At 41.7% G+C, this 144,179-nt stretch overlaps 6 protein-coding genes across 9 annotated transcripts; 3 read left to right on the forward strand and 3 right to left on the reverse strand.

Annotated features, from left to right (window-relative positions):
- Positions 1-8,742: 8,742 nt before the first annotated feature.
- SOWAHA (sosondowah ankyrin repeat domain family member A) lies at positions 8,743-10,389 on the forward strand (the record flags this gene model as incomplete). Its single annotated transcript, XM_084252612.1, has 1 exon — positions 8,743-10,389. One exon carries the CDS (start codon positions 8,743-8,745, stop codon positions 10,387-10,389), a length of 1,647 nt encoding a protein of 548 aa, XP_084108738.1.
- Positions 10,390-18,972: 8,583 nt separating this feature from the next.
- Positions 18,973-22,303, reverse strand: SHROOM1 (shroom family member 1; the record flags this gene model as incomplete). Its single annotated transcript, XM_084252615.1, has 7 exons — positions 18,973-19,314; positions 19,437-19,709; positions 19,805-19,943; positions 20,026-20,598; positions 20,755-20,964; positions 21,187-21,242; positions 21,332-22,303. 7 exons carry the CDS (start codon positions 22,301-22,303, stop codon positions 18,973-18,975), a joined length of 2,565 nt encoding a protein of 854 aa, XP_084108741.1.
- A 22,580-nt stretch (positions 22,304-44,883) lies between these two features.
- On the reverse strand, positions 44,884-47,317 carry GDF9 (growth differentiation factor 9; the record flags this gene model as incomplete). Of its 3 annotated transcripts, none has more annotated exons than XM_084252233.1 (2): positions 44,884-45,842; positions 46,948-47,317. In XM_084252233.1, 2 exons carry the CDS (start codon positions 47,315-47,317, stop codon positions 44,884-44,886), a joined length of 1,329 nt encoding a protein of 442 aa, XP_084108359.1. The 3 variants fall into 3 exon arrangements, with proteins under 3 accessions (XP_084108359.1, XP_084108358.1, XP_084108357.1); XM_084252232.1 differs by having other exon boundaries at positions 44,884-45,859; positions 46,944-47,317; XM_084252231.1 differs by having other exon boundaries at positions 44,884-45,862; positions 46,944-47,317.
- Positions 47,318-49,398: 2,081 nt separating this feature from the next.
- On the forward strand, positions 49,399-50,583 carry UQCRQ (ubiquinol-cytochrome c reductase complex III subunit VII). Its single transcript, XM_084252289.1, has 3 exons — positions 49,399-49,430; positions 49,591-49,758; positions 50,395-50,583. The coding sequence occupies exons 2-3, from the start codon at positions 49,605-49,607 to the stop codon at positions 50,487-50,489; spliced, it is 249 nt and encodes an 82-aa protein (XP_084108415.1). The 5' UTR covers positions 49,399-49,430; positions 49,591-49,604; the 3' UTR covers positions 50,490-50,583.
- Positions 50,584-55,803: 5,220 nt separating this feature from the next.
- On the forward strand, positions 55,804-56,517 carry LEAP2 (liver enriched antimicrobial peptide 2; the record flags this gene model as incomplete). Its single annotated transcript, XM_084252415.1, has 3 exons — positions 55,804-55,860; positions 56,058-56,197; positions 56,481-56,517. The coding sequence occupies 3 exons, from the start codon at positions 55,804-55,806 to the stop codon at positions 56,515-56,517; spliced, it is 234 nt and encodes a 77-aa protein (XP_084108541.1).
- A 6,460-nt stretch (positions 56,518-62,977) lies between these two features.
- On the reverse strand, positions 62,978-110,358 carry AFF4 (ALF transcription elongation factor 4; the record flags this gene model as incomplete). Of its 2 annotated transcripts, XM_084252234.1 has the most annotated exons (20): positions 62,978-63,105; positions 65,680-65,900; positions 67,349-67,392; positions 68,505-68,598; positions 69,764-69,835; positions 70,257-70,393; positions 70,502-70,565; positions 71,179-71,273; positions 75,837-76,077; positions 76,711-76,799; positions 80,704-81,621; positions 82,296-82,458; positions 83,139-83,176; positions 83,629-83,683; positions 86,443-86,491; positions 88,592-88,628; positions 102,475-102,561; positions 106,271-106,315; positions 107,832-108,626; positions 110,236-110,358. In XM_084252234.1, 20 exons carry the CDS (start codon positions 110,356-110,358, stop codon positions 62,978-62,980), a joined length of 3,495 nt encoding a protein of 1,164 aa, XP_084108360.1. The 2 variants fall into 2 exon arrangements, with proteins under 2 accessions (XP_084108360.1, XP_084108361.1); XM_084252235.1 differs by lacking the exon at positions 102,475-102,561.
- Between the last annotated feature and the right edge of the window lie 33,821 nt (positions 110,359-144,179).

Below are 144,179 nucleotides of genomic sequence, written 5' to 3' on the forward strand. Positions count from 1 at the left end.
ACCAGGGTACAGACCAGATGCGCAGGAGGGTGAGAGGATTCACCAGAGACAGAGTGGGGAACAGAACAGGCAGACTGATGAAATACACTGCTGAGGGGAGCAGCTGGTGAGAGAGGAGAGGTCTGCCATGCCATGTGGGACCCTCACTGGCCAGCCGGCCAGGATTGAACCAGCACTGCAGAGGCGCAGACAGCTTCACAGCGCTGTGCTCAACCACCTGCGCCACAAGGGGAGGCCCAAACCATAAAATATTTAAAGAAAAACAGAGGGGGTATACTACTGGACATCAACCCAAAGATGTATTTGGGGATGCAATTCCAGGGGCAAGGGAAATAAAAGCAAAAATAAATAAGTGGAACTACATCAAACTAAAAATCTTTGGCACCTCAAAAGAAACCATCGAGGACCTCCCCTGGTGGCGCAGCGGTTGAGCGCTGGGCTGCAAAGCTGCCCGCAGCCTCTGCAGCGCCAGTTCGATCCCCGGCCACCAGCGAGGGTCCCACATGGTGCGCAGACCTCTCCTGCAGCTCGCTGCTCCCCTCAGCAGTGTATTTCAGTTGTCTGCCTATTCTGCTCCCCGCTCTGGCTCTGGTGAATTCTCTCACTCTCCCGCGCTTCTGACTGTAACCAGTGTTTGTATAAATAAATAAATCTTTAAAAAAAAAAAAAACCATCGGAAAAAAAATGCATGAAGTTTTAAATATAAGCAGCAGCCTTCATAACAACGCACAACACTATAGACTATCAACAAAAAGAAAACATTTGTAATGACATGATCATTACAAATCATACACTTTAAAAGAATTGTTGTCATCATTGGGGCAAACTCTCACTGTATGATATACAGTGAGGGGAGGCAGAAGTTTAAACCACGTGCATTGGGGGACTATGGTTCCTTCTTGGTGGGCACACTAGGGCAACAATGCCTGCAGAGGTGGGGCCTGCACTTCTATAGTGGGAACAATGATGTAAACCAATATTAACTCAACAAGGAAATATCAAAACTAAATAAACACATACCTCATGTGCATTCTGGGAGCAGGGCTAGAGACAGAAATTGCCTCTGGGGAATGGAACTAGGTAAAGGGGGAACTGTCACATTACACGGTTCTATTTTTCTTTTTAACAATAAAGAAGAGCGGTGCTGGCAGCTCTCCTGCTGCCTGTGACTATGCAGGTGTTTCTTTTCACAAACCTTTCCCTTTGCAAAGCCACAGGGGCAGCTCTTCCTGCCCGCCTGTGTCTATGCAAGTATCCTCCTCTTTTCCTCTTTTTAATATAATAAACTCATCCTTTTAGGGGGCCTCCCTGGTGGCACAAAGTGTTAAGCACCACACTATGAAGCAATCTGCAGCCTCTACAGCATGAGTTCGATCCCCGGCAGGCCAGGGAGCAACCAAAAGGTGCAGAAGACCTCTTCTGTCTCGCCTGCTGTTCCCCTCTGCGCTGCTCCCCTCAGCAGTGTACTTCAGTCAGTCTGCCTGTTCTGCTCCCTGCTCTGTCTCTGGTGAATCCTCTCACCCCCCGCATCTCTGACCTGTACCCCAGCTCTTGTATGTATAAATAAATAAATATTTTCAAAAAATAAACATCCTTTTAAAATGTAAAAACAAAACAAGAATAACAGTGTTTATATCATGGAGGATAGGAAGTGTCACTCGTTATCCTCTGTGCTGTTCCCTTAAGCTGGAATCATAAAGCTATTTTATCTTATTTGTCAACTCTCTCAGTTTGGTGATGACGATCTGGAATGCTGGGTCATGGTCAAGTGCAGAGAGATGCCAGGGGTGCAGGGTGGTGGTGGGGTTCCAGGAAAGGGAAAGTCTGTCCTGGATGGAGGGGGAGACAGGGATCTGGGGTTCAGGAAATGAACGAACAAGAAACACCTCTTCCCACCAAGGACTGTAGATACTACTGGCTTCTTAATGTCCATCACATAAAATAAATGAGGTGCCTTCCTTGAGTCTGGCTACCTTTACACCACGTGGGAATTTTTGCTCACAAAATTTGATCTCACCAATATGTGGTCACACCATGTTTTAGTTGAGACAGGCATAGGCCATATCTCTTCACAGCCTTAGGCATCAGAATCCTAAGGACCAATTCATGATGGAATCTTCCATTCCACAAGATTTGGACATAACCCCCATTTCCTTCTAAACCCCTGTGTTAGTTTCCTATTGCTGCCACAACAAGTTACCACAAAATGGAGAACTTAAAACAATAGGAATTTGTTCTCTCACAGTTCTGGAGACTTGAAATAGGAAATCAAAGTGCCAGCCAACTGCCCTCCCTCCGAAGGCTGTGGGTGGGGACCCCTCCTTGCCTCTCCCAGCTTTGGGGTGCCAGACATTTCTTGTATTCCTTGGCTGCATCACACCAATCTCCACCTCCATCTTTACATGGCCTCTCTTCTGTCTCTTCTAATGATCTTGTCATTAGATTTAGGACCCACCAGGTAATTCTCCAGGATGCTCTCATCTTGATGTCCTTAATTACATCTGCAAAGATCCTTTCCCAATAAGGACATATTCACCACATTGGGGATGTGGACATATCTTGGGAAACCACAATTCAACCCACTACAACTGCTAAACGGGAAATGAAAAACAGGACATATGATTTGCTAACTTAGAGACATAAACAATGTCTCTAAATGGAGACACAATGTTATTGAAAAATTTAGACTGAATAGTGAAAAACTACCATGAAGAAGCAGCAGCAAAAAAAAAACCCCAATCCTAATCAACAACATTAACATTATTGTTTTTGTCTTTGCTGTCACAGTTGCACAGAAGGGCCTGCGCAGACTGTAGTCTTATTGTCTCTCTCCTGGAAAGTTTCTAAGGCCCAGTATGTGGAGCTCAGAGGACATTAGGACATTGTGACATTTTGCCAACATTTTCTAGTTAAAAAAAAAAGAAGGGGTTATTTTGCCCAGGAAATTCTATCCTCATTGCTAAAGAGAAAGATTGAAGAAGGAAGAAAAGAGGAAGGAACAGCATGCTGTGCGTGAAGAACCAAGCAGCCTCTAGCCTATTTGCATTAAGTCACCCTGATAGTTTGTTTTAGAGTCTGCATGGGAAACCAGATCCTTTACTCGTGCCAAGCACCCCTAGAACCTCTGTATTTTTGTTCCTTGCTTTATTTCTGACCATTCATCCTATCTGGAATTGAAGTTTTCAGGAGTAGTGTAGATGTTTATATTTGCTCGGTATGATATATTTACTTTTTTTCAATCAACATATGAAAAATAACTAGAAGTTAAGATTCAGAAAAATCCAGAAAAAGCAGCTCTTTCCATGGCCTCAAACCTAGCTCCAGAAATTAGGGGACCCTTGAGCCATGTTAACCTGTTGTAACATATCCAAACTCTTTACTGCCTCTTACACTAAGGTGAGGGTCAGGTACATGAGCAGTAACCACTGACCTCATTCTGAAAAGGAACCCCAAGGTGATGAATGTCACTACTATATGACAAACTCTTACTGTTTTATAATTATCAACAGTTAGTGAACACAGTTATAGCCATTTAATTGTTGTGCAAAGTCCCTGTGGCCCCATACTAAATAAGAACAATCAAAGCAATGATGGTCACTATTATGTGACACATTGCTGCCATCTCATCATTGTTAATATTTATGGAACATTTAGTTAAAGCCTCAATGATGAGAACACAGCCTCTTGTTCTGGGAGCTTGAGTATTCTTGGGGTTTGATAGCTAAAAAGCACCTATATCATCCTTGTTTTCATTTAGCCCTGCTAGCATTTCACTAATGCTTAATCAGATAACTAAACCAGAATTGTTGATGGTTTCTTCCCCAGACCACACAGCCTCAGATGTAAACTTCATCTTCTGATTTCTTGTTCATTGTTCAGTGTCATAAATAACTACCCTGAGGACTGTCAATAAAACTGTTCAATATTTACTTAGCTAATAGTCTTAAAGCAGCAAGCAAGCAGACTTGAGGACCTGGAACTGGACTTCTGGCTCCCTGCTAACTGCCCTCCCACCTCCTGCCATACTCCCCTGATACGCAGATCTCAACTTGACAAGGGAGGTCTCAATCAACACATAACTTTCCATTTTTTATTATGACTTATTTCAGATTATCTTATTTTGAGTTCTCTGTTCATCAGCTCTTTGAGCCATTGAACAAGAAGCTGCATAAGTTGATGTCTAAGGATATTTTTCTTCCTTTACTTACATTGCTAAACAGAGGGCAAGTAAACATGGTATACCAGGACAAGGGTTGGAAGAAGCGCTATGTTGTAACTATCTGTCCATCTGGAAAACCAGGCACAGTTGGTGGATTTCACATTATCATTTGGGGCTGTCATCTCCAAGCCCACATGAATGGGTAACCATATAGAATGGAAATCTGACCTCCGACCCAAGCTGGAGACTCCACTTTACAATTAAGGAAATGGTTAAAATAGCACTTTGCAGGCCTCTCAAATTAGACCCTCCTAAACTAGACACTGACCCATATGAAGGGAAAATGGAGCCTCTGAATGTCCCCTTCAGCGAAAAGCCTTGTAAGTCATAACTCATCTATGAGAATAAAACAGGCCAAGAAGGGATGATTAAAAGCAGCAAAGGAGGGCCTCCCTGGTGGCACAAGGGATTAAGCACAGCACTGTGAAGCTATCTACATCCACTGCAGCACAAGTTCCATCCCCGGCCAGGGAGCTACCCACATGGCGAGGCAGACCTCTCCTGTCTCGCCCGCTGCTCCCCTCAGCAGTGTATTTCAGTCAGTCTGCCTGTTTTGTTCCCCACTCTGTCTCTGGTGATCCTCTCACTCCCACACCTCTGGCCTGTACCCCAGTTCTTGTATGTATAAATAAATAAATCTGAAAGGGAAAAAAGTAACAAAGGACAATAACTGCTTGTGACTCACCTGGCCAGAACATTGCTTTCCAGGTCTCTGGGAAGCCAGCCTACAAGTTCTCTACCTGGCATCAGAACAGCAGTACAAGGAATCAGATAAGTGGCCTGAAAAATGAATCACAGATACAGAAACTCAGCTTACAACAGAGGCACATGATCTGAACATTGTCACCAAGATTTAGAAATAAAGGTTCTGTTTGACCTCAGCAAGGACTGGGTTTAACAAGTTGTAAACATGATAAAGATGAGGTCCCTCTGGCTTCCCCTGGGCTGGTAAACAAGGACAAAACATGATTTGTTCCATAAGTTGTGACTACAGAAAGCTTGACATCTGGGCAAAGTTCCTTTACCTCGCTCTCTGGCAGCTCATCCCCCTCCGGCTCCTGGAGTTCCTGCTTATTGGGACCAGGACATGCCTGTTCCTCACAAGACACAACACCTGTAGTTGAGACAACAGGAGCAGAGGGGGCAGCCTGGTGAAGGCCAATCTATGCCAATACTAATGAAGGCCAATCTATGCCTCCACGACAAGAAGAGAACAATCACAAACATAAAGCACTTACTGTGCTTCTCCTCCAGGTTCAGGCGTGGAATTCAGAGGGTGATATGGATCAGAAGAAGCAATGCAGTATAATAGTACAACTTATAACTTAACATAACATAACATAGAATGTAGAGAGCTTTTTATTTTATATTTATTTGATAATGAGGCTTTAAAAATAACAAAAGGCCTAATATCCTGTCTTCCTCCAAATTTAAGATACTGAGATAGGAACACATAAGCTTCCGGTGGCTTTCTCCATGTTTAGGACATTATACAGTTTTACCCTTACTATAAATATACATTTTACAGTTGATTTTCCTAATGTTTATGGGCAAACCTCTTTAGAAAATTCTTTAGAAGAATGGATTTTGGGCCCTCCCAGGCAGCAGGGAAGCAAATTTAAAAGCAGCTGGGGAACTGGATATCATTGGCATCCTCACCCTATTGTTTATCAAACTATAAACTAACAACTTAAAATATTAAAGCAGAGGGAGTTCAGATGCACAGTATAAGTACTAATATAAATATAAACCATAAGCTAAGCTGTTATTTGAGGAATTTTCTTTACTTTATTTGACATTTGGAACATTGCAAGTAACTGGTGACCTAACTTTGCATACTAAATGAGCACAAGCTTTAGAATCAGATAGCTGGGGTTTAAGTTTGGGCTCAGCCAATTATTAACTGTGACCTTGGGCCAGTTTCTCTGCATAGCTCAGAGTCTGAAGCCTGTTAAGCACTGTAAATAAACTGAGCTTGTACCAGCAATTCCTTTTCAATCAGCATTTAAACTCTTGTCTACTCTTAGTGGTCACAGTCAAAATGAGTGCCAACCACATAAATCAATGATGATTTTTAACAGAGGAATTTTCTCCCTCCTCCTCTTAGAGAGAAGGGCTAGTAACAAAAGTCCAAGTTGATTGAAGCTCCATTACCTATAAGATTATGGAAATGAATTTTCAAGGAACACAATAATTTGTCCTGAAAAGACATATAGATAGACAGTAGCTGTTGAAAAGAAAATTGCAACAAAGGGAATGTGACTTTAAAAATGAAAACAGGCAATATATGGTAAGTTCTGCTTCTGAAACATCTTTGGCAGACATCCCTGTCTTTCCCCTCTCATTGCCTAGCTCAGTGACCATGACCATCTCTGACAGGGACCCTGTAATCACCTCCCCCAGACCCCCTCTTCCACCCATTTACCCTAATGGCATTGGTTACAGTGGGCAGACAAGAAGCATGGATTAGGGGCCTCCCAGGTGGCACAAAGGGTTAAGTCGCAGCACTATGAAGCTCTCTGCAGCTGTGCAGCATGAGTTCGATCCTCAGCCAGGGAGCTACCCATATGGTGCAGCAGACCTCTTCTGTCTTGCCCACTGCGCCCCTCAGCAGTGTATTTCAGTCAGTCCACCTGTTCTGCTCCCCACTCTATCTCTGGTGAATCCTCTCAACCCCCATACCTCTGGCCTGAACCCCAGTTATTCTATTCAGAAATGAATAAGCCTTAAAAAAAAAAAAAAGCATGGATTACGAAACAACAGGTGGCCTAATTTCATTTGTGCATATATCTACCAATGTTTCTTAAAAAAACCCAAATCTCCTCATAAAAGAAACCAAAAAAGATGGATTGTTAACATGTGATCTGCTCTTTTTCTTTTTCTTTTTTTAAGATTTATTTATTTATGCATACAAGAACTGGGGTATAGGCAGGAGGTGTGGGGGGGAGAGTGAGAGGATTCACCAGAGACAGAGTGGGGAGCAGAACAGGTGTATTGACTGAAATATACTGCTGAGGGGAGCAGGGGGGAGACAGGAGAGGTCTGCTGTGCCATGTTGATCAGCTCCCTGGCTGGGGATTGAATTTATGTTACAGTGGCAGACTGACTGAAATACACTGCTGAGGGGAGCAGCGAGCGAGACAGGAGAGGTCTGCCTCGCCAAGTGGGTTTATCCCTGGCCTGCAGGGGGTGAGGGGGGGTGGGGGGGGGAATCGAACTTGTTTTGTAGAGGCTGTTGATTGTTTCATAGTGGGTGCTTAACCCCTTGCGCGCCACCAGGGAGGCCCGACTTTATTATTTTAAAGCACGAACATGCATGCACATAAACGTAGGGGATAGAGAAAATATTTTCAAAATTTTAGTGGTTTTAGGTGCTTTTTTACCCTCTTAATTTTTCCTATGGTTTTACCCCCAAAATTCCATGTGAAAATATACTACTTCATCATGAGAAATTCGCGTTTTAAAACGCGTCACCTAAGCCTCTAGTGAATGCATTGCTAGTCGCATTATCTTTGCTGCAAACTGTCTGAAACCGTTATCCCCTATAAAACGCAATGGACAGGGCCTCCCCGGTGGCGCAGCGGTTGAGCGCTGGGTTGCGAAACTGCGCGCGGCCTCTGCGGCGCCGGTTCGATCCCCGGCTGCTCCCCGGCCACCAGAGGAGGGTCCCACATGGCGCGCAGACCTCTCCTGCCGCCCGCTGCTCCCCTCAGCAGTGTACTTCGGTCCTTCTGCCTGCTCTGCTCCCCGCTCTGGCTCTGGTGAATTCTCTCACCCTCCCGCGCTTCTGACTGTACCCAGTGCATGTATAAACAAAACAAACAAACAAACAAACCAGCAAACAAATAAATAAAGCATGCCTCTATAAAAAAATAAAAAATAAAAAAAAAAAAGCATTTAAAAAAAAAAAACGCAATGGACAACTGGAGAGGTACTAATAGCCTTGGAATAAGTGCTAGCTTTAAAATAATCGCCCGGTATTTTGTGGTTGCTAAATATTTCTCAAAGGAATACAAACCTTGCCTCGGGTCGCTAGTAACCGCTGCCTCCCCGGGGAACACACCCACCTAGCAACGCGAGCCGAGCTGCAGCCTGGCCCTGCGCCTTTAATTCCCGGCTGGGGGGTGCGGTGCAGAATTTCCGCTCCCGCACTCCCAGGGCGGCGCTGGAGGCAGCTGTCACCTGTAAGGCGAGCGCCGCGCGCAGAGGCCGACGCCCGGCGCCCATTGGGCAGCACAGAAAGGCTGAAACCTACCCCGGAGCTGGGGGCGCGGCGGGGCGGCGGAGGATGCGCGCCCCGGGCCCCTGCGTCTTGCTCGCCGAGACAGCCGGGACTGGCGGCGCCGGCGAGACCGAGGTCCAGCTTCGGGGACACACCCGTTGGGCCTCGGTGAGCGCGATCAGGTGAGCTCCGCCCGGGCGGCGGCGACTCCCAGAACCCCAAGTCCGCGCGCCCTAGAGGGCGCCGCGCCGCGCACCTGCCCGGCAGCCGGAAACAGCGGGCGGCGCGGGCCGGGAGGACCATGGCGCTGGCCGCGGCTGCAGCCGCCGCGGCCGCGGGGGTGAGCCAGGCGGCGGTGCTCGGCTTCCTGCAGGAGCACGGCGGGAAGGTGCGCAACTCCGAGCTGCTGAGCCGCTTCAAGCCGCTGGTGGACGCCGGGGACCCGAGCGGCCGCGCCGCCCGCAGGGACCGCTTCAAGCAGTTCGTCAACACCGTGGCGGTGGTGAAGGAGTTCGACGGCGTCAAGTTCGTGGTGCTGAAGAAGCTGCGGCCCCGGGACGCACCAGAGCCCCCGCCCGCCTGCTTCCCCAGCGCCCCCGAGGCACCAGCCCCGCCGTCGACCATAGCTTCGGTCTCCTCGGGGGACAGCGCGGCCCAGGAGCGGCGGTCCACGGAGCCACCTGAGAACCGGACCCCGCCATCAGAGCCCCTGGACACCCCTGCCTCCGAGCCCCTTCAGCCAACCGGGGAGCTGTTGTTGGGCCTCGCCCAGCTCCCACGGGGGGCCTCAGAACCCGTGATTCCAACCTTTGCGTTAGCCCAGCCCTCGGAGGGATGCTCAGCGGATCTGGCTCCACCGTCTAGGTCCCCGTCCGAGGGGACCCTGTCCGACGCAGACCCGCCAGAGTCGGAGCCTGGACCTGGGGCCACGGAACAGCCGTCGCCACCACCCGCTCCGCGCGCGCAGCCGAAGAAGCCCTGCATGCTGCCGGTGCGTTACATCCCGGACACCCCGGCTTCCCGCTTTCGGGGGGAAGAGCTGGCCCCGCGTCGGCAGCTGTCGGAAGAGCGCAGCCCGCGGAGCTCCCCGCTGCTGCTCCGGCGACTCTCGGTGGAGGAAGCTGGCCCCGGCCACGGTGCGGCGGGCTTGGGCCGCTCCCCGTACCTGAGGCGCCCGTCGCGCGCTGGCCCGCGTCTGCTGAGCCCCGACACCGAGGAGGCGCCCGCCACGACGCCGCCGGCCGCCGTCCCCCTGGAGCCGACCGAGCACGAGTGGCTAGTGCGGGCGTCCGGCGGCCGCTGGACCCACCAGCTGCACGGGCTCCTGCTGCGCGATTGCGGTCTGGCGGCCAAGCGCGACTTCATGTCTGGCTACACGGCCCTGCACTGGGCGGCCAAGAGCGGGGACCAGGAGATGGCGCTGCGGCTGGTGGAGGTGGCACGGGGTGGGGGCGTGCGGGTCGATGTAAACGCGCGCTCCCACGGCGGCTACACGCCGCTGCACCTGGCCGCGCTGCACGGCCGCGAGGACGCCGCGGTGCTGCTGGTGAGGGGTCTGGGGGCGCAGGTGCAGGTGCGTGACCACAGCGGGCGACGCGCCTACCAGTACTTGCCGCCCGGCTCCTCGTATGCGCTGCGCCGCTTACTCGGAGACCCCAGCCTGCCCGGCTGCACGGAGTCCGATTCGTCGGGCGCTGGAAGTGGCAGCCTCGCGGTCCGGCGCCCGGTGCAGGTGGCCGCCACCATCCTCAGTTCCACCACGAGCGCATTTCTAGGCGTCCTGACCGACGATCAGAAACTTCAGGACCTGGCTCGAGGCTTGAGGAAGTCGGGCTCCCTCAGCAAGCTCTTGGGTGCTTCACCCATGGCACCTCGTAAAAAGACTAAGATGCGCAGTGGCCTGCCAGCTTTTGCTGGTCTAATGCCTACGCTGCCTCCCACAACTTGATGGGCCCGAGGACACCGCCTGGTTGATGAAATCGGTCCTGCTCCCCACAGTCTGTAAGCCTGCCCAGGACAACCTCTTAATACCCGTGGCTCCATCATTTTTTCAACTTTGTCCACCACCTGGACAGAAGCTCCAGCTTCTGGATGAAGCTTGACCTATCTCCAGACATGGAAGTCAGATCTCCAGAAGCCAGGCTTGAATTTTGGAGGAGACTTGAAATTTAGGATCAAAAGTTAAGGGGGCAGCAGCTGGTCTGGCCCGTGAATGAGTTAACAGGATGTCTTGATACCCGTACACTCCCAAGCCAGAGCTAGAGCAAGGGGCTCTTTAAGTGTACTGTGATGTTGGGTTATCTGTCAGCTTTCAGAGAGTACTGGTTTTGTAATTTGAGGCTTTTATCCTGTTTTTAAATTCTAATGAGGTAAAAGAATTTTCATAATAACCTTTTGAAATTATATTTTTCCATTTTTAGGCAAAGTGCTCAGACATTTTCAATTTTTTGCTAAATATTTTGGAATTCTATTTCAAAACAAAGATGATCAAGATCTAGAGGAAATTAGTCCCAAACAACAAAATCCTTAAATGTTTATCTACCTCATTTTAGGAAATCAAGATTCTGGACTCTTGAACACAGAACACCATGGTGACCATTGTGAATGTAATGAATTTCAGTTGTACTGTTGACATTGAATATTAGGAACAGATGCATTTTGGGAGTCTAGGTGATTTAACAATGAGAGAAAGAGATGTTTTGGCAGGTACTTTTAATTTGTCCTATGGTGAAACATAAACATGTCTTTGCCACTGGCGATGGCTATTTTGATTTATTGTGAATATTTAATTTTTTAAAGTGTAGTTTAATTGTGAATTGCACCTTTGTGCCATATTTCTGAATCTGTGGTTTTCAAATCTGGCTGAGCCTTTTAGTGCTGCAGAGGAATATTCAAAGGGGGGGCGGGGGAAGTCATAGCATTGCACCAGGAAAATAACTGGTTACATAGTGAGGGATATAATTTTATATGAAAGATCTGTATAAATAAAAAGTATGATACCCATTTTGAAAAACCATCTGAGAGCAAACTTCTTATTCTAAAAATAGTAAATGGAGAATCTTTGCTCAGTGACCCTGGAGGGATGGCTTAACCTTTCTGGACCTTTGTTTCTGCTGTAATGGAGAAGATTCATTGACATTTCCAAGATTTCCCAGGCTCAACAAGTGTAATTTTAATGACTCCTTTTCTCTTTCAAAGATGTGAGATCTATTTGCTCAACCAAACTTTTTTCATATCATATTGTGATGATGCTCTGCTTTTTGCAAATTGTGCTTGCATGTCATTGGTTATTTCAAATTGTTTTTGTGGCACAGGGTGGTGGGGCTCCCCTCCCAGTGAGGCCTCTGAAATTACTTAGGGTAGTCCCTTCATGGAATGTTATGATTTAATCATTAAAATAAAGTTTCCCCATTTTCTTCTTGCTTGTGATGATGTACTTCCATTAAAAGTCTACAGTTTTTGCTCCCATATTCTTTTCCTTTTAATCTATTTAATTTCTCCCCCCTTCTCCTCATCCTCTGCCTCTTTCAAGCATTATGTTAGTTTGGATTGCTCTGCAAAATACATCAAGCACACACAGATATGGTAGCCAAAAACTGTAGATAAATGTGGGCCCAGATCTGACCTTTTTACCTTCCTTGCCTGGAACATTAGCTAAGCTGAATAAATTATATTAAGATGCAAATTAAATCTTCTGCCTTTGCAGAAAAATTGTGGGAGGCAATAATTATAGCAATGTGAGTAGCTGCAGGTCTAGAAGACAGAATAAAATATTAGAAATTCTCCATGGTAAAAAGAGGCTTCTCTTAGGGTAACAAAGATTACAAATGCAAGCATCACCTGCTTTGAGAAATCAAAATCTCAACCAGAAAAGTAGTAAAAACAATAACTGATGTTTATTGCACAGAAAAAGGAGGGCTAACTGAATTGCCAGAAGAATCTTTGTATTTCAGAAGGGTGTGCTGCAAATTTTCCAAGTGAATGAAAACATTGGCAAGAATTTAGTGTCAATAAGCCTAAAATACAGGTGTTAGAAGCCACTCCTTTTTCCTGGCAGGCCAAGACCTTCTGCAACTATAAGGGACATTAGCAGGAAATTAGAGTTTGATATACAGATAGAAAGTTTTCAAGAATCAGAAATGGCCCAGCAGGGGTATACTGGTAAAGGATATTTCCCAGCAACTGATGATAGTTGTTTAGTAAGTTAAGGCAATTTAGCTGGTTAGAATTGTTCCAGAAAAGAATCCCTTTTAATGGGAGAGGAATTAATTGTTGATGTGGATGAGTCATAACTATAGCAAGCTTTTAAATAAAATTTTACACATCCTTTAAAGGAGGTTGGAGGCTGTTCTTGAGCATGTCTCACCTAATGGAGATGAGGCTATGGGTAATGCATTATGTAACCCATATTTATTAACTGTAGGACACAGTTAATAATAACTACTTTGTAGGTATTAACCACAACCTTAGAAAGCGTGTACTTTTACAACTTTTAAAGTGAGAAACTGAAGCCTAAAGAACTGTAAGTAACTTGTTGGGACCTCACAGGTAGTACATGTCAGAGCCAGGGGTGCATATTGGCGCTCTTTTCCATCTTGCTGTCCAGTTGCAGAAAAGCAAGGTCTCATCTCAGCCCTTTACTCATTGAGTGACCTTAGGCAATACCCTCAATTCTCCAAACTTCACCTTCCTCCTCTGGGGATCCTAAGACTGCCAGTACCAATCCTACAGGCTGTGGGGAGGGAGCAACACCTCCAGTGAGTAGGTGGAGCTCTCTACAAACTGTAACACCAACCTGAAATCTTCTTTTTCTTTTTTTTTTTTAATTTTTCATTTGTTCATGCTTTATTATCTTTTTTCTTTTTTTTAAAGATTTATTTATGCATACAAGAGCTGGGGTACAGGCCAGAGGTGTGGGGGGTGAGAGGAGTCACCAGAGACAGAGTGGGGAACAGAGCAGGCAGACTGACTGAGATACACGGCTGAGGGGAGCAGTGGGAGAGACAGGAGAGGTCTGCCACGCCATGTGGGCTGCTCCCTGGCTGGCTGGGTATCGAACTTATGCTGCAGAGGCTGCGGATTGCTTCACAGTGCAGTGCTTTACCCCTTGCACCACCCGGGAGGCCCCTTATGCTTTATTTCCTTTCTTTTTATATTTATTTATTTATTTGTTTATTTTTTTTTTACAGCTTCCACTTTTTTTTTAAATTTAAATTTCATGTTTATATTCCCCATACAATTACAACCCCCTTATTTTGACCCCAATCCCTTCTTTCCCCGCACCCCCACCACTCCATAGAGTGTCTCTGGTTCATAGTTGTTTGTTGATTTTGATATTTTCTTTCTTATAATTATTCTTTTTCCTGGTCCCTTATTTAAGTTTTCTAGATTCCTGCTATGAGTGAGACCATCCGGTATTTTTCATTTTCTTTCTGGCTTATTTCGCTGAGCATGATCCCTTCCAGCTCCATCCATGTTGCTGCAAATTGCATGTGTTTATCTTTTTTGAATGCTGAGTAATATTCCATGGTGTATATGTACCACATCTTCTTGATCCAGTCATCTATTTTTGGGCATTTGGCCAACCTGAAATCTTAGCAGGAGTACCCATAGTGTTCTCAGACTGTACTGAAAAACCAATAGCTCTGATTTGTGGGTTAGCTTTATACAATCATTTTTTACCATGTTAGTATTTGTACTCATCAATACCAATAAACGATAAGGAAATACCCACAAAAAGGAAATTATCCCACATGCAGCTGTGATGTCACTTTACTTAAAGTAATAATATCGGGCCTCCCCAGTGGCGCAACGGTTGAGTGCTGGGTTGCGAAGCTGCCCACAGCCTCTGCAGTGCCAGTTCAATCCCCAGCTGCCAGACAAGGGTCCCACATGGAGCGCAGACCTTTCCTGCCACCCGCTGCTCCCCTCAGCAGTGTATTTCGTCAGTCTGCCTGTCCTGCTCTGGCTCTGGTGAGTTCTCTCACCCTCCCGTGCTTCTGACTGTACCCAGTGCTTGTATAAATAAATAAAATAAATCTTTTTAATAAATAAATAAAATAATTATATCTGGGGCCTCCCTGATGGCACAAGGGGTTAAGTCACAGCACTATGAAGGTGTCTGCAGCCACCGCAGCACAAATACTTCGATCCCTGGCCAGGGAGATAACCCACATGGCATAGCAGACCTCTCCTGTCTCGCCCGCTGCTCCCCTCAGCAGTGTATTTCAGTCAGTGTGCCTGTTCTGTTCCCCACTCTGTCTCTGGTGAATCCTCTCACCCTCCCCATGCCTCTGGCCCATACCCCAGTTCTTGTATTCATAAATAAATAAATCTTTAAAAAATAAATATAGCTATAAATATATAGAGATAAGTAAATATATAGATAGATATAGATTTATTTATTAAAGATTTATTATCTTAAAGATCTAGATAGATAGATATCTCCTAATGAAGCATGGTGACCTGAGCTAAGCAACCTGGAGATCTTGAGTAACAACCTTTTGCTTAGTTCCCGCTGTACCAGATGCCATTGCCAATGTTAATCATGAAGCAAGATAGACCTGAAAAATCCTGTGACCGCTGACCCTTTACTCACTTCTTGGTATGTAGCCACGTCATATCTGAGCATGTACAGCTGCCGATGCAAACCCACCCAGAACCTTGTAGAAACTAAAAGTGTGTATATAAGCCCCCGACTTCCTACAAACAGGGCTCAGCCTTTGGATGCATATCCGCTGGGCCAGTACCAGTACAATAAACGTGCTTCTTGTTAGCCCTGATGTCCAAGTTACCTTTGTGCCATATAAAGTAACTCTCCTTCCTCTAGCATCCCTACCCCCCCACCCCCCCCACCCCCACACACACTCACCTACCAGACCTAAACAGCTGTTATTCAACCAATTGGGCTGAAAGAACGCCCACCACCCTGTTATAAAGCTTGGTCCACTAGAGCTGCCTTTTTTTCCGTGATGAAATTATTTTTACCTTTTAAAATAGTTACATAGAGACTATTGCTCTCCAGATAGCACTGTGTATTGAACTTCAATTCTGACCGCACCCTTTCAAAACTGCCACACCTGTGGACTTGAACCCTGTGTGACAGCTGGGAAGGGTAAGGAGGGGGAAAGGAAGGGAGGAAGAGAGAATATGCATCTCCAGACTTGTCCTTCAGAGGAAAGAACACCCTCCAGGGGGAAGCTGGTGCTGATTTAAATATGAAGACAACAGGAAAACATCCACAGCGACTAAACTGCAGCCAAGGGGAATAATGGGGTCGTCGGGAAGACGGCCTTATAGAAATAGCAGCCACACCCCAGCCTTCGCCTTTCACCTCATCTCTCTACTGTCGTCACCCACATTTGACCTAAATTTCCTCTTAGGTTTCTGATTTACATGTGAATGATTTCCTCCCCACGGCTCCGAGTTTACCCAGCCGCCGCCGGGTACGCGGTGTGCCGAGTGGGCTGCAGGCGACAGATTGCGCGCGGGCTTGCGACGTTGCTTCCCGATGCGGTTTCCAATTTACAGTCGGAAGGTAAAAAGTACACTAATTAAATCCATATTAGGAGCAGCAGCAGGGGCGGGATGCAGAGCCGGGGAGGCGGCCGCGGGGCTGCCTGTTGCCCAGCAACAACCCCAGCCCGAAGCCTGCGCTCCGCAGAGCCCAGGGGTTGGGGGGGTGGGGGGGCTGGGGGGTTTGGGGGATGGAGGAGCAAAAAGCGACGCAGACAGCTTGAGATAAGGGCAGAAACCCCAACAGAGACCCACGTAGCCCTCTTTTCCACGGAGGAGCTGTAAGGTTCTTTGTGATACTGGTACTGAAACTAGAGAACACCACCCCCGGCTTCCCTCCTGCTCATCAACCAGCAACTTTCCAACGAAGGCCTAGTGGCAAAGGAGAACGAGTCTGCCTTTCCATGGCTGGTTGACCAGAGTGTCTTTCCTAGAGAAGCAAGAGGCTGCAGGCCCAGCATGGACTTAGCTCGGCAGGACGAGGCGAAGTCTGCAGGGCTGGGCCGCAGGGACCGCGGCGGGCGGCAGCGTGGGTAGCGGCTTCATCACAAGAAGAACAGCGCCCTCTGCTGGCAGTGCCACGCAGGCTGGCACTCTCTGGGCTTCTGGTCCCCCAATAAAGAACTGTGGTGCCAATAAAGAACTATGGCGAGTTCATTCTTGCTCTCCGAAGGAATATGGCGTGGAAGGAAAATAAACTGAGACTAGAAGAACACGGAGGCTAGATGGAAGGACAAACAGAGGAGGTGTGGCCCTACCTTAAGGGTCCCCTTTATCTGGAAGGGACAAGAACAGAAGATTCCTATTTCTCCATGTAAAAACCCAGAACGGAATCAAAGTTCAATTTAATGGGACATTGCCAGTCACTATTTCTCATGCTCCATCTGGCTGGAACATCTTTGTCTGAGATTCACAATTTCCACTGGCCTAATGGTCAATGTGTTTCTAGGAATATCACAATAGGGGAATGTGATGGAGACATACAGGGCAGGAGGCATAAATAAGTAAATTCTATCCAGAATGTGTCTCCAATCCAGCTTCTCCTCCACTGAGGACCTTAAAGAGGGGGCCCCACCCACAGTGTTCAAAGAAGCGAAGCATAATGTTAGAACCGCAATGCCTCAGCAGGAACTCCATATGTTTTTAATAAAAAGGCACAATGTGAGCATTGTTCTGTGCTCAATAGCACAACTGTTATAACTAATGCTTCTGGTATGAATATGACCATTTAAAATTCCCAACCAGTTGCATTTAGTGACAATATGCATCAGAAAACAAGCCCAGCAGCAGGGATTTCTCACTTTGAGGTCAGTTGGTTTTAAACACACACACACACACATGCTTTTTTTGTGTGCCCAACTTCCAGAAATACACTAGAGTGTTTGATGTACAATGTTCTTGTCCCTGACATTTGCAGCTACAAATAATAAAGTAGATTTTCACATGTATATTTGAGAACATTGACTCAGTGTACAGAGGACTGATGCACAAATAAAGGGGAGAGTGTAACCTGTTTCAGAATAACATACCAGCCCACCCCCAGATCATCTCACTAACACATAAGCAGGGCTGCCTCTCCAGGTCTTCAGTCTCCACATGGAAGTCTCTGCATCCCTCAGGACTCACCTTCAGCTTCTACCTTCAATTCCCACTCTTCCCCCCCCCCCACCTCAAGTCTGGCTGAGTCAGTGGAGTTTCCAAAGGAGAACTGAGGAAACTCAGTTTTCATAACAATTGGAAGACAAGAGGGCCTCCCTGGTGGCACAAGGGGTTAAGCACAGCACTGTGAAGCTATCTGCAGCTTCTGCAGCAGGAGTTTGATCCCTGGCTGCCCAGGGAGATACCCACATGTCACAGCAGACCTCTCCTGTCTCCCTCGCTGTTCCTCTTAGCAGTGTATTTCAGTCAGTCTGCTTGTTCTGTTCCCCACTCTGTCTCTGGTGAGTCCTCTCACCCCCACACCTCTGGCCTGTACCCCAGGTCTTGTGTGCATAAATAAATCTTAAAAAAAATAACAATCGGAAGACAAGAAAGTTCTGAATCTTGGAGTGAATGCCCCCAAATATCCAAATGAACTGGACATTTATCAGGGTTTTGTTTTTTTTTTAAAGATTTATTTTATTTTTATGCATACAAGAGCTGGGGTACAGACCAGAGTTGTGGGGGTCCGGGGTGTGGTGGTGAGAGGATTCACCAGAGACAGAGTGGGGAACAGAACAGGCAGACTGACTGAAGTACACTGCTGAGGGGAGCAGCGGGTGAGCCAGGAGAGGTCTGCTGCGCCATGTGGGTATCTCCCTGGCTGAGGATCAAACTCGTGCTGCAGTGGCTGTGGTCAGCTTCATGGGTTGCTTCTTAACCCCTTGTTAACAAAAGCATTGGAAACCATTTCCAATTTGGGGTTTTGTAAGGGAAACAGTAACCCCAGATCCATTACTGAAGTTGGAAAATCAGCAAAGGAGAGCTGCTCAGCCAGGCAGGCCTAGGCTCTGTGGTAGTGATGTAGTCACCGGAAGGAATTAGGGAATACTGGTAGCAGTAGAGTTGAAGGTCTAGCATCCACCTGGTCGATCCTTTTTTCAAGTCTTCCAGTATTCCTAGCAATTCCCAGCCCTGACTGAAGTCCTCCCACAAATCCCACTTCTGCTCTAGTAAATAGGTAAACAAGATCCCTCCCCCAAGCTATGCTACAGGTTATGCACAGACCACGCAAATCAATTTTTATTGATAAAAAGCTGTTATGCATCTTAAATTGAAGTGCTCCTTGACTTATCTCCTCTCCTTTCAACCAACCCTGATACATCACACAAAAAGGTTTGTGCTTTTTAAATCCATCAACTCATTATCAAATAATCGACAAGATTGGGGTAAGACCACATGAGCAGACTCGTAAGAAGTATCCTGGAAAAGCCGGGCCCACGTCTTCTCCATCCCCAGAAGAAAGCACAGACTAAACCAGTGTCACCCCAGTTCCGTGAGTGAGAAGCACAGACAGTGCGCCCCACCTCCCCCGCCCCTAGTTGAGGGGAGAGGGGAAGGGCACTTTATGGTGAGGTCGGATCCCTGGGACCCAGGCTGGTGGGCGAGGCGAGGGAGGTGAGGGTCGTTGACCAAGGCCGCTCTTGACAGCGTCCAGTTGGTCCTGAAGGTGCCGGACACGCTCGTCCAGGCAGCGCTGCTGGGCCAGGACGGCGGCCTTTCCGGCCAGCAGGGCGCAGTAGGCGCGCAGCTCCTGGGCGGACAGCGTCCGCGCCAGCACCTCGCGCAGGGCCCGCTCGCGCCGCGCCACGTGCTCCTTTAGCTCCTTGGCGTCCTCCTGCTGCCGCTGCAGGAGCCGGAGTCGCTGCAGCAGGGAGGCCTGGAGCCGGAGGGAGAGGGCGCCGTGAGCGGGGCGAGGGTGCCGCCGGCCCCGGGATGGCTCAGGCCAGAAACCAGAGGCCCCACACCCGGCGGCCCGCGCTCTTTCCCTGCCCCTCTTACCTGCTCGTCAGGGTCGCTGTCTGCGCCGGCTCGGGTCAGCGCGCCGCATACGCGGGCCAGGCGACTCCCCAGCAGCAGCAGGAGCCCAAGCACGCGCTCTAGGTCGGCCATGAAGCGACTGAACCGCTCCAGCTCGCGGGGCGCGCAGGCCTGACCTACCGCGGCCTCCAGAGCTGTCCCGCGCCTGGCCCACGCTCGCGCCACCTCTTGCAGCCGCTCCCGCTCTCCCTGGAGGTCCTGCAGCATCCTCTGGAGGAGATCGGCCAGCTCCACCTACAGGCAGGGCGTGGGTACTTCAGCCTCGGGCCCCTGACCTCCCAACCCAAACTTTGGATTCACCAAAGCTCCATCAGCCCCTCCACACTCACTTTCTTGGTTTGAATGCTGTTATTCGGCTCAGAAAGATCGTGGCCACGTGGCTGGTCAGGCACAGGATGGGTGCTAAGACTTTCAGGTTTTGACTCCTGAGAAGTTGGCAGGAGCTGGGTAGAGCTAAATAGGTAGGACCTGGGGACAAAGCCAGAACTTTCTAGATTTTCCAGACTCGGAATGCTTAGAATCTCCCAAGTCCCTGGTGCCCGTCACTCACCCTGGTTCAGAAGTGCCAGCAGCATTAGTTCCAGCCTCCCCACAGACTGACCTCATGGCAGCCCAGACTTCAGCTATAGGAATCAGCCCATCTAGCAGGGCCACAGGTGGCTCTGGGCTGGGGTAGGAGGTTAGAGTGTCACTCAGAGAGGGGTCCAGTCTGGCCAGCTCCTGAACCAGCTCTTCTAGGCGGGAACTGGGCCAACTTGGCCTGGAACCAAGCTGGTCAATGCCCCAGGCCAGGGCAGTGTGGTCAGGTGGTCCTGTTGTATCACAGCCTGGAGGTCCCAGGGTATCCACTGGGAGAAATTTGGGGGGTTCACTCCCTGAAGCTGCAGGGGGCTCAGTAGTCAGTAGTCCACTGGAGTCAATGGTTGGGAGGTCACCATTTGCAGTCCCAGAGGGGCTATAGCATGTTGGTTTGGAGACATCCACAGAACCAGTTAACTCTTGCCAGCCGTCACCTGCCCCTGAAGTCTCTGGGCATTTATGGAAGGAGTTCTCTAGGGGGGTTGTAGCCTGGTCAGCCCTTTGACCCAAGCCTGCTCCATACTCCTGGGGAGAGGCATGGACACTGGAGGTGGAAAAGAAACAGAATCAGATGGCTGAAGATAAGTGGAGACGTCTAAGAATTACCTGCCACCACCCACTGCTTGGGATCCCAGGAGAGTTTCCTTCTAGCATTTTGCAGATATGTGTGGAATCTGCTTGCAATCAGGAGGGAATTCACCTGGTTGGGAGCCCCAGGGGGACATAGGAGTCTGCAGATGATCTCACTCTGACCAGCGGGGCTTCTTCCAGGAAAACATCATCATCAGGAAGAGAGGGGAGCCGGGCAGACACAACACAAGTCTCTGAGACCCTCTTCTCATAGTCAGTGGAGCTGTTGTGGGGGCCCTTTGCAGGACACACCACTGCAACCTCCTTCTGAGTGGGAAACCTGGAGGCAGAGACACTGATCACAGCGACAGGACAGAAACTCTTGGAGGTGCACCAGAGAAATAGAGGGTTGTTGGGGGAGCCCAGAGTGCAGTTTGCAAAGGACAGAGTCAGAAAGCTGAGACTAAGGATAGGTGAGAGACAGTCTCCTTTTTAGAGCAAGAACAATAAAAGCTGCCCCCCCTCCCCAACTTCAGTCTCCAGAGTGACCCAGGTCTCTTACCTAGATAGTCTGGTCTGAAACAATGGTCTCGAGGATTCTGCTCCTTGGGGAACAGCCTAGAAGGCACAATTGGATAAAATGTGGCTTAAGGTTTCGATTTTGCAGATGTCCTCCACCCTAAGCCTGCAGTCTCTACCTTCCATACCTGGGATATGGGCATGGCCCCTCCTCGATCTCCCCAGAAACCCAAGATTTCCCCTGAAGCGCTCCTACTCCGAGCGGTAGGCCTGTAGGTAACACCGCGCTTCAAGGACCCGGGTTCTGGGTCCTCCGTGCCACGGGGCTGGCTCTCAGGCAGCCGTCTGATCTCTGCCAGGGTCCGGTGCTGCAACTCCTGGGGCTCAAGCCTAGGGAGGCCAGGGCTGGAGCACAACTCAGCGGAGCGTTCCCCTGACAACCCACTGGCCCGCCCCACGCGATCCAACTTCCCTGGCTCGGAGAAGCACCATTTTCGCTGCTGGTTGGCGAGGTGGCCCTGGTCGCTGGTCCCTGGAGCTGGAGCCCCAGGGTGCGCGGGCTCCACTTCGCAGACCGGGTGGCTGAGTGAGGCGGAGCGCGGATGCGCTATGGGGGGCCTCGCGGTCGCCCCCGGCCGCAGGCGGGCGGGCAGGCTCATGCGGAGCTCCTTGCGCTGGAAGGACGTCTCCCGCAGCACTCGCCTCTGCGCGCCCTGCAGCCGCTGGCGGTAGGCAGCCCTCGAGGCCGGCGGGCTGGGCGGCTCAGCGGCCCTCGCCGCGGCCTCCGCCTCGGCTGCCAGCGCGTACAGCAGCGGGGTGGCCTGCCTGCTGAGCGGCCCCGGGGTCCCCTGAACCTGTGGGAGACGCGGTTCAGCGCATGCAGCGGCCGCAGGCCGGGGCTGTGGGGATGTGCGCAGGGCCGCGGTGGGCGCAGTGGGCGCGGCGGGCGCGGGGCCACCCCACACCACGCGCACATAGTCCCAGTCTAGGTAAGGAAGGAGGACGGTCTCAGGAGACAACGTGCGCGGCTCGGGACCGCCTGAGGCCGCGGAGAAGGAGCTGTAGGCCGAGTCGGCGCGCTTGGACAGACGCCGCAGGTCCAGGCTGCGAGTGGATGAGGCTGGGGAGGCGCTGTGGCTCCCAGGACCTAGGGCCTCCATGCCTTGTGGATGAGAACCGAAGCAGACTAACCCGGGGCCTGGAAGAACACAGGTGAGGTGGTGGGTGAGGAGCTCAGCTTATGGGTTAGAATAGCCTGCTGGCTGCTCCAAAAGAGAGCTGGTGCTTACACATACCCTCCCTTGTCACATGGTCCTTAGTGCCCCTTCCCCACACCCCAGGGATAGCAGCCCTGACAGCCGCTGTGAAGGTTGGGGGGCTCAGTTAAGGGGATATTGACTCCTAGCGCGGGCCCTGCCAGGGTTCTCCTGGCCTGAAGGCCCAGCCTCTACCTTGTACCCCCTGAGAATGTACCCATGCTGAGAATGTACCCATGTTCTTGCTCTCCCTCACCCTGTCCCACCCAGGCTGCTTCCTGGAAGCTTTGTTAGCGTCTCTCTGTGATCTTTCTTCCATAAACAATGGTCCAGGAGGCTATGAGATCATAGAGGGCCAGGAAAGGAGGAGGGAAGACCCAGGTTAGGGGGCAGGGGCAGCATCACAACCTTCTTCTCTTCCTCTGTGCCAGTTATGTTCCAGGTGCAATATGTAATTATTTATCTTGCACCTCACAACTGCTATCTGCATTTTATAGATGAGGTTCTGAGGAGAAAATGATTTGCCCAGGGGCACACAACTGGCGAGAGGCAGCACTGCCTGGAATCTGGGATTGCCTCCAAGCCTACTGCAGCCAGAATCAATTTCCTACAAGCAAATCCTGCTGAAAACCAATTTACCCCCTGCCTCCCAGCCGCCTGAAGCCCCGGACAAAGTCCAAACCCCCCCTACTGTGGGCAACAGCAGTCCCCAACTTCCCTCCAACTATTGGTAGATTCCAGAGTAAAATGGTCCCTGCTTCAGAGACTCTGTCTTCTGAGGGTGACAGGCTCACCCTCCTCTTTGTCCTGGTACTTTTGCCCCTCCTCCAGGGCTCCCATGGGGTCCACCTTTTGGGATCCTCACAGTATCCTGAGCATCTCCGATCACAACACTCATCACCCTACATTACAATTGCTGGCTTGCTTTCGATTTCCTTTTCCCAGTCCCATCCCCGAGCTTCCTGAGGACAGGACAGGCACTCATCTCTGTACCCTCAGTGCCTTGCGTGTAGTCCTGAAGAAGTACTTGTTGGATGGCAAGGGAAAGAATGGACTTGCAGGGAGTAGATGGGGTGACCGTTTTGATGGGGAAGAAAGGGGGCCCCTTTGATTTCCCCCATACCCCTCCCCTGCCTACTACTCTTCTGGGTAAGTGGGCAGCATGGATGAGGCAGTTGCCCCCACAGACAGACCAGGTTACTCATACATTATCCGAAACAACTTGGAGCAGCACTGGCTGGAAATCAGTATCTCCCTAGTGCCAGAAGGGGGACTAAGGGGAGGAGTTGGGTGGGAGTACCAGGGTCAGGGGTGAGAGCAGCATGGATCCTCGTGCTCCACAGGGGTTGTGGGGACTTTGGGAGGCCGGGGCTTACCCCTGAGTTGCTTGGTGGGGAATACTGAGGAGAATGGCCAACAGGTGGGGTGGAGACTGAAAAGTAGGCTCATCTAAGCCTCCTAGACACTATTTGGAGCTCAGGGCCACCCTCGTGAGGTCACCTGAGGCTCAGGATGCTGCAGATTCCTGGTCAAGACAGTAGGGAGGTTAATGGTAGAAGGATAGGGTGTTTCTTGAGAGAGAGGCAGTACCTGCAACGTTCCCCAGAAGGGCTCTCAGAAGACCTGGGATCAGAATACCGCTAAGGCCAGCCCTGCAGGTGAGTCCTCACCCTCAGGCTTAGGGCCTTTTCACTCTGGACTTAAGGAAAACTAGAAGCTACTCTAAGTAGCAGCCCCTGGGAGGACAGTGGCCTCCTCTAGGAAACCCACTCAGGCTACCCAGACACCACCCCTCTCTCTTAGTGTCTTCTGAGCTGGGTCTGAGAGCACTGTTTACCTTGGCTTACGTTGGCTTGCTGCATCAACAGGCACAGGTGACTGTTCAAATACACAGATGTTTCCAAAGAAAGGCCTTGGAAAATATCTTATTTGTGACTTACTATGTTGACAAAGGATTGTGTATTCACTAAATGTAAACAGCTTGTGTGGAGAATAAAAATGTGTGTACATATGTTTTCTAGTTGGCCCTAATTTGTCTAGAGGAAGCCTTTGCAGCCACGACCCCAGTAGGTTGAAACCCACACAGGATGCTGACAGTGTCCTTTCCAAAACCGACTGGGTTAGGCTCCAACTCCTTGAGTGTTTGTTTGGGGAGTCTCAGCACAAAAAGAAATGAGTTTTCACACTTGACTGGTTGTAGGGAGCCTACAGCCAGACCCCACTTTGGGGGGTTGCCACATTCCTGGAGCTCTAGTATCAATGCCAGGGTCAGCTGTGGGCTGGGCGACATAGTCAGTGCCTGCATAGGACAGAAGCCCAGAGGCTGCAGCTCACAGAGCTCTGCAGGCATTTTGCTTAGCCTAGCCAGACCAGGGGAACAGCAAGGAATCCCTAGTAGAAACCCACCAGACTGGGATCCTGCAAAGAGGGCAACTTGCTATTTGAGATATATTTGACACCTGAGTAAAACAGCAAAGGAAAAAAAGGAGACACAAATGACTTGAGTGTTCAGGGTTGGGGGCCAAAGAGGTGGCAGCAACAGTCTCAAAAAGGAGGAAGCTGAGATGGGGACTGGCCAAGGGGAGCAGTGCTCTTGCAGTCTGGGCCCTGTGGGCTTTGTAGTGTTCTTGGCAAACCTGGCAAGCAGTGGGGAAGTCAGGATGTGGGTCTGGACCTTACCAGAGAGGTAGGACCAGGCAAGCAATCAGACCTAGGTTTTTGGTTAGAGGTTGTTGGGGACACAGAGGAAGACAGTTTCCCGGATAAAACCACTTGAAAGCAACGGGAGCAGACCCTGGTAAGGTGACCAGAGAAGTAGATAACCTCAAATACTCGGCAGTGTTCAGGAATTATCGGTCCTGGGAATTCCTCAAAGGCCACCTCCCCATCAGACTTCTCTGTGGTCTTCACCCCTCCAGGGGTGAAGTGTCTGGACCTGAATTCCAGCACCCCAGACTAGATCTGACCTGGCAGGTATCCTGGGCAGCTGCCAGGCTCACCCAGTCCTCAGCTGCCCCCCACCCCCTCAGTCTGTCTGCCCCCACAGAGTACCCAGCAACAACTGCTCTCTGCTCGCTCAGTTTAGACGCAGTCAGCGTGCCTTGCTCGGGGAATTCGGGCTGCCGGGCCCCTGGGGAGGAGCGCCCCGCGGTCGTGGAAGGACCTGGTATCCGGGACTTAAACTCCGAGTCGGAGCGCGGGAACAGGAGCGGCGCGGGCCCGCGGCCGCAGGGGGCGGCAGAGGAGCAGCGCGCGGCGCGGGGCCCGGAGGCCCGGAGGGCAGATGGCCGTTGGCGCGCGCGTTTCTCGGCCTTTCCTGTGGGGTTCACCTTTGGGTGAGGAGGGCTTAGTTTGCCTGTAGGGGAACTGAGCGATCTCGGGCGGGCGCGGCAGGGACCCTCCAGGGTCTCCGTGGCCCGAGAGGGGCGGAGGGGCGAGGGCGCCACGGCGTGCCCAGCCCGCGCGGAGCTCCTCCCGCGGCGCCGGCAGCTGGCGGGTCCGCGACAACCCCCCACCTTCCCCCGCACACCCCCTCTCTGAGGAGCACAGCCCCGCAGCCCAGTGCAGAACAGTTTCCGCACAGAGTGAGCCACCTCCAGACCCGGGACGCGCGGCCCAGAGCCCGCAGCCAACACCCGGCCCCAGCCCCCCAGCTCGCCCCAGCCTTCTGCTCCCCGTGGGCTCCTCCCGCGCCGCGCGCCTTCGGGCCCGCCCCGGAGCGATCCCTCCGCCCGCCCTCGGCCTCGGGGGTACCTGAGCTCGGGTCCCAGACCAGCTCCCCGGCGCCCGCGGCCGCGCGGCGACCTCAGACTCCCGGCCCCGGCGCCGACCCCACCTCCCGGCTCCCGCGGCTGCGGGGGAGGCGCCACGTCCGGCCGCCAGGGGCGCGAGCGCGGAGCGGCCCCGGGAGCCGCCCACCCCCTCACGGTGTCCACCCCTCACGGTGTCCACCCAGGACCAGGGGCGGACACTCCCCCCCGCCGGGCGCAGACGGAGTGTAAGCCCAGAAGGGCTGCCGCGGCGCGCCCCCGGCCCCCGGCCGACCGCGCCGCGCCCCCGCGCCCCTGACGCCCCGCCGGCCACCGGCGCCCGGACAGCGCCCTCGGTAGGGAATCCGGGCCCGGCCCTGAGGACAGGCGGGCGCCCATTCCTTTCACCTTGGCGAAGAAAACAGCCCCTCTGGGTACGGTTCGGACGGGAACATCCCAGATTCCCCCTCACTCCAGAACCCCGTCTCCTGAACTCGTCAGCTCCTTGACTCCCACCGGGTCTCTTTTCTCCCATTTTTGCACCCTGTCTTGTCATTTCTCCCCGTACCTGGCATAGTCTCGGTCCTCTTGGCCAGCCACATGGACCAGCGCACAGGCTGCTGCCTGTGTCTTCATTTCAGCTGCCCGCCGTGGGGCCTTCAGGTGCGGGGCGCTAGGCACGTCCCCTGTGATCTGGATGGGGCTCACAGGCTGGAGTCCGGCTCTAGCCTTTGAGGATATGCATGTCTCAAAGAATGCTTTGTATTCATCAGCCACTGTGCTCTCCCTCCAGCTGTGTCGTGGGCGCCCCTACCCCCACTTTCCAAACCTCCATTTATGAATAATGGCCCTATCAGGAAATGCCCCATTCCTAGAAGGGACAAAGAGGCCCTTGCTGAGCCCCTTCAGCTGCCTCTGCTGCTCGTGTGGTCAGGTCGCACTCTCCGACAGAATCACCATGCCAGGGAGGGGCAAACCCTGCCCCCAACTTGGCATCTTTGACTGTTGGTAATAACCTGGACTGAGAACTCAGGCTGGGGAGAGCCTGCCACTTTCTGGGGACAGTGGGAGTCCAGGAAACTGTCTGCTTGGGCTTGTAGGGGGTGGAGGCAGCAGGCACCTGAACCTTATTTCTGACGGGTGCTTTTCTGGCTCTGCTCCCTCGTCAAACACCATCCCAACCCAGACATGAGCTTTAACTGGATCTGGAGCCCATTCTGCTAAGAACCTCTTGGCTTTGAGAGCCTGTCCAGTTAAGATGCTGATCCACACAACTGGTCTTGAATTACAAGAGAGGGAACACAGCCCAGCAACCAAAAAGCCAAATCAAAATTGCTCAAGTTCTTAATTTATACTTTAAACTTATATTAAAAAAAAAACACTTATTGAAAGCCATCAAGTAGACATTTTTCACAGCCATTTTTATTAACCCGCTCCATCTGCCTGCCCCTTAACTACTCTTACACATGCTATAACTCCTAGAAAGCTGAAATCCTGCCCAGACACTTCTCATCTATTCTCCTCTAAGAAAAGCAGCCACTAACATCTGGAGTCCTTGGTGTTGCTGGAACGTGACCCAACATTCGAAGGTAGGTTCCTGATGTCCTCCTATTGCACATAAGCCATTTCAGAGGATAACCTCAGACAGCCGCTCTTTAATTATGACAAAAATGAGATCACTGTGTAATCATATCTGAACACAAACATTGTCTAAGTCATAAAAATGACCAAACAACTTTCAGTCTTGGCTAAAATAGTGACTTCTGTCCTTACCAATTGTAGCTTTAGTTTCCTTCTAGTCACTCTTTCTAGACAAGCTTTATTAATATACTGAATCATAGAATTACTCTTGCTTCCCAACAGCATCCAACACATAGAAAAGTCCTGCTTCATTAACTCTCTCAAAGTCATTAACACAAACTTAAATCCTGTTAAGTCCTTTCTAGCATCCTTTCCCCACATCCTATCGTTCCCCCCACAATGTGTTCCTCCTCACTGCAACAGGCAATAAATCCAATTTATTCCATGACAGGTATGTTTCTGGTGGTCCTTCATTGGAGGGCACTGACATTTTATATCTCTTTATTGCAAAAACCCAAAGAATCTTGGAGGGGAGCAAGAGGAAACTGCTGCAGAGCTGGAGTCTCCTTTAGTGATGGTGGTTGGGGATGGGACAGGTGTGGGGAGGACGAAGACATACACATATTTATCTTTCATGTTTCTACAGCACAAAGAGATGCCTGTGCCCCTCAGTATCTCAATACCAGGAATGGGGGAGTCCATATAAAGATCCCCTAGGTGACCCAGCTTAGCCAGGGTGAGAGTCACAGACCATGTTATCCCAAAGAGCTGGTGGGTGGGGAGGTGGTGGGCCTCCCTCCCATGTGGTTTGACACTTGTAATCACACTTAAGTCACCACACCACAGCAACTGCCCAACTCACAGGGTGAGTGATGGGACAGTGATTTGAATACAAAGACCATGTCTTTGGTGCCAGGACCCGTGCTAAGTACAATCTGTTATTCTTGGGAAGTAGGCATCATTATAACCCCATTTTTTCAAATGAGAACACTGAGTTTCTCCGAGAATAAATAACTTGACAAGTAGCTCATAAGCAGTAGAAGCAAAACTCAATCCCATTATGTTTGGCTCCAGAGATTGTTTTCACAAGGTCAGTGAAAGGAAGTTCAATTTCTGCACTGGCAATAGGCAGTTCTCCTGCCTTCCTGTGACTCTGCAGTCACTTTTATTTTTTATTTATTTTTTTGACAAAACTTCCCTCTGCAGACCAGCAGCAGCTGCTCTCTGCCCACCTGTGACTATGCAGGTGTCTTTTCGTTCTCCTTTTCCTAATATACCTGTCCTTTTGAAATATAAAAAATAAAGAATTAAAAAAACAAAACAAGTGAAAGGAACCACAAGATGTGGATGTCCATGCAGGACTTAGATTACAGCTTGAGCAGGACTAGAAAGTGAATGGGAAAGATGATTAGCAGCGCAACCTCAATCACGACTCCTCTCTTCGTGTTTTCTGACATGTACCTGGCTAAGCTTCATATGTTTTTTCCTGGGTTTTATTATAAAGGTACAGGACTTGTAGGAATACTGCTTTCTATAACTTCCTTTCAAGGTTCTGTGCTTTTTTTTTTTTTTAACTCGAAGATTTACCTTAGACTCATCTGACACCAGTACATAAAGCTGCACTGTTCTTTTTAACAGGTGCATGGTTATCCATTGCATGATCATAAGTAAATTGGGTTATATAATCAATCTCTTATTGGTAGACATTTGGGTTATCCAGATTTTTGTTATTGTTAAAATTGTAATAAATAATCTTGTATTAATGTATCTTTGTTCACATTCCTAAGTCTAATTTTAGGATAAATTCCTAAAAGATGAATTGGATGTGGATCCTCCAGTGTCAGCCACCCCAGGTGACACCATACGAATCAAAGAATTTTCTAGTTTAGTCCTTCCTCAATTTTTGACACTCAAAATCACGAGCAAGATAATTATCAGTACGTAAGTCACTAGGTTTTGGGTTAAGTCTGAAAGGTTAAAAAAGTATTTCAGTTTAAGTTTTATACTTCCTTTTTGTAAAGGAAATTGCATATACTTTGTGCATTTAAAAGCCGTTTGTACTAACTTCTGTGATCTGTCCATTTCCTTTGCCATTTTTCTATTGGATTATTGGTCAATTTATTATTGATTTGTAAGATCTCTTTATACACAAGGTAGTTAGCATTTTTTACTCCATGTGTGGCAAATATGTTCCCAAGTTTGTATCTTTTGACTTTGTGGTAGCAGTGAATCTATAATCCACAGTTGAAGCAAAAGATGTTTCTTTTAAATAGCAACTACATAGCTGTATTAATATTTCAGAAATTGTCATGTATTAGTAGAGTACATTAAAGAAATGTACAGAAATCTTTCAGCAAAATCATGTCTGTTTTTCAAAATCCAACAAAGCATGAATCATCACTTTTATATAAATGACTATTTATGTAAAAATCCCTTCGGGGCAAATTCATTTGCTCTGAATTCACCACATTTTCCCAAAGATAGAGCTTTATGGGAAGGCAGTCACAAGAAGAAAATGCAAAAAGAATGGAACTCATTCTCTCCTGTAGAAGCCCCTGATAGGCAAGGCCTCTAGGTAAGGCTGGTTAGGGACAGCTTGTTTCAGGGATTAGACCAAAGTTCCCTTTCAGATCACCAGTTCCTGGGAGAGAATGCTGGGCTGTCACATTCCTGCTGAGCACACATATGTCACCTTTTCCCTACAGAAACTGGGTAACACTCCCCCCCCTCCCACACACACACCTTCAGCTTCTATTTGCTTTAGTCATAACAACTCAGCTTTTCTCCTCTAGCCAGACTCTGAGTCCCAGGCCTGGGGCCATTCCACCTTCCACTCAGATATGACCCCCACATTTGTGGACAAAAGAGGATGAATGAGATAGATGGATACAGGCCTCTCACCTCTTCTGCCTACTCCAGAGGCTCCAGGACAGTTAGGTGGTGGGCACATGAGCTTTTCTACTTTGCTTTTCTAGTCTTCTGGGATCCACGTAAAAAATGTCCCCTAAGCTTCATTTTGATTCTCAAGAATAGAAACTAAGGCTATGAACTAGACCCCAACTGCAAAAATATTCTTTGCCTAGAGAGGGGAACAGCTGGCTCAAGCCCAGGAATGCGTAGACTGCCCCTTCTAGGATCAGGCCCTAATAAAAGAGATTGTTTCCAAAAGCTCCTCTTCTAAAAGTGCCCTTTTCTTTGAGCTAAACAGCTCAGGTCTCTGCATGCCAAGAAGTCGTCTGATTAACATTTTCAACAAGAGAGTCCAATTCTACAGTTCCAGGTCCAGGACTACACACAGAAGGTACACGTTGAACTTGGTGCAGGACTGGGTCACCGCGTGCCAAATGCCTGTGAGTTGAATTTTGATCATTGGATTTGGAAGCATGTAACACACATCCTAAACATTCACCTGGAAAATCTTGCCAACTCTAACTGATCTGGCCAGTGCACATGGAAGAAACTGTTCTAAAACCTGTGGTTGTGTATGTCTGGCATGAGTTTTTAGGACCTTGCCAGGGGTAAATATGCTAACATACTCACACACAGTCGACTGGCAGCTCTATGTAATTCAAGGGAAGCATTAAGTTTTAAAAAAAGAATGGTAGAAAGTTACTTTTGACTTTCCTAGCAAATTACCTATTAATTGAGTGACCCCAAAGGACTTCTGGAGCAAATACCAACGAACAGCAATTACCTAGAAGGGGCAGAGATGGATTCACAAATGGTCTCAATGGTCAGCTGGTGGTTTCCCATGAAGGGGAAAATGCCCTTTTCCCAAGTCAGCATATCCCAGCACCACAGGAAAAGCAGAGGTGTGAGAACCAGAGTGCGAGTCCCAAGTCTGGCAGACCTAAATGTGACTGCCAGTAGCTGTATGACTCTGGAGCTTTCCCAACCTTCCTGAACCTCCATTTCCTCATCTGTAAAATGGGAATATTACTAAATTTTTGCCAGATAAAGATTAAGTGAGATTTGAGCACATAATTCACCAACAGGCTTATAGAAGGCCAGCAATAAATGGTGTTGGCTATTATTCCTCACCTGAGCTTCTGTGGGGAATACAATCTTAACTAAATCCCAGTCCCAATTTTCTAAGGATTACTAAAGATGCAACTCTTGGTTGTTCCTTTCCTAAATTTTGCTCACTACTCCCCCAAACAGAGCTGAAGTGGACATCTGAACACTTCTTTCTTGGGGGGAATTTGAGTGAGTCAGGCAGAGGTCAAAACTAAGTTTTTGAAATAGAATCCCGGGATGCCAGTTTTAGAAGAAGAAAATCTAGCCACATTTGGGTGTTCTGATGTTCTTTTTTTCCCCTGGAGCAACCACCAGGCCAGAGGGAAGAGAGATCTCCCATAGCTGCCCATGCAGAGCCTGCCCTTTGATGTAGATGGAAACCATCTAAGAAGTCTTGTACTAGCAACTCAAAAGCAGCTCGGGAAACTCAGGAAACAGGATAAACCAGCACAGGAGAAACTCAAAGCAGGCAAGTTCCTTGTTAAAAGTCATGAACATCTGTTTTAAGAATGAAAACAAGATTTCCCTTGACAAACATAAAATCAAAGTCAAGAAATTTTGGAGATTGGATTGCCCTGGATTCTAGCTGTTTGTGTTTTTTTGTTTTTACACCAGCAAAGGTCAGAAGACTAAGATGCTGTCAGGGCAAGGTGAGCCACCCAGGCTCACCTGCAGAGGCTCCCATCCCATAACTGCTCCCTACAGAGGGCTGGGCACTGGCAGGTTTTTTCCGTCTCCCCTTCCCCAGCAGCAATCGTCCTTAAGAAGGACCCATGATGATGCTAAATTAGTCAACCCCTGAACCAAATGTTACCTCCTTCCTGAATTAAACCTTTGAATCCTCGGCAGAGTTCATTATTCCCAGCTCCACCTAAAACTATGTTGCAGGACATGTGGTCATTTACTTGTCTGTGAGCTTTTGAAGGAAAAGACCATGCCTAGCAATACTAAGGTCGGAACTACTACACTCAGTGCTTGTTGAATGAATGCATGTGGGAGACCTGGTCCGAGATGAACAGCTATGTCATTCCTCCATTCTGTGAGTTCATAGTTGCTGCACCCACCCCCCCTGCAGTGACCTTCAGGGCTAATGGCTGTTGCCATGGTCCCTGAGGTCCGGCGTGGGCAAGGAACCATGCGCGCAGGGGGAGAACAGCAAACTCCCTAAGATGCAGAGAAGCCGAATGCCTGCCAAGAGATAACGACCACCAGAAGCTGCCACAAAGATGATTAAAAGAAATGCTGACCACCTGGAAACTTATCTCGCTTTCTCAAGGCCCACAAACTTTATTCTGCTACAACTGTCTCTCTAAAATCTTTCCTTTTTCTGGTCATTGATTGCTAATTAAAAAACATACATAATTTAATAAACAGGCTAATCCAAATGAAACATTACTAAACACCGTGTAATAATAGAATTGTTAGTTTAATAATCTTTCTATTATGTGCTTGACTTTAGTACCTATGATATTAACTGCATTATAAAATAAATTCACCCATGACAATTAATTATGAGTAAAAATGAGTAGGTAATAGTGATAGTGCAACTAGAAAATAATTATATAGAACAGTAGAAAGAATTAATAGCCTGTCCAATTAGGAATGAGGCTAGGTCCAGATGTAACTTCAGACATAAATCACTGCCCTGTCAATTAAGCTAAGCCTATGAGCAAACTGATCTCTTTGATGTTCACTGTTCCTATGCCTTTAGAAAAAACATATATATACTGACCACTAACTCAATTAAAGCGCACTCAAATTTACACTCTCTCTTGAAGTGTGTCTGTTTGTCATTTCTTTAGCCGAATCCCTGACCACCCTGCGCAGTCTCTCACCCCTGAGACGGCCTCATCGTCTACTGCTGTGCTGGTCCGCGGCACATAGTGGTAGCAACATCCCAAGGATAAATTTGCACTCCGGGACACATGCATGTAATTAATATATGCATGTATGTGTATGCACATGCCTTGGGGGAGGTGTGAGGGAGAGTATACACAAATGGCATTCTAGGTACCACATATCTTCCTATGAACTGATTGTATAAAAGCAATCATTTGATCAGCTAGCAATTATTGGGGTCTGTGTATCAAGCACCACCAAAGCTTAGGGTGAGAGGCAGAGGACACATATTCTAGGAGCCAGGAGCCAGAATGAAAATCAGTTGCATCCTTCCTTCTACTCAAAACAGATGCTGGCAAGCCCTCTCTTCCTGGAGCCAGCCAGGGAGGACCTGGTAGCTCGTTATCAGCCCCCACTGGGAAGAAGTTTTAAAGCAACATTGGATCCAGGTTGCTCATTTCTTTCAGGCTTCTACAATTCCTGTTTCACTTTCCCCTTTTGTTGTCTTTAAAAGCAGTTGTGACTTACCACAATAGAAGCGACTGCTTTCTTTTCAGAGTAGATTCCTTCAGTCATTCACTAGAGCTGCTACTATGGATGGAAGCAAGGATTTCCAAGAGAGTTCATTTGAGTTTCCAAATCCTCTGCATTGGTTCTTGGAATTGATGAACAATCTTTATTAGTAGTGGTAGTAGGGCTTAGTTCACAGATAGCCTGTGAACAAGGGGTTAAGATGCAACCTATGAAGCTGTCCACAGCCACTGCAGCACCAGTTTGAGCCCCGGCATGCCAGGGAGCAACCCACATGGTGCAGCAGACCTCTCCTGACTCGCCCGCTGCTCCCCTCAGCAGTGTTTTTCAGTCAATCTGCCTGTTCTGTTCCCCACTCTGTCTCTGGTCAATCATCTCACCGCCCCCACCCCACACCTCTGGCCTGCTCCCCAGTTCTTGTATGCATAAATAAATAAATCTTAAAAAAAAAAAACTTTAGAAATACTTGGGAAAAAAAAAAAAAACAACCTGAAAGCCTTTGGTCTTCCGTGACAATGAATGCTTTACCCAAGTTAGATTTACCTTTTATGCTTAACTGGTTTATAACTCAACAGTAAAAAAGTTAATCCTTTTTTTTAAATGAGCAAAGGACTTGAACATTCATTATAACTCCAAAGATATACATATGGCCAATAACCACATAAAGATATACTTGACATCAAATGAAATCAAAACACAATGAGGTATCACTTCATATCCACTGGAATAGTTATGATAAAAAAAAGAAAAACATGTGTTGTCAAGGATGTAGAGAAATTGGTACCTTCATGCACATCTGGAAGAAATACAAAATGGCATGACTGCTTTGGAAACACTTTGCAGTTTCAACAATAAAAAGGCGGTAGCACATGATCCAGCAGTTCCACTTGTAGGTATATAACACAACAAAGTAGCTTTATTCACAAGATCCAAAAAGTAGAAACAGCCCAACTGGCCATCAACAGATGAAAGGATAAACCAAAAATTGCATATCCACACTGTGGAATATTATTCAGCCATAAAAAGACATTAAGGAGAAAGTAAGCACTGATACATGCTAGGACACAGATGAACCTTGAAAACATTATACTAAGCAGAAGAACCAGACAAAAAGACAACATATTGTCTGATTCTATTTATAGGAAATTGCCAGAACAGCCAAATCCCTAGAGACAGAAAGTAGATTAGTGGTTGCTAGGAGAGGGGAGAGGGAGTATTAATTGGTATGAAGTTTCTTTTTGCAATGATGAAAATTTTCTAGAATTAGTGTGATAGTTGCACAACCTTGTGAATATACTAAAAATCACTAAGTTATATACTTTAAAATGGCAAAAAAGGTGTGTAAATGTCTCTGTATATGTATGTATGGATATATCCATATATATACACATGCAATTATCAGTTGTTGCAGATATTGGCCTATTCTTGCTGAAGACTTCATATACAAAGCAAGAGACTGCCACCAGTGGGTCTGACACTTGAAGTGTCTCTCTTGAAACACAGAAAGCTCACATATTCTTGCACTGATTCATTCACTAGTTCAGGGCATCATCTGTCCACAGACCTAAAAGCATATTGCACATTTGAAGAGGTATAAGCCTATACTCCTAATTCACATATAGAATTATAAACAAATATTATCTCTAAAAAATATGAAAACATAAAAATAAATGCATCTTGCAAACCAGATGATCTCAGGCTTATCTGTGGGCCATAAGTTCCAATATTCATATGCAAGACCACATGACTTTAAAAAAATTACCATTGAGGGTGAATAGAAGTCTACTAGTTATTAAAAAAATGTCTTTAGTGGTAATACAAAACTACTCTGTACAAAAGTATATAGTGCAACTTGCTAATCAAATTTGATCTACCTTAAAGAAATCTTGATGAGCATACTTAAATTATTCTCAGGACCCATCACATTAAGGCATATCCCAATCCTGACACTACACATGTCTCTACAGGATACTTCTTGTCTTCTTATATCTATTTTCATGAAAGGAAAAGAACTTTGGCACAAGGTAGTGTCTTTCTCCCTAAGTTCTAGCAGTTTCTTTGATTGGGATGGGCAAATAATGCCACAGGCCTGAGAACTTGCCCTCAAAGGTACTCACAGAAAATTAAATCATGTTTCACATATATCTCCATCTGTGCCTCTCTCCTCAAATTGTTACAGCTTCTTATCAGCATAAACTGTGATTCATCTTCCACCATCACCGATTCCACCATGCTTGGGCAGTTCAATAGTGGGAAAGAAGTACACTCAAATATCAGAAGAGAGCCACTGTATCGGAGGAGGGAAATGTATTTGTTAGATAATAAATATATAATGGAGACCTCCCTGTTAGTGCAAGGCTTAAAGTCTCAGTGCTATCAGCCTATAGCCAGCCACTGAGGCATGAGTTCGACCCCCAGGCCAGGGGGCTAACCCACATGGCACAGCAGATCTCTCCTGTCTTGCCTGCTGCTCCCCTCAGCAGTGTATTTCAGTAAATTCATCTGTTCTGCTCCCCACTCTGTCTTTGGTGAATCCTCTCACCCCCACATCTCTGGTCTATACCCAGTTCTTGTATGGATAAATAAAAATAAATCTTAAATATATAAATATATATATGTAATGGGTATGCTTAGGGAGGTGGCAATATCAAGGTGGAGTTTAGAAGAGACTAATATAAGAAACTGTTGTACTGTCCAACAGAAATATGCATATAATATACCCAAATAAGTAAAATACATTAAAATATGATCACCATGTAATCAAAATAACAAATTAAGACACTTGCCCTTCTTTCTTTCATACTACATCTTTGAGCACTAGTGTATATTTTACATTCATAGCTCATCTCAGTTGTGACTAGCCACTTTTAAAAATCTTTTTTTAAAAAAAGATTTATTTATTTTATGCATACAAGAACTGGGATACAGGCCAGAGGTGTGGGGTTGAGAGGACTCACCAGAGACAGAGTATGCAGCAGAACAGGCAGATCTACTGAAAAATACTTCTGAGGGGAGCACCGAGCACAACAGGAGAGGTCTGCTGTGCCATATGGGTAGCTCCCTTGCCAGGGATCCAACTCTTGCTGCAGTGGCTGCAGGTAGTCTCATAGGGCATCTTAACCCCTTGCGCCACCAGGGAGGCCCACTTTTAAAAATCTTAACCCCATGTAGCAAATGAAACTATATTGGACAGTATCTCAATTATGGTAATAATGATAATGCACTTTGCCAAAATCTTTTTGCCAGACACTGTTCTAAGTACTTCACATGTATTAACTCATTTAATCCTCACAACAACCCTATGAAATAGGTGCTATTATTTGTCCCATTTCATCGAGGAGGACACTGGGTTCCAGAGAAGTTAACTCACTTGCCCAAAGTTACAGCCAAGGTGGTCCTAGAACTTCTACTTTTACTTATTTTATTATTTCCTGGGGAGGGTCTTCTCTCTGGGTTCTTTCTAGTATGATCTTGATGGGTGGTTAATAAACCAATCACTTCTCTACTGGGTTAACTTTTATTTAATTTGCATGCAGTTTTGTTGGAAAAGGACCTGATTAAGATTGAGCATTCTTGGAATCGAAGGGTTCGTGGTTCCAAGTGTGGCAAACTCAGTAAATCTCAAGATTTCTCAATCTTCACAACCTGCATTAGCCCTTTACAAATATTTCACAAACTAGCGATGGCCGAGGGCATGACCACAATGAAAAGTTGTAATCCTGATCGTTTTCTTCTCCAGCCGTTCAATGGTTTTCAAAGCTCATAACAGAAAAATTTCCTGGCATATGATGCAACAGAAGTGAGGTGTGTTAATCTTTCCTTTTGACTTTAATAAATAGTTAAACCTATTTTTTTCTTCTGTAAAGGAAGAACTCAATCCTAGAGGTTGTACTCAATTTTCCTGTAGTTAGGCAAAATTTCAGATTACATTTTAAAAATTCTTATCTAACAGCAAGATCACTTCAGCCTGCTTATGTAGTACCACCCTAAGTGTATCCCTACACAAAATGTTAGGATAAATGCTCACTGGTGGAATTTTGAGCAATAAAGTCTCCATTTCTGGTAGGTGATGTATTTTTCCTGGAGCTGAGTACATCAGACTCTGTTCCTAACCACACACAACTCCTGGCGTTCAATAAATATTTATTCAGTGAGCTAATTATTTCTGAGAAAGCCAAAACGACACCCAGGCACAGGCTGTGAACTTGTAACACTGCCTGCATTCCAATAAGGAAAGCCACCTGCATCAAAGACACTCTGCAAATGACTGCAAACTGTTCACACAGCGTTCTTATCTTCAACAATAAGATGTCCAAAATGTAGGGGTGACCTTTATCTACATATATCGAATTACTCAATTCTTCAACACAAATTGCATTACATAGAAGGCAAGATGAAGAAATACTCTGTCAGGGCCTCCCCGGTGGCCCAGTGGGTTGAGCGCAGCGCTGTGAAGCTGTCCGCAGCCTCTGAAGTGCGGGTTCAATTCCTGGCCGGCCAGGGAGATACCCACATGGCACGGCACTCCTCTCCTATCTCACCTGCTGCTCCCCTCAGCAGTGCTTTCAGTCCATCTGCCTGTTCTGATCCCCACTCTGTCTATGGTGAATCCTCTCACCCTCCCGCACCTCTGGCCTGTACCCCAGCTCTTGTATAAATAAAAATAAATCTTTAATAAAAAAAAATAAAAAGAAGTGAAAGAAATACTCTGTTAGGCCAACTATAAAAAACCTGTTCTTTTCTTTTTTTTTTAAGATCTATTTATTTATGCATACAAGAGCTGGGGCACAGGCCAGAGATCTGGGGGGTGAGAGGATTCACCAGAGACAGAGTAAGGAACAGAACAGACAGACTGATGGAAACACACTGCTGAGGGGAGCAGCGGGTGAGATAGGAGAGGTCTGCTTCGCCATGTGGGTTTCTCTCTGGCTGGTCAGGGATCGAAGTCATGCTACAGAGGCTGCGGATAGCTTCAAAGTCCGGTGCTTAACCCCTTGCGCCACCAGGGAGGCCCCTAAAAACCTGTTCTTTAAACAGACATTGGAGTAATGATGGTCTTACTAACAACTGAAGGCCCTTTCCAAAAACTGACTAGTAAAGGATAGTGCATGAGGAAGCAATTAACTACACAGAGATCCTTCTTGACTTCTCAATTCTGATAAAGGATTTAGTGCCTGAATCTCCTGGTTGTGTTGATTTTTCCTTTTAATTAGAGAATAGCTAGTGAATAATACAAAATACTTTTCTATTGTATCAACTCATTCTGCCAATCTAGACCTAAAATGCTTTGGGGACTGACATAATCTAAAAAATATTATAAATGTTTTAATTTCCCTTATTTTATGTTACAATGTCTCCAATATTGCAAGTTAAAATTGACCTTAAAATATTTATATAAACAAAGTTCTTCGATCTGAGCACTTTTATCACTTTTAACACTTTATATAACTAAGAATATTTCATCCTTTACCCCATGAAAAACCAACTTGTTCCCGCAGACTGTCTAAAACTGAGCTCTAAACCGGTGGCTGCTGCCCTTGAAGCTGATTAGTAAAACACAAAGTACTCAACATAACACAGAAGTTGATCTAAACTGATAAAGAGCAGGAAACTCAGAGCTAAAGGTAAAACCAGCTCCTGACATGCCTCCTTGTTCCCTCCCAAACTAAGGCACTCTTCACATTAGGTAACTGCCTATCTCATCTGGACTAAATACCAAAGTTGAAAGCACCTATTTGAGGGAGATGTAGTCTCATCCTTGAATTTCCAGATTTAAATCACTGTTGTCCTTTCTCATTTATTCTCTAAACTGGCAGCTTTTAAAGAGTAACCAAAGAAGGTTTCATATGGAAGAGGTAGTTGGGAGACAAGTATATCCTCCTCAATTGTGTGAAAAAGAGTATCTTTGAAGTTTAAATTTAGCAGCTATATCAGCCCTGACCTGAATATTAATAATGTCCAGTGAATGAAACTCGATTTACAAATAAAGCCTAAAGATAAGGAAAAAAAAATCAAGCTTATAACTCTTCAAACCATCATTATTCAGCATCAAAACACTATGGTAAAGTTTTAAAAAATAAGTTTAGAACTCACCATAAGGATGAACTACTTTTTGCTCCTAATTTTGGCATTGACTCTAATACTAAATAAAGTTCCATCAGAATTATCCCTTGGTTTTCTTTTCAAACCTTCAGATTTTAGATCACATTCCACATTTAACCACTGAACAAGTCCATGGAAGAAAAAACTTACAAACAACAAAACAAATTCCCTTGTTTTAAAAAAAATTGTATTAGTTAGGGTTAATTGGGTAACTATAAAGAATTCTTTAAGTTGGTAAATACTTCATGTGGTCCATTTGAAAGTAATCACATTTAAAGAACATTTATCTTTAAATAAGTTCTGCGCACTACTACCATTATTTGCGCCCTGTTCATTCCAGATATTTTTTTACTCCTAAGAATGAAAGATATAAAATCTTTGAAAAACTATTTATCTCAGATTTAATCACATATCAGCCTTATTTAGAGAAGAATGACTCCTTTGAGTTACACAAGATGGCCAAGTTATTTTGAATCTGGGCCACCAAAAATTTTCCTTTGATTTCAGTCTCATTTCTGGAAAATGTTTAAAAGATAAAAATCATGAGCAGATAATACGGCATTTACGTCAGTAAGTGCAGGTTTATAATATTTATGCAAGATAGCACCAGGAAACAATTCCATATATAGCAGCACCAGAAAGAATACTTAGGTATAAATTTTAACATTAAAAAGTACAAAACTTACACTCAAAATTATACAATGTTGCAAGAAAGATAAAAATAAAATGAAAAACACCCCATGTTCATGGGTTGCAAGAATTAATGTTAAGATAGCATTACTCCCCAAACTGATTTTCAGATTCAACACAATCCCTGTGAAAAATCCCAGCTAATTTCTTTGCAAAAATTAACAAGCTGATTCTAAAATTCATATGGAAATATAAAAGATCTAAAATAGCTAGTAATCCTGAAAAAGAAAAAAATAAAAGGAAAAATAAAACACCCGATTTCAAAACTTAATACAAAGCAATAATATTCAAGACAGTGTGGTACTGGCACAAAGACAAACGTAAATCAATGGAATAGAATTGAGAGTCCAGAAATAAACCCATACACATGCTTAAGTGATTTTCGAGGGTGCCAAAACAATTCACTAGGGGAAAACTGTCTTAACAAATGGCAATAGAACAACTAAATTACACATCCACATGCAAAAGAATAAACTCGAACCTCTCACACTACATACAAAAATTAACTCAAAGTGGATTAGAAACCTAAATGTAAAAGTTAAAATTATAGAACTCTTAGAAGAGAACTATACAGGAAAGTCTTCATTTCAGTGGACTTGGTAATGATTTCTTGGATATGACACCAAAAGCCCAGGCAACAGAAGGAAAAGAAATTGGGCTTCATCAAATTAAGGACTTTCGTGCTTCAAAGGACAGGGTAGGTGAAATGACAACTCACAGAATGGGAGAAAATATCTGCAAATCTTATCTGATAAGGGACTATATCCACAATATACAAAGAGATTTTACAACCCAATGATAAAATGATAAATGTCCCAATTTAAATAAAAGAGTTCTATCCCTGGCCAGGGAGTAGAACCACATGGCACAGCAGACCTCTCCTGTCTCGCCTACTGCTCCCCTCAGCAGTGTATTTCAGTCAATCTGCCTATTCTGTTCCCCACTCTGTCTCTGGTGAATCCTCTCACCCTCCACATCTCTGGCCTGCACTCCAGTTCTTGTATCCATAAACAAATAAATCTTTGGGGGAAAAAAAAGGACAGGCAATTTTCAAGGAAGATATACAAATGTTCAATGAGCACATAAAAAATGTTTATAACTAATCATTAGGGAAAAGCAAATCAATCTACAATGAGATACAACTTCGCATCCATTAGGATGGTTATATATTTTTAAAATCCACAGAAAATAACAAGTATTGGTGGCAATGTGGAGAAATTGGAATCTTTGTGCATTGTTGGTAGGACTGTAAAATGGTGCAGCTGTTGTAGGAAACAGTATAGCAGCTCCTCAGTAAATTAAACATAGAATTACTATATGAGACAAACAGTTCAAATTCTAGAAGTGAAAGTAGAGCCTCTTAGAAATATCTGCACACTCCCGGCACCGTTATTTAAAACAGCCAAAAAGTAGCAACAACCCAGTGTCCATGAAAATCGATGGATAAACAAAATGTAGTATATCCATACAAAGGAAATTATTTAGCCATAAAAATGAATGAAATTCAGATACATGCAACAAAATAGATAAATCTTGAAATCATTATGCTACATGAAATAAGTCAGACACAAAAGAAATACTGCCTACTTCCACTCATATAAGATACCTAGGTCATTCAAAATCATAGAAACAAAGAAAAAGAGTGGTTGTCAGGGCTGGAAAGAAGGGAGAATGGATCCAAATTATCAGTTTAGGATAAAAATTTCTGGAAGTGTGTGGTGGTGATGGCTGCACAACAATATAAATGTACTTAATACCACTAAATCAAACACTTAAACATAGTTGGGATAGTAAATCTTGTTAAATCTATTTTACTACAACAACAACAACACAAAAAAAAAAAAAATGAAAAGACAACCCATAGTACAGGAGCAAATACCTGGAAGTCATATCCAATAAGGGACTTGTATCTGGAATGTATAAGGAACTCTTCCACCGCCATAAAAATACAAATAACCCAGTTAGAAAAGGGCAAGGGATCTGAACATTTTTTCAAAGAAGATATACAAATAGCTAATAAGTATGTGAAAAGATGCTAAGCATCATAGTCATCAGAGGTATGCAAGTCAAGATGGAGAAACCCTCAAGCACTGCTGGTGGGAATGTGAACTAGTTCATTTGCTTTGGAACACAATCTAATAGTAAAAAATTCCAAATTAGCATGACCCAAAATTCTACAAGTTTACAGCAAAGAGAAACAAAAATATGTTCATAAAAAATTGTACATAAAAATTTATATATGAAGATTTATATTAGCATTATGCATAACAGTCCAAAGGTGGAAACAACCAAAATGTCCAACAAATGAACACATACACAAAATGTGGTATAGGCATACAGTGGGTTATCAGTTGGCCATAAAAAGAAACTGATACATGCTACCACACATATGAACCCTGAAAACTAAGCAAAAGAAGCCAGTCACAAAAAAATCAAACATTAGGGGCTTCCCTGGTGGTCTAGGAGTGAAGTCTCACAGCTATGACCGTAAAGGCCCCATCTCTGGCCAGGGAGCTAATCCAGAGCAAACCCAGAGGTCTGGCACAGCAGACCTTTCCTGTCTCACCCACTGCTCCCCTCCATAGTGCGTTTCAGCAGATCTGCCTGTTCTGCTCCCCACTCTGTCTCTGGTGAACCCTCTCACCTCCCTTATCCCGAACCTCTGGCCTATACCCCAGTTCTTCTACACATAAATAAATAAATCTTTAACAAAACAAAACAAATACTATGTGATTACATTCATATCAAGGTGCAGAATAGGGAAATCTTTAGAAAGATTTTGCTGCTTAGGGCTAGGAAGGAGGTGAGAGCGGGTAATAAACTAAAAAATACTGACTTGTACACTTTAAATGGGTAAATGATATGTAAACTCTATTAAATAAAGCTGGTTAAACAAAAAGGTCATTTACAACAATGAAAAGTACTTTTTGCATCTAGGAGTCACTTTTTGTAGATTTGAGTTTTAGCAGCTCTGAAACAGGAAATCACTACATCCTTCCTAACTTTGTGCCTAGGGCTCTCTCAAGGTAGATTTATTGACAACTCACATAAAAGCCCTCAGATCCAAACAAGGCCCCCTCTGTAATATAACCTAGTCACTGGCAGTTTATTTTAGCTGGAGCAGTCTTAAATCCACTGGAAAGAAATCTGTGGGGTGTTGTGATGAGAGCTGAGAGAAATTGGCACAAATGAAAAAGAAAAACAAAGAGGCAAAAAGGCTCCTTGACTTCCTTCCACAGGGTCAGAGGTTTTAAACATATAAAGAAAATACACTTTAAAATCTTGAACATTGTATTTTCTTGGAAAAATCTGCAAGGTAATTTCCTGTAAATAAATGGGGCCAATGTTACATTGCTTTATGTGAATAAACTGGTTTATACTAGCCATCTACAATTACTGAACACCCTAACACTACAGAAATAGGTTACATTGCATACTTTCAAATCCTAGTGAATCTTAATCAGGATTAAGGTAGAGAAGGTCGCCTTTCTTTTACTCTAAAAAAGTGGTTCAGCCTAGACTAGCTTTCAGACACACTACCTTTCCCTTCTAAATGCCCATTTAAAAGCAATCTTTAATAAAACACACGCTTCCATACACAGAACTGCCACTGTCAAGAATTTATTCATCCACTAAATTACACAACAGCATTGATTTATCTGTGCCATCCAAGATTTGTTATTTTTTCCCCCTCACATCAAAAACAAGACTCCCACAAAAAGGAAAAAAAAAATCATTCAGGGAAAAAAATTTAAAGCTCTTCAAAATAATCACATTTCATTTGCATGTGGAAATTAAAAAAAAAAAGCCAATAGTACCCCTTTACAGTGATAGAGGCCACAGAGGCACTCATCTATAACACATGCCGCATTATATTTAGAGATATGACAAGACACTTTCTCCTGAAGGCACAGATAGGCACATGGCATTTGCTTTGCCAGAGAGGTTCAAAGTCATAGTTTAGTGGACCCTCTGTTAACGACAGGTGCATTTAGTGGCTATCATATCTTCATATTCTTTATAAGCGATTGAGCCGTCGGGCTCAATGGTCAAAACACTTAAGGGGCTGTACTTGGCAGGTACACAGGATGGTTTTGGCACTGAGGAATCGAGCTTTTCATAGATGATGTTCTGCACCATGGTGTGAACTGGAGAACCATACCGATGCCCAACCGCCCTGGGACAGTCCCCTTTACAGTACCGAGGGTTGTACCTGTGTGGGGCCACAATCCAGTTGTCCCACTTCAGCTGACTAAAGCTCAGTCTGAATTCATGCAGCTCACACTCATTTTGAGGAAAGAGAAACTGTTTGAAGTATTCACTCAGATTGAAAGAAGCTGGAACCAGAGGCTTTTTCAAGTCAGAACTCAGAGTTTCCTTGTCTCTCCGGTGACGGGAAGATCTTACACCCTCAGAGGCCTCTTCTTCCCTGGAATAGGCAGACAGAACTCTCTTCTGGTGAGGACACTGTGAGGGTCTCCTTTTATGGTGGAGGGAATACCATCTGTGATAGGCCTGGGCACTTGTGTCGTTCAGATATAAAAGCAGGGAGGGGGGCGTAGGAAGAGTCAAGTTAAACGGACGGTCCTGTGCAGAAGGCCGCTGGTCCTTCATGCAGGTAAAATCTACAGACATGTGTATACTTCTCTTGTTGGAAGCCACTAAAGGCTGAAGGAGAGTGGTCACGTCAATCTCAAGCCATTTGTGTTTCTTTCTAAATTCAAACTGTGAGCTAAAAGTAAGTGAGTATGGAGCTCTGGGGAGAGTCTTGTTAGAAAATTCTGACTCTTTTATCATCAAGTTGCACAAACATTTAACAGCAGAGGGGAAAGACACTGAGTTATTGAAAGTATACAGCAAGACTGACTTGAGCAGGCGTTCAACAGCAGTAACACGATCCAGGCTAAACAGCAGGTCCACTGACGGAAGGGCTCCTGAGAAGAAAAACAATCTACTGGTAGAGCATGAAAACAAATCAAACATAATAGGATGTCAAGGAATAAGTACTTCGTAATATGCTTTCTTCCCTTCTCCCTCCCACCACCTTCCTCAAACCATAAAAAAGGAGGGTGGGGAGTTAGGAGGAAAACCAAGGTAATTGATACCGTAACTAATTCCCAGCAAATACAACTGGATATTTTATAACCATAAAGTCAAAACAGTACTGGTGGTAAATTAAAGCTACATGGAATCATTACAATTTAACGTTTTAGAAGGTGCCAAACATAGAGGAAATAAGGAAAGCAATAGTTTTCTCTTGGATAGCCTCTCAAAGGAAAACTATAATAAAAGATACTTAAGAGGCTTGTTAAGACAATAGTCTAAGGCTAATGGGCAGAGTCAATGAAGAAAACTTAATTGTCTGAGTTAATTTGCAGCACTTGAGATTGACAACAAATGGAGGCTGAAAAACCACTACAATAAAACAGGACATCAAGGAAGAAAAAAGGTTTTATATAGCCACAACAGACCTGTTCAATTAGAATGGTTTTAAGTCACACATTCATGAATATATTTTTTAAAGTACTTTCACACAACACTGAGCTTTTCAGATTGACTAACACTTTGTGCTTGTGAGGACCTGCTGTTCCAAATGGAAACTTAAGCTTTCCTCTCACAGAAAGCAACAACCAGGGGAAAACATCCTGTTTAACAAATCACACCAATAACTATGAGATACTGTGGCACACTTCCAGCTCAGCATTGGTAGGCTGGGAAAAATATGAACTGTAAGTCAAAATTTAGTCTGGATTTTATAACCTTGGGCAAGATGCTGAATTCAACAGTCCTTTTATGCTCAGCCTTTGGAGCCACTAAGTCTCTCCTCATTTGAAAATTCTATCATTTTAGCCAATCTAAACCAACAACGCCAATAGGAAGAAATGATAAAATCGAGTATTAGATTTGCTTGAATGTGGACACTGAGTAACACCAAGTAAAATGCAATTTAAGAAACGAGGCCCAGCTCCTGTCTGTAACTGAAAGGCAGAAAGCTCCATGATCTTCCCTCCACCCATCAAGCAATCTGTTCCTACACACCTGTCACCTGCTTGTGCTGGGCACAGGGGGTGAAGAGCCGAACAGTGTTGTAGAGGTGACTTCTGTTGGATTTAGGAATCCCCTCCTTGGTAGCATATGCCTTATAGAGTCTCTTCATGTAGCGCAAAGCTCTGGAGTCAGGTTGGAGCCTGGGGGCCCCACCTTGCCCATCATATAGAACCTTGAAGAGAGGGGAAAGGAGGCCAGATCTGCCCTTCCCATCTAGTGGCCAAGATTCGGCCCCAGATTCCAACTCAGAACTATTTGTAAGATGAGCATCTGCCCTAGAAGCCTGCAAACCAAGGCTAATGGAAAAACAAAGCCAGGCAAAGCAGTAAAACCAAAGAAAGAATTTGCTGGGAGGTGCCATGGCTTGGAAGAACTAGCAGGGAACACATTTCCCCACAGCGGTCTGCTTCCTAAAAGCCAGGAAGAGCCCCGTTTGATCTCTTAAATAAAATTTAGCTGTGGGTGGAATAGGGCCACTTCTGTAATCAGACCTCAAGGATACCTAGCTGAACTTTTTATCAGCTGTATATCACACAGCTGACAATGCCCTCGTTATCCAATTTGTCCTCATTAGATACAAACTTATTTGGTTATTTAGCTTTCCTCTCTTCCCTTTCGTGGCATTTATTTTAAATCTTTGAAATGGACAAGCTATATAGATGATCACTTAAGAGAAACTGAGGAATGATCTTCAAATAAAACCACCCATTCTTTGGGAGAGATAAGGATTCTTAAAATGTTCTGTAGGTGCTTGCTGAAACTTCCAAGGCCGGTGGAAAAGCTAACTAATAATTCATGATGATGCACAGATCTGTTGTATGCAATTGACAGGATTAGGTTTACTCTTCCTCTGACTTCAACCTCATCACCTTTCCCACTTTCAGGTGCTTAGAATAATTATTTACTGCAAGCTAATTTGGAGGGTGAGAGAAAGTCACAATTGGCATTGGGATTCCAGAGAGCAGAGAACTGTTAGGTTGCCACGTAGACTATGTACTTGGAATATTGCAATATGCTTTAAAAAAGGACACCACCTTTAACCTTACTCACTTAAAAATATATCTTGATGTCTTTGCTTTGCACATTCATTTATACATATTTTAGGTGAAAGTTTTTGCGATGCTGGCAGGTACTAGAAAATGGGAATTTTTTCAAAATAATCACACAACTAGTGGTAGAACTCACTGGGATATTTTTGTTCTTAACTGTTGTAAGAATTTATGTTCTTGCCTTGCAGCTGAGACTAGGCTAGAGATGATGCCTTAGACAAATGAGACAAAGGAGCACCGTGAAAAGCTGACATGAGGGGACCTCCAGGGCCATCATCCCGAAGGACACTATTTGCTGGGAAAAAGTCAACCCACACACAAAAAAAGAACCAGTGTGTGCAGTACCTCGGTTGAGAAAACTGAGTTATGTTTGCAAGATTTAAGTTCACTGCCCGCCGAGACTCACTTGCCCAAGGCTCGCAAGCAGGTGATACACACCCCCAAGCGCTGACGGACAGCGTACCCCCAAATTACATGTAGTCAGCAACGCCGTGAGCACATTTCCACACACACTGCATCGGGTAGAACCACCAGCCGGCGGCACAGGACGGCAGCAATCTCAAGTAGAAAGCACTTTCCGAAAACACAGAAACGCCTCAGAAGTCAGGTCCCTCGCCTCGGAAGCAGAATGGGAATCGTGGGCACCATGGCCACCCCGACCCCAGGTCAAACCCTCTGCGGGGGCACCTGGCTGCTGCCTAGATGGTCTCTTCCTCCTCCTCCCAACGCCAGTACCAGCCGCTCGGCAACTGCTTGCAAACATATTGCGGCCGAATTTGAGGGGGGAGGAAGGTTATTATTATTTTTTGGAAACCCTGCCAGTGGAGTCTAAGGCAGCGGCTGCCAGCAGAAGCCCCAGATCAGTGGCACAGATTTTGGTCCTGGGGTCCCTGACAGTCTGGAAAAACACCGCGCCCCGCTCCAGCCGCTGGGCCAGAAGCTGCAAAGCCTTGCGTTTGGCAGCCGCGCGGCGGCGCCTCCTCGGGCTCCGGGGCGCTCTCCGCCGTCGGGGAACTCGCCAGGCCCTAAAGGCCCCGCCAACGCGGCCCCCCAGTTTAGGGGGACCCCTTTCACGTCACCTCTTTGCCCCCCTCGGCGCCGACCACTTCCTGCGGCTCCACCGAAAGCGGGGAGCTGGGGGCTGAGAAGTGAGGAGCTGAGGGACGCTTCGGGGCCCCGAAGCCCGCTCAATCCCAGAGGCGGTCGCCGGGCCCACCCCCGCCCGGGCCCCGCCCACCCACGGGGTCACCGGGTCGGGGCACTTCTCCCCGGGACGGGGGGCAACGGCCCCCTCCCCTGGCGACCACGGGAAAGTGGTGTGCCCCGGAAGTGACTTCATGGCCGCCTAGAGCGGCTGCCGATCCTACCGGAAGTGGCGGACGGAGGCCGCTGGATCCCGCTATTGTGGAGGGCGAGGTGACCCCGGTGCGAGAGTGGGGCTCGGTCGCGCGGTCATGGTGGCCACTGGGAGGGTGGGGGCGCCGCCTGGGTCGCGGGGGGAGGAGGGGCGTCGGGAGGGCCTCTCGGGCTGGAGGCGGCGTGGGCTGGACTGAGCGGGTGACCGTGTCTGCTCTTGGTCCTGTAGGCACCGCCGCCACCATGGGCCGCGAGTTCGGGCATCTGACGCGGATGCGGCATGTGATCTCCTACAGCTTGTCGCCCTTCGAGCAGCGCGCCTTCCCGCACTACTTCAGCAAGGGCATCCCCAACGTGCTGCGCCGCACTCAGGCCTGCATCCTTCGCGTGGTCCCGCGTGAGTGCCCTGGCCCGGGGGGCGGGCGGGACGCCCCGCTGCAGCAGGCACTGGGGGCCCTTCAGCCAGCACTGGGCGGCGGGCGGTCACTGCAACCTGCTGTCCACGCGATTTCTCGCAGAATATTCTGACGGCCCTTGAGCTAGTCCCATCATTCCGCCCCCCTCAGATGTGGAATCTGAGTCACAGAGAAGTTAAGTGACTGGCCCAAGGTCACTCATGTGACTCCAACGTCTCCCTCTGAGTCATTTTTACCTACTTTTTTCTGAACGATGAACTGTTTTGTGTTAAATGTGCAGCAAGTGGGGGTGATAATTTTACAACATTGTGAATGTGCTGCAAACTACTGAACCCCATTTTAATGGTTAAACGGTGAGGTTCATGATATGTGAATTTTGTCTGTTATCTCATTAAAATATTTTAACATGTGCAGCAGGGGGGAAATGGAAGTTTTGGAGACAGAATTTCTTGGCTAGTCCAGGAAATAGGTAGACCATTTTGATCATCTGTAGGGTAAGAATAATGTAATCTTTCTTGGTTACCTGGTTTAAAAGTTGTTTCTTGAAATCTGGAGACAGGAGGGCAGAATCCTGGGCTTTATATATGCTCAATGCTGACTCTTTTTGACTTTTACAGCTTTTATAGGGTTTTACCTAGTCTACACATGGGGGACTGAAGAGTTTGAGAAATCCAAGAGGAAGAATCCAGCTGCCTATGAAAATGACAAATGAACAACTCACCTGGAAAATGGTTCCGTGTCACTGAAAGGCCCTTCTCTGGGAGCAGAGTCTACACTGTAGTGTCTTGAAGACACAATAAACTTCTCATGGGTGACACTTGTGATTTTGCCTTTTTGTGAGCAGAGTTCATGGTGTTTGTAACTGCTCATATTCAAGTTCATGAACTCCCTTCCCCAGAGTGAGTCATGAATACTTTTGGCTGTTCTGGGGTTTGATGAATGAATGAGGGTTGCCCCTTGTTCTGTAAGAAAGTAGCTGTAGCTATTCCTGCAGCTGCCCAGTTAATGAGTGGCATGGACTGTGAGGTAGAGTTGGCTCCTGACCTTCTACTCCCATAGTAACAAAATCTAGTAACTGTATTTTAATTTCTTTATGTTAAGCATTCCTTTTAGCTTTGCACAGATGAGCTCTTTTAAACCTCACAGCTTCCTTTGAAGTATCATTATACTCATTTTGCAGATGAGGGCAGAGACACAAAAACAGGATGTCATTTTCCCAAAATTACACAACTAGCAGATGGACTCTGCCATTCTCCCTAACATCAGCCTTCCTTTGTCTGAGGGGAGCTCAGATTTAAAAGGGCGGGGAAGAGGTGACCCTGTGGCCTTTAGAGTATTGTCTCCATGTACCAGGGACCAAATAGTGGTTTTAAAGTATGTATTGCCCATAAAGCTTAAAATACCCTCTGAGCTCTTAAGGAGAGTATTAACCCCTTTAAATTACCTTTTTAGTAGAAAAAGTACCTTTTCCCTCTCACCAGGAGGTGGCAGGGATAGGTGTTGGCAGGTTTATTATGCTTCATTTATAGAAACTTCTCATAAGGCACATTCTACTGGTCTTGAGCAATTTTAGTGTACTCAGGCTGTTATCTTCTAATGATGGCTCTTATCTTTTAGGAACCAAAATTAAAATACATCCCCCCAAAACTGGTGAGATAAATTGCATTGACTGTGTGGGAGGAAAAGGAGAAACAGCTGAATTTGACAAAGTTGAGGCCATACCCTTAAACTGTTACTTCTGTGTGATACAGGTAGGAAACCTGCATTCCTGAGCTCTGAATTTCTCCCCCATAAAATAGATATGTTAATACAAAGCCATAAGGCTCTTGTGACAGTAAAGAGTGATAAATGTCTGGCAGGGTGGTACAGGCTTAATCTGCATATATGATGAAAACTTCACTCACCAAACATCCCATGTTACTGTTTGTTCAAATTTATTCTCTATGCTTCCTGATCTGCAACATAGTTGGGTCTTAGACTCCTTTGAGAATCTGATGAAAGGCTTATGGACCTTGAAGAAGTTAAGGACCCATCCTTAACTTTGCATAGTTTCAACTGGTTCACAGGCCTTGTACTGCCTGACAGGCTACTGATCACTGTCTCCCTCTGATTCTAGCCCCAAGCTTCCTAGGAGAGAGGATGGCCACCGTCTTCCATTCTTGACTATATTTTCCCTTTACATTTTATTTCTTTGTGGTTCTTTGACCCCTTTGGAGATACTCTCTCAAAATCAAACTTACTGATTCTCAGCTCAGATTAGGCACTGAGCCTGTTGGTCGGAATCCTTTTTAATCTAGGAATAACTTCCTGAAAACATCCTGCTGTAAACTTCCATTGCTGAGCTTTTGCTTCTGGATAAAATTTGCAAAGGCTGCTTTTTATTTTTTTTTTTCCCTGGTCAGAGCAGATTTTATTGTGGTGCGGGCTGGCCGCCCCCGCCCCCCCCCCCCCCCCCCCGTGGCCCCCGGGAACGCTTACACAGCCCGCCAGCTCCCGAAGGGGCGGCAGCCAGCGGGAGCATGCGTGCGCGGCCTGGCCCAGGGCGGCGGGGTCCTGCAAAGGCTGCTTTAAGTCTGTCTGACCAAGGAACTTCTCTTGTTAACCTGGTGACACAGAACTTACCTGTGGAGAAGAGTACTGAGTTCAGTGCTGCTGTACATGGTAAGTGATTTGGGATCATTTTGAGAGATCATGCTATCTGTAGAAATCCATAAAGAGAAGGAAAATGGATCAAGTCTTTTAAGGAAGTAAGAGGGACTGCTGCTGTATGTGACAGCACCTGTCACCTAGCCACACAGAATCTCCCACCCCCAGTGTGGCTCCACCTACAGCTAGGACACTACCACTTGCTCATTTCCACTTCCTTGTCTTCAACCTTGTTCCTGCCCCCACAGAAGCTTTATCTCCGGGCTGCAAAGTGTGTCAATGGCAACTCTCCAGTCTGCCAACGTAGTCCCAAGATGTAGGACTACCTAGTGCAGGTCCAGAGGTCTGTGCCAGTTCCACCTAGGAAAAAAGTAAATACACTTTGACCCTTTGTTGAAAAGCTTTGCCTGGAAAAGTCTTTTTATTTCTGAATTTCTTCTTTTATTAGGCATTGCCAGCCCAGGAGCAGTGAAAGAGTTCCCAATTAGTGTAGAGCAGTAATGATTAACCTGGAATGTGTTTCCGATAGCTGCTTGTGTAGCTACACCATCTTCCATTTCATCCTAGATACTCAGAAGCAGCAAAATCCCTAGGGGCTTTATTGCATTATGAATATATAAGCTATCACATTTCTTCAGTCTCCTTTTCTTTTTGTAAACGAATACTTTGAACCCCCAATGTCAGTGCCTGAGAGGTCTTGGGGATCTATTCCCATATCATTGATAGAATGAGACTAAAGTCCAAAGAGGGGAAGGGCTGGGTTGTGGTCATTTACCTACCTATGTCCCAGGCTTCTATGCTTCAGCCAAGCATTCTTTCTCTTTTTTTTTGGTGGGACCCTCGCCGATGGCTGGGGAACAAACCGGCACTGCAGAGGCCACAGGCAGTCTTGTAGCCCAGCGCTCAACCGCTGCGCCACCAGGGGAGGCCCCCAAGCATTCTTTCTCATGGCTAAAATTGTTAAAAGTTTGCTTAGACCTTACTGTTGGAGGAGGTAACATATATTTGTTACAACCTTCCCCCCCCCCAAAAAAAAACCTGCAGAGTACCCATGAATTGAAAAAACTTTTTTAAAAATTTCATAGACCTTCACAGGTATGTAAGGGATGGCTGTGATCAACTACTATCACTTCAGCTTAATGTCTGGCTGCTGCATTGCTTTTATGTTTTGATATTTGCTTCATATTTAATGTACATGTGCAAATTATGTAAAATTTATACTAACTACCATTAGTATAGACATATATTGCTGTACTGTCCCTAAAAGTGGTTCCTTCCACAGGCAGTAACTTGGGTGGGCCTTTCGTGGTGGTATGTAAGATAGAGGCTCTAGCCACAAAGGCTAGGGATGAGGTGACCCTGTAGCCTCTAGGAGGTGTTGTCATGCTCATGACAGAAGGTCTTTGTCTCCCCTAAGCACAGGGACCCAGAACCTCAGGCTCTTCCTTTGGCTTTGGTATCGGCTTTATAAGTGCACACGGATGGCTAGTCTGATTTTGCTTGGAGTACAGGAAGGCACAGGAGGAGGATTAGAAGTACCCACTTTTCGAATGAGCAATTTCCAAATCCCATCTGGCACATCACTCTCTCCAGGCTAAAGGAAGACTGGCACTGAGTCCACAGGCCTAACTGGCTCTAGGACATCACGTTGCTCATTCTTTTGCTTACTAATCGGATTTGTGTTCTTACCCAATGTCCACTAGGTCACCACATAGTCTCTTCACCACTCCACAGAAGTTCCTGGTTAGGCCCCTCCTGGGAGTTGGTGGGAGTGGGAGGGTGGTCACTCAGTATCCAAGCTCAGGGGTAATGGGAAGAAGCAGCTAGTCTCATAACTTGCAAAAATCAAAACATAAAAGCAATGCAGCGGGCAGACATTACAAGCTGAAGTGATAGCAGTTGTCTACAGCTATCCCTTACATAACTGTGAAGGCATATGTCAGAAATTAAAAGTTTTTTCAATTCATGGTAGGTTGGCATTGTCTGCTTTTCAGTGTGTCTGATGTAATCACTGGCATTTCCTTTCAGACCTGGCTTTTTTGTCCTGGGAGGACAAGAACCAGGACAGAAAGATCTGTGGAGTCACACCCTGCCCAATCCCAGCTCTGAGGTCTACCATGCCACCCTCTAGTCCCCTGCAAGAGGACTGGCCACCATCCTGTTCCCCTTCAGACATACTGTTTTACTTTGGGGAACAGGTAGGCTCTTACCAAATATTCAACCTCTGAAGATGAGGAGGGAAGAGATACTAGCCGAGTTAACAGGAAGACACAAAGCAAAGAATCTTGCTGGTTTGCCTTCTTGGCTTATCCTTCCAATTCATAGGAAGGTCTAAAGTCTTATAAACCTTCTTAGAATTCACACATTTCCCCATGGGCATTTACTAAAATTCTCATGATTTAATGAGTACGCCTGAGTACTCGTGATTTAGGTACATTCCCATGTTCTAGGAACCTTTTACACTGATCAATGTTTTGGATGTGGGATATGTCAGCCCTATGCCTGCTTTCATGAGACTGCTGAAAGGATATGCTGTGTAGAAGGCCCCAGTCAACTTCTGGGAAGAAAGTCCATAATTCAAGGCTTGCAATCTGATTTATTACCACCACACAAGCTCTCCTCGTGATGTAGAAGCCCTGCTACCTCTTCATTCACAGCTTTAAAACAAACAGTAAACCTGCACTCATCCTACTCACCTGTGGTTCAAGTAAGTCCCACATCAGTCCTGACTGTCCTTCCCGTGAGAGAGGGCAGTTAGGCCAGACTTTGAACTTTCCACATTTGGGTTTCCAAGTCTTCTATATGATCTGGAGCAGATAACTAGAGCGATAATCCATCTATGTAAACAAGAGATCTGAGCACGGTAGACCATGCCTGCTGAAACAGCCTCCTATGGAAGGGAGATAAGGGCCTTATCCAGTTGCCTGAACACAATAAATCAGTGTTTCTTCCCTGGACAAGGCTCAAAAGGGGTCAACACTATTTCTGAAGACTTCATGATTAGTGTTCTGTTTTGATTAGGGTCATCTCTCTCAGCTATATTGGAATCAAAATAGGGCTAGGGGCCAGGTCTCCCTGAATGGCTTCATGACTTTCAAAGGGAAGGAGAAGGTAGTGGTGACTTTTGATAAAATGGGTAAGGGTCCAAGCCAACAACATAAATCACTCAAAGTCCAGGTGAGGGATCAGTAGATGCAATGACTGAAAGGCAGGCCTTGAGCACATTCCTCTGGTAGACATTAACTTATTAAATTGACCCTGATTGCAAATAGAAACTTTGTACCCGTCTCACCTGGCAACCATAAAAGAGGTGGATTTCAGTCTATAAAAGGAAACGGGAACAGCCCCCTGGCTTGCAGGATCCAACATCACCTGTCAAGATGTGGTACCTCAGATTCTTGGCAGTGCTCATGGTCTGCCTGCTGCTGCTGGGTCAGGTAAGGAAAGGATACCTATGTGCACGCGTTGGGAGGTGGTGGTGGTAGAAGGATAAACAACTTGAAAGCTAGACTCGGTCTTGAGAAATGGTTCCTCTGCTCGAGCCCTACAGCATCCTGGGACAGATCACTCTTGCATGCTATGCAGTAGGCGTCAGCTCTTCCATTCCTGAAATGTATTTGTCTTTACCCTACAGGCAGATGGCTCCCCAATATCAGAAGTGAGTTCAGCAAAGAGAAGGATGCGGAGAATGACCCCATTTTGGAGAGGGGTTTCCCTCAGGCCCATTGGAGCCTCTTGCCGGGACGACTCGGAGTGCATCACGAGGCTATGCAGGTACACCATGGACCTGGGAAGCAGGACTGGCACAGAAGCTTGGAAGTTAGGCAGAGGCAAGATCAGCACACAGAGAATAAACCTAAGAATAAACCTGGGGTGGTGGACTCCCTGGGCTGAGATGGGGAGCTCCCTGGAAAACCCTGCAGGGGTTAAGAGCCAAGAAGCTCCACAAAGATACCATGAATGATGTCTTGTTTAGGTCTGTCCAATATTAGATAAGAGTAAGGAAATGCAATGGAGGTAGCTACACCTGTCTTAAAAACCTCTTCTTTTCCCCTAGAAAAAGACACTGTTCCCTAAGTGTGGCGCAGGAATGATGTACACACCAGGGGGGAAGTGGACAGCACTCACCTACAATGCTCCGTTCTATGGAATATTGATTAACTGCATTTTGGCTGGAGACACGTGAAGCAATCTTGTGTTTTTAATATTTAAAAGACAGATGTATGCTTTAAACTGGTCTCTGTTTCTTCTTAGAATGTGGATATGTAGAGAAGCACTTTTCAATTTAGAGTTTATTTTTCTATGTGTACTATTAAATGTCTCAAATTGAAATGTCGGTAGTCTGGTATTCAAGTTTTGAAGGGTTCACTTTGTATACTGTAAGAAAAGACAGTGTTGCCTAATTAATTCTGGAAAATGTAGTGAGAACAGTTGTTTTTCCCCAAGAGATAGCACAATGTCTGGTCAGAGGCAAAAGTTTAGCAATAGCTATGTGATCGGCCTTGGCAAGTTGATAAGTGGGCACCAGACGCTCGCTCTTCACTCCATGTAAAAATTCTCCAGTGAGGAGTCAAAGGTGGGCCATGCTGGCACTTGCTGCCTGATGATGTGCCCAGTCTGTATGTTGCTGAACATAAGGCAGAATTGTAAGAAAAATCTAACTGAATAAAACAAATGCACACATCACCAAGAGCAGCAAAAAAAGATTTTTTGACCTGTGCAAAATCCCCATGGTCAGCAAGTTTAGAACTTCTGTAATCAGATGAGACGTGGATTTTTAGAGAAGAGTAGCAGTGCACCCTAAAATACAAAACATTACATGAACAGGGCAAAGTAAGAGTTGAAGAAGTGTAAAGAGCACAGTGTTTATAAACTTTAATACAGAAAATCTATTTGATATTTATTAAACTTAGTTTCTCCAGCTATGGTTTGGCATTATACAAAGCATCTTAATGACACAGAGTTAAAAAGATCTTTACAAATTGAAATGTGATACCCTTGTCTCCAAATATTTTAATTGCCATAAATTTGTTTAAAAATACACATTAAACGCATGTTTGACACTCTAAACTTTCTATAATCTCAATACCACAAAATACATATAATATACTATACAGATGTGGAAAAATCTAGTTAGTATATAATACTTTGCTCACCATTAACAGCTTTATTATGTGAAATGCACATACTGACTTAGAAATCCTAGCTTTTGAGCCCCAAAGTACCTCTGAAATTTTAATGTATTGCAACAAATAAAAATCACAGTATATAATTGAAATTTTGGTTGAAAATGTCAGATGCCTAAATATTTTGGATAAAAGAAATGTAAAACGAAGATTTGGATCATGTACAAAACAAAGGCATCCTATCAGACACTAACAGTACCTTTCTGCAGAATCAACAGGCTTTTATCAGTGGCGTTAGCTCCCCTCCAAAACCCTCCCCAAATATCAAACCATTATTCACCAAATAATTTTAATTTCAAATAAGATAAAAGAATTTTCAATAAATATATAAGCATTTCCATCCTCCATATACAAAATTTCTTAAAACCATTCAAAACGGAGGTTAGATAGAAATTTTCAGAACTGTGCTTACCAACCCCACATCTGGGCCTCAAAGGTGGTGCCTTTTTAGGCACAGCCAATTGGGCCAGTTCTGTTGGTGAGCCCTATCTCAGCCCACCCCACCCCGCCCCACCCCGCCCCACCCCAGTACTGTTGAATGCTCATGTCAATGATTTGCCAGGTGTGTGCATAAAGTTGTTATATGGGGACACTTCTTGAACAGCAACAACAAACTCAACAGTATGGATAATCATGGCATTGATTTGGAAGGCAGCATTTCCAAATAGATACTTTCCAGAGAGGAACACAGCAGGCAGAAAATTCCAATGGTTAAAGGCTGAAAAGAAACCCCACATGTAAGCAGGAAGATGTAAAACAGTATTACTAGAATTTCTGGGTGGGAACTTTTATCCATGCTCCTTTAGAGAGCTTTTTTTCTTTTTCAGAATGGCAATTTATCCTTAGCTGAGTGCTTAAATGGTGACAGGGAGAGGTCAATGCTGACATTCCCAAAAGTCAACTTCATTACATGATTATTTAAGGCCACTATTTTGGGCTGCTTAGAGATCTGTAAGACATGGTTTAGACTTAATGCCTTCTTCTGTGACCTAATTCCATAAAGAGAGAGAGAGAGAGAGAGAGAGAGAGAGAGAGAGAGAGAGAGAGAGAGAGATTTTGATACTTCACCCATCCCCTTTTCTGGAGGCAGTTATTTTTTTCATTAACCATAGGGCCCATCTGAGTAGAATCATCGTCTACTTGACCAACAATTAAAAACTTATTTCCTCTCACTTGCCAACGTGGTGCTAGGATCTAGAGGTCTACGCTGAATTTCTCTATTAGTGAATATGTGAAAGATAAGCTCAAACATGACCAATTTGGCCTCCTGTCACTAATATTACAAAGTCATTCAATACTTAGCTCATCTGTCATCTTAGATGTGCAGTATTATTTATTACTGGAAAAAAGTCTGCCTCTCCAACACATTTGATACATGAAATTGAAATAAAATCAATTAAAATGAGTTATAGGAGTCTATATGGATTTGAAATGCTGTGCTTCCCAATTTACTTAGATTTTTTAAATAAAAAAAAAAAAGAAACAGCACAATCTGCCTAAAATACATATTCCCAGATGTTCCTGGGACCCAGAGGCAAACTCCTATAATTCAAAATACATAATGAGGCCATTTTGTTTAATTAGCAACTGGAAAATTTAAATCCTTCCCACCCTGTAAGAGCCCCATTACACTACAGAAGGGCTCAAATATATTTTAAAAGTTAATTTACTACAAATCATAGTAATTAAGCTTTAACAATCTAAAAGGAATACACATTGCACCCTTGAACATTAATATTCAAGGTGTCAACAAGAAAGTGTCTTAGATCAATTTAATAAATAATGTGGAAATAGTTGCACTAAGCTAAAATACTAATAAACACACACATTTTTGACAAACTAATTTCATGTTTTCATACATACATACATACATATATATAAAGTGTGTATGTGTACATAATTTTAAAATCCAAAGTTGCATACCCTCACACCTAGAAGAGCACGCAGTGTGCCTCTCCTCTACACAACTAGGCATCACTAACTGGAGCGACCACTGGCTGCTCTCAAACTCCAGAGTGCTGCCTCTAGAGCCAGAATTTTCATGTAGAACAGGTGCCTTTTGTAGGCTCTTGCTTCACAACGCAAGCTCACTTAATAAAGGTAATTTCCCAAAGTTTCTGTCATTGGATACAAAATGATGCTCTTTGATCTAGCTGATTAAACCTTTCTTGAATGAAAAGAAACAAACAACAATTAAAAAAAAAAAAAAACAACAACAGTGAATCTAATAAAGCCGCAAGTGTGTCATTCAAAGTGCAGCCCAGATGCCTATGGATCCATCAGTAGGAGAGCTCCCCAGAGTACAGGAGTGTGTGGGCACATGCACACGTTATATAGATTGCTTTCACATTGGAGAATTAATTTAGTGATGGTCAACCTTCTCCACTCTTCAGCAACTATAAGCTACAAATTATCTGAAGTACTCGTTGCTAACAGAGTCAGTTCTTGGCTATTTGCCCAGAAAAAGGCGGTACTGAGGCAAGAAATAGGATGAATGCGCCCACACTGGACCTGGGCTGGACTGTGAAAGTGTGAATCACCTGAAGGGGAATGCTCCCCACAGCCCAGTCCAGGCTGGGCAAGACTACCACGTGACAACTTCATCCACTGCAATCTGTTCGTTGGTTGCCTGTAAAGAGTCCAATGGTGTAGGCTGCTGCCTCCTGGCATACAAGTGTGGTCTTAAAGAGCAGTCAACAGCAAATTTTTAAATAGTTGTCATTTTTATAATTAACAATATATTAAGTACAAGTCTCAGACTAAGTAAGTTTTTAGCCACTTGTCAAATTCAGTTTGAAATGGTTAGAGAACACTGAAGACACCTACTGAGGAAGGAGGAATGGTCGTCTGTAAAGGAGTCCGACATACATGCTGGAGCAGATGAAGACCCAGACAGACTTCTGAGAAGATGGACAAAGAGGAGAGGGAGTGGTGTTGCCACAGACTATTATTACATTGACAATTCAATTATTTAGGATAGGATTTTGATCCACTGCCCATTACCACCTGGTAGCAAAAACCCTCCACAATGAAAACTCGAAAACTGTATTTCTCTAGGAATTCACATAGTTTGTGAGTGTGAGTATCTTAGAGCAGCACCATAAAACATGCAGGAAACTCTGCTTGAACAAAATCAGAAACATGCCTGCTGCCTCTCAGGACACACATGAAGCTAGAGCACACAAACTCACAGGTGCCCTACTGACTGCTGTTGTTCAAAGTCTAAAAGCTCAAGATTCTATTTCTAAGACCTCATTACAAATTAAGAAATCACAATCAGAGGAATCAGGAGGACAGGGCATATATCTACTTGATTAACAGTGGCAAATTTCTTACTAACTACCATTGACCACTGAGAAGTTGTTCTCTTAAGGAAAACTGTTCAAAAACACAGAAAGATACCAGAGGCAATTTCTCCAAGGGAAAAAAGTTAAATTCAACATAATTTGTCAATTCATCTTCAGTAATATAATATGCAAAAACAATCTGAGGTACAAAACCGGTAAGAAACTCTATAAATATGAGGCCACAGGACAATGAGAGTTCATTAGCTCCAGGAAGTAAGTGTAAAAGAGACTCAAACAGAGGATTCTCTGCACGACTGGGCTTGGAGATTTTGTTTCTCCTTTCCCATTTCAAGCTTAAGCAATCATCTATAAATAACAGGGCAATCATTTTTTTTTTTCTGATTGGCTAGATTAATTTTTGGAATTGGGAGATTGGGAGGACAAGCTATTTTTTGAAGCAGCATCACGCAATAGGTTAGACTAAGTCATGTACCAAAGCATTAGTTTTTCTGAAATAATTCATCTTTAAGTGACCCTAAAGAGAGATTTAAAAGGAAAGAGAATTTAACATTATTACCGCAGAAGACCAACTGTATGGGTGATCTGGTCCTAGTGTAAAAATTCATCTGTAAACAATCCATAGAGTCTTCATTTAAAGGTAAGATTTAAGGCACACCAGACATGATAGGGGTACTAAAAACAAAAGATAGAGGGCACATTTCTCACTTTTGATTCCTATATGCACCTTACAGGGAAAGGTACTTTGACACACAACTCTGACAGAGGTGACTTCTTAAGCTCTACCCCTGCACTTCTCCCCTTCCCAAGAGAGCTCACATTGAACCAAGTTACATACTTCTCTAGTGTGAATTTTCTGATCCCATCAGAAACACAATATTGATGAGGGCCTTCATAATACAAAGGAAGTAAATACAAGATAGTTTAAAAGGAAAAATTCATCATCTCCACATCAGGCATTAGAACTCTAAATTGTAGAGCAAAAGCACACGCACCAGAGCTCCAGTCCATTCCGAGAACAGTCACTGCATGCTCTTATCAGAGCACCAGTCTAATGTGGGGGAAAATGTTTTACATAAAAGTTCAGAAGAGACATTTTATCCTTTAAACATCATCAGTAGAAGAGATACAGGCAGCAACCCTCAGGAGTTGGATCATCCTTTGTTCAACAGTAACTTACTGTTTCAATTAAGTTCAAATGATTAGCAAAAAGAACACATGGTTTTAATAAAATCCATGAAGTTCAAGATTGTCCTTTTATGAAACCCTTCACATGATATGCTTCTCCCAGGAAGTTTGCCTGCCCTCTTTTGTAATGCATTTGATGCAAGCTATAGTCACCTTGTGATTGCTAGTGTTATCAACACACATTCACAGTTCTTGAAATAATGCATACCAATGAGACATTTCATTTTATATCCATGTAGAATGCCATCTTCTTCTCATATTTAAGTGATTTTTCATGTGTAGAAGAATATCCTAATACTAAGTATAAATTCTACAATAATAAAATTGTAGTTAAGATTTGAAATAATTTCAGGTAGTAGGCGTAGAAAGAACATGTCCATGTTTTAGATGAACCATCTCTTACTCTTAGAAGAGTTATGACAAAAAAACATTATTAGGTAACAAAGCTCCCAAAGTATATAAATAAAAATGCCTACATTACATTTATGCTAAATATTTAAGAGTAAATTTATAGGCAGAAATAACTAAGTATTCAACTACCCCCAATCTGCAAACATAAAAAAATTAAAATAAATAGAATCTCAATTGATTAGTTATGAACTGCAACAGTAATTTCAATCTTATTACAGATCACTGAAACCATCTTTTCAATGTGCTGCAGATTTAAAAACATTTAAATAAATTTTTCACATTGGGAATATTGAAGGGGTCAACTGACATCATGGTTTTGGGTTATAAAAAACAACGCATGAACCAGGGAGGAGAAAACCATTCCTCATTCTTAGTGTCGACTAGGTGGCGTGTTATGGCAGTTTTCCTTCGTGATGTGACACAGTGTTGTGGAGAAAATCAGAGGCAACGAGAGTGTGTTCAGTTCAAGATATCAACTTGGCATCCTGGCGAAGCCAGTGTAGTCCCTGCCGGGTGTAACGAACTAGGTCTGTCATGATGCTTGCGTTAAAGATGAGAGGGCCCATTACTTTATCCAGTTCAGCAAAGAATTCTAGAAAATCAAAAACACTTGTTAAATGAGATGCAACTCTTTGAATCACTGCTTTAAAATTTTCACTCTAGATTATAAAAGACTTCACATGAAATTAAAAAACACTGCTTCCTCCACTAAACTGGTAACTGCCCACATTTTAGAAGAAGCCATCTCATAGTTTAAGTCATAAAAACATTTTAAGAGGCCTTTGTGGTCAGGAATTAAGTGTTAAACAAACAGAATCTCACTGATAGAATTAGAATTGCCATGTCATGCAGGAAAATTATTAAAATGGAGACCTAGTGCTACAATGTACTGTTACTCAAACATTCTCTGTGTACTGTTTCTGTATAAGCAAGAGGTGCACGTTTCTCATAAGAGTAACTTATAGAGGTTAGACACTTAGGATAGCCTGTAGCTAACTAACCTTTCTGTTGTAATCATATACCAGGCAAGATTGGTAAACTAAATCCCATTTCAGGCAATAATTTAAAAATGTAAGGGATAGAAATAAAAGGATTATTATTATATGAACAAATATAGGTTGATGTGCATGTGAGGCTGGGCATAGGGAGTGGATGATAGTAGCTAACATTTGATTTTAATGCAATTTGAGGTAAAAATAGAGGGATGGCGACTCAGTAAGGAGTTTTCACACACACAAAGAGAAAGGTCATTCTCATGATTAAAACCTCAGGCTATTCAAACAACACAAGAAATCAACAGTCAAGGAGAAAAGGATCATTTTTACAGAATTCCAACTAATGAATGCAGAAGAAATGTCAGGGAAAAAAATCCTGATAAATTTTCTATTTCCCAACAGAATAACTGACAAGAATAATGATCAATGGATGCTAAAAGCCTAAGTTATAGTTTAATAGGGCCTCTTACATCAAAGTGATCAAGCTCACACCATCTGAAACAATCAATGGTCGTATCTTACCATCACTAAAAAAGGGATAGCCATCACATGACTCATAATATTTTTAACAGGAAATCCATAGCAGTACCACCTATGAAACATTCTTACCTGCCAATGATAAACTTGAATCTAATCAAGTCTCAAAATATAACTCTTACAGAAGAACAAGTTAAACGACACCATGAGGACGTAATCTGTCAAATCCAGAACATGACACATTGTATGCCCAGTTTCTCCTTGACATTAATAGCATAGCCAAGAAAAAAAAAAAAAAAAAGAGTGGGCAAGGGGGACATATTTAAAAAGACACTGATGATGGATCCTGTCTAAAACAAATCCAACTGTCAGAAAAAAAGTGTGGTTGAGATAATTCAGATGTTTGATGGTAGACTACATATTAGATGATATACAGAAGTTATCGTTAAATTTTGTTGGATGTGATAAGGTATGATGGCCATGCTTTTGTCCCTCTCACATAAAGAGGCATACCAAAGCATGCTGAGATGCAGTGTTATAACATATAGTTTTGGCTTTAAAATTCTCCAGGTGAAAAGAAAGTGAGGTGGGTGAGGAGTTGGGGGAGAGAGAGAACCAGGACAAGATTTGTAAAATGTAGTGTTGTTGAACCAAAGTTCTTTCCTTTGTCAATGTTTGGAAACTGCAATACAAAAAGTAAAAATAGGAAAATTGAGGCTAGAAAACTGGGATCAGAGAGAAGAATGGAATGAAAGTAGAGGGACTTAAGAAGAATTCAGCTTTATAACTTTTCCTGAGCAGTACTGACAGTATTTACACTTTCTGTTGGGGATCCCCTTCTATAGTTCTCTATTTCCCTCTTCGTCTAGTTTTACTGAGAAATAACTGACATACTCCACAGTATAAGTTTAAGGCATTAAGCATGCTGACTTGATTTACACATATCGTAAAATGATAATCACAATAGATGCAGCTAACATACATAATTTTCATCTGACTACGTGCTCATGTTGTAAGTGTGAATATATGCTGTGACAAAAGAGCATGATTGATAGGCTACTTTAGTGCTTCCCTGCAAAAGGATCTACCTGAATAAAAGGCTATACAAACATGTATGCTAATTATATCTACTATATTAAGCTAGCACTTACCTCTAAGAGCCTTAAATATCTTATAATTCTCGATGTTCTTAGTTTCAGAATATAAAATAAACTTAAGGTACAAAGCTTCAAATGACCTAATATTAAAGAATACTAGAAAATTAATCACTTTGTTTATCACCTAAGTTTCTTCCAACATTCATCTAAAAATCCAGTACGAATGTACTCCTTTATATATAAAACATCTCTTATGAGCAAATATCTAGATATGATCCTATGCCTATAGCCAAATTTGCTGTTAACCATCCATTACATTTATAGTAATACCTGCATTTAACGTGCCAGAATAAAGGCATATTTGTCTTAGACCAAAAACTATTTTTACCTTAATTTGTGACACTAGTATAGTGAAAGATATTTTTTTATCAAATTCAATAGATTTAGTATGACTGCTAAGAAAAGGAAATTAACAAACTGATTAAGTCTAGACTAGATAATAAATCAAATGCAGATCAGACACTTATTTAACTAGATCACAGAGCTCCTTTAAATAATTCTATCCCTCAATCAAAGTTTCTCCAGAAACCTACCAACCTTTTTGCTCTTTGGAAAGCTGTTCAGCTTGGTCCCAAATTTCAGTGGCATAGAGGAAGTTGGATGTAACCTGAACATAGCTGGCTGCCATCTGGTGGATCCTCTGTGGAATGGTCACTGAAGAACCACTTGCTGAAGCACTACTGGCCCCAGAAGAATAATTTCCTGAATTGCCTGGTGACAACTTTGGAGAAACAGGGGAAGGCATCCCAACAGCTTTGCTACATAAAGAAAAATGGGAAGCTTGTTTACAAGGTGAGCATGATAAAATCAATTTGTTACCGGTTCTTTCTACACACAAGGCTTTAAAAATTTTATATTCTGGGCCTCCCTGGTGGCGCAAGGGGTTAAGCACTGCACTATGAAGCAATCCGCAGCCTCTGCAGCACGAGTTTGATCCCCAGCCAGCCAGGGAGCAACCCACATGGCGTGGCAGACCCCTCCTGTCTTGCCTGCGTCTCCCCTCAGTGGTGTATTTCAGTCAGTCTGCCTGTTCTGTTCCCCACTCTGTCTCTGGTAAATCCTCTCGCCCCCCACATCTCTGGCCTGTACCCAGCTCTTGTATGCATAAATAAATAAATCGTAAAAAAAATTATATTCTTTTAAACTTAGAAGGGATCCCAGAGAAATACATTTTCTTCTACATAAGCACTTAGTTCACTAAAGGCTACAGTGAATTATAATCTTATCTAGACTCTTTGTTTAATGAATGGCAACCTCACAAGAGATGGAAAGCGCTCAGATAGTCATATATATTGTTAGTAACAGTTCGAAGACTTACAAGCTGGGTTGCTTTAATCTCAGTTAAATACACTTTTCATCTGTTTTGGAATATAATTAGCTACTTCTTAAATTGTTTTATAAAAAGTTGGTGGAATTTAACAACACCCCAAAATTGCGGTAATAGATAGGAAAATCTTATTTTGAACTTCATAATTTCTGGTACTTTCCTAGTTTAACCAAGTTTTTCAGAGTTTACCAATGGCACAGCTTTCTCAATCAAGGGTGATCATCTTAAGCTTCTTGTCAATTAAATATTTCTTAGAACACACACACTGAAATCTAGCAGATTATTTCAGTGGTGCTAAAGCTGGCAGAAGTGCCCAAGAGCAGGAAAATCAAACAAAAGGTTTTTTTGGAGGGGAGGGGGAATTGCTTTTCTGTTAAAATATTTCTATCTGTACTTTCAGAACTATAAATCTGGTTAAGGAAATACTAAGGGCAAAGACAGACTGTCAATGAATATAATAATTGAACAAAAAAAACTCAAAAAATTTATTTCATGATGTTTTCTCTCCTTTTGGAGGTGGATAGAATTGGGAGTGATTGTGAATATGGTGGAGAAACCAATGATGTCACCATTATTAACTTCTGGCAGCATCCTGACATCATTAGAGATAAATCCTTTATAATAAAAACCCAAGCAGTTTGAGGTAATGTAAAAAAAAACACTTCTGCAGGTGAACTATCCCCCTCTTTCATCTTTTTAAGCTTATGCCATTATATATACAATTTGTAAAAAATAAACATGAAAAATAACTTCCAAAAATACTATTTTACAGATAGTACTAATTTTTTAAAAGTCATCTTTCCATTTTTGGCAATCCATCCCATTTGTATGTAAAAAATAAACTCGTCACAAATATTTCAAAGAATAAAATTCACCTACCTTCCCAAGCCAGGTGATGGTGCTTGAGAATTATTATAAGAATTCTGCAGAGAAAATAAAATGTATTTAGTAAAAAACCCCACTATTTATGAAGTACTAAGTATATTCAAAGACACTGGGGCCAAAATGATCCTAATAAACTTCATTAATTAGAAAGCATCCTCTGAGGGTGTGTGCACCTGTGCTCGTGTATAAATGTACAACAGAAATAGTGGTTTAGGGCTTCCCTGGTGGCGCAAGGGGTTAAGATGCAATCCATGCAGCTCGCCGTAGCCACTGCAACGCAACTTCGATGCCCAGCCAGGGAGCTATGCACTTGGCGCAGCAGACCTCTCCTGACTCGCTCGCTGCTCCCCTCAGCAGTATATTTCAGTCAATCTGCTGTTCTGTTCCCCACTCTGTCTCTGGTGAATCCTCTCACACCCCCCACACCTCTGGCCTGTATCCCAGTTCTTGTATGTATAAAAAATAAATAAATCTTTAATAAGAAAGAAATAAAATAAAGTAAAAAAATAAAGAAAGAAAAGAAAAGAAAAATTAGAAAGAGCAGTTTAGCTGACAGCTGAGATATTCCAGAAGACTTATAGGGAGAAAGTATAACATTCATAAGGATAAAGAGGGGAGAGGGATATAATAAAAGTGAGTCTTACTATGTACAAAGGCTGCAGAAATGATAATGTCTGAGAGCCATACAGCTTTCCTGAAACTGCTGAAAGGTTTTGAAAGGAACAAGAGTGAATGACCTAGAGGCTTTGCAGGTCAGATTAAGGAATCTGGACTTGACCTCAAGGTAATGGTAAGGGTTGCATGTCATAATCAAGTAGGATTTAAGGAAAATTTATGTGGTAGTGTCAAGAAAAAGCAGAAAGACTTTTGTAGGAAACAAAGTCTAAGGAGGCATGACAGTGAAAACAATAGAACTTTTTAAAAGTATAAATTAGGTATGATTAAAAAAAGGCTTGGAATGTTATTAAGAGCTGCTACATATGGTTAAATAGGTTCTAGAACCAGAAATATGTGCATTTGAAACTTTCCAGGCAATCTCAAACTTATTTGAAAATCCCCAAACAGCAGCTAACTCCTGTGCAAGGGGCATTTCCTAGGAGATACACACCTTCTCTCCTAGGAAATGGACCCTCTTGTTCTGTACAATTACCTTCAAGTGCTCTGTCAGTGTTTTTGAGTACTTCAGGGCATTTTCCTTCTTCAGTTTGAAGAGCCTCAGGTACAGCAGAGACTGACATCGCAGGCTAGCCAATGGAAAAGACCAATTTATTTACCAAGACAGCAGACCCTGGTCACATGTGCACAGACAAGCTTTCACTGTACAAGAGCACAGGACTGGAGTGTTCGAGCAGACCATGGCATAAGGTCAACAACGCAAACCCTTAGTTATAATTAGTTACATATTTAGGTATGAAGAACATGGCTTGTTTGCTAGTTGTTATTGGTGCATACTCTTAAAGAGAAAGGAGAAGAGAACGAGGACTAGCCTTTTATTAGGTGACATATGAATATCAAAACCTCACTCTCATTATGCCAACATTATCATTATAATGCATGCATTAAGAAAAAAAGCAATGAGAGACAGAACCACTATGTCGAATTATAAATAATCTAAAATTAAAAAAAAATTTGGAAACTCAACTAAATATTACAATCTGATGAAACATAAGTAAACCTTCTAAGATAGTTCACAAAGGCCGTACATGGTCATCACAGCCTACCTCTTGGTCATTTTTACTTCTCATTGATCAAGTTTCTTTCCACTACTCAGACCATATTTGTTCCCTTTACCCAGAGACTAGCCTCTATTCTTAAAATTATATATACTTTCTTTCAAAGTACTTAATTTACATACTTAACCAATTATTTGATTACTTACTTCTCCTCACACTAGACTATAAGCACCATGACAAGCAGTACTGTGTCTTTATTTCCAGGTACATTTCCCATTGTTAAACACAGTGCCAGGTGAAAAAAGTACCTATAACACATGAACTGATAATATTTCCTGGAGCTGCAGCAAACAAGTCATATTCTTCGTTCTGAGCAAGCTAAATGTTTGCTCCCTGAGGAAAAAATATATCTGTGACTAGAGAGATAACTATAATAGAAGAGACTGGAAAAGTGACCGCTTAAGATAACGGAAGTTTCCAGTACCAGTGCTTCTCTACTAGGGTTTTGGTAAACAAAGCAATGGATCAGAGTGTGACAACAACTAAATAAAATCTTTCAGGAGAAACTGTGTTTGTTATTTTCTATTTTACCTATCGGAATAGATTTATGACTGGGCTGTAGGACATTAATTGAAGAGTTAATTTTCAACAGAAAGAACACAGAGAGCACAATTTATTATGGAACTGCCTGTCATGTACCAGCAGGCTAGAAACACTGACCAAACACAACACTTACCAAAGTACAGCAAGTCTTTTATCTGCAGCTGTAGCATCTGGTGCCATATGATTCTTTAGCTTCATAGTGTATCTGTGAATTAAACAAACACCACACTATAAAATACTTCATTTCCATCTTAGGATTTCCTTTGTCCTTAATACATAAGAAACAAAACTAAATTAAGGCAAAAATACACACTGAAGTATTCAGTTCTTCTGTAAAGAGGGTAATGGGTCAGGCGTCCTCTTCAGCTTTACTATACACACTTACGCTCTACTTCATGACTTGTCAGTCAGTGATAGACCACCTAGGTGTGTAATAGGCTACACTGTATACGTTTGTGTAAAATTATAGTTTATGACATATACAAAAGGATAAAATCAACTAACAACACATTTCTTAGAGTATTTCAATCACTGAATGACAGCTGACCGCAGTTTCTCCAGCCCCTCCCTGTTTTATGGATCAGAGAAATAACATGGCCAAAGATGTGCCAGGTTTTCCCACTTACTTGATGAGATCAGCTGTCTCTGAATACATAGGGAATGGGGATTTGGATTCCTGAGCATTTTTCTCTAATGCATTCCCACATTCAATGAAAGAAACCACAGCATCAAGATAGAATACAGCTTTCTCGAACCTATCGGACTGAAGACAGAATAATAAAGTGATGAGAGCTGCACTGATGTATTATGGGACAAGCAAACAAATGAAGTTAATTTGATTAAATATATAAATGCAAAAATATTTACATACCAATGCATCTGCATTGTGCTTTAGTTTTTTTGCTTCTTGTAAATAATGGTCTGCTGAGTAATTTCTGCAATGTAAGTTTTATTGTAAATAAAATGGCAAATATTTTCATAAGATGAACATGAGATTATTTTAGTCTCTAGCACCCCTCGGTTTCCATGTCCTCAATTAAAGAAAATAAGCTATTACTAAATATTCATTTCAGTTTCTTCTGACAAATGTTTTTATCAGGTTAAGAGCAAAAATTGCTTTGGCCAACTCATGGCAAATTTTCTACTCAGGAAAATAAAAGCAAACTCCCTACTATTAAATACTACTTACCAAATTGTTGGAAAGATTCAAAGTAAATAAAATGTGGGCAGGAGAAATAACCTTTAATCAAATTAAAGGAAAAAACTAACATAACTCTTACTAATTCAAGAAAGCCCCTACTGTAAAGTGACACCAGCACAGCAAGCCTCTACTGGACTAACAGTCTCACATCTTTGAAAAGAGTTATGAAGTTAAGATAAAGGAGCATCACTTGAATTGCCTTTCAAACTAAAACCTGAATATTCTGTGGATCACAAGACAAGTATGAAATCTTCTCACTGAGAGAAATTAAATGAGTTTCTTATATGTTGACTGGAACAATTTCTTGAATGCGTTAAAAAAACAAACAAGGTCCACATTTCTCTCACCTGTCGTCAAAGGCAAGCTTTGTTCTTCGAGGCTTAGAGGCTTCAGGAGTTGGTGTAGATGGAGGGCAGTTAGAGGAGCTATTTGGTACCTTTTCCTGACCAAAAAAATACATTTTAAAATTGTAAGATTAATATTAAAATAAAATTATTTCTTGAGCCTCTGCCAAAAAAGGAAACAAAATTCCATTGCACTCAGTAATTAATTTTGTTGTTTTAAAACTTCTGAATTTCAGAATGTAAACTTTCTTTTCATAGAACAGGTCTATTTTATATAACCAAACAAAATCACTTAAATATTAAATTATATGTCAGGCACCTGGCCTAGTGCCTGGCCTAGGCACTTGTTAAAACAAGGAAGACACAAATCTAATAACAAAATTTATTGATAATTATTGGTCAATGAAAATGGCAATAATATCTAGTGTTTATGATAAGCTTATTATTTACCAAGCACTAAGTACTTACCAGTCATTAATTCAACATGCCTACGAAATATGTACTGCTACTAGCACAGAATAAAAACAAAATCTCAAAGAGGCTGAGTAACTTGCTGAAGTTCATATAGATTTTTTTTTTAAGAATTATTTTTTATTTATACAAGAACCAGGCAACGGGCCAGATGCGCGGGAGGGTGAGAGGATTCACCAGAGACAAAGCGGGGAACAGAACAGGCAGACTGAAGAAATACACTGCTGAGGGGAGCAGCGGGCGGCAGGAGAGGTCTGCGGGCCACGTGGGTTGCTCTGAGGCCAGTGGGGATCGAACCGGCACTGCAGAGCCTGCAGACAGCTTCACAGTGCTGCGCTCCTGTGCCACCAGGGAGGCCCTCAAATAGCTTTTAAGCAGCATTCCTGTAATTTGGGTTTTAAATTCAGATCTGCCAGATTTCAAAAGCCTAGCCATTTTCTTAAAACTTTATTCTGCTTACTACCAACTCAGTCCTCTCTCCATGCAAGAGTTATAACCAGCTCTGCCTTCCCAGCTCTTCCCCATCCAGTCCTATTTTTAGAACTGGACACACACTTTGCCATAAAAAACATCATAAATAAGGGCCTACCCAGTGGCGCAGTGGTTGAGCGCCGGGTTGCGAAGCTACCCGCAGCCTCTGCAGCGCGGGTTCGATCCCCGGCTGCTCCCCGGCCACCGGTGGAGGGTCCCACATGGCGCACAGACCTCTCCTGACGCCCGCTGCTCCCCTCAGCAGTGTGCTTTGGTCCTTCTGCCTGCTCTGCTCCCCGCTCTGGCTGTCACCCCCCCACGCTTCTGACTGTACCCAGTGCTTGTATAAATAAATAAAAATAAACCTTTAAAATAAAAAACCATCATAAATAAGGAGAATTGATCCATAAATGCATGAATATTTTATCATTAGAAAACCCAGTAATATATCATTTTTTGTTTTGTTTTCTTTTTGTTTTGTTTTTATAGAGGCATGTTTTTGTTAAATTTATTTATTTGTTTGTTTGTTTTGTTTATACATGCACTGGGTACAGTCAGAAGCACGGGAGGGTGAGAGAATTCACCAGAGCCAGAGTGGGGAGCAGAGCAGGCAGAAGGACCAAAGTACACTGCTGAGGGGAGCAGTGGGCGGCAGGAGAGGTCTGCGCGCCATGTGGGACCCTCCTCCGGTAGCCGGGGAGCAAACCGGTGCAGCTGAGGCCGCGGGCAGCTTCGCAACCCAGTGCTCAACCGCTGCGCCACCGGGGAGGCCTCTATATATCATTTTACTACTTGTGCTTAAATCTATTTATGACAGGAACATGTAAACATTTTTTTTCCTTGTGTGAGAACTTTTCAGTTCTACTCAACATAGCTTGCTTCAAGGAATGAAAACAAAAGTCCAGAGATTTGAGAAAACACTAAACTCTTTGTGGTAAAGTCCGTATGCCTATAAAATGAATTCCTGAATATTACATTACAATGTAGGTAACATTACAGCAGTACAGCCTCTCCCTCTATTTTATAAGTATATCTACAAGTGCCTAAATTTATTTTTTCATTTTCTATTCATTTATTTTTGTAGAAGAACTGGGGTGTAGACCAAAGGTATTGGGTGGGGGGAGGTGAGAGGATTCACCAGAGACAGAATGGGGTGCAGAACAGGCAAATGACTGAAATGCACTGCTGAGGAGAGCAGCAGGTGAGACAGGAGAGGTTTGCTGTGCCATACAGGTTAGCTCCCTGGCTGCAGATCAGGCCATAGCCATGATAGTGCTGGGACTTAACCCGTAGGCCACCAGGGAGCCCCAAGTCCCTAAGTTTAACTGGAAGAAAACTAAAGTTTTTGAAAATAAAAAAAAAAAGTTTCCAGCTATTTCAACACACTTTTCTTACATAAAAATTATGTCAGTTTGGTTTTCCAGGTTACCTAGTTTTTATTTAGTTGGTATAATAAGAAATAGCATATTTTCTAACTATAGATTTCCCTCTAATAAGCCTATATATAACTGACTAAACCAGGAACTGGTAAGACTAACAATAACAATCTTTTTTTTTTTTAAAGATTTATTTATTTATACAAGAACTGGCGTACAGGCCAGAAGTGCAGGAGGGTGAGAGGATTCACCAGAGACAGAGCAGGGAGCAGAACAGGCAGATGAACCAAAAACACTGCTGAGGGGAGCAGCAGGCGAGACAGGAGAGGTCTGCTGTGCCATGTGGGTATCTCCCTGGCCAGCCGGGATAGATCCTGCACTGCAGAGGCTGCGGACAGCTTCACAGCGCTGTGCTCAACCTGCTGCGTCACTGGGGAGACCAAACAATAACAATTTTAAAACCATTATGTGCCATGAGATTTTAAAATCAAAGTGGTTTGGGTCAATTTTATATTTTGTCAATGACATGAGTAACAAATGACTATATTTAATGCAACAACTACTTCCTTTTCTCCCAGTAAATGCAGAAATAAACGCCAAAATAAGACACAAATTCCTGCTTTCAAGAAGCTGACAAGTCAAGTCAGTAAGGAAGAGACAAAGACAATGATTTTTACAACCTGAGATAACAGAAGCCAGATGAGCAGATGAGCTCACTAAAAAAGCGTATTTAAAAAATAAAAAAAGCGGGCCTCCCTGGTGGCACAGTGGGTTAATAAGCACTGCACTATGAATCAATCCACAGACTCTGCAGCACAAGTTCGATCTCCAGCCGGCCAGGGAGCAACCCACATGGTACAGCAGATCTCTCCTGTTGTGCCTGCTGCTCCCCTCAGCAGTGTATTTCAGTCAATCTGCCCCACTCTGTCTCTGGTGAATCCTCTCACCCCTCACACCTCTGGCCTATACCCCAGCTCTTGTATGCATAAGTAAATAAATCTTTAAAAAAAAAAAAACTAAAAAAATAAAAAAGCATGGAGAAAAATCCTATAAAGGATTAGGAAATGGACAAAGAACCAGTCAGCAGGTAGATAAAAATTAGGGCTGTGAATAAGTTCAACAGGGCAGTCAGATTCCTTCAGGACATTAGGATTCTCTAAACTACTACAAAAGGGTATCCAGGTTTGAAAAAGCCTGCTGTGTATCTCAACTTTAAAAAGCTATTCACAATTGAATTACTTCTAAATATTTAATTACCACATTTAATAAGCACAACTAACTACATTTAACGGTCCAATTTTTCAATTCTCAGACCTTCGCTGATCTATGTCACAAATAATAATCCAATAAATTATATTCTTTAAAATTCAGGAATTTTCTTAATTTGGTGAGGGAATTTGCTCCCTCTCAGAACAGTTTAGAAAGCAATGCAAATAGCCTAGAAAGCAAATTGAGGGTGAGGGTCCATTAAAGTATATCTTTAATGGAAAAGCTTTTTAATGAAAAAGCTTCTTTGATTCAATTCACCATTCACACACATTAAAAATAGTGCCCAACAGGGCCTCCCCGGTGGCGCAGCGGTTGAGCGCTGGGTTGCGAAACTGCCCGCGGCCTCTGCAGCGCCGGTTCGATCCCCGGCTGCTCCCCGGCCACCAGAGGAGGGTCCCACATGGCGCACAGACCTCTCCTGCCGCCCGCTGCTCCCCTCAGCAGTGTCCTTCGGTCCTTCTGCCTGCTCTGCTCCCCGCTCTGGCTCTGGTGAATTCTCTCACCCTCCCGCACTTCTGACTGTACCCAGTGCTTGTATAAACAAAACAAACAAACCAACCAGCAAACAAATAAATAAAGCATGCCTCTATTAAAAAAAAAAAAAAAAAAAAAAAAAAAAAAAAAAAAATAGTGCCCAACAATATGATCAAGCTCGAGCAATAAGGTCAACTATAACATCAGTGCTCAAGATATTTCCACTCTTTGTGAATCAAAAGTCAAATGGTTGCTTTTTTCACTTATGTAATATAATTTGTATAATCTAATCACAAAATGCCCAAAGTCAATTTGAAATCATAGAGAAGAATTCAATCACAGCAACTGGAATTATTTAAAATTAGATCACAATCAGATTCTCCAGTTACAAATTTCTATCTTGATTAATAAGCATGTAGCCAGTCTTCTGTTTTCATGGTTTTAGATCACAGTTTATGTTTACTCTCAAGACTATAAAAATGCATAGGCCTATAAAATTTAATGAGCTACTCATAAAATTTTCAAAGCACAGCATTACCATGGGGAAGTCACAGAGCAACGAGATTCATTTTCAAAGAGCTCAGGCCCGGGACAGCTTACCTTCACCTCCTTAGAGCTACTGGAAGTCTTCCCCTCAGTCTTCTTCTGTTTGGATGTGGAGGAACTGCTTTTGCTGCTACCACTGTTCTCTTTGTTGCTGTTATTACTTGACTTTAAGGAAGAAGACTGACTAATAGTCCTCTTCCGAGAGCCATGCTCTGTTTTTGAATCTTTTGAGGGAACAGGTCCAGCGGGAGAAGGCAAGAGGTCCTTTTCTTTTGTAGCACTCTGCTTAGATGACCTGCCAAACCAAACAAATGCCCTCATTTCCCCACACAGTCATATAGGGGTGATGGATTTTTCCAATTCTCTTTGCTTTCAAGACAAATTTGTTTTTCCCAATTGGGTTACTAGGAGACATGATTTCTGTAAAACAGAACTATAAATTTCATGCAGGCAAGCATTTTGACTGGTTTCCCCACAACCCTTTGCTGGCACATCCAGGGCCTAAATCTTGGTATGCTACACAAGTATTTCAGTAAATATTGATTGAATAAATGTAGAAATATGAACAAAGAGATAAATGGCAAGCAAAAAATATTCATGCTCATAAGTCAGTAATGTTTCCCAAGTTATAGGCAAGCTTGTTATCTACCCAGAAAGCAGTGAAACTTAAATTCTTACCCCTAACTCTACTAAAAAAAAAAAGAGAGAGAGAGAGAGAGAGAGAGAGAAAGAGGAAGTAACTGAATCTTAAATGCATTCTATCCCTATTAGCCTAAAGCAGAAGTTCCCACCATAGAGCACATGTATGTGTGTGCATGGATATGACATGTACTTATTAAAAGGAATATTCTAAGAGCACAATTGAAAGTATCCAATAACACATGACAGACATATATAAACACACATGCAACATATTTTGGGAACATACTCTCTGGTGCTAGATGGCTTGTGGCCTCCTGAATTCTTGTCCTCTGTTTTGGGTTTCTTGCTCTCACTGGCTCGGTTATCATCTTCATTCTAAATGAAAAACAGAAAATAGCAGCTATCAGGTTTGATATTTATTCTTCTAACTTCAGTTTCCAGCACTATTCATCCCTTAATGGTTTAACTTTGATTACCTTCAGAAAAATAATAAATGCTCAGTAAATTAGGTTTTAAGGTTAAGAATTCTATTATCTTAGCTATCAAATATCAAAACACATTCCTAGTCTTTTAGACAGCATTTTTTTCAGGCTGATGCTATATTTAGGGGGATGAAAACTGTAGAATGATAGTTAAGATAAAATTCACATTATCTGAAAGATAAAGTTTACTCTCTAAAAACACACCATTCAATGGTTTTTAACATATCCAGAGCTGTACAAGCATCACCACAATCAATTTTTAGATTATCATAAAACCCAAAAGATTATATATATCCATGAGCAGTAACTTCCTATTCCTTTCATCCTCAAACTCTGGACACATTTTTTATCTTCATGAATTTACCTATTCTAAACATGTCATATAAATGGAATCACATACAGTAGGTATGGTCTTCTATGTCTGGTGCCCTTCAATTAACATAATATTTTTAAGGTTCATTCATGTTGAAGCATGTATTAACACTTCATTTCCCTTTCTGAATATATTCCACTGAAGTCATCCATTCATCAGTTCTGAGCCATTTGGGTTGCCTCTAAGTTTTGACTAATATGAGGTTAATACTGCCATGAATATTCAATTACAATTTTTTGACTGCTATGTTTTCTTTCTTTTGGGTATATAGCTAGGAATGGAACTTCTGGGTCATAAGGTTAACACTACCTTAAATTTTTTGAGGAACTGCCAAACTGTGTTCCAAAATGGCTATATCATTTTGCATTTCCAGCAGCACTGTATGAAAATCTTAATGCTGTTTATCTTTACCAATACTTTCTTTTTTCTTTTTAAAGATTTATTTCTTTATGCATACAAGAACTAGGGGATATAGGCCAGAGGTATGGGGGGTGGTGAGAGGATTCACCAGAAACAGAGTGGGGAACAGAATAGGCAGAATGACTGAAACACACTGCTGAGGGGAGCAGCAGGTGAGACAGGAGAGGTCTGCCGCGTCATGTGGTTATCTTCTTGGGCGGGGATTGAACTTGTGCTGCAGAGGCTGGGGATAGCTTCACAGGTTGCGTCTTAACCCCTTGCGCCACCAGGGAGGCCTTCGCCAATACTTTCATTGTCTGTCTTTCTGATTACAGCCAAGCCTAATGATTCTTTTTAATGGTTTTTTTTTTTTTTTAACATCCTAGCTGAAACAAAAACTGGGAGCCCATTCCTAATTGCCAGTGTTACTTTCCTGAGTGAATCTAAGCTTTCCCATTTCCTTAATATTAAGGTACAAAATTGCAAACATAAGAATGTGTTCCTCTATACACAAGATGAAAGATGGACATGTGACCATCTGAGAAAAAGTAATCTACAGACTTTATTACCCTTGGGTGGATATTCCTCTCAGCACCACTTGATTTATATCCAGGAATTGACACAGACACGTAATTTTACCAAAGCCAAAAATCTCAAAGATCATCACTGAGATTTCTAGTGCTACATATTTTTAAAAATAAAAATTACCTCCTCTTTCTTTTCAACAAGGCAGCAAAGGGGACATGAAGATGCAGAGCCTTGTGAAGGTCCTAACAGGAAAGACCATAATTGTCAAGGTCGAGCCCAGTGACACCACTGAGAATGTTAAGGCCAAAATTCAAGACAAGGAGGATATCCCACCTGCCCAGCAGGTGGATATCAGGTGCTGACAAATAGCTACAAGACAGTCTCACTCTCTCAGACTACAATATTCAGAAAGCGTCTGCCCTGCGCTTGGTGCTGCACCTGCAGGGTGGCATCATCAAGCTGTCCTTCTACCACCTGGCCCCGAAATACAGCTGCAAAAGATGATCTGCCACAGTATTATTCTTACCTGTACCCCCAAGCTGTCAAATGCCCCAAAAAGTATGACCACACCAGCAACCTACATCTCAAGGAGGTAAAATAAGATCCTATAACTGGCTCTTCCTCTGTTCATAGGGTGGAGTCCTGCCCAAACCCCAAGCACCTGGGTCTCAACAAAGTTTCCCTTTCATTGACTAGAGCAGTAAAAATAAATATAAATTTACTTATAGGGATTAATATAAAAAATACAGGAGGAACGTAAGTCAATGAGATGTGGGTAAGGTAAGGCCATATGAGGCACTTCTTTTAAAGGAAAGGTTGTTTTAAATTACAAATTATAAATGTAAAATTTTAAGTAAAAAAGTAAAAAGGACTTTTCTTTCTTTTGTTTTAAAGATTTATTTATACCAGAGCTGGGGTGCAGGTCAGAGACATGGGAGGATGAGAGGACTCACCAAAGACAGAGTATAACAGGCAGAATGACTGAAATACACTTCTGAGGGGAGCAGTGGATGATCCCTCGCTGGGGATCAAACTCATGATGCAGTGGCTACTGACAGCCTCATAGTGCTGAGACTCAACCCCTTGTGCCACCAGGGAGGCCCAGGACTTTATTTTCTATATAATAATTTAAACATTTGAAAATCTTTTTTTTTAAGATTTTAAAAAAATTTATTCATACAAGACCTGGGGTTTACACCAGAGATGTGAGGGTTGAAAAATACCATACTCTTCCTATCTGAGGTTCTCAAGTTCAACTGGGATTGGGGTTTTGATGAGTCAACCCAGTGTAGCCATTCCAGTGCCTGTTCATATTTCAGTATTTTGAAATCATGTTCAAACATTCACACATATGTATCAAGGGAAATTATAGTACTGTTCTATACATATTATTGGAATTAACCTTACTCTAAAAATTCCTCACTAGAGCTAGAAGATCAAATTATTTCTTCCAAAGTTTTCACTTGTTTAAGGTATTTACTCCTTTTCATTATGTCTATTACAGACACCATAAGTTTTCACATTTCTTTGCCTCAAAAGGTAGTGGTATAATTCACACAGTGGAATATTCCACAGCAATCAAAATAAAGACAAAGTCATGCCATTTGCAGCAACCTATATGGAGCTTGAAGGTATTATGCCAGTCGAAATAAGTCAGAAGGAAAAGAAATATTGGATGGTCTCACTTATATGTGGAATATAGAGAAACCAAACAAAAGATCAAGAAAATGTCAAAACTAGCAAGCTGACCACAGATTCCAGGTGTACAGCAAATGAAGGGGAAGGAGGAAGGTCACAACAGGGAAGGGAAGAGCACAGGAGAATATGGTGATGGGTCACAGGTGAAATGGTGGCAGGAGAATTATGGGGATTACAATGATATAAGAAAAAAAATTAATTAAAAAATATATAAAAAACAAGTTTCATCCCTAAATCCGAATTACCTTGGATGAGAGCTGGCTATCGGCCAGCAGACATGGATGTTTAAAAAGGGATAAAAGCTGGAGCATAGATATACACACACAGCAGACTGGTAAAATTCTTTGGGAAGTATCAAAACTGGTGAGTCAATTTTTTAGCTGGAATTAGTAATTTAACAAGTGTGACTTGGTCTGGGTATAAGAGAGAAAAGAGTTCAAGGGGCTGTGACAACCTCAGGAGTACATATCACAACTAAAGACATGAAAATCCAAAATTTTAAGAAGGCTATGATAGTCCATTGCAATCTCTACTTTACCTCCCCTCTACACTGGCCAGCGCATTACTCTGAAGAGAAGTATCAGGTCATGTCTCACAAGCTTAGAAACCATCCTACTTTATAAAAAGAGGTAGAAGCACACTGGTCCTCAAGAATGTTGTCTCCGTAGTGGCAAATGGGCTTTGGGCACATCGTCTATTTTCCCTCATAGCAATGACTCAGTTATTTTTGGCTTACTGAGATTTCCACATTTCAGGTTGTGCTGTTTAAAAGCAAAAACAACAAAACCCCTTTACTAACCTTATGCTTCCTCTTGCCTTTATTGGAAACTTTTTCTGAGGTTTGTTTCTGAGCATCTCTTGTGTGCTTTTCTGGCACATTTTTCTTTTCCCCCTTGGGTAGCTCTGCTTCTTTGTAAGGCTTTCCTGGTATTCTAGTCAAGAGATTCAGGTCAATCTTCACAATAAGTGGATACCTGTCATCAGGCTCACTGAGGGGTGAAAGAAGTTCCTTCTCTTCCATAGGAGAGAACATTCGTTGCCGAAAAAAGCTATCTTCCTCCTCCACTGAGGAGGGCTTAACAGGAGTCCTATTACTCTCGGGGTACTTAGGAGTTTGTGAGGAAGGAGGAAGGCTCTCGCTTTCATCCGAATCTGAGGATGAGGTATCTGTTTCTATGATTTCCCTTGATTTCTGGGAAGATTTACTCGTTGACTTGTATTTCTTTTTCTCAGTTGAAGGTCGAGGGGAAGATTTGGATTCCTTTTTAATATTGGGTTTCCGTGAGCCTTTGGTGGCTGCTTTGTGTCTGCTGGAAGGCATGCTGGTAGCCATGTCTACAGGAGTTTCACTTTCTATCTTCAGGCCTCCACGAGGCTCTTCAGCAGCTGCCTTCTCAGCCTTTTTGGGTTGTTTCTTGCCTACAGTCCTCCTCTGTGTTGTGCTGTCACTCTGTGCAGGAGACTTTTGTCTCCCTCGCCCACTTTCTGATCCCTTTTGGACGGTTTTGGAGTCTCGTCCAGGAGTAGTAGAACTCGTTTCTTTAGGTGCGCCTGGATCAGTATAACTATTCCCTGTGCCCTGTTCTCGGCCTTCCTTTTTATAGCCTTGAGATGATGGAATATTACTGTCCACAGATGAAGCTGGTGATACTTTATGTGGGTTCACTTTATTCAACCAATTATCAAGTTGCCATTTGTTTGTTGGTGGTGGTTCAGGCTGTAAAACAGAAATAAAGTATACTTTTTCCAGTACCCATATTATATTCTTTATATTCTCAAGGAAAAGGAAAAAATAGATTTCTAATGCCACAAATACATTTGTTTCTCACCAAAGCAAAGGAGGTGAATATTAACTTTTAACTCTAACCACTTGAATGAGCTTAATGTTATAAATGGCCTTTAAATATTAAACATTCCTCTCATGAAATCAGTTTCTAAAGCAAAATTACAAACGATTATGCAGTGTATTCGAGAAAATAAATGATTTAGACCCAATATTTTTTTTTACCACATTTTATCAGCCTACAGTAAAATTATACTATATGAGATGCTTCCTCCTATCCACAATAACATGATACACTGATACACCAAAATAAAACGGAAAAACATTCAAATCTAACCAACTTTATTTAAAACATTTACTATTTGTTAAGCTGCTACAATTCTAGAACTCCATTATAAGTTAAATAGTTCTTAATCTAGACCAAAGACTTGTTAAATAACAAGGAAACAGAAATATCTAGGTTCTCTCTAAGATACACAATTCAATTTCTATTCTCTCAGAATACACAAGCTTCTTTCCCTCAACATTACTATTTGGGCTAGGCTTAGCTGGCTGTCACCAGGGGCCTTGAGAGAGTCTATGGAAGGTATCCTCTGCTTTCCTCTTACCTCAGGAGACGCACTCTGGGATGGCTCATTTGCCTCACTGTCACTGGAACTACTTTCACTCTCTGAGTCAGATCCAGAGCTGCTTTCAGATCCACTGTGGCTGCTAGAATCATCCCTTGAGTTATCAGCTCCTTCACTATTATGATGTGAAGGTTCAGAGTTACTAAAAGAGATAAAACAGGTAATCTGACCAAAAGTTTATTTTTACAGTAACAACGGAAAAACATTCAAATCTAACCAACTTTATTTAAAACATTTACTATTTGTTAAGTTGCTACAATTCTAGAACGCCATTATAAATGAAATTTTTTTTAAAGATTTATTTATTTATTTATGCAAGCACCAGATACAGTCAGAAGCATGGGAGGGTGAGAGAATTCACCAGAGCCAGAGCGGGAAGCAGAGCAGCCAGAAGGACTGAGGTACACTGCTGAGGGGAGCAGCGGGCGGCAGGAGAGGTCTGCCAGCCATGTGGGACCCTCCTCTGGTGGCCGGGGAGCAGCCAGGGATTGAAACGGCGTTGCAGAGGCTGCGGGCAGCTTTGCAACCCAGCGCTCAACCGCTGCCACCGGGGAGGCCCTAAATGAAATATTTTTTAAAGGTTCTTCATATGCTAATTAGATGTTAGTACTTACCTTTCAACAACAATTTTATTGAGGGATAATTTGCCTAACATGAATTCACTCATTTAGAATATATAATTCACTGATAGTCAACTTACAGATTTGTATAACCACCATCACAATTGACAGTATTTACTTTAGTAAGGTCAATTATTCTATCACTACAAAGTGTTAGCAGGTTGACCCTATCAAATAAAGCAAGAAATAAAAGGATGCTTACCTTCCTGGTGTACTCCTTGGCATTGTCTTATCACAATCCTAAAATTAAAACATGAAAAGAAATATGTGAATGAATAAAGAGCACCCTATCTGCTAAATGTGAACAAGAGCTGAACTCTTAATAGAAAAAACTGACTTCCCTATGGTATGCATCAATATTTACTTAACATTTATAACACAGTGTTTTTACCTAAAGAGTAACTAAATTGTCAGAATAAGATAAAAAGCTTTAATAGTTCTTCTTGTCAACAATCTCATGAAAATGGATCATGTTCTGATTTTAGTAAATATTAAGGAAAAGTAAAATTTTAAAAACAAGAATAAAAAGAGTTGTTTAAACAGAGCAGAAAACTAACATTCCAATGTCAGAAAGCAGGAAGAAACTTATTTCAAGTAACTAAATCATAAATGTATTCATTATAATTCATATAAAATACAACAAAAACAAGTATTTCTATGAGACTGGCAAAATCATATAGTAGTAGACACACCTGTTCCCCATCACTGTCTTCACTGCTGCTTAGTTTTAAGTCATCTTTTAACATACTAGAGGGAAAAGGCAGAAAGGATTATTATTTTTGGAATAGTTTATCATGGCATACCAGAGTATTTAAATATCTACCAATAATTCTAGAAATGATCACTGTGATAGACAGAGATTGAATTGAAAAACAAAGAAAAGAACCGGCAAGTTGTACCCCATCTGGTTCAGTTCACATACAGAATAAAAACTGAGTAAGAAGAAATTAACAATCTTGTAAACTTTAAGTTTTCCATAAGTAAAATATATATCTTTCTTGTGTAGTTAAAAAAAAGCCACCTTCTACAAAGTCTTATTACTCACTTCACCTTTAATTTTTTTTGACTGCAAACACATGAACTCATTTATCGCTAAAACAAATTACCCAACTCATACAGAACAGTCCACTAGGGAGATATAACTTCTCAAAAGAATGAAAATTAAAGCATAAGCTATTTTCTTTCTTTTGCTTAAAGATTGATCTATCTATCTATCTATCTATCTATCTATCTATCTATCTATCTATCTATCTATCTATCTATCTATCCATCCAAGCACTGGGTACAGTCAGAAGTGCGGGAGGGTGAGAGAATTCACCAGAGCCAGAGCAGGGAGCAGAACAGGCAGAATGACCAAAGTACACTGCTGAGGGGAGCAGCAGGTGGCAGGAGAGGTCTGTCGCGTCATGTGGGACCCTCACCCGGCAGCCGGGGATCGAACTGGTGCTGCAGAGGCTGCGGGCAGCTTCGCAACCCAGCACTCAACCTCTGTGCCACCGGGAGGCCCAAAGCATAAGCTATTTATATCTTTGTCCCCATCATGAAGAGAGATTTGTATAATTATTGGCAACTGGGTAATTTGTGAAAATCAGAACACAAAGTCCAAGTTCAAGTGCCCTATGTTAAAGTGACAATTTGGACTAAGAACCTTGCTTTTAACAGAAATGACAATGTGTGTATTAAAAAATAACCAGGTCTCTGGTGAATCCTTTTACCCTCCCGTGCCTCTGACCTGTACCCCAGGTCTTGTATAAAAATAAATAAATCTTAAAAAAAAAAAAAATAAATAGCCAGGTTCCAAATCTTCCCTGATCAAAATTCAAATCAATTTTAAAAAACGCAAATACTATAAGCTAATAGTTTCTGGAATCAGTGTTTGAATGTAAGTATAAAAATTAAAGTTTTCTTTAAGGCTGCAAAATCAAAATCAATATTAAAATCTGAGTATCAAACCAAAGAACACTTCTTGCCTTTATATAGGAGTGAAAAAAATTAATAAAAAGCTTAGGGAGAACTGCAACTAAAAAAAAATGTAAATTTCTCATTAGCAGTAGTTTACCTTTCTGTTTAATATTCATGACAATCTCCAATTAGTAGGAAGGAAATTCTTCAGTCCAATAACTACTTTGCCCCCTCAAAGCTTAACCAGAGTTTCTTAACCTGACCCCAAATTTAGGGTATTATATAAAAGATCACCTAAAAACAAAGTAACCAGATAATGACAGAATTATGAAAAGATTAGCCCAATTAAGCAGGATTGGGAAAAAAAAAAAGAGTTTTCCTTTGGACAAGGGCTTAGTGCACCTCTATACAGATTTCTTGTAAAGAAATGTGCTTACTCTGAATTCTCTCAGTCCTTATGATTTAATAATGGCAGCTCGATAAATCTGCTTCTACATGTGAATATGTAAAAGTTTTTACTAGGTTGCTCAAAGTCCAGCATTCTTTTGTCCCCCAGCAAGCAAAGTGACAGACACCTGTAGCGGGTTCACTTCAGTTTCTTGGGTGTGAATAAATATGATAAGTAGGAATACAATTTGAATTCTTTAGCAGCGAAAGGGAACTGTTAATATTCATATGTTCTAAACTTCAATTCTTCCTATATGTAGCATAAATGGTAACAAGATTGAGGTTATCAGAACAGACTGTCTTTGCTTTAACCACTGAGTTAACCTAAGTTCTCAGGAATTAATTTTTTAGCTGAAATTTGTCTCACCCCAAATATTACACTATCACATTTTAATATATATTCCTGTTTTGGCCAAAGGTGGGACAATGCAACTTAGAGACAATGCAACTATGCTATGTTAACATTCTACATTTAGTGGCTAAATGGTGGGTTTGCCAAGAGTACCGTTGACTTTTTAAAATGTATTCTTTACTGAAAACAAACTACAAACCACACCTCATCTCAGAAAAAGGGAAGGTAGGGGCTTCCCTGGTGGCGCAATCAGCACTATAAAGCAATCTGCAGCTATTGCAGCAGGAATTCAATCTCCAGCCAGGTAGGTGACCCACATGGCTCAACAGACTTCTCCTGTCTCATCTGCTACTCTCCTCAGTAATGTATTTCTATCGATCTGCCTGTTCTGCTCCCCACTCTGTATCTGCTGGTGAATCCTCTTACCCCCCCTACCTCTGGCCTGCACCCCAATTCTTGCATGCATAAATAAATAAATCTTTAAAAAAAGAAAAAGGGAAGGCAAATTATGGCACACAACCCAAATCCAGACTGCTATCTGTTGTGAAGAAACCTTTATTGGAACACCCCATAGTCTGTGGCTCCTTTCACACTACACTGGCAATGCTAACTAGGTGACAGAGACCTTCTGGCCCATAAAACCTAATATTTCACTACCTGTTTCTTTACACAAAGTTTGCCTACCCCTGACCTTATAAGATTAAGTGTATATTTCTTTTTTTTTAATGTATATTTCTAAATGTTCTAAATACCCAGACACTATAGATAGATTTTAGAAAGTCAAAGACAATAAGCAATAACTTACGATTTAGACTGGTGGCCATTTGAAGTTTTAGAAGAAGGATTATATCTTTCTAGAACAAAAAGAATGCAGAAATCAGCAAATGAAGTATGGTCATTTGAACTATAAAATGTCTGTAAAAATATTCTGAAAGAAATATAAATCAAGACAAGATAGAATTATTTATCTATCAAATTGGTAATAGTTTACAATTTGACAGTATGAGATACTGGTGGAAATAGGCTTGCTCAAGTGCTATTGGTAGGACTATAAATTCAGTATCTTTCTGGAGAATACCATTATCTTGTCAATACTATAAATCCATGTATCTACTAACCTAGCAACTGTAACAAATGCAGTTTACCTTACAGATATATCTGTAAACACACACACACACAGATTTTTCTTATGGTATAGTTTGTAAGAGTAAAAGCTAGAAACAAATGTTCATCAGAAGGGACTAGTCAGGGGCCTCCCTGGTGGCCTAGGGGTGAAGTCTCATAGCTATCACTGGAAAGGCCCCATCCCTGGCCAGGGAGCTAATCCACATGGCGTAACAGACCTCTCCTGTCCACCTGCTGGTCATCTCAGCAATGTATTTCAGTATATCTGCCTGTTCTGTTCCCCTCACTGCCTCTGGTGAATACATTCATTCTCCAGAACCTCTGGCCTACAGCCCAGTTCTTGTATGCATAAATAAATAATCTCTTAAAAAAAAAAAAAAAGGGACTGGTTATATTATGGTACTTTCATACAGTATGATACCAACTTTAATCTTAAAAAGAATTAAGCTAGGGCCTCCCCTGGTGGCCCAGGTGGTTGAGTGCCATGCTGTGAAGCTGTCCGCAGCCTCTGCAGCGCTGGTTCAATCCCGGCCAGCGAGGGTCCCACATGGCGCAGCAGACCTCTCCTGTTGCACCCGCTGCTCCCCTCAGCAGTGTATTTTGTCAGTCTGCCTGTTCTGTTCCCCACTCTGTCTCCGGTGAGCCCTCTCACCCTCCTGCAATCTGGCCTGTACCCCGGTTCTTATATAAATAAATCTTTTTAAAAAAAATACAGAAATTAAAAAAAAAAATTAAGCTAAGGTTTTATTTTGATATATAGTTTTAAAATAAACATAAAAATACAGGTAAATAAAAGAATAATTCTATCTGCCAAGTTAGTAATGGGCAGGGAAAATGGAGGAGGGGACAAAGGATGAGAGGTCCTTCTAAGATTTTTAAGAGGAAAAATGTAAACTTTCTGACCTATAACTAGCAATTTTCCACATACCAACAATGTTGGGTCCCTTTACCTTATAACGACAGCTTTGAAGCAGAACTAAGAAATGGACATATCAAGTTTACTTACATTAAAAAATTTTTTTTTAAAGTTTGTCTCTTTGTTTTCATTTCAGATCACTAAAAACAGTGATCAAAAAGTTTCATATTTTTACCTCTCAAAATAGTTTACAACCAATATGAAACTACCCTATTTAAGAAGCTATTGTTCTTGGCAAGAGAACACTTATTTTGCTACAGGGTAATATGGCAAAGCCCAGATATTTCCCATGTTTCCACTCCCACAGCCACCATCTCGTGGAACCACGCTTATATTCCCCTTGGCTGCTTATATTCCCATTGGCTGCTTTCCTCTCAAGTTCTTCTGAGGCAAAGAAAGAAGAGGAAGAGAAGGGTTGAACAACAGACTTTCTTCCCAAACCAGAAGATCCAGTAAGAATGAATAAATTACAGAAAGAGAATAATCATGATCAGCTACAAAGACCCATTCTTACCTGGAGTTTTACCACCACAGAACTAAGCACCTTCATGAAGGAGATGGAATGACAGGAGAATGGTTCTTAGGTTTATGGGTGACCATCAAATTGAATTCATGATCTTTGAACTATTAGTTCAAATACTTAATAAATAAAATAGTTAATTTTGATATCCAGTAATCTAAAATTCTTTTTTTGGCATACCAAGATCAATTCAACCCAGTTCTTACCCCAACCATAAAAATTGGGTATTTCTTTAATACATGGTATGTATTATCATATCTTTTGGATATGATATCTTTTGGATATAATATCTTTTGGATCCATATCATGTATTGCTTTAATACATGATATGGTCATGAGAACAAAATGCTCAAAAAATCTCATTTGAAAACTGAGAGGAAAATCAATACTTACTTTGTTCTCCAGGTCCAAAATTGGACTGCTGAGACTCCTAAGGAAAAGGTACATAAAATTATAGTGACATTAAGAGAAAAAGATTCATTAGAAGAAAATGTTTCAAATTAAACTATTCAATTCCAGCTAATTCAATGAAAGATCCCATTGAGTTCCTAAGAGCGCATTTAAAAAAACAACAAAAGAATTTAATGATCCCCTTTGATCAATCTTGGCAATTTGGTGGTCAATAATGGACTATCCAGATCTTAATGCAAAAAGCATCAAGTGCCCTAATAGTCTTTATCACTCATCAGCCTCATCCCTGGTACTTATATATTAATTTAGAGCCCTGGGAAAGCCATGATTTCAATTTAAGATTCTCAATCTTAAGAAAAAGTTTAATTAAAAAACTGGTAATACTAAAATCCTCATACCAGGGTGAAAATAATTATACGACCAATTTAGATCCAAAGTGTTATTCTTATATCATTTTGCTCCTTTCCTGCTCCCAATATCTTACAATGAGCAACTTGAGGAAATGATTGCCCTTGTAAGCCTTCCACTACCACAACGCCTGGCAGGGTAAGCACCAGTAAAAAGAAGTCTAAAATGTCACTGTCACTGAAAGAAATACGGTTTTCCAAAATCATGATAAGAACAGCTGTTTTTGCATTTTTCTAGTTTATGTCTGTGGTGCATAATGTAGTACTAAAATTACACAAGCATCCCTGAAAGTCTACTTAAAAATAAGCACAATTTTCCCTCAATTTCAATGTCAGAATTGTCTGTGAAAGAGAAATCCCAACAGTGAGTAGATGAAATACAGTTTTGCTGTTAAAAAAATGCTATAAACTTACATCTATTATTAAATGATTTTCAATAATGGTGCCAAGAGAAAACAACAGGAAAGAATAATCTTTTCAACAAATGGTGCTGAGAACAGTCATATGCAAAAGAATGAAGCTGGATGCTTACACCTCAGACAATATAAAAAAATAATCAAAATGGATCAGACACTTGAATGTTAGAGTTAAAACTACAAAACTCTTAGAAGAAAATGTAGTACCCTATCTTAACAATCTTGGATTTGGCAAAGAATCCTCATATGTGACAACAAAAGCACAAGACATAAAAGAAAAAAAAAAGATAACTTGGACTGTATAAAATGAAGAACTTTTTTTGCTTCAAAGGACACCCAACAACTGAAAGACAACTCACAATGGGAGGAAATAAATGCAAATCAGATATCTGATAAGGGACTAGTATCTATAATATATAAAGTTCTTACAAATGGTAAAAAGACAATCCAATGAAAAAGAAATGGGTAAAGGATCTGAACAGACATCTCGTCAAGGAAAATAACTAGTCAATAAAGCACATGAAATGATGTTATTTGACATCACTTGTCACAGGGAAATGCAAATTAAGCCACAGAGATAACACATCACACCCATTAAGATGACCAGAATAAAAAAGATATCATCAAGGGCTGAAGATGGAGAAATTGGAAGCCTAGTGGGAATGTAAAATATATAGTAGAACTGCTTTGCAAAACTTTCTGGCACTCAAATTAAGTAGAGTTACCATATGATACAACAATTCTATTCCCAAGTTTATGACCAAGTGAAATGAAAACATGTCCACATTAAAACTTCTACACAAATGTTTACAGCAGCATTATTGATATGAGCCAAAAACCTGAAACAACCCAAATGACAATGATAAATGTATAAACCAAATGTGATACATATGTGCATACAATAATTTTTGTCCAAAAAAAAAAAAGCTACTGATACATGCTACAACTTGCAAGAACTGAAATCATTATGCTAAGTGAAAGAATCCAATTGCAAAAGATCATATAACGTAAGATTCCATATATATGAAATATCCAGAAAAGAGGAATATATAGACAGAGAATAGATTAGTAGCTGCACAGGGCTAGGAAAAGGACAGAAAGGATAGGTAATAACTAAAGAGTAAGGAGTTTCTTTTTGAGGAGACTGTGGCAACAGTGGCACTACCTATATACTTAAAACCATTTAATTGTACATATTAAATGGGTACATTTAAATTGTACATTTTAAATTATACATGATATGTGAATTACCTCTCAATAAAGCTACCTTAAAATCCAATAGAGAACTGGGCCTCCCTGGTGGTGCAGCAGGTTGAGCGCAGCACTGTGAAGCTGTCCGCAGCCTCTGTAGTGTGGGTTTGATCCCGGCCTGCTGGCGAGAATCCCACATGGTGTGGCAGACCTCTCCTGTCTCACCTGCTGCTCCCCTCAGCAGTGTATTTCATCAGTCTGCCTGTTCTGTTCCCCGCTCTGTCTCTGGTGAATCCTCTCACCCTCCCGTGCCTCTGGCTTGTACCCAGCCCTTGTATAAAAATAAATTAAATCTTAAAAAAAAACCAAAAAAAACAACAACAATAGAGAATTACCAAAAGGTAATTCCTATGAATGTGTTTAAAAATTAAAAGAACTTTCCACCACCCCTCTTGAATTGCTATTACCTTATACTCATTTACCTGCTAAGTGGCCTAAAAACTAATAATCCAAGCTTTTAAGTAATCTCTTTCTACTTTCCTTCACCTCTGATAAGTCAGCTGGTCATCTAATGCAACTGGATGATCACTTGTCTTCAACATCAGCTATCTCCAAAGCATCTAATTCAACATAGTGCTATCTCCTTTCCAACTACACAGCAAGATTTCAAGTACTCATTTTTTTTTCATCTACAATAGTCATCTACTGGGTGTTTCTAACTTGATTTTCTTTCCTTCACTCAACTATAGTCTCCAGTTGACCAGTGTAAAGCCCAAGTCTTAGCATGCGTCATAATCACTCTGCTATTTTTCATAGTGTCTCTTTGTTTTTCCTAGATATGAAATCCAAACTCTTTTTTAAAGATTTATTTTTTTTATGCATACAAGTACTGGGATACAGGCCAGAGGTATGGGAGGTAAAAGGATTCACCAGAGACAGAGTGGAGAGCAGAACAGGCAGAGCTACTGAAATATATTGCTGAGGGGAGCAGTAGGTAAGACAGGAGAGGTCTGCTGCACCATGTGGGTTAGCTCCCTGGCCAGGGATCAAACTCATGCCACAGTGGCTGGAGGTAGCCTTATAGCACTGACTTTAACTCCTGTGCCACAAAAAGGCCCAAAACCCAAACTTTTTGATATGGAAAAATAGAATAATAAGCAAATACAGATAAAAGCCTTGTCCTCATGGTTTTAACATGTCAGTATCTTTGCAATTACACAAATAAAGGGAAAATTGCAACTGTGAGAAGGACAGTAAATGGTTAATACATACATAATATTATATAAGAGCTTATAATTAACTGTAGATGGGGAGGGAAGGGGGAAGAAGGAGAAAAAGAGCCAATATTGGGCAAGAAGATGATCAAAGGCAGCCCTCAGTTTGAGAATTAAAGGATTTATAAGAAGCAAACTAGGATAGGAAAGGAAAGGTATAGTTCAGGGCAGAAAACAGCATGTGTAAAGGCCAAAAAGGGGGCCTCCCTAGTGGCGCAAGGGGTTAAGACGCAACCTATGAAGCTGTCTGTAGCCACTGCAGCATGAATTCGATCCCTGGCCATCCAGGAAGCCACCCACATTGGGCAGCAGACATCTCCTGACTCGCCCACTGCTCCCCTCAGCAACGTGTTTCAGTCAATCTGCCTGTTCTGTTCCCCACTAAGTCTCTGGTGAATCCTCTCACCCCCCACACCTTGGACCTGTACCCCAGTTCTTGTATGCATAAATAAATAAATCTTTTTAAAAAGGGGGGGGGGGAGTTGGGATGTACAGTAATAAAGACAGCCAATAGGAGAAAAAATATATTAAGTTGGAACTATCAGAAGCACCTGTACTTTTACCCACTTCTAATATAACTAATTTTGTATACTGCATGATTTATTTTAGTAATTGTTTCTCTAATCTCCAGTTTGCATTTTAAGTTTGTTCTCTCTGCACTGGATTTCAATCATTTTCAATGGAGCAAAAAGACCAAGTTTTTGACAATGGTATATAGAACACTGGGAGAAACCTCAAGAGGGATTATTTTTTTAAGTTTATTTATTTATGCACACAAGAGCTAAGGTACAGGCCAGAGGTGTGGGGGGTGAGAGGACTCACCAGAGACAGAGCGGGGAACAGAACAGGCAGCCTGACCAAAATACACAGGAGAGGTCTGCTGCGCCATGTGGGTTGCTCTCTTGCCAGCCAGGGATCGAATCATGCTGCAGAGGCTGTGGGCTGCTTCATAGATTGCGTTCCAATCCCCTGAGCCACCAGGGAGGCCCTCAAGAGAGGTTTTTAATAAAAACTTACTAGTCTTGATACATGGTTTAACGGCTGAACTGAGTATCACATAACCCAAAATATCATTGAGTATGAATCATGATGCTTTCATTGTTTCACTGGTTACTATTCTCAAGGAACATTATACAGGAAAGCACAGAAATGATAAAAAAAAAACATTTAAACTAGTGATGATAATCTCTTTTTTTTTTTTTTTTAATGATTATGGCATCCTATTTCTACTTTATACCGTGGTAGATAAAGAGCTCATAGTAGAAGGAAATTCATAGGTTGGCCAGTTTTTTGCTTGCTCAGAAATGTATTTCAGGGCCTTCCCGGTGGCACCGTGCTGCATGCAGCCTCTGCAGCGCAGGTTCGATTCCCAGCCAGCCAGGGAGATGCCCATATGGTGCAGCAGACCTCTCCTGTCATGCCTGCTGCTCCCCTCAGCAGTGCTTTCAGTCTGTCTGCCTGTTCTGCTCCCCACTCTGTCTCTGGTGAATTCTCTCACCCTCCCGCACCTCTGGCGTGTACCCCAGCTCTTGTATAAATATTTTAAAGAATTAAAAAAAAAAAAAAGAAATGTACTTCAGTGCTACTTTCAACAAAATAGTTTCACTGTATGTTATTTTTTTTTAAAGATTTATATAAGAATTGGGGTACACCTCCCCGGTGGCGCAGCGGTTGAGCGCTGGGTTGCGAAGCTCCCCGCGGCCTCTGCGGCACCGGTTCAATCCCCGGCTGCTCCCCGCCCACCAGAGGAGGGTCCCACATGGCGCGCAGACCTCTCCTGCCGCCCGCTGCTCCCCTCAGCGGTGTACTTCGGTCCTTCTGCCTGCTCTGCTCCCCGCTCTGGTGAATTCTCTCACCCTCCCGCGCTTCTGACTGTACCCAGTGCATGTATAAACAAACAAACAAATAAATAAAATACGTGCCTCTTTAAAAAAAAAATTGTAAAAAAAAAAAAAAGAATTGGGGTACAGGCCAGAGGTGTGGGGGGTGAGAGGATTCACGACAGAATGGGGAACAGAACAGGCAGATTGACCAAAGTACACTGCTGAGGGGAGCAGCGGGTGAGTCAGGAAAGGTTTGCTGTGCCATGTGTGTTGCTCCCCGGCTGGCCGGGATATCGAACTCGTGCTGCAGAGGCTACAGACAGCTTCCTAGGTTGTGTCTTAACCCCTTGTGCTAGGGAGGCCCTGTATGTTATCTTTAAAGTCACTTGTGCATTAGTGAAGATTCGTGGAATTAAATCAGCTGATATAATCTGTAAATCTTTTTCTTTTTAAAGATTTATTTATTTATGCATACAAGAGCTGGGGTACAGGCCAGAGATGCGGGGGATGAGAGGATTCACCAGAGACAGAGTGGGGAACAGAACAGGCAGACTGACTGAAATACACTGCTGAGGGGAGCAGCGGGTGAGACAGGAGAGATCTGTCTCGCCATGTGGGTTTCTCTCTGGCCAGCCAGGGATCGCAGGCAGAGGCTGCGGATTGCTTCATAGTGCGGTGCTTAACCACTGCACCACCAGGGAGGCCCTAAATCTTAACCAAGCATATTTAAAGCTACAACATGCCACAGCTAAGATAAATAAATGAAAGCAAGCCTATCAATATTTCCATACTGAGAGACCTAAACTTCTTTTGGGATACCCCACAAGCTAGAAATAAAATATGACCATCTGCCATTCAGATTGAGAGAAGTACTACTCTTGATTTTAGCTTCTCTTTTTCTTCTATGATTGAAAAGCAAATAAACTAAGGTTTTTAGAACTGGAAATAAGAGTACCTGAAGTTTTCGTTCATCTCTCCCCAACTTCCCATTCTCCAATACATACTATGTTGGGGTATATGTTTCCCAGGCCACTGACTACCAGAGTGGCAACAAAAATGGAGAAACATAAATGGAATTCAGATACACTTGATGAGGGAAAATCATAAGGATTTAGTGACAGTCTATGGGGTTTGATGGAGAGAAAAGTATCAAACAACACCTACTGGTTTTTCTAGCTTTACTAAGATAAGGAACAAGAGAAGAGGATGATGCATGCTTCCTTTCTATTTGCTCTGGGCTGGGAACTAGCAGGGGGAATCGTGAGTTCTCCCTTACAGATGTATCAAAGGTACCTGAAACATAACATCTAAGAAATGTCAATTACATAGCTGGATATATGTATGTGGAATCAAACATGGTTTAGGATTAAAATTTAAATTTGTTAAGATAAAAATTTGTAAACACTTAGGTAAAGAGGAATAGGGTACAAAAAGGAGTGACCTTACCTATAGCTGCACAACTAATTAAACACTAATATAGAATTCCTTTTTCTTTCTTTTGTATTATTTCATTTCCACAACCACTCTGGAAAAACACATTTCTTCTGTTGTATTCTCTTTTAGTACCCAGCATAATGCCTGGAAAACTTATTACAGACAGAAGTAGAGAAGAAAAAGGAGCAGTCAGAGAACAAAGTAAATCTTGATGTGCAACGTAAAATGGAAGACAAGGAAGAAATAGGTTAAAACAACCTTCAATGCTCATGAGAAGCCCAATAAAGATTAAAACAAAAAAATTACCTGGATTTGACAAAATGTGCCATTGGTAATCCTAATGAAAATAGTTTTACACAACGAAACAAAAACAGTAACAAATCAGAGACATCCTGTGGGGGGTAGGAGGGAGAGGGATCAGAGGGAGGGAGGGAGGAGCACAGGGGACTGAGGTGATGGTGCACGGGTGCATTGGTGAAGGAAAGTCTATGGGGACTACATGGTGGGGCGGGGGCTGGGGGAAGCAAATATTGTTTAAAAATAAATAACGATGTAAAAAATAAATAATAAATACTTTTGGTAAGATATTAAGGGTAAGAGCAAGATCAGATTGAACGGTGGAGTGACTAGAGAAAAGGATATAGAAAGCAAATAAAAAACACTAATAAATTTAGCTCAAAGGAGGAGGAGTGGTCAGAGAATACTGTGGGACAGAGGAATTTTTTGGTGGTTGTTGGGTTATTTTCAAATGCGATAGGTTCAAGGACATTTAAATGAATAATATGGATTCACTAAACTAGCTCTCCAAATATTTTCCTAAACTCAACTTGCCACTACCTACCTGCCAACTACTCTTTCCATTCTACCAATAGCTACCTGTTAATTGTTTCTTCAGACCTGCTTACTGATCAACGTACTCTCTGCTGTGATCCTTATCTTTCTATGTCCTCCTAGCAGGACTATACTTTGTTTTCTTCTTTTTTTTTTTTCAATTTATTTTTTATTTATACAATAGCTCGGGTACAGGCCAGAGGTGTGGGAGGGTGAGAGGATTCACCAGAGACAGAGTGGGGAGCAGAACAGGCAGACAGATCAAAATCACTGCTGAGAGGAGCAGCGGGCAGAGGTCTGCTGTGCCATGTGGGAATCTCCCTCTGGCCGGCCAGAAATCGAACCTGTGCTGCAGACTGTGGGCAGCTTCACAGGGCTGCGCTCAACCTGCTACGCCACCGGGGAGGCCCTATACTTTGTTTTCTCTCCTTTTTTTTTTTATGTGTGCGATTCTTTTTTCTTCTATAATTCATTTATACAGAGAATTCATTTGGATTGATCTATTTACAGGTTTTTTGTTTGTTTTCATTTTCACTGGCCAAATATATTTCACAAAATAGTCAACATTTACTTGGATGGATCAACACTGTAAATCTGCCGTGACAAGAAGTTTTTAAGACTAGGATCTCATTTTAACAGAAACATTTTACAATAAAAGATTAATCAGTCTTTTTTCCATCATATGAATAAATCGACAAAATAATGCAATACGGTCAAATTTCCAACACATATTATTGTTTCTCTTCAAACCCATTATTTGCAGGTTTTATAAACCAAGCAAATAAAATTCACTTCCCCTCAAACCTTCTACAACTTACTACATACCCTCAATTTTAGCTTTTTCTCTATTCTTCCACATTCTGGCACAACCAGACATTTCAATTTTAAGACAAAACTACTCTCCTTTTTTTACTTACTATCAATCATCAATTGCTCTCCCTTTTATTGTTTTCTAACCACAGTTGGTGTCATCTTCGTTTTTTGTTTGTTTGTTTGTTTTTTTGTGTCATCTTCTTTAAGATGCCATCTCCAAATTCCCCAAGAATCAAAAGTTCATTCCCTTTGTCCTCTCATTGAACCTAGTCCATCCATATAGATAATGCACAGGAGAATAAGTACCCATTACAGCTTTACATAAAGCTTGAAAATGTCAATATATTACACACAAAGTGTAGTCACTGAAAATTTAGAGAATAGGATGAGCTACAAAAAGGCAAAAACCAACCTGTAAAAGCAACCCAACCTAAGCAATAGTCAAGATGCTCAATAAAAAACAGAAATATTTCAGAAATATCAAAAATCTAAACACAGCTATATATACTTATTGAAATTCAGTTATCAGGGCCTCTCTGGTGGGGAAGGGGTTAAAGTCTCAGTGCTATCAAGCTATCTGCAGCCACTGCAGCCACTGCAAGGCGGTTGCAACTCAGTTCAATCCCAGGGAGCTAATCCACATATGGTGCAGCAGACCTCTCCTGTCTCTCCTGCTGCTCCCCTCAGCAGTGTATTTCAGTCAATCTACCTGTTCTGCTCCCCACTCTGTCTCTGGTGAACCCTCTCCTGCACCTCTTGCCTGTACCCCAGCTCTTGTATGCATAAATAAATAAAATGAATCTTTAACTGAAATTCAGTTATCAAACACCTGTTGAACAGTTACGATGTGCCCTGACCTGGTTTAGGTATTGACACATACTATTCCAACTGCCTCTTTAAATACCAACCTTACAGTAGGGGCGTTGTGTAAATGGCTCTGCAGCACCTAGAACTCCAACAAGGGTTGTTCTAAACACACAGTGTGTATGTGCAAGGGTCAAAAACTTTAAAACTGAATTTACAACAACAGAAACTACCCCAAATGAAATAACAGAAAACTGAAAACAAAATTAAAAAACCAATCAAATAGCACATGTCTGAGTTGTGGAACAACTTCAAGGGGTCTGATATACATGAAACTGCATTTCCTGAAGAACAACAGAAAAGGGTTTCTTTCCCTTTACCAAAGAAATATTTGGAAGAAGTAATTCAAAATGCGATGAAATTGATAAACCCCAAGTTCTAAGAAGCTTAAAAACAAAACAAAACCCAAGCACAGAAAAAGATAAAGAGAACCACACCAAGACATATCAAAACTGAGAAGCTTAAAATCAGAAATACCCATGCATATATGATGAGTTAGTTTATGACAAATGTGCCAAGAATATATAATGGGAAAAGGACAATCCCCTCAATAAATGTTTGGTGGGAAAAATATAGTCACTAGTAAAAGAATGCATATGGACAACTATCTTACACAAACAAACATTAACTCAAAATGACTTAAAGATTAGAACATTAAACCTGAAATTGTAAAACTTTTAGAAGAAATGTAGGTGGTAAGCTCTTTGACACAAGTCTTATTTATAATTTTTTGGAGTCTGACACCAAAAGTGAAGGCAATCAAAGCAAAAAACAAAAGTATAACTATATCAAACTAGAAAGCCCTGCACAGCAAGGAAAACCATGAACAAAATGTAAAGGCAACTAACTGAATGGAAGAAAATATTTGCAAATCATACATCTGATAAGGGTTTAATATTTAATGTATATATAAGGTACTCAACAGTAAAACTCCAGTCTAATTAAAAGATAGGCAGTAGAGCCAGCAGACCGCTGGTTGACAGGTACATGAGAAGATCACTACACATCAGGGAAAAGCAACTCAAAACAGCAATGAAGTATCACCGCACACCTGTTAGATTGGCTATATCAAAAAAGACATGAACTAATAAGTAGGACTAGCCAATATAGAGAGCAACATTCAGGTTCCTTAAAAAATTAAAAATAGGGGCCTCCCCGGTGGCGCAGCGGTTGAGCGCTGGGTTGCGAAACTGCGCGCGGCCTCTGCGGCGCCGGTTCGATCCCCGGCTGCTCCCCGGCCACCAGAGGAGGGTCCCACATGGCGCGCAGACCTCTCCTGCCGCCCGCTGCTCCCCTCAGCAGTGTACTTCGGTCCTTCTGCCTGCTCTGCTCCCCGCTCTGGCTCTGGTGAATTCTCTCACCCTCCCGTGCTTCTGACTGTACCCAGTGCATGTATAAACAAAACAAACAAACAAACCAGCAAACAAATAAATAAAGCATGCCTCTATAAAAAAAAAAAAAAAAAAAAAAAATTAAAAATAGGGCCTCCCCGGTGGCGCAGCGGTTGAGCGCTGGGTTGTGAAGCTGCCTGCAGCCTCCACAGTGCCGGTTTGATCCCTGGAAGCCGGGAGAGCATCCTGCATGTCGCGCAGACCTCTCCTGCCGCGCAGACCTCTCCTGCCGCCCGCTGCTCCCCTCAGCAGTGTACTTCGTCAGTTTGCCTGTTCTGTTTCCTGCTCTGGCTCTGGTGAATTCTCTCACCCTCCCACGCTTCTGACTGTACCCGGTGCTTGTATAAATAAATAAATCTTAAAAAAAAATTATAACTAGAACTATCATATGATCCAGTAATTTGACTTCTGGGTATTTCTCTCAAGAAGATGAAAAGGCTAACATTAAAAATAAATGCACCTCCATGTTAATTACATCATTATTTATTATAACTATGATATGGATAACTGATGGATAAATTTAAGTTGTGCCGTGTATATACAATGCAATACTACTGATAACCAAAAAAAAAAAAAAAAAAAAAAAAAACCCACAACACAAAGATGGTACTGAAAGCAAAAAAGGAAGCCCCTGACCCTCCCAAAGCCAACACAAATGCCAAAGCTTTAAAGGTCAAGAAAGCAGTGCTGAACGGCATCTACAGCTACAAAAACAAAAGTGGATTAATTCAGCGCCCACCTTCTGGTGACCCAACACACTACAGTTCTGAAGGCAACCCAAATATATTTATTAGAGTACCCCAGGAGAAATAAGTTTGACCACTATGCCATCATTAACTGTCCCCTGACCACTGCATCAGCCCTGAAGAAGACAGACTACAACAACACACTTGATTACCAGATCAAACAGACATTGATAAAGCTCAAAGACACTGACAGGGGCCAAGGTCAACAACTTGATCAGACAGACCCGATGGAGAGAAGAGGCATATGTCTGACTGGCTCCCAACTATTATGTTCTAGATGTTGTGAAAAAAAATTGGGATCATTTCAACTGACTCCATCTAGCTAATTCTGAATATACATTTTTTCACCTTAAAAAAAAAAAAGAAATCTTGGGGCCACCCTTGTGGCGTAAGGGGTTAAGTCTAAGCACTATGAAGCGATCTGCAGCCACTGCAGCATGAGTTCGATCCCAGCCAGGGAGCTAATCTACATACCACAGCTGACCTCTCCTGTCTCTCCCGCTGCTCCCCTCAGCAGTATACTTCAATCTGTCTGTTCTGTTCTCTACTCTGTCTCTGGTGAATTGTCTCACACCATCCCACACCTCTGGCCTGTACCCCAGCTCTTGTATGCCTAAATAAATAAATCTTTAAAAAAAAAAAAAAAAACCAAATGAGTGTAAGGGCCTTCCTGGTGGCACAAGGGGTTAAGCACAGCACTGCACTATGGCGCAATCCGCAGCCTCTGTAGCATGAGTTTGAACCCCGGCCGGCCAGGGAGCTACCCACATGGTACAGCAGACCTCTCCTGTCTTGCCCACTGTTCCCCTCAGCAGTGTATTTCAGTCAGTCTGAAATACTGTTCTGTTCCCCACTCTGTCTGTCTCAGGTGAATCCTCTCACCTGTACCCCAGTTCTTGTATGCATAAATAAATAAATCTTTAAAAAAAATAGTAGGGTCTCCCCAGTGGTGCAGCAGGTTGAGCACAGCGCTGTGAAGCTGTATGCAGCCTCTGCAGTGCAGGTTCGATTCCTGGCCGGCCAGGGAGATTCCCACATGGCACAGCAGACCTTTCCTGTTGCGCCCGCTGCTCCTCTTAGCAGTGCTTTCAATCTGTCTGCCTGTTCTGCTCCCCACTCTGTCTCTGGTGAATCCTCTCACCCTCCCGTGCCTCTGGCCTATACCCCAACTATTGTATAAATAAAAAAAAGTAATGGTTCACATACAGGCAGAAAGTTATTATCTCTACCTCACATCATTCACAAAAGTAAATTGGGCTAAAGATAAACAGAAAACAAATTGCAATCACATTAAAGAAAAATAGGAGAGGGAGGGGAGAAGGAAAAAAAAAGAAAAATAGGAGGGTATGCTATAATCCTAGGAAAAGAAAGAACCTTGTTTAACAGGACATTAAAAAGTAAAAGCTATAAAGGAAGTGAAAGATTTTATTCATCAAAATTAATATCTTCTAGAATATAAAACTTCAAAGACAAGACTCAAATTCCCCTAAAACTAATTAGGTGAAAGATACAACCTAAAGGGCAGAGAAATCAGCAAATTTATCTACAAAGAAATCAAAAAGATGACAATTGTGAGAACTTCACTAGCAATCTAGGAAACAGAGTGAAATTTTTTTTCACTTAAACGATTGGTGCTTAAAATGTCAAAATAACATATGCATATGAGCAATAATAGGTAATTAATATTGGGAGTACTGATTGGTACAAGCACTACAGAGAGAATTTGAGTATATATATTGCTTATATCTTAATATTCAACAATAAATTTATATCTTAATAGTCAACAATCCTATTTCCTACTTTTTACCCAAAAGAAAGTTATTTGCACACAAAAGGCATGAATAAAGAAAGTCACTAAAGCAATGCGAAAACTTGGTCACAACTTTAAATACTAAATGGAAAGAGCTAAATAAATCAAGATCCATATATTATGGATGTAATTAAAAGAAAATAACTGTATGCAATATATTATTGAAATATAATCTACAAATATACATAGTATTATGGAAGGTTTCTAAACCCTGTTGCTGATTGATCAAAAACTCAATATATCTATGTAGAAATAAATGAGAAAATGCTTATATGTAATGAGTACATATATATAGTATAAATTCACATGAAGACTTATAAGGTAGTATGAAAGTAGCTCTGGTGAGACAGAGGAGGCAAAACTGGGAGGCTATTACTAGGGGTCCTGATTAAAGTTTTATTAAGGAGAATGCATTCATTTGTGTAAGTACAAATTAATGTGATTGGTATATATATATACATATGCTGATTTTAGATGAGCCTGGAAGTGTTGTGTGAGGAATTTCTTTCCACAGGACACAGGTATGGTTGTTCTGTAAAGAGACTGCTCAAACAATTTGAGAAGCTCTTAACCACCTGTGGCCTAGAAAACAATAGTAATTTGCAACCAACATCAATGCCTTTTAAGTCTCTTCCCAATATTTCCTTAAAAGCTTTTTGAAGTACCTCTCAATCCAAGTTGCTCTTGATTTTGTTAAATTGTTTTATTTTCTTCAGAGCAATTATCACTATTCTAAACTTGTCTAATTACTTATTGTCTGTCTCCCACTACAACAGAAATGGCAAGACAATTTTGAATTCATATGATTTCAGTCAAGCCATTTAGAGTTTTCTTACAGTATCAAAGACATATTTTATTTACTTACCTTAGTTGGAAAAGGAAATTTGGAAGGTTCTGTTTTGCATGGTGTATGAATAGCCGTTAGAGGGGGAGGCCATGAATGCGTCATCTCCTGAAATGTAATTATTACAGTTTGTTTTCAACCAGGTCAAGGATAAGAGTTATACAGCTAAAAACCAGATTTATATTATAAATACTGGTTTCATGATTGCTCCTTCAAAAGCATACGTATTAAATCAATAAATATTAAATAAGCACAAATGAGTGCAAGGTACTATGGGGCAGATAGTAGGAAGATAAATAATATACACTTCCTGGCTTCAAGGAGCTTATTAGAGTTAAGATTTTGAGACCCGTGAATAAAATCAACAAAATTACAGAAATCAGCCTGTAATCATATACAAGGCACATAGTAAAATACTGAGGAAGAGCTTGCTATGGGAGTGAGGGGTGGGGGATAATAAGGAAAGCAGCTAACATTTATTGTGTACCTTTCATGGGCCAGACACTGTGCTATGTTTAACATGTCTATTACTCATTTGATACTCACAATGACATTATGAGGTAGACACCATTATTATCCTAACACTAAGTAGGGAGTTAAGCACAGAAGTTAAGTACTTTTTTAAGGTGACATACTTGGTAAGTAATAGACAGCAACTTCTCACTAAGAAGTCTACCTCAGAGCCCATTCACTGATAGGACATTTTGGTCAGGTGGAGGAAAAATCAGAGGAGAAATATACTACAAATAAATAAATAAATAAACCCTGAGGAGGAAGACAGACAAGCAAGGCCAAGTCTGTCTTCATTCAATGCCTTCTGTCTAATCACATGCCAAGTATGTCCAAGTGGGGGCCTGGATAAAATCGCAATGTACATGTATGTTAGAGGAGCAGTAGAAAAAGAGGTATCAGACTCAGAACAAGGAGGGATTATTTTATTTTTCACATTTAGTTCAAAGAAAACTATCAGGTCGATGGAGAAAATATTTTAAAAAAATTAAAGGTGGTATAACTCTTAGGAATTTACCCTATAGTTATACAGATACATGTTCAAGGGGAGCTCACACTTAAAAAATGGCAACAACCTATGTGTCCAATAACATAGGAGTAATTAAATTACAGCCACACAATGGAACACCAAGCAGACAGTGATATGAGAAATTCGTGGTATGAAATGATGTCCATAGTAAATTGTTAAATGACAACAAAATCATAGTCTATGACCTAGCAAATGTTTATATGAAAAAAATCTCTGGAAGATAATTAACAGTGGCTACCTTTGGACAACAGAATGACAGAGGGGGGAAGATAAAGAAGGCACTAAGACAGTCTCTATTCCTTGAACCCCTTAAAATAGCCACCTGAACCATGACTATTCTTTATCAGCTTATGTTTTATTTTTAAATAACATTTTACTTCCTGAAATGCTCTAAGTTGATTATTTCCTACATCCTGCGCTAAAATGTCAGTTCAAAGAGTACAACAAACATTATCGCCACCATATCCCCAGTTTTTGATACACAGAAGGTGCTCAATTATTATACCTTGAGTTAATAAATAAACATATTGCTTTCAGATTAATTTTTTTTCCTTTAAGTCTGTGATGGAATTCTTACAAGACAATATGACTACAAATATCTGGAAAACATGACAGGAATGCAGACCTGAAGTTCCCTTGTGCACTGCACAGAGGGAAGGGGGAAGGAAAGAGAAACATTTCATTTCTTGAAATATTTTCAGAAAGGTTTTCAGCAAGGTGATACTTTTACCTCAAATGTGAAAATACTCTTAACAGAAAATCTATTTAATTCTCCATCAAATGATTGAGCACCAATTACTCCCATGGCCATGTGCCACACCCTGTATACATAAAATGTACAATAAATGTAACATCAAAGAGATAATTAAATATATGAAAAATCTATGATTTTTTTCCCCAGATGTTAAAGTGCCATGCATTTTTGTGGATTCAGGGGAAAGATATATGCTCCCTTAACACTTTTTATATACATGGTAACTGGAAAATGAATGCTGTATGCAATTCAAAGGAAAGTTACTACTGTAGTTTGATGGTTTGATAAGGAATATCTGATGTATTAAGAAAAAAATAATCTATATATAACTAAAGAGGAAGGCGAAACAGAGTCTACAAAAGGTACTTTAAAGAGGGTAAAAGAGCAATAAAGCGTATGCTTAGGGAAATCAGTTCACCAAAAGTGATCAATTGCTAACAGGAGAGGTAAGGACTGGCTGTGATAGGTCTGAAATATAAAATGTAGATATTATTCTTTCTATGGACCTTAGAGAGTCACTGAAAATTTCTAAAAAGGAAATTAACTTATGAAAACAAGGGACAGAAGCATAGAATCTGGCAGCAATACAGAAAGCAGAAGAATGGGGAGACTCCAGAGGCAGAAAGGCTCAATGAGGACTGTATATTACAGTCACTAAAGTTTAAGGTGGTAAAAAAGGAAATAACGGAAAATTTTCTAAGTGTACGTGTAGTTTTATGATTAACTGGACCACAGGAGAAAGAAGTGAATTAGTATTCTACACTTATAAGCACAAAAGAACGGTGGTACTACTAAGAGAAGCAAGTCTGGTAACTATGACATTAGACATGCTGAGTGTGAAGAATGGAGAAATCCAGAGACCCAATAAAGAAGCAACTGAGAAAGATAAACCAAAACCCAAAGGGGAACAGGGCAGGAAAGACTGAAGAGTATCTAACAGTGACAAAGATGTGAGAATGAAGGAAAAGGCAAGTTAAGAAGCAGAAAGAAAAGAGGAGCATATAGGAAATGCTTTCAGAGTAAAGAGGTAAGAGAAGACACAAAGGTTCTCAAAAGTCAGAGGAGAGATAAAAAAGACAGATGAGAAATTAAAACAATGAAGTGTAACAGTCAAGGAAGGAAGGATGTTGCTTCTGGAAGTGAAAAACAAAAATCCTTTAAAAAAGAAAGGAGAACTCAAAGGAAGCCTCCAGATGAAGAAGATCTTCAAAACATTAGCAAAACAGGTTCAGCAGAGTGATGGAGGTAAAAAGACGTACTAGGCTCAAAGAAGGAATGGAAGAGAATGGACTAGGAAGCAGCCAATGCAAGTAGTCTTCCAAGAGTATCTGGAGTGAAATGTAAGTAGAGATACAAAACTTGGAAGCATACAAATAAGTACAATAATATGTGACTAACGGTTTTTCTGTAATTAGTCAAAAGCAGTCACTGTCACTCATTAATTCACTGTAGTCTCTCTTTTTCCAACAGACAACTGTTTCTTTTTCCAATAGAGGAATGTGCTTTTTGTTCATATGTTGGTTTTAAACATATTCCATTAAACATTCAAAATGTGAAGTATTCAGACATCTTTCATCATAAGATTGTAGCATTCATCATAAGAATGTACTGATGTATTTATTTTTGTAGCAAGTTGTTTTCATTGTAAAGGACTGACTTACAACTTTCAAGCTTTTTAGTATTTTAAAATAGTAACTGATAAACCAAAAAAAGTATAATTTTAATTGGTTTCTTCCTCTTTTCAAGGCAAACGGTTATAAGTTTTTGTTTTACTTAAAAACAAAAAACAAGCAAACATAAAAAAACAGCTCTTTGAGGACAAATAGTAACAAACAAGTGACTCAGAACCTAAGTAAGAATATAAGTGCAGAAGAGTCAACTACTTTTGATGGACATAATCAACTTACAATTGTTAAGCAATCTGCTGCTTCAGAGCCTTTATGAAATAGAGATGGCAAGAGGCTAAATAGGTAGCAGATCATATAGTTACATAAGAGACTGTAACAATTAAAAAGTAAACTTACTTTAAGAATTTCATCTACACAGCTCACATCACCAGAAGCAGATGCCTTAAGAGAAAGAGGAAAAGAAACACATTAGATTTGGAGTAGCTTCTGATTAAATTTTAATCATCTGCCATACAGAATTGACATTACTAGATATGAAAAAAATTTAAAGTAGTATTTATGATCACACCCTCTCTAAAACAATTAGAATTTTTAAACTAATTTCCTTAAATACAAATTCTTCAAATGTTTCAAAAATATTTAATCACCAAACTTTCCGACTAAAGATTTAAAAACTTTATTATTCTTACACTTAAATTAGAAATAATTTTTAAGTAAAATTTCTCATTTGAGCAGCTTGTCAAAAATGTTAATGTTTACTTATATATAAAATATACCACAGGGCCTCCCCTGGTGGCACAGCGGTTGAGCGCTGGGCTGCAAAGCTGCCCACAGCTTCTGCAGTGCTGGTTTGATCCCAGGCCACCGGCGAGGGGCCCACATGGTGTGCGGACCTCTCCTGCCGCACCTGTTGCTCCCCTCAGCAGTGTATTTCGTCAATCTGCCTGCTCTGTTCCCCGCTCTGGCTCTGGTGAATTCTGTCACCCTCCCGCGCTTCTGACTGTACCCAGTGCTTGTATAAATAAATATTAAAAAAAAAATACCACAATACAGAGATATATCATTTCACAACAAGTTACAGACAGAATTAACCTAGTATTCTGGAAAGATTACTTGCCTGGAACATTTTATATCATCTTTCTTAAATCATGGCAGTTGTTTATTGTAAGGCACAATAGGAATTAGAAAGCTGGAGTCTGAATTCAAGCCTACCTCTAAGGATCTTGTTGTTTGAAGAAAGAACATTACCACCTTACTGTTCTCTTGAGAAGAGTAATTAGATGACAAATACCAGGAACAATGAGTTTCCCAAGACCACAAGAAAGATTTCTAAATATTCTCAAAATAGTATTTTCATCATTTTTCTTACTCCTTCCCACCATCATGTCACAATAAACACTCACTTCTTCGGTTATTCTGAATATCATGTTTAGCAGACAGATATAAATACTGTAATAAATTTCAAGCCACTAATATGAACCAGAGCAGCTACCTCAAACATTGAGTATAAACAGAGAAAAGGAACATGGCATCTAAACCATACAACATCACCATCTCCATGCAGTGAAAAAGTTCCAACATTTATCCCAATGAATCAAAGGCCACATCTCTTTCATGAGTATCACTAAAAGAATAAAAGTTGATTTTTTTTAAATAAAACAAAAGATGTATTATTCAGCAAAAAGGAAGAAATCTAAAGAACTGATAAATGTTTTATTCCATAATTGACCTATCATTTTAATATTTTAAGAACAGTGAATGACATTTTCCTTAACACCCAAGAGGGGAACCAAACAAGTGTAAGGAACCACTTGGGAGACAATCATAAGTCTTTCTTTAAACTTTTCTATTCCTTACATTCTTTAAGACAAAGACACAGTTTAATTAAGTTCAATCACACTTTCATGGTAAATTGCTTCACAGTCACAATATTAAAATCTGCAAATGCATGACTTACATCCAGTGGTTGGGAAGGGATCTTCAGCTTGGTGAGATGTGCTTTGCTGCCGGGTTTCAGTTCAGTCATGCTGCCGCCATGGGACTGACTACTGTAGTGCTCAGAGGACAGCTTTGGTTCCATAGACTCCTGTCCGTCCATGGGCCGCACATAGGCAGTGGGTTTCTGTAACATTGAACTCGACTTTGACATCAATGAAGGTGGGAAAGACTGAGTTGAGTGCTGCCCACTTGAAAAAGGTACACGGGAAGGAGAATCCCAGTTTGCATCAGGGTCCCGAGGAGATTTGGAACGCTGATGTTCCTTACTGTGGTGATCATTCCCATGAGATCTGGAATGACTGGAGCTTAACGAAGAAACAGCCTGGGGTTTTCCAGGACTGGAAGAACGTGATTTGGAGTGTTCTGATCCATGCTGGCCTTTCTTCCGGCTACTGCTGCCACTACTGCTGTATGAGTCACGGTCATGCCTCTGACCACTACTATTGGTGCCACCACTGCCACCTGCACTGGTCCGTTGGCTACTATGTCCACTCTGTAAGCCCGAGGACCGTTTCTGAGACTGAGAAGTGCTGGGTGCAGGTCCTACTGGAGTCCATTTACTACTCTGATGAGAGCTCCCATGTCTCTGTTCAAAGAAATTTGGGTTCGATTTTTCATCTGCTGTCGGTGGTACTGTAGGCTTGGGAATTGCAACAAGCTTTGGTATAGATCTGTCTCCTATGAAATCCTTCATTTCATCGTAGTTTCCAAGCATACTCTGAATACGACTTGATAGCTTATCTTCTTTGCTAGTCTACCAAAAAAAGTAAAATAAAATTATACCAATAGCATAACTGGAGATAAAAATGATTCTAAACTAACTTCTCAAACTTCAAAAAAAAAAAGGGGATTTTTCAAAGGTATGTTTCATCTCATATCTTAAGGTTAGCATCTCAAAACAAACTTTATATATTTATAAATACATAAATTTTATAGTAAAAAAACATGCAGTGAAAAAAGAAGACTACTCATACTGAAACGCAAATATTCTACAGGACATTGAGAAATAAATACAATAGATTGCTGGAGGGGAAAACAATCCAAATTGCACCAATAAAATTACCAAACAGCAATAAAAACTTTTTGAAGAGCAGGAAAAGTAATCTGCATTTATATAAATTCTAGGTCAGCAGAATAGCTATAACTCATATTTTGGCAGTCTAGGAAACACATATTCCTTATAATGCAATCAGAGATAGAAACAGAAATTTAGTGAAGTAAGTTATGCCCAACTGACTGTTAAAAAATTTTAATTCCTTCTCTACCTGTGAGTTAATAAAAGTAACAACCACAATAGTACAGGGAATCAACGGATAAAGTTTAAAATTCTAGCTATTAATTCTGACCAATAAATGCTCCAACTCTTGAGGTCAACAATATACATACTTTTTAAGAATTATTCTTAGATAACAAACAAGTCTAAGATACTGGCAAACTTTAGGACTTTCGTATTCATATACATGGAAGAAAGCATGTTTACTGATTACATTAAAACAACATTTATTCTGAATTGCCATGAATCAATAATGACTAAATTTTCTGAAAATCATTCTGGTCCTTATTAAAGAAGAGAAGTAAATATTCAGCAATTTATGGGCAGCATCAAATCCAATTACAATATACAAACAAGTTGTAGTATGATTTGAAGATTCTGGACCAAAGTCCTATACTTTCAACATGACTTTTAATACCAAATGCTAGGTTTTATGTTACACTCATATAAATGGTATTAGTATAACTGAATTTAAATGGAAAAAGCTCTGAATAAATGGCATTTATAGACCTCTCAAATAGTTTCTACAAACACCAAATCTTATAAAGGTAAACCTAGGACATGTTTTTAAGCTTTACACATACTCAATCTCATACTATAAAATGGTGATTATTCCTATATCACCAACAATGGTGATTACTGCTATAATACACAGCACTATATACAGTATAAATCTGTAAAATCTAAGGACAGTTCAAATGAAATCCCAAGTCAAATCAAGTATAACGGAGACGTCTGTGGCCACTATAGAACACAAAACATTAATCATTAGGATTGGTTCCATTCAGTGTTTTGTTACTCCAAGCAGAATGGGAGTTTCAAAAATAGCAATTGGTTCAATTTATTGAATACATGCTTTAATTGAAATCTGATACTATTAATTAAACATTAAATACATTAAAAGGAAAATCAGAGAATTTAGTGCAACAGAAAAAGAACTAGACTAATACTAAAGACATTTATTCAAACATAAACACTCACTGAAACTTAGTGTACAAATAACTCTTTTCTAATATAAAAATTCAAGTTTAAATATTTTAAAAACAAAAATGTCACATTATTGGGAAAGAACATTCAAAGGACAACTTACAACTTTGTAAGGCTCAGCAAAGAGAGGAGAGCTAGGTGGGAAGGCGTCTTCACCCTGCTGAATTTCCTGATTCCGCCTTTCCCGTTCTTTCATACGCAGCACATTCCGGTCTTCACGGTTCATGTTGCTATCAAGAGAAACACAATCTTTACATTACAAAAAGAAAAGGAAAAATTAAATTTTCTGTACTGATTTTGCCAGTTTACTCTTTCAATCATAGAGTCCCTTTTGACTTTCAAATAGTAACAGGCATTAGGATTGAAATTGGGTTTTGGTAAAGGTTTTATCAACTAATAACAACAGTGTCCTCCACAACTATCCAGACAGACTATCCAACTATCCAACACTATCCCAGAATATTAGGATCCACCCCATTTCAGCACTTAACCTTATCAATTTTGAAAGCACTCAACTAGCTAAAAGTCAGCTAAAACTTACATATTCAGAAGGAATGTAGTACTTAAACCCAAATCTTTAATACTTCCTATAAGCCTTTCTTGGCTTCCTCTTCAGAAATCTACCTATTCTTTGCTATCAGAGGCATACAACCCACTCCCACCTACCACCCCGCCCCCCAGGGTCCAGTGCTTTTCTCTACTGTGCATCTACCTTATCTTGATTTCTTTTTGTCCCAAACACAGCTTCCTTGGTGTCCATCCTTATGGCAGTTTGACCTCAGCTTTGCTGTTGCTCTAGATTCCCTAAAAAACGACATTTCTGCTCTAAATACATTAATAGTTCAATTAACACCTCAATAAATGGCAAAAGTGAGGTTTTCAGCAATAGAATCTAAAATTAACTTGTGTTAGTATAGTAGTTGAAACTGTATTGAAAAAAAGAAAAAGGTTTTTGGGGTAGAGGGAAAAATGAGGGTGCAATTTCTATACTTGTGACAGTATATTTTCACTAAGAGCAAACTAAGTAAAATAGTTCATTTATAGCAGCAGGAATTCTTGTTAAAAGAAAGGGTTTTCAAAACCTGGGACACTGGATTACCAGGGGCTCTGTAAAACATTCTTCCCTGGAGATAGGTTAAACTGTATGTCCTGGCTTTGTTTTTTTTTTAAAAAAAAAGATTGTTGAGGTTGGAGAGAAAAATTAGGTAATAAAGTAGGTAATACTTGGGGAACATTTCTAATCTTGTGATTCATAAATCAAATTAATCAGAAAATTACAGTCATTCAAGATCAGAGGCAACAATAATTGTAAATTAGAATAGAGAGCAAAACCAATATACTCTTGAGGACTTTTATAAATGAAACAATGCAAATAAACATTCAAAGACAAAGCTTCTTGATTTGTACAATTTAGTATCATGAAAATGAAACAATATAAGGTTTTGAAAAATACTTTAAATATCCTCAATGTGTATTCAAGTTGTCTCTTATTTGTAAAACTTTCTAATAAACTTAGACAAGAATACAAGCTATTTTGAGCTATGGAAATACACTGTGTGCTTTCTTCGGTCTCCCTGGTGCTTAGCATCATACCAAACCACAAAAAATACTGTAATTGCTTTTCAATAAATGTCATAAAACATCTACATTTAAATATTCAGAGATTAAACCAAAGAACATATATTCTTCTTCAGCATACTTAAAGTAACTAATAATTTGGCACTAACAGTCAAGTTCCAGACAGACCTCTTAGATCTAAGGGGCATGTTAACTATCAATTTTCTTGAATTTTCTAAATTCAATTACTGAAAGATAAGAAAATCCCTTCTTTAAACTGTGATTCAACTTTATGTATTTTACTGCACTAAAATAAGCATGCAAGAAAGTTGTACATTTTTTGCAAAAAGATGGTTCCCACAGTAAAATTCCTGCTATAATCCAATAACAAAAACTTTGTTTTCTTTTTTTAAACAATGAAAATCACCATTGAGTATTCAGGACTGGACTGATTACTTCGATGAACTAATACTCCCAGTTATAGCTCATAATCTCTAATTTCTTTCAGATCTGACTTATTCTCACATCTAATTTATCAGTTTCATTTCTTTCCTCCTGTGTCTTTGAAATCAGTATGTTTATCTAAAATAAAGGTTGCCCTTAGAGGAGAAATTCTAGCAATCTGCACACCACTAAAATTAATATGAAATTTAAATAAGTCCATCTGAAATATATCTTCACTGACAAAACTATTTGATAGCATTTCCCTCAGGATATTTGCAGCTATAGTACTGAAACTTGGCTAAGATTAGCAAACTGCTAATCACAACAAAAGCTATGGACTACTAGGTATTTTAAAAAGAAAAATAAAGGAGGGTTCTCCATCAAAATTTGTAATTATTTAAGGTAAATTATTTTAAGTATCTCTCAAGTACTTATGTTAACTTATATTATGAACAATTATAAACATCCAATGGACAAAAAAATGCAAAGATATCTTTAAATTTACTAATAGGACTGTTGCTGGTAGTAGTAATGGTACAGCAACAGTTTCATTGCTACAATATTAAGCAAATGAGCAAATATACTAAGATTTTGGGGGGGAACCAAGGGTCTCACCATGAGAAAAGTTAAACACAGATATTGGAATATGGAGAAAAAGATGTCAAAAAAAAAGGAGGGAAAAAAAACCTGTGGAGGTTGAAAATTAGTAGTAGTATTAGGAACTCATATACAGGAGCTACATATAATATATAATGTGTGTATATGTATGTGTGTATATACAGATGCATGTATGTATGTGTTTGTGCATGTATGATATATGTCTAGTTCTGTCTACTGAAAAAAGTTAGAATTAACACCCCAATAGAAATAAGCACCCTCAGCAACCAAATTTTGATTTCTATTATTATTCCCCATTAAAATGAAATAGGGCTTTGGAAGAAATAGCTACTAATCCCAAGGTAGCAGCAGCAAAAGTACAAAGTGAATCTAAAACATGTTTTATCAGTAAGAAAATTCTTTTAAAAAATAGAGCCGTATCAAAGGGCATAAGAAAGTGCATTACAAGAACAAAGACTAGCATGGAACATAACCAAGGGAATTAAAAAAAAAAATAATCCCTCGGTTATGGTAATAATAACAAAGAATAAAAAAGAGAAATGATGCAGGTGGGCAAATGTCCTTTTTTACAAAATGCCAATAATAAATATAGAAGAAGCAAAGAATTATGAAATTACCTTTTTATAGCCACTAAAATAATAGTCAAGGCAAGATTCATCAATGGAAACTATCGATAAAACCACTGAGTGAAAATTTTGAGGGCATGGGATTATTCATTCTCAGAACACACCTTTGCTTACCATAAAAAGAACTCTTCTTCCAGGAAAATAAGAAGTTAACTTACTTGGTTAAATAAGGGAGAGATTTGCAGGAGACCCTGTGTTGTATAAAGAGGAGTGGCTCTACAAGGTGGACTCACAAGAGGCCTTTGGAGCTATGTGGGTATGAGACTCTGATTCTCTCAATGCAATTTAAATGTTTGTTTATTTGTTTATTTTTTGATATTTATATATTACATATAAGAACTGGGGTGCAGGCCAAAGGTGCAGTGGGTGAGAGGATTCACCAAAGACAGAAGAGGGAGCAGAACAGGCAGATCTACTGAAATACACTGCTGAGGGGAGCAGTAGGTGAGACAGGAGAGGTCTGCGCCATGTAGGCTAGCTCCCTGGCCCGGATATAACTTAGGCTGTCTTGGTGGTAGCGCTGAGACTTAACCCGTAGGCTGCCCACACTAAAATTCTTTTCCAAAAAGATCATATCTCCTCATCCATAGGATGAGACTGCCTTTGAACTTAGGGTGTTCAATCCCTAAGAGGGAGTTCGAAAGTCTTTTAAAATTGTATTATCAATCTAAGAGATTTTTTTTTTCAAAATTCCAATTTATTTTATTTATTTATTTTATTTTATTTATTCAACAAATATACGAGCCTAACTAATATTGTTAGGCAATGTACTAGAAGCTAGGGATAAAATGGGAATGATACATAAATGGTCCTTGACATCATGGAGCTAGAGTCAACTACATTCTACTTAATTTCTCTGACAGACTGTACATCATTTTCATGCATGTAGTTACTTTGGCATTACTTAGCCACTCCTCTATCTTTGTCTGTGAACTGCCTATTTACATGTTTTGTCCTTTTTTCTATTAACGTGGTAGTCTTTTGGTTATATAATCATAATTGCCACACTTTCCTAATCTGCCATATACTTTGACTGAGGAAAATAAGGTTAGGACTAAATCTTATACAAAACTGTTAAGCCTAACTCTATCAACTAACTCTTCAAAATAGTCTGCATACTTCTCTAGGCCCACTCCCAAACTCTACCCATGGACCATGCCTAAACTCTTCAATTTCTTCCTAGTAAGATATAAACCTAACTGTACTTATCAAAATTTGTCAATATTTTCTCCAAGGCGCCTCCTGATTTGTTTCTGCCTTATTTTCTTTCCTGTCACCATGATCTGCACTTGCTCAGCCTCTCTGGCAGCTTTATATCTGTGGGATAACTATCATTAATCTAAATAATTTTAAATTTCTATACTACAGACACCAAGAGGATCCTACTATGAACAACATGGAATTGGGATACTAAAGAAAGGAAAGTGCTGGCTTTGAGAGGCAGCTTCCACCACTTATTACAGTTATTACAAGTCTCATCCACTCACTACTAGTAGCTCCATCCAAGTAAAATGCATTTATAGAAGAACTGACCAAAACAGAAAAAGATCACATCTCAGTTATTTATATTTCTTTCAACCAATTCTTGGGGAAAAAAGGATACAAGAGATGGGTTAAGAGTAACAAGCTCGGGCCTCCCTGGTGATGCAGGGGTTAAGACACAATCTATGGTTGAGCGCTGGGTTGCGAAGCTGCCCACAGCCTCTGCGGCACCCGTTCGATTCCCGGCTGCTCCCCGGCCACCAGAGGAGGGTCCCACATGGCGCGCAGACCTCTCCTGCCGCCCGCTGCTCCCCTCAGCAGTGTACTTCGGTCCTTCTGCCTGCTCTGCTCCCCGCTCTGGCTCTGGTGAATTCTCTCACCCTCCCGCGCTTCTGACTGTACCCAGTGCATGTATAAAAAAAAAAACAAACAAACAAACAAACAAATAAATAAATGAAAAAAAAAAAAAAGACACAATCTATGAAGCTGTCCGTGGCGTGGGTTCAATCCCCAGCCCACCAGAGAGCAACCCACATGGCGGAGCAGACCTCTCCTGTCTTGCCCACTACTCCCCTCAGCAGTGTGTTTCAGTCAGTCTGCCTGTTCTGTTCCCCACTCTGTCTGGTGAATCCTCTCACACACACCCCCTCCACACACCTCTGGCCTATACCAGAAAAAAGAACATCAGGAACAACTCCGCACATACCGGTACATGTACAGGAGGAACTATCTACTGAATGAATGTTTGGGGGAAGAAAAGAGGTCCTCCCTTATTCTTCCATAATCAGTAGCAAAAGCTAAGGTATTAATTCTCAAAATGATCCTTTATCTCCTAATACAAAGTTCCTCAAAACATAGGTGATTCAGGTGTTCTATTTATAAGCAAGGATTATTTGAAGATCTAGGCGCAGAATGCTATTCCTGCTAATAAAAATTCCCAAACATAAAATGTCTAGTAACCAAAAACTAATACAGACAAATACCACTTAATAAACTTCTTACATATTTCAACAAAATAATGTAAGTTCCAAACTTCAATTGAAGTATAAACAGTTGAGGCAATATAATTATTAAATGGGGCAACGAAGGTTACCTGCTTTTTAGTTCTGATTATACAATATACTAGATAAAACTCAACTAATCACTTCAGTTTTATCTTTTATAAAATGTCTGAGGATATAAAATGTCTGAAGAATCTGAGGATAAGGATTAGCTGAGAGAAATATCTGAAGCTAAATACCTGGAAGCTAAATACTAATAAGAATAAAGGACAAAGGGCCTCCCCGGTGGCGCAGCGGTTGAGCGCTGGGTTGCAAAGCTGCCCGCGGCCTCTGCGGCGCCGGTTTGATCCCCGGCTGCTCCCCGGCCATCGGAGGAGGGTCCCACATGGCGCGCAGACCTCTCCTGCCGCCCGCTGCTCCCCTCAGCAGTGTACTTCGGTCCTTCTGCCTGCTCTGCTCCCCGCTCTGGCTCTGGTGAATTCTCTCACCCTCCCACGCTTCTGACTGTACCCAGTGCATGTATAAACAAAACAAAACAAACAAACAAACAAACAAAATAAATAAAAAACATGCCTCTATAAAAAAAAAAGATTAAAAAAAAAAGAATAAAGGACAAAAAGAAGACTGTAAGGTGACGACAAATAGACACAATGGGTATTTTGCAGTGATGGAAATGTTTCACAATTGTGAAATTATGGTGATAACTGATACTCTACACACTGACCTAAAATAACTGAATTTTACACTTAAAAATAAATGTATTTTATGGAGTGTTAATTACACTTCTTACAATTCTAGCAGAAGAACAAAGTTGAAAGAAACACCTCCTAATTTCAAAACTTTCTACATATAGTTCAATAAAACAGAACTGAGAGTCCAGAACAAACCTAACATTTCAACTGATTTTCCACAGGAGTGCCAAGACAAACCATTCAATGAAAAAAAATGGGCAAAGAACTTGTATATCTTCTTCAGAGAAGATATACAAATGGACAATAAACAAATGAAAAGATGTTCAATATCATTATTTATTAGGGAAACTCAAATCAAAATTACAGGTAAGCAATTTCACACCCATTGGGATGGCTATTTGCAAAAAATAAAACAAAAAGTGTTGGCAGGGCCTCCCTGGTGGCACAAGGGGTTAGGACGCAACCTATGAAGCAGCCACAGCCACAGCAGCCACAGCAGCATGAGTTCTAACCCCCAGCCAGGGAGCTACCCACGTGACGCAGCAGACCTCTCCTGTCTCACCTGCTGCTCCCCTCAGCAGTGTATTTCAGTCAATCTGCCTGTTCTGTTCCCCACTCTGTCTCTGGTGAATCCTCTAACCCCCCCACACACCTGGCCTTTTTTTTAAAAAAAAAAAGTGTTGGCAAAAATATGGAGAAATTAGAAATTAAAAGTGTGAATTGCTGGCAGGAATTTACAATGGTGCAAAACAGTTTGGTGGAGACTCAAAAAGAATAACAGGGCCTCCCCAGTGGCGCAGTGGTTGAGCACTGAGCTGTGAAGCTGCCCGCAACCTCTGCAGCGCCGGTTCAATCCCCGGCCACCAGCGAGGGTCCCACATGGTGCGCAGACCTCTCCTGCCACGCCCGCTGCTCCCCTCGGCAGTGTATTTCGTCAGTCTGCCGGTTTTGTTCCCCGCTCTGGTGAATTCTGTCACCCTCCCACACTTCTGACTATACCCAGTGCTTGTATAAATAAATAAATAAATAAATCTTTGAAAAAAAAAAAAAAAAGCCAACTGTGACCTTATATTGCCTCTTTAAAGAAATTATCAAAACCCGTTGCCATGTTTTTCTCTAACTACTACCTTAACACAACTATCTTACTGGAAAAAATGGAGCTGTTCAACAGCCAGATTATTAAATGACTTAAATTCCTTAAGTCAAAGAAACTTGATCTAAGATTGCAATTATTTTAAAATTGAGTTTATTTCAACAGCTATTAAACTGTAACCTTATCACAATGAACTATGTTAAAGCAAAAAGCCTCATGAGTAGAGAAACCCCTCTTGGCCTCATTTGGCAGGATTTCTCTACCCATGAGAAAGTCTGAAGAGGTCATTTCCTACAACACAGGGAAACAAAGACTGTATACCTAGAGATCAAAGCCAATACTAACAAAACAACAGATCCCAAGACAGCATTTTGCATAAAAGGATTGTTGCCCCAAAGTTAATCATGAGACTTCCATAGTCTTCAGGTTTAAAATATATTATTGAGGGCCCCCCTGGTAGTGCAAGGGGTTAATAAGTCTTAGGACTATTAAGCTATCGTCAGCATGAGTTCGTCAGCATGAGTTCGATCCCCAGCCAGGGAGCTGACCCATGTGGCGCAGCAGACCTCTCTTGTCTCAACCACTGCTCCCCTCAGCAGTGTATTTCAGTCAGTCTGCCTGTTCTGCTCCCCACTCTGTCTCTGATGAATCCTCTCACATCCCCCACCTCTGGCCTACACCCCAGCTCTTATATGCATAAGTAAATAAATCTTTTTTAAAAATGAAATAATTAGTGAAAAACATAGAAGCAAAGATAATTCCATACCATTTTTGCTTTTTTCACATTTTTATATAGTTTTAATGTCTCATAATCATATTTTATAAATCACTCTCAACTAGCCCCTCAAAGTGCCCCAGAAATTTTACAGTCCTTCTCTAGAGAATGCTTTTTCCTATTTCTCACAATTATTTTCATAATCCTATTACTTTACCTCCTAATTTTCATTCCACAAACAACCTACTGTTACCAAAGATTAAAATCAGAGAAAACTCGTGTTTGCTTCAGCAGCACATATACTAAAATTGGAACGATACAGAGAAGATTAGCATGGCCCCTGCGCAAGGATGACACGCATATTCGTGAAGCGTTCCATATTTTTTGTTTACAATAGCTAAGCTTTGGATACTACCCAAATGCCCAAAAATAGATGACTGGATCAAGAAGATGTGGTACATATACACTATGGAATACTACTCAGCATTCAAAAAAGATAAACACATGCAATTTGCAGCAACACGGATGAAGCTGGAAGGGATCATGCTCAGCGAAATAAGCCAGAAAGAAAAAGAAAAATACCGGATGGTCTCACTCATAGCAGGAATCTAGAAAACTTAAATAAGGGACCAGGAAAAAGAATAACTATAAGAAAGAAAAAAAATCAAAATCAACAAACAACTATGAACCAGAGACACTCTATAGGGAGTGGGGGGCGGGGAGGGAAGGGATTGGGGTCAAAATAAGGGGGTTGTAATTGTATGGGGAATATAAAAATAAAATTTATTTTAAAAAATAAATAAATAAAATCAGAGAAAACTCTTCTGATCAATCAAACATCAACTTTCAAACTACCAGCATTTGCATCCACTCTTCTGGTGAAGAGAGATCTCAAGGGCCTCCCTGGTGGCAGAAGGGATTAAGACGCAACCTATGAAGCTATCAGCAACCTCTGCAGCACATCTCCCAGCCGGCCAGGGAGCAACCCACATGGCGGCCAGGGAGCAACCCACATGGTGCAGCAGACCTCTCATGACTCGCCTGCTGCTCCCCTCAGCAGTGTATTTCAGTCAGTCTGCCTATTCTGTTCCCCACTCTGTCTCTGGTGAATCCTCTCACCCCACCACCCACACCTCTGGCCTGTACCCCAGCTCTTGTATGCACAAAGAAATAAATCTTAAAAAAAAGGAAATATATAAATATTAAAAAAAAGAAGAGAGATCTCGCCTGTCAAAGAACAATTATGTCCATTTTATTATTTTCTTGTAGACCATCAGTTACTCCTCTCCAGCAACTTCAACTTTCCCCTCTCTAATGACTCCTTCTAGCAACATACAAACATATTCTTTTTAAAAAAAAGTCTTCCCTGGTCATCTATTTCTCCAGCTACCACTTTATCCCTTCACTATTCTCATTTATGACAAAGTTTCTCAAAAGCACTCTTGGTGACTCTCCACTTCCTCTGCAATTATTCATTTTATGAAAATTTACCTCCAAAAGGTCTAAGGAACAATGCAACACACATATGTGTAATCCACATATCGCTTTAGAGAATACTTCATCACCAATATAGACTACCATATACCCTTCCAGGATCACATCTCCACTGCTCCCTCCCCCTTCAAGAGGTAGCCACTATTTTAACTTTGAGGCTCATTAATTTCTTTATGCTTTTACCATATATGTATGTATCCTAAAATAAGACAATGATTTGTTTTGCATAATTTTCAATTTTAAAAGGTGCCTTATCATGTTATATGTTGCTGTAAGTCAACTAACTACTTTCACAGCTACATGTATCCACACAACTTAGTCATTCTCCAGTTGATGGATAGTTTCCCCCTTTTCTGCCATTACAATGTTAAAATGATCATTTTTAATGCCATTCTCTTTGCAACAATGAGGATTTTTGTAGAATAGACATCAGAAGTGAACTGAAACTGCAAAGTTATAGGATAGGAGCATCTTCAACTTTAGAAGATACAAATTGCTTTCCAAAATGTATCCAATCACTATTAAACATTCTATTGCTGCCAACTTCCCAATATTCTATTTCTAACTTCCCACGTTGTATTCCTTTGCAAAGATTGCTAGTGCTCTGCATAGTTCTAAACCCGACACTTTATCATTTTAATTGACCAATCTTATACAACACATTGAATGATTTAAGGCTCCTTAATATACTCTGGCATCTATAACACTGGCCCATCCCAGTTTTCCCAGCAGTTCTAGTCTTTTAATCTCATTCTACCCATGAACTTCTTAAAAGTTCCTCTGTGCTCAACCATGGGTCTTGTTCTGATTCACTCTACATTCTCTCCCTAAATTCTCATGGCTTAAAATATTATCTCTAAGCCTACAATACAAAGGCCCAAATAATTCCACAACACATCTTTCTGAGATGCAGAACCCAAGAGCCTGTCTGATCATGTCTTCTAATAGTAACATCAATCTTAACAGATCCAAAATGGATGTCTTGACCTGTGTTCCCATAACTCCAAAAATTCCAGAAATCCCCATCCAAATAACATTATATCCATCCAACCAACTGCTCTACTCAAAATGTCCTTCCTTCTCCCTATTCCTACATACATCCATTTCAAAGTACATCACTTTCCCACTTCCTCCATGAAGTCCTCCAAGATTCCTCTGCCACTAAAATCACTAAGTTCCCAACGCATGTCTTTTAATCTCATTTAGCATTAAATCTCGCTTTACATTAGGATTAGTTACTGTTATCCTTCAACCTTCCCTCCCCACTCTCTTCCATATTATATAAGTCTCTGGAGAGTAAGAACTATAGACATCATTTAACTTATCTCCTCCCAACCCCCAGTGCTTAACACAATGACATACAACAGACACTCAAAACAGTTGATTATATTTATAAAAGTCACAACTGTCTTTTGCTACTACCTCAAGAACCAAACAGCCAATGGGAATTTCAAAATATGTCACTCATCTTTCCCTATGCAGACTGTCTATCACCTCTTCCCTAACACTTTTGGTTATATTTGATAATAGAGAGCAGGTCGTCTTTTTTCTGCATTCACTATATTATCAGCCTAATAAAAGTATAATAGTGATATGAAATGAATTGATAATATTGGCAATAAATGGATTTTTTAAAAGCAATTTTTGTAAGAGGAAAAAAAAAAGAGAAATGTCAATTTCTATTTTTACTTAAACCCTCAAATGTTCACCAAATGTAAGTGCTAGACTATAAAATTTCAGAACCATACTTGGAAAACTGGGAAGGTGTAAACACTAAATGTTTCATTCTATAATATCCAGAACAGAACAATCTGTCCAAGAGAGTACTTCAGGACAACTTTGACTTGCACTACCTGAGGAAACCAGGAGAAAATAATTCAAGTCCAAATGAGAGAACAAAGGCAGCATTATTAGGGACCTTCCTGAGGGTGCAGGGGTTAAAGTCTCATAGCTATCAAGCTACCACCAGTCACTGCAGCATGAGTTTGATCCCCAGCCAGGGAGCTAACCCACATGGCGCAAAGGCCTCTCCTGTCTCACCTGCTGCTCCACTCAGCAGTGTATTCCAGTAGATCTGCCTGTTCTGTTCTCCACTCTGTCTCTGGTGAATCCTCTCAAACCCCCAGCATCTCTGGCCTACATCCCAGTTCTTGTATGCATAATTGAAAATAAATCTTTAAAAAAAAATAAAAGCAGCATTATTACTTTTATGAAAAGTGGTATATGAAAGTGGTAAGAGTTTATACTAAAAAGGAATTGTTTCTCATTAATGCCATCTTCATTTGCAGGAACAGGTGGCATATTTCTTGAAACATACCTAATGTATATCAGTAGATCTGCCTGTTCTGTTCTCCACTCTGTCTCTGGTGAATCCTCTAATCCCCCCAGCATCTCTGGCCTACATCCCAGTTCTTGTATGCATAATTGAAAAAAATAAATAAATAAAAGCAGCATTATTACTTTTATGAGAAGTGGTATATGAAAGTGGTAAGAGTTTACAATGAAAAGGAATTGTTTCTCATTAATGCCACCTTGATTTGCAGGAACAGGTGGTATATTTCTTGAAATATACCTAATGTTTCAGAATACTATAATCAAGGCTACAAGGAAATTGCTGATCTACTGAATGAAGAAAACATAAACGAAAATTTTGTGACTTAAATCAGGCTCTGTTCCAATTACCCTAAATTCTGTTAATAAGGTTTTACTAAAATATAAACAAGAATATTGTTTTAGAAGGTTAATGCCATCTAAGGTCACTACTCTTTAATCAATGAAATATAAACTTATAAATTATAAATGAGTTCGCTATTATGATACAAAGAGTATTTACTTCAACAAATCAATTAGTGAGTGATAAAGTAAACCTACTTTCCAAATATTTTCCAATTCTGACCCGCAACATATTTAAACAGAATTCAGAAGTAAATTTAAAACTTAACAACTCTGATTTCAGAATCTGTCTCTTTGCTATATACCTCCAAATCTGGCTGTAGCTGGCCTGATTAAAGCAAGGTGGCAGGAGAGGAGCGGCAGCCAAGAGGGAGGCAAGGAGGCTTGAAGCAGAGAGAAATGCAATAGCCCAGAAGAGAGAGCAAGGCACACACAGGGAACAGTAGTTGAAAAACAGAATTGGGAGAGACCAAAAGAAAAGACACAAGCTATATATTCATGGGATCAGACTAGACCCATGGGTTTGTTTTTCAAGTCTGAAAAATGTAAGAATACCTTTTCAAAGAAAATGAGATCTTCCAAATCTTGAGTGGTGGACAGCTTTAAAAATTGTAATTTTAATGAGAGTATAAATACAAAATTAAGTAATAACCCATTTTAGCTCTATTATAACTGTTTATATCTTAGATACCTGTAAAACTCAAACTTTAAAAATTAAATATAACAGGTCTCCTACCCACCTGTGATTATGCAGATGCCATCTCTTTTCCTAATAAACCTGCCTCCCCTGGTGGTGCAGCGGTTGAGCACTGGGATGCGAGGATTCCTGTAGCACCTACAGCGCCAGTTCAATCCCCAGCTGCCGGCAATGGTCCCACATGGTGCACAGACCTCTCCTGCAGCATCCGCTGCTCCCCTCCAGCAATGTGTTTCGTCGGTCTGCCTGTTCTGTTCCCCACTCTGGCTCTGGTGGACTCTGTCACCCTCCCGCGCTTCTGACTGTACCCAGTGCTTATATAAATAAGTAAATAAATCTTTAAAAAAAAAATAAATAAAAAATATAAAAATTAAATACAAGACAAAATTTTAACATTAATGTAATAGATTTGGTTGTTTTACAGATATTCAACCCTAGAAATATGTAGTCACAGGACTGATTCCACATTCTTTAGTCATTTCTGTAATCTGACTTTAATAACACTAATGCATAAAATGCTTACAATCCATACACTAACATGGATTTAATAACTGTTTGTTTGCTAATGTAGGAAAATCCAATCTTATACCACCATACCAGCTAACAGTCCTTAAATCTCAAATTTAAAGAGGCCCTGCCTGTTAATTTAGACAATCTATCTTGTTCATTTGCAGTAAGAACTTACTGAAATCAATCTACATTAAATGCATAACAGTATAATCACTGCTGAAGTTCATAACAAAGCACCTACACTGCAAACTGTTTTTTGTTGATTAGTTACAACATGGGATCCACCAGACACATCTCACAGTGAAAATATGATACTAACTCCTATACCAGGGTTCTTTTGGGTTTGGCTTGCCTCTACTAACACATATCATGGCATGATCCAATGATCTAAGTTTACTCATCCTCCTTCCTATCTGAACCACCGCAAAGTCATCATTAGTACAAAGCATTATAACTTGGCGCGCGCGCGCACACACAGCAATAAACAAAATCTGAACACAGCAACAAAATCCTGAGAGTATTTGGCTATAAAGCAGTCCTTCAGAAGTTTCATAAAACTCATTAATGTCCAGGAATACCCATTTAGAACACTACTACAGAAAATGGAACACTAAGGAGCTTAAAGAAGACAAGTGACAAATTCAGATTTGCAGTCTAGAGAGAAAAATCACGCTGGTGGGGTAGATTAGACTGACACTAAGGAAACAAATGAGAATGCTGCTGCAATAATCCAGGTGAGTAAACAAAAGCCTGAAATAAGGCAGTGATAGAAATGCAGATAACGTAAAGAAAGAGTTTGGACTCAAGGGAAGTCAAGGAAGTAGAATCTTGAGGAGAGCCAGATGGGAGCTTTAAAACAAAGGGATGAAAGACAACTGTCAGGTTTCTGGAAAAAGCAATGGCAGTGGGGCCTTTCTCCAAGGAAAAGAGCAGGATTTGGGGGCAAAGTGATTAAGTAGATATTAATCTGACCATGATGAACATTTGTAGGGACTATGTGAGCTTGTAGCCTCTTCTCACCCTCACTTTTTCTGGAAATGTTCTTCCCTATTCACATAACGGTACTGAGACCAACAATGTTACATTGTAACCTATCATAGTAACACTACCGTCAGGGATAGAAGGTCTGAATCCTAAAGCTAGGTAACTGACCAGAGTCCACCCATTTTATATACAGTAAATGTATATATGTGTACATACACATAAATACATTATACAGGTATATGTACATACCTATTTTATACATATACATACATACTCTACAATCAAACAAAAAAATCTTACCACCACAGTAGAGACCTTGCCTCTAACAGCTCAATTCTAAGGCAATCCTTAGATCAAAATATCCACTAAAGCCCATTTGATGCTCACAGAGGAATCAACAAACTTTTTAAAAACCAGGAAGTAAATATTTTGGACTTTGCAGGATACTACTGACCTTTGCAATTGTAGCAGCAAAAGCAGTTATGGATAATACATAAACAAAAGGGTGTGTGTTGTCTGTGTTCCAATAAAGCTTTATTTATGGACACTGAGATTTGAGTTTCCTAAATTTTCACATGCCACAAAACATTCTTTATTTTGATTTTTTTCCACCATCAGAAAAATGTAGAACAATTTTTAGCTCACAGATTACAAAAGCAGACAGGCTGCATAGGTCCACTGACCACAGTTTATTGACCCTTGAGCTAAGGCAACACAGAACTGCCCTACCCTAGAACTCCTTCCAAATTTCCTCAGTGTTGATCTTAACCTAAAAAACACACAAGGTCTCTTTTTTGTGGTGCCTGAGAGGCAGTTGGCTGCTTCAAGATGAAGCTGAGCGCCTCCCTGGTGGCGCAAGGGGTTAAGATGCAACCTATGAAGCTACCCACCCACATGGTGCAGCAGACCTCTCCAGACTTGCCGCTGCTCCCTTCAACAGTGTATTTCAGTCAATTTGCCTGTTCTGTTCCCCACTGTCTCTGGTGAATCCTCTCAACCCCCACATCTCTGGCCTGTATCCCAGTTCTTGTATGCATAAATAAATCTTAAAAAAAAAAAAAAAAGATGAAGCTGAACATCTCTTTCCCAGTCACTTGCTACGAGAAACTCATTGATGTGGATGAGGAATGCAAACTTCGTATCTTTTATGAGAAGTGTATGGTCACTGAAGTTGCTGCTGTTGCTTTAGGTGAAGAATGGAAGGATTCCGTAGTCCAAATCAGTGGAAGAAATGAAAAATAAGGTTTCCCCATGAAAGAGGGTGTCTTGACCAATGGTTGGTTTGCCTGCTGTTGAGTAAGGAAGACTTCTGTTATAGACCATGGAGGACTGACGAAAGAAAATGCATGGGCCTCCCTGGTGGCGCAGGTGGTTGAGTGCCACACTGTGAAGTACTGTGAAGCTCTCCGCAGCCTCTGCACTGCGGGTTCGATCCCGGACAGCTGGTGAGACTCCCACATGGTGCAGCAGACCTCTCCTGTCTCGCCCGCTGCTCCCCTCAGCAGTGTACTTCATCAGTCTACCTGTTCTGCTCCCTGCTCTGTCTCTGGTGAATCTTCTAGCCCTCCTGCGCATCTGGCCTGTACCCCGGTTCTTGTATAAAAATAAATCTTTTTTAAAAAATGCAAATCTGCTTGAGTTTGTATTGTGAATGCCAGCCTGAGAGTTCTTGACTTGGTCATTGTAAAAAACAGAAGAAGGACATTCTTGGACTCACTGATATTACTGCGCTGCAATACCTGCATCCAACAAGAGCTGTCAGCCCCAAAAACCCAACTCTCTCTAAAGAAGACGATGTCTGCCAATACATTGTGAGAAAGCCTCTAATCAAAGATGGTAAGAAACTGAGAACCAAAGCACCCAAGATTCAGGCCTCCCTGGTGGTACAAAGAGTTAAGTCTCAGCACTACGAAGCTATTACCAGTCATTGTGGCATGAGTTCAATCCCTGGCCAGGGAGCAACCCACATAGCACAGTAGACCTCTCCTGACTCTCCCACTGCTCCCATCAACAGTGTATTTCAGTAGATCTGCCTGTTCTGACTCTGGTGAGTCCTCTCACTCCCCACCCCTGCACCTCTGGCCCACACCCCAGCTCCTATATGCATAAATAAATATATCTTTTTTAAAGAATGAAATTAAAAAAATTGTAAGGCCAGACATTTAAAAAAAAAAAGATAAGGAAAATTTTCCTATGGGAGGAATTGAAAATCTTCAATCAGCTGACCAACTGCACTCCATTTGCAAAGAAGTGAGTCAACAAATGAAGGCCCATGCAATGCGCAGGTTCTATCATTTACCACATACTTTGGCTGTCCAGCAAGATTTATTACAAGTTTAGAAAAGTTATACCTTCCCTCCCTATGAGTGTTTGTTTTAGTTATTTTAATAACTGATTAAAATTTAGTATTTAGCGCACAGTTTTCAGACACCGACAAAGCATACACAGGCCTGATAAACAGAGAATATCACTTTTAGTATCTGGACTCAGATGACCTCTGGATGTGGTAGCTAGAGATGAATTAATTTGAATTGTCTTTATAGAAGAGATAATGGGAGTTAGTTAAATGAAAGGTTCCAATACTCACAAACTAGAGCGATGGTAGCTAAAGCAATACAAATGATATCACAAAGAGCGGAAAGAGAAGGCCCAGGCCAAAACGCAGAATTAGCAATATCAAGGGATTAAGAGAAAATTAAGAGTCCACAAAGAAGCAGCTAGTAGGGAGAAAGGCAAGAAGAGGACAGAATAATGAAAGTCAAGGAAGAAAACATTATCAAGGAGAAAGAGGCAAAGGGGTAAACAATGACTACACCATTTGGAAATACAGAAGACTCAGGTGGGAGTTACTAGATTTCTACTGGGTCTCTCCCATTCACCTATGCATGTTACTATTAAGTTTATTTTGTTTTTTTCTCATGTCAATCTGTGTGATATTAATTTGCTCATTTGCCAGCCTAAAAGAACTGAAAGGGGAGAGGGAAACTGGCCCCTCTCCCTCACACCAGCTTGGTTTTATCTCAGGGCTGCTTTGGCTCTTTGGAATCTTTTGATATTCCAGATAAATCTGGGGATTGTTTATACAGCGTCTATGAAAAATGATGCTGAAACTTTGGTAGGGATTGCACTGAATTTGTAGAGAGCTTTGGGCAAAATGGACATTTAAACAAAATTAAATCTTCTAATCCACGAGTACTGAATATCTTTCCATCTCTTTGTGTCCTCTTCAATCACAGCAATGGCTTATAGTTTTCAGTGTAGAGGTCTTTCACTTCTTTGGTTGAATTTGTTCCCAGGTATTTCATTCTTTGTGATATAATTGTGTATGGGGTTGTTTTCTTAATTTCTCTTTCTGGTAGCTTGCTGTTAGTATACAGAAGTATAACTGAGTTTTGAATACAGATTTTGTATCCTGTAATTTTACTGCTGTATTGTGGTTTTGCTCCCTACACTAGTTTGTTGTTGTCATAAAACTAGGAAAAAAAAAAAAAATCAAGGCCTCCCCTGGTGGCGCAGGCAGTTGAGCGCAGTGCTGTGAAGCTGTCCGCAGCCTCTGCAGCATGAATTCAATCCTGGCCAGCAAGCGAGATACCCACATGGTATGGCAGACCTCTCCTGTCTCACCTGCTGCTCCCCTCAGTATTTCAGTCAGTCTGCCTGTTCTGTTGCCTGCTCTGTCTCTGGTGAATCTGCTCACCCTCCCACACATCTAGCCTGTACCCCAGTTCTTGCATGCATGAATAAATAAATCTTTTTAAAAAAAATCATGGGTGACCTTGGTAAAATCAATTTCACTGGCCTAGTAAGATGAAAAGTAAAGTTAAAAGTGAAAAGGACATGCACAGCACTACCTATAAAGTATTTCCTCCATTAATATAATTCAAGTCTGAATCAAATCAAACTTCTAGATGTCACTTACTCTAATTGACAGTAAATACAGGGGACAGAGGAACACATTACATGAAACCACAGGGATGTAATCAACACAATGCAAACTATGATATTTCAGAGGGGAAATATCTGGTATCTTCCACAAAACAACTGCATGGAAACAAGAACAAGAATAAAAAAACCAGAACCTGGGGGGTGGGGGGGAAATCAATCCATTATAATTCTGGGAAGTTATTTGTATCCTAATTCAAAGAAATTGTAAAAAACAAAACTAATCAGGGAAATTTGAACACTGATTGGATATTTGATGATACTCAGGAATTAGTGATAATTTTTAAAAGAAAACTTAGGTTAGATTACCATCTTAAACCTTATCTTTTAAAGATACACAATGAAACAGAATAGCAGTCTTTCTTTCACTACTATATCTTCTGGATACTTTGTGCCCCATGTCACCCAGCAAGCTCTAGTTCCATAGTTAGTTGCATAACAAATAAGATACAAAGTGATACAGGGATGCAAAAAGGATTGGGGGGAGGAGGAAAATCAAGCAAAAACTTTAGGAAGGCCACCTGTGCTTACCATGGGTCTTAATAATGGTGAAATTTTACTAGGTAGGGAATAAGAAAGGGAAAGTGAGACTCCAGGTGGAAGAAATAGAAGCAAGTGCAAAGAGGCAGAAAATCTTGTCTATGCAGAGTACTGGCCTACACTCAACTGTCCGTTAAACTGTCCCTACCTTAATGACAACATGAAAAGGTAGTCAAAGTGAAAAGTCATAGCCCACCAGCCCACTCCAAATGCACAAAATAAAGGAAGATACATTCAAGCCAAAAGCAGTCAAAGGGAGCCCAGTCCCAGCACTGATAATGACAATATCTGGGTAGTCAAATTACATTGGCTTTCCAGAGTAATCTATTCCTGGCAGGCCCTGATTTCTGTCCCTCCCCTACCCAAACTACTTTGAGAAAAGAAATATATGTGGTTCTTTACCTGCACTAGGAAATGATGATCAAAATAATCAGCTTAAAACAGTATCCACTAATAAGCTGTGTCTACCTCCCTAAAAGCCACTACCATGTCATAGTTCATTGGACACTCCAAGAGAGAAAAAAAATTACATGATGAAATCTCTTCCCTCAGAACATTCCTCTGGTTACAGATATTTTAATAAAGTATAGCTGATGAAGCAAATAATTTTAAATGAGTTTTTTTCCCCCTTCAAAATTAAAGTAGTCCTAATATTAAAATGATTTTGGAAAAGTATTCAGTCAGTGGTTCTAGTATTGTCTACACACCAGTATCATTAAAATTCTCAGAATATGGGGCCTCCCTGGTGGAGCAAGGGTTTGTAACAAAACACTATGAAGCTATCAGCAGCTACTGTAAAACCTTGATCCTGGGGCAGGGAGTTAATTCGCATGGCGCAGCAGACCCCTCCTGTCTTGCCCACTGTTCCCCTTAGCAGTGTATTTCAGTGGATCTGCCTATTCTGCGCCCTACTCTGTCTCCGTTGAATCCTCTCACCACCACCACCACCCCCCGCACCTCTGGCCTACACCCCAGTTCTTGTATACATAAATAGGTAAAAATAAATCTTAAAAAAGTTCTCAGAATATGAACCAGTGAAAATGAACATCAAAACAAATAGGAATGCAAACGATCAGTCAAAACTCAGTAACTGCACTGTTTATTACTGTTCTCTTCTTCTATGTACTAGGGTACACAGGGGTCTCCCAGGTGGCACAGGGGGTTGAGCGCAGCGCTGTGAAGCTGTCCACAGCCTCTGCAGCACAAGTTGGACTCTCGGCCGGCCAGGGAGCTACCCACATGGCACAGCAGACCTCTCCTGTCGTGCCTGCTGCTCCCCTCAGCAGTATATTTCAGTAGATCTGCCTGTTCTGCTCCCCGCTCTGTCTCTGGTGAATTCTCTCACCCTCCTGTGCCTCTGGCCTATATCCCAGTTCTTGTATAAATAAAAACAAATCTTTAAAAATAAAAAATAGGGTATCATTTCAAATAACCAAGATGAATGGGTGTAGGGAGTTACTACAAGCTTTTCATAAACCAAAGAAAAAGCAGCAAGGTAACAGGTCAGATTAGCTTTAAACAGTCTTTAGTCACTGATTACACCTTATTTCACAATAACTTAGACTGGCAAACATCCTCCCAGAAATCAAATATAATTGTTGCAACTTATCAGAGGAAATGAAAAAGGAAATGAGTAAAACATAATGAATACTGGGAGTTCAAAAACTGGAGATCTTTGTATCATATAGGAAAGTTTTCATACTAAGAATAGTATTAAAGTGAAAAATAAAGTCTAAGTCATCAACTTTTAAAACCCACACTGTATTTCTCCATCATTGCCCAGATGAGCCTTCAATACTTAAGAACAACTCTTAGATTTTATGAAAAATACTACAAAGAGAAGGCCTCATACATTATGGGCTCCATTCTAAACCAGTAGATGGCCACAGAAGAAGAAATACCAGTTTTCTTTGTTCCTCTCAGGTGCACCAAAAAAACTGTGACAGTTACCCTACCTCCTCAAAAAGGTAAGACACAAAACTTTTAGAAGGTTTCATCTCCTGTCATCTTGATGAATGAGTCAATACTCATTCTTTCTCCTTCGTACACTGATCACTTGCTCATACACTGTCTTTAAATTACCCTTTCGTGAAATCTTAGGTGGGACAACCTGATAGACTAAGAGTTTTAAGTTCAAAATATTATCACCTTCACATTCAATCTAGTAAGTGTATAAAACACTAGGAAGGATACAGAGAGGTATAAAGTTCTACCTATAAAGACACTATAATGAACCTATAAGAAAATAAAAATATAAAATCATAATTATCTACAGTTATTAAAGAGGGTGCAATAACGTCACAGTACAGAGAAGAGGACATGTCATCTGACAAGAACAAAGTGAATCTGAGAAAAAAAAACAAAAACACCTGTATTTAAGAATTCTCAATTATACACCTTCACCAAAGCACTTACAGAATCACCTCTACATACCCAAATTGCAGACCACTTCTAATTAACACAGCTAAGGCTTTTTTTTTTTTTTAAACCAAACAGTAAAGGTTGGGTCTGTCACAGACACCCTGTCTTGTTACCACTTGACAAAAAAATTTATTTAAAGTAATATTTGCCTACTGTTCCTGTAGAGCTAACAAAAACCAAAGTCATCAACCTGCAAGCCACACAAAGTGAATGAAACTGCTGGTGTTAAAAAAAAATTTCATTGCTTCCAGGTAAGTTAACTCTAAAAGATAATTAAAAATAACTTCTTGAGACATGTTTTTATGTTTGGAGACTGAGAGGCACAGTGATGAATAAGGAAAATAAACCTGAGAAATTTTTAAAAGCCTGCTTTGTTAAAAACAAAGTGGCCCCTTGCCAACACTTCTTTATGTACATATTACCAAAGATGATTCTAGGCAGACTCATGGCCACAAAGGATCTTTATCAAACGCCAAATTAGAAAAGTTCTCCAATATTTCAGATTTGATAAGTTAAAGGGCAGCTACATAAAACCACATTACAAAGCTTTGCACAATCAGTTTGGAAACAAAGCTTTGATTTTTTTTTTTAAACATCTGAGCCCTAAATAAACAACACACATTTTAAACATCAGATTTACAAACATCCTATTCACAGGAACCTACAGTCATGTTCTGTCAAGAAAAAAAAAAAAATCGGTCACAGGAAAAGGGACTGGCCTTAATTTAAAATCTGCATCTCACCAACAGGGAAGAAACCATACAATTCTCAATTGCAACTGACTACAAGAAACCTAAATCCAACTCTTCGTTTTAGTTTGAACTACACACACCAACATTTCAGATTTGTACTTTCAACTTCCTATAAATTATATCATTTGTTAAAGAAAAGGCAATAAGGATACTCCTCAAACTCCTATACCCCACGATCCATCCTCAAAAGAGTGGAAGGAACAGCAAAGTGGAAGGAACAAAGCACTGACGTCAATTACGAGATTAACCCCGGGCACAGGCAGCTGGAGCAAAGGCCTAAACATCAATATCCAAATACAAGCTATCGGGATAACTAGCTAACAGGCCGATTCAGAAGTTACGGGGGGTATTCAAGTTTTACACCCCCACATTCCCATTTTTAGTCAACCCCTACGCTAGTAGAAGGCGGAAATTTTTTCCCTTTTTTTTGGGGGGGGGAGGCAGGAGGGGGAGTGGTGTTCGTGCGCAGGATCGCGAGAAGGAAAGCGAGAACTAGTAGGGTAATGATAGCCAGAATCTAGGCCTATTTTGCCTTCAACTAGAAATAACTTGAAATTAGAGGGTGATTAAAAAGTAGCAAATCAGTCGATGAAATTTCTGAGCGAAGGAACAGATCAAGGGACGAAAGACGAAAGGAGAAACGGGGAAAGATGATTTCTGGGAATTTTTGTTAGGATTGGGTTAGCCTTTTTTTTTCCCACTTATTTATTTATTTATTTACTTAGGGGGAAAGGGGGGGGACGCGAAGATGAGGGGGAGAAGGCCGGATCGAGCAGCCTAGCCCCGAACCGAGGGTCCCCCGGAGCGCGCAGGCGAACCCGGTCTCCCCCCCAGATCCCGCCCGCCCCCTCCCCCACCGCGGCCGGCCCAGCCCTCCGCCAGCCCGCCGGCCCTCCTCACCTCAGTCCCCTCTCCACTAGGCCCGAACCATCTCCCGGCTGCGGCAGCGGCGGCGCCGGGCCTGCACCTTCACCGGACGCGCATTCGAGCCCGCCCGGGGGGGCGGCGACAGGGCTGCCAAGGGCGAGGGGCTCCGGGCGGCGGCGGGGGCTGGGGAGACCTCGAAAAGCACCGGCGGCGGCGGCGGCGCACCTCACTCGCAACGGGCGGAGGTCCCGCCCCGCTCCATGACGGTCGGGCCCGGGCCGGGACGGCCGACTGAGGCGGCAGGGGCGGGCTGACGAGGACCTGGCACCGGATCCCCGCCCCGTCCGCTGGCGGCGGCGGCGACGGCGGCTCGACTCCCGCAGCCAGGACTGGGGCTGACGCAGCGGCCGCGCCACCCATGTGACCAGGGCCGGGCGGGGGCGAGGCGTCACGTGACGACGCCGCGCCCCTCCCTCCAGAAAAGCGGGGGGGGGGGGCGCTGCGGGGCCCGCCGGGCCCGGAGGCGACGCGCGGGGCGGTGACGTGCGCGGCTGCGGCGACCCGCGACCCCGGCCCCCGGAGCACGGACCCGAGCGACCTAGGCCGCAGCCGCGGGGCCCGGTGGCCGCGTCGGGCAGGACCGGCCGGGCAGGACCGGACCTGCACGTCCCGGCGCGCACAGCCTCGCGCGTAGCCGCTAGCGAGGTTCGGGAGGGCGGGGCCGGGCAGAGCCGGATCGACTGGTTCTGGGCTTAAGCGCTGGGCGTCAGGCCGTCTGCCCCTCCTGGGGTCTCGCCAGAACCAGGCCCCCTGGGCCCGCTTGCAGCTGCCGAGGGTGAAGCCGGGCCTCGCGGCAGGGCCTGCGGGAAAGGAAATCTGCGGGGAATTAGGTGGGAGGCTGCTTAGAACCTCGCTTGAACTTCTCCTGGAAGCCAAACTGTTATAGGACAGGGAGAGGGGCAGCCCAAGCCCCGCAAACCTGCCTATTCTAAATGGGTTCTGCCATCCGCCGCATCAACACAAACATATGAGACTTTAATGGGAAGGAACTTTAATTAAACTAGGAAACAATACAGGTAAGGCAAAGAGTCTAGATTCTAAATGAAGCACCCAAAGTTACCCGTCCCCTCGTGGGTAAAAGTCCATCCATATGGGAATGGCCCAGAGCAAGGCCCCAAAGCCTGCCACAAGTCTAAAGCATCTTCCAGTGGGGACCCACAGCAAAGGGTCAGAAACTACCAGACAAGGCCGGAAGGAAAAGAGCAAAATCAACATCAAGATAAAAGCTGCCATTGTCACCTCCCCACGGGTCTCACCCACATCTGTGTCACCCATTCCACGACCAAAAGACAAGCGCAGTTTCTTCACGTGTCTCTAGGCTCCATGCGCCTCCTCCAGGTCTCCTGGCTCCATCCTGCTTCCTTCCTCAGTCTTCTCTGGCGCTTCTCCTCTTCCTGCTCAGCTCCACCCTCCCTTGGGTAGGGCAGGGAACCTCCCCCTTTCATGGGGACCACCCTGTTACAATTCCCCCTTTTAATTTTTATTCCACCATATCTATGGTGGCACAGATCTCAGGGTGTAGTCTTAGGAGACAGTCTTTTTTTTAGGGTTACAATGTGTGTAAGAGAAGCAACAATTAGCAGCATTGTCCATGAATGTCCAGTATGACAGTTTCATTACTTAAAAATAGTCCATTATCCAAGCCAAAAGAAAAAAATTTGGAGCATTGGCTAAAACAAGACAGCAAATATATCAAAATCACAGGGAAAAAAATGTTAAAATGGTTCAACTTATGCAAAAACGAATTCTCTCAACCTTGATCCCAAACTTTAACAGCATAGCAAAAGTTTGCAAATTAAATCTACTTTTAAACCATTTTTCCTATTTTTGCATAAAATTACAGGGCAGAAATAACTAACAGCAATTTTTAGCTGGCTTTGTTGAAATACTCCATATAGGATCAGAGCGAACCATTGGCATCTGGTTGATGAAGGCTTCAGGTACAAAGTCGGTCTCATCAGACTCCACCTGGGCTTTCCTCTTCTTGAGGGTACCAGGGCATTTTCGTTGGCCGGGTCATCCAGTCCTGCCAATGGAGGCAAGCTTCCTCACCTTCTTTGGAGGTCTCTGGAACCCTACAGACAAAGCAAACAGGTTCTCCTCTTCTTGGTTCAGCTCTTTTTCAACTTTTTGGAAGAACTTCATACAAAGCCACACAATCAAACTCACGTCCAATTTTTTGTTAAAACAGACAAAATCCCTATGGAAGTTATGCAAAAACAGACTCTAAGATAAGTAGCAAAAATTACTACCACTATTTGTATGCCGTGTTGGTATCAAGGGGAGAGAAAATGTGACAAGTTAGCTTTGCTGGAAAAAAAAAAAAGCAACCTTGCTGCAGATCCTTGTTACTCAAAACAAAACAAAACAAAACAAAAACCTTGTGGATTCAGGACAGAATGCATAAAAAAATTACCAGTATTATGTCAAAGAAACCTTAGTAAATGTCAGGTGTATTTCCAGGTCTATTCAGTCCTTTGTAGGAAAGTTTTTTTACTCTCAACAGTTCCATCAATAGAAATCTGTTGAGACCTTTTCTCCCTATATTTCCAGAAACAATTTCTGTAGATGTGAAACAATTGAATTATACAATATTACAAGGTAACAATCACCATTGACAATTTACATACATACCAGATACCAAGAGGTTTTTTTTTTATACGCATTTTAGAAAACTACTGTTAACATTTTGTACATACCAAAGTTTACCATTTTCCCAAGTGACAATGCTTCCCTTCCAGTTTTACTTCATTAGGTAAAAGCCAAATAGAACAAATTCATCTAATGCCTTCCCAGGAGGAAAGGGAGAAACTTTGTGGAGTGTCTCAGGAGCTCTACTGAGGTTCCACAAAATTTCCTTGCATCAGTCAAATGACAGGCTACCAAATTTGTACTTGAATTTAGATTTTTGGGAAGCTTTGCCATAAATATCAGAAAATTAACAGAAACAACAATATTTAGTCTCTATGAAGGTACCGGCTTAGTTCAGTAGCACAATGTTGACAATCAAACCATAACTTTTTTGTTTTTCTCATAACTGGAGACTCTTTTTTTTTTTTCAACGTCTATGGGCACCATGTATACCAATCTGTCAATCACTGGAGGTCAAGACAGACAGAAGGACATACAGACATACAACATATAGACAAAGACAGTTTTTTTTTAGTTATGCCATGTAGAATATGTTATGTAACTGCAGTTTTACTCCATAGGCACAGAAAAAAAATGTTAAAGTCCAAAAAAAATGTGGAGTGTTGCTGGCAGAAAAATTTCCAGTTGTCATCCTACAAACCTAAGACTTTGGAAACAGGAAGGAAAAGTTTTATTAATCACAAGAGTTACATGACCTTGTTTATCACCTTAAGGTTTTCAGTGTTGAAGACTTTTTATTAGAAGTCAATCCTGGGGTATTCTGTACAGCAACTGAAAGAATAAAAGTAAACTTTTAAGCAAAAGGAGTCCTCTCTCGTTAGCCACCAAGCAGGCACTCCTTGGGTTACCTGGAATAGAACCTGAAAAAGCAAAATCAAAATATCAGTAATTAACTTTCAATTAAAAGGTCTCCTTACTTCTGTTAGCCACTTTGGGACAGAAGCTGAAAGAGCAGATTCAACATCTAAGCACAGATTATACCTCCCCCACACTAGGGAGGGACAACAACACAGGTATGAAAACCTGGTACGGTTACATGATGCACCCTAAAGAGTGCTTTCCATAACAGACCTTCCTCAGTAGGAAGCAGAAGCTTAGAATCTTGTCTTACACCAGCAATTGAACAAATCCAGTATTCAAAATGGCAAACATGCCCAAAACAAATTGTGTAGACAAAATTCACAGTAGCAAATCCTTTCAGACTCAGACAAAATCTAATTTTTCTGATCCAGACTTTGCAAAAATTCAAGTTATCTCCAAGAATCCATCAAGGATACCAGCAATTACCAGTTACTGATAAGGCTACTCTTTCCTTAACACCCAGGCATACATTTGCTAATTTAAACATCACTGCTCCACAATTGGCTTGCAAAATCCATCAGGCAGAGAGCAGGAAGTAGCCAAAGACAAAGCAACATACCACTGAAGAACCATTATTGCCTTTAGAAATGCTAATGAGACAGCAGAGATTACAAAAAGAAAGAAAAAAAAAGTTCCAAAGTCCTAGCAACAAGAACCTCTGAATTTTACAAGAGCACTCCAAGTGGCCTCAGACGCCATCTTTGATCTGGCCACATGGTCCAATGTACTGCCTAATCTTTTGAGTAAAACTGGCATAGAAAAAATTTCCACAAATTAAAATCTCTTAGCAAGTCACTACAAACAAATTACACACAAACACACAGAATCTTCACAAAGCCCAAGCCAGTTTTTCAACAGCAAATCGACATGAAACAAACACACTAGAGAAACCAAAAATCACATTTGCGCTTATGGTAGCCAATGCCATAGGGAAGCCCAATTTCCCCATGGGGCTGACTAACCACGGATGGCTCTGTCCTAAATCTTCATGGTCGCCAAATCAGCCCCTTTTCTTCCTCATCTAAACATTTTCTGCCACTAATACTTTTCTTCAGCCTCATTTTTAACACTTTCCTTCGCCCCTTAATGTGCACACAGGGCAAACTGCGCTTGTCTTTTGGTCGTGGAATGGGTGACACAGATGTGGGTGAGACCCGTGGGGAGGTGACAATGGCAGCTTTTATCTTGATGTTGATTTTGCTCTTTTCCTTCCGGGCTTGTCTGGTTGTTTCTGACCCTTTGCTGTGGGTCCCCACTGGAAGATGCTTTAGACTTGTGGCAGGCTTTGGGGCCTTGCTCTGGGCCGATCCCATATGGATGGACTTTTACCCACAAGGGGATGGGTAACTTTGGGTGCTTCATTTAGAAACTAGACTCTGTCTTACCTGTATTGTTTCCTAGTTTTATTAAAGTTCCTTCCCCTTAAAGTCTCCTATGTTTTCTGTTGATGCGGCAGATGGCAGAACCCATTTAGAATAGGCAGGTTTGCAGGGTTTGGGCTGCCCCTTTCCCTGTCCTATAACAGATTTGGCGCCCAACGTGGGGCAGGGAAACTCCCCCTTTCCTGGGGACCACCCTGTTACACTCTGACTCTGGTGAATCCTCTCACACACTCCACCCCCCCCCATCTCTGGCCTGTACCCCAGCTCTTGTATGCATAAATAAATAAATCTTTTTTAAAAATGTATTGTTTCTTTGAAGCCTCACTCTATGGCTTTATCTGTAGTTATCTCTAAAAGATAGGAAGTAATTTAATGCAAATTTTAAAACAAATTATGACAAAATACAGTAAGAAATAATTGCCATTCCCATCTCTGCCCTTCAACTACTCCTACGTTTCTGTAGCTACCCTTAACATAAAAAAAAAAAACTCAGAGTAGACACTGTTAGTTCTCTTCTCACTTAACCTGGATATACCCTGGATATCCTTTCATATCACTACATAAAGAACTATCTCTTCCTAAGAGCAGTATAATATTCCAATGCTTAGACTATCATAATCTAACCATTCTCTATATGTTGACCTTTGAATTGTTGCCAAACCATTCCTATTAGAAACTAAGCTTGGAAAAAAGAAAAGAAAAGAAACTAAGCTGGAACAAATAACTCCATATAATGGGCATCTATACCAATAAATTTTCAGAATTGAACCTTTAGATCAAAAGGCATTTTTACTTTTGATAGGTATTGCCAAATTATCCTCTAGTTAAATTTGCTTTCTTTCAAGTTCCGCTTAGAAAGATTTACAAGGCTCTGTTTGGAGGGAGTGAGGATGAAAGAAACAATAAGAAAGACTAGTTGTCATTTCACATAGTTATTAAAGAAATACTAAAATGCAAATTGAAGTTACTTAATAAACTTTGCAAGAAATTTTCTTTGCTTACTTTGTGATGAATGTTATTTGGTAAACCAAATGATAATAGGTGTTTTGTTTCATAAAAAAATTATAATAATTTTTCACTATAAATGAGACCTACTTAAAAACCTTGAAGGGCTTGGGAGTGGAAACTCGACTGTTCTTTGGCATTACTGTGCAACTTGCAGCAGTGAGAGAAAAAGATGCTAAAATTATTTCTCAGTTTGTAATATTTTAATACTCTGTCATTTTACTTAATCATATGCATTTATTTTAACAAAGTAAATTGTCTGTCTTTGTGTTCTAGAAAATGTAAATCAACTGCAGAAAATGGAGGAATAATAGAAAATACTACCATAAATGTATGCATCAGAGTCTGTCCCTGTAGTTTTACCTTTTCCAGGATATTGCTTACATGGAATCATATGGGTATGTAGCCTGTTGTGTTATTTTTAAAAAGTTTGCATGTTTATTATTACAATTTTTGGGGGGGTATGTAGTCTGTTAAGTCTGGTTTCTTTCCCTTAGCATAATGCCTTTGAGATTAATACACTATGTTTGAGTGTGTAAATAATGTATTGCTTTTCAAAAATTCTTTTTTAATTCATTACCTTTTGTTGCTGAGTAGTATTTTATTATATGGATATATGACATGTCAATATATCATATCCATTCATCAGTTGAAGGTCACCTGGGTTGTTTACAGGTTTGAATGATTATGACTAAAACTGATATAAATACACATGGACAAAGTTTCATTCAGGCTTAAAATTTTTTTATGAAAGTCACATTTAGGTAGAGAAAATATCAAGTCGCAATTATATCTCCAAAAGCATTACTCCATATTATGTTAGAACTCAGATAATGCATTCATTATATATCACACATGTATTACATACCTACCTAAACAGACCCTAAAACAGGTACTGTTCTAGGCACATATATGAAATAATTGTCAAAAATCCTGTCTCCCAAAAAATACCACCAAAGCAACATGTTGATGAGGCAAAAGTGACTGTCTTACTAATAAAAGAGACCAGTATCTTTACAAACTCAGTAGCATTCCCAAGGGAGAAGCTGAATTATTTTTAAGATTTTGGGGTCTGGTTTAAAGGGGCTTTTCAATTTGGGGGGCTTGGTTTGGTCTGGCTAAGAACTAAGATATAATTAGTTAGGAGAAGTGACAGTAAAATTGGGCCTCCCCGGTGGCACAGCGGTTGAGCGCTGGGTTGTGAAACTGCCCGCAACCTCTGCAGCGCCGGTTCGATCCCCGGCACACGGGTGAGGGTCCCACATGGCGCGCAGACTTCTCCTGCCACCCGCTGCTCCCCTCAGCAGTGTACTTCGGTCCTTCTGCCTGTTCTGCTCCCCGCTCTGGCTCTGGTGAATTCTCTCACCCTCCCGCGCTTCTGACTGTACCCAGTGCTTGTATAAATAAAATAAATAAATCTTTAAAAAAAAAAAAGTGACAGTAAAATAAGAATTTTAGAGTCTTAGGGAATGTATTTCTTTTCAATTGCTACTCATACAATTTCATCATTTTATATTCTGTAAATCTGAATTCTGACACAGATCCCACTGGGTTAAAAGCAAGATGTTGGCGAGGTCATTCCTTTTGGGGGGATTTTAGGGGAAAACCCCTTGCCTTCCCTTTTCCAGCTTCTAGAACCTGCCCACATTCCTCAGCTTGTTGCCCCTTTCCTCCCTCCTCAATCAGCAGTGGAGGCTTGAGTCCTTTTTTTAAAAAAAAAAAAAAAAAGATTTATTTATTTATTTATACAAGCACTGGGTACAGTCAGAAGCGCGGGAGGGTGACAGAATTCACCAGAGCCAGAGTAGGGAACAGAACAGGCAGACTGATGAAATACACTGCTGAGGGGAGCAGCAGGCGTGGCAGGAGAGGTCTTCGTGCCACTTGGGACCCTCACCAGTGGCCGGGAATCGAACTGGCGCTGCAGAGGCTGTGGGCAGCTTCTCAGCCCAGCACTCAACCGCTGCACCACTTGGGAGGACCACTTGAGTCCTTCTTAAATCATATCACTCTGGCTTTCTATTCTGCCTCCCTCTTCTATTTCTGAGGACCCTTGTGTTTATTTTCGGCCAATTTGGATAATCCAGGATGACTATTCTAAAGTCAACTGAATTAGCAACCTAAATTCCATCTTCCACTTTAATTCCCCTTTGCCACGCAACACAGATATTCAAAAGTTCCAGGGGTTAGTACTTAGTTATTTTTGTGGGACCTTTATTCTGCCGGCCACACAATGCAAAAAATCAACGAAGTCGGGCCTCCCCTGGTGGCGCAGCGGTTGAACACTGGGCTGCGAAGCTGCCTGCAGCCTCTGCAGCACTGGTTCGATCTCCTGCTGCCAGCGAGGGTCCCACGTGGCGCGCAGGCCTCTCCTGCCACGCCCGCTGCTCCCCTCAGCAGTGTACTTCATCAGTCTGCCTGTTCTGTTCCCTGCTCTGGCTCTGGTGAATTCTCTCACCATCCCGCGCTTCTGACTGTACCCAGTGCTTGTATAAACAAACAAACAAATAAATAAATCTTTAAAAAAAAATAAAATCAATGAAGTCATATACTGAAAAGTTGGGCAGTTCATTGTTCATTTTAGGATTTTCAGGAGTTTGGAAAGTCTCTGAAATGAACAATACAACTGTTTGCAATTTTTCTCTTCCTGATGAAAATGTTTCTGGAATAATAGTTATGTTGAAGATGACAATTGAAATAACAAAATTATGTTATTTCATAGCAATAACATTGACAATAATCTGAGTGGCTATAGATGGTGTCATTTCTGTGTCCCAACTTGCAGTCAGTCTTTAACCTGAGCTGGAGACCATTAGCATCTGCAGCCATGATCAGTCCAAATCTTCACTGTTAACTTAGGGTATGATAACTACAAATCAAATTTCTGGTGATGGTTGTTTTAAATTGCATAAGGGTACACTTTTCTCATTCTTAATCCTTCTGGGGAACACTGGGGAAACCTAGAGAACATGTATCTCAGAGTTACCCCCTCTGAGAGGCAAAGAATCTGGAGTATTTATACAATTATTCTTATTTGTCACTGCTGAGGGCTGCCCGTGACGGTGTTAGTTACCCAGCAACTCCAGCCTGTGGCATGTGAATAGAGCAGCTGGAGAACGTTTTCAGGAAAATAAAATCAGGAACATCTGCACAATTGAAAGTCAGAGTGGCATTCCTGAGGTGGTAGAGGTGAGGGGACATGGATGGGATACTAGCATTGTCTGCTTTGGTAGTATAGAAATTTGGTAGTTTAGAAACTTCGTTCTTTGCTATTGCCCTACATAATGCTAAACACTATAGATGTGTTCATTAAGTTGTCCATTTCTTCTGTATTTTTCCACTACCACCATGCCACTGAAACTACACACCAAGATCACCACCAATCCTCACATTATCAAATCCAAAACTAATCTTCATGTCTACCTTAGTGCTGTTCAACACAGTTGACTGAAATTGTCAGTGGTTTTGGAGATGCTACACTCTGACTTTTACTCCCATCTCCCTTGCCACTGCTTTCAATTCTTATTTGCAGGAGTTCTTTACCTTCTCCTGACTCCTGAATAGAAGTATTCTAACACTTGGTCTTTAGCTCTTTTCACACATTAGTTTCATCAAAACCAGGCAAATGTTTTGGCAAATGTTTTCTGTAAAGGCCATTTAATAAATATTTTAAGTTTTGCAGTCCTAGTGGGACAACAGAGAATTTTATGTAGGCACATACAATAGATTTAAATTTTTTCTGTAATTTTTTTTCTGATGAAATTAAAAATATAATCATTAATTTTCTTTTTTTTTAAAGATTTATTTATTTATTTGTTTGTTTATTTATTTATTTATTTATTTATACACTGGGTACAGTCAGAAGCGCGGGAGGGTGAGAGAATTCACCAGAGCCAGAGCGGGGAGCAGAGCAGGCAGAAGGACCGAAGTACACTGCTGAGGGGAGCAGCGGGCGGCAGGAGAGGTCTGCGCGCCATGTGGGACCCTCCTCCGGTGGCCGGGGAGCAGCCGGGGATGGAACCGGCGCTGCAGAGGCCACGGGCAGCTTCGCAACCCAGAGCTCAACCACTGCACCACCAGGGAGGCCCAAATCATTAATTTTCTTAATTCATATCTGCTGAGAATATTTTTGGTGGGGGTGGGGATAATATTTCACTTAACTAGGATTCAAAGTTAATGGTTCTTTTTTTTAAAGATTTATTTATTTATGCATATAAGAATTGGGGTGTAAGCCAGAGGGGTGAGGATTCACCAGAGTGGGGAGCAGAACAGGCAGAGGTACTGAAATACACTGCTGGTGGTGGGGGAAGGGGGTTATGGGCAGGAGAGCTCTGCTGCACCATGTGGGTTGTTGCTCCCTGGCAACAACTTGTGCCTGAGTGGCTGGCAGTAGCTTGATAACGCTCTTTAACTCCTGTGCCACCAGGGAGGCCCTGGTTCTTATCATCAAAAGTGATTTCAGGTATTTTTCTGTTGATGCTTATCTATAATGAGACCTAATGCATTTCATTTTTTAAAACATCTTTTCACACAGGTAGATATTGCTGAATACTGATATCACTGTAATATAAATTAAGAATATTTGTTGTTGGGCCTCCCCGGTGGCGCAGCGGTTGAGCGCTGGGTTGCGAAGCTGCCCGCGGCCTCTGCGGCGCCAGTTCGATCCCCGGCTGCTCCCCAGCCACCGGAGGAGGGTCCCACATGGTGTGCAGACCTCTCCTGCCGCCCGCTGCTCCCCTCAGCAGTGTACTTCGGTCCTTCTGCCTGCTCTGCTCCCCGCTCTGGCTCTGGTGAATTCTCTCACCCTCCCACGCTTCTGACTGTACCCAGTGCATGTATAAACAAAACAAACAAACAAGCAGACAAATAAATAAATGGAACATGCCTCTATTAAAAAAAAAAAAAGAATATTTGTTGCTCAGAAAAAAATCATAGAATTTTATTAGATTCTTCTTTTAATGCATGCCTTGGAAAACATT

Source organism: Talpa europaea (assembly GCF_964194135.1).
Source record: "Talpa europaea genome assembly, chromosome: 13".
Lineage (NCBI taxonomy): Eukaryota > Metazoa > Chordata > Mammalia > Eulipotyphla > Talpidae > Talpa > Talpa europaea.

Excerpts from the sequence above, each read along its gene's own strand:
- UQCRQ (XM_084252289.1), top strand. The coding sequence starts at position 49,605 with ATGGGCCGCGAGTTCGGGCATCTGACGCGGATGCGGCATGTGATCTCC. Across the intron at positions 49,759-50,394 it reads CATCCTTCGCGTGGTCCCGC|CTTTTATAGGGTTTTACCTA; the intron begins GTGAGTGCCCTG and ends TGACTTTTACAG.